This window comes from Pelophylax lessonae (assembly GCF_965119305.1).
Source record: "Pelophylax lessonae genome assembly, chromosome: 2".
Lineage (NCBI taxonomy): Eukaryota > Metazoa > Chordata > Amphibia > Anura > Ranidae > Pelophylax > Pelophylax lessonae.
The window spans coordinates 310,408,227-310,552,405 of record NC_138769.1 but is presented as its reverse complement, the minus strand read 5'-3'; the positions used below and the strand labels follow the sequence as shown (position 1 = coordinate 310,552,405).

Below are 144,179 nucleotides of genomic sequence, written 5' to 3'. Positions count from 1 at the left end.
TGAAGAAGTAGATTAGTGTTAGTCCGCTGCTAAAGTTTTGTCCAAAGTTTTTGGAAAAAATCCAAAGGCTCACCCTCATCCTATCCCAGTTCTTTCAACAAAGTAAACTGCAAAAGACATGTACAGCCTGTTTTCTGTCTCAAAATACATTTTACATAGTAGGTGAGGTTGAATAAAGACAATAGTCCATCCAGTTCAACCTGTGTAGGTGTGTGTGGCTGTAATCATCTCACATAGCCCTTAATGTCCTGATCCTTGAGATGTAGGTCTAAGAGTCTTTTGAAAGCCACCATACTTCCCGCAGAAACCACCTCTTGTGGTAGAGAATTCCACAATCTTGTAGCCCTAACAGTAAAGAATAAATCGAGTGATTGTAGCCGCTCTTCATAGTTAAGGTCCTCCAATCCCCTAATCAGTTTAGTTGCCCTTCTCTGGACTCTCTCCAGCTCCAACACATCCCTCCTGAGGACTGGCGACCAGAACTGGACAGAATACTCCAGATGCGGTCGGACCAGAGTTTTATAAAGTGGAAGGATTATAGTCTTATCTCTGGAATACATCCCTTTCTTTATGCATGCTAATATTCTGCTGGCTTTGGCAGCTGGCGACTGACATTGCTTGCTGTTGCCTAATCTATCATCAACCAAGACTCCCAGATCCTTCTCCATTTTTGATTCTCCCAAGGGTTCCCCTCCTAACGTGTATTGTGTTTTTATGTTTTTAGTCCCCAAGTGCAAAACCTTACACTTCTCCACATTAAACCTCATTTGCCATGTCGTTGCCCACTCCGTTATTTTGTCCAGGTCATTCTGTAGGATATCATGCTGTGCAGTTATTGCCCTGGCCAAGTTTGTGTCATCTGCAAAAACTGATAACGAACTACTGATCCCGTCCTCAATGCTGTTTATGAATAAATTGAACAAGGTTGGTCCCAGGACTGAGCCCTGGGGCACCCCGCTTACTACCTCAGACCAGTCTGAGTATGCGCTGTTTATTGCCACCCTTTGGACACGTCCTTTTAGCCAGTTCCGTATCCAAGAGCAAACCCTGCTGTCGATACCTGCAGACGTTATTTTATAAATTAAGCGCTTGTGGGGAACTGTATCAAACGCCTTTGCGAAATCCAAGTACACCACATCTACTAGTCTGCCCCTATCTAGCTCACAGCTCACCTCCTCGTAGAATGTTAAGAGATTGGTTTGACAAGAACGCCCATTTGTAAACCCGTGCTGATTGCTGCTGATGATGTTGTTGTCTTTAGCAAACTCTACGATACAGTCCCTTATCATCCCCTCCAGAAGTTTACATACTATTGATGTCAAACTGACAGGCCTATAATTTCCCGAGATATCCCTCTGGCCCTTTTTGAATATCGGAATCACGTTAGACTTCCTCCAATCCCCTGGTACATCTCCTGTTCAAATGACTGTGAACTACCATATGCCTGGCTGCTTTATGCCTATCAGTGAATATAACCTGAGACCAAATAGTCAGATCAGCCCCGGGTCTGCGCTACATTTACTTGGGCGGACAGGAAAATGGGTATATCAAGAGAAGGAGCATGTTTGTTCTAGGTCAACACGATGTTGTTTGGAAAGGTATCAAATTAAATTGGGCTAATGACAAAGCCTCATATGGGGCTACCATAAGACCTAGAACTCTCATGGAGAATCTCACTGTGGGATGTCTCTTTGACCTCAGTTCTCAAGGAGAGCTATGAGAGTGAGACAGATAGAGAGAGAATTTTCTTCTCTGGAAGAAAAACCTTTCCTTGGGATGTGTTCAGGACTAGACCCATGTATTCAAGGCAAAGAGAAGGCTGGAGAGCAGAATTTTGGAAATTGATTACCCAACTGAAAGCCTGGAGCATCTGAATTGTCCTGTGGACATTTGCTGACAGATGGACGAGAAATAAATCCTTCAGGAGAAGGTCCTCCAGGAAACCTCTGACATGGATGCCCTGAGTTCTGAGAAGGGCAAGAACAGGTGCAAGGACCTTTGTGAATACTTCGGGAGTGGAGAATAGGCCATAAAGGTAGTGTGACAAACTGAAAATGATTGCCTGCCACTGCAAAGCACAGAAAACACTGTGATGTGGATAAATGGGCAAGTGCAGATAGGCACCTTGGGTGTCTACTGTTACCAAGCATTCCCCTGATCTCAGAAAGATAATAACTTACCTTACGAATTCTATGTGAAATTTTGGAATTTGAAGATATTTGTTGAGGGGTTTTAGGTCCAGAATAGGACAAATACCCCCTTTGGGCTTGGGTTCTGTGAACAAGTTTGAATAGAAACCAGTGGCGGCTGGTGCTCAATATTTTTTTTGGGGGGGGGGGGGCCCAAACAGAAAAATGTAATAGCATTGCTTTGCAGCAAAAAACGCTGTAAAAAATTGTGTGACTTTGAGGTCACAAAAGTGTGAAAGGGGCCTTCAGTAATCAAGGTATAGTGTGCCCCCTTCAATGCAGAGTGACCAGCGTGCCCCCTTCAATGCAGAGTGACCAGCGTTCCCCCTTTCAATGCAGAGGGAACAGCGTGCCCCCTTTCAATGCAGAATGACCAGCGTTCCCCCTTTCAATGCAGAGTGACCAGCGTGCCCCCTTTCAATGCAGAGTGACCAGCGTGCCCCCTTTCAATGCAGAGTGACCAGCGTGCCCCCTTTCAATGCAGAATGACCAGCGTCCCCCCTCTTTCAATGCAGAATGACCAGCGTGCCCCCTTGCAATGCAGAATGACCAGCATGCCCCCTTTCAATGCAGAGTGACCAGCGTGCCCCCTTTCAATGCAGAGTGACCAGCGTGCCCCCTTTCAATGCAGAGTGACCAGCGTGCCCCCTTTCAATGCAGAAGGACCAGCGTGCCCCCTTTCAATGCAGAGTGTCCAGCGTGCCCCCTTTCAATGCAGAGTGACCAGCGTGCCCCCCTTTCAATGCAGAGTGACCAGCGTGCCCCCTTTTAATGCAGAGTGACCAGCGTGCCCCCTTTCAATGCAGAATGACCAGCGTGCCCCCTTTCAATGCAGAGTGACCAGCGTGCCCCCCTTTCAATGCAGAGTGACCAGCGTGCCCCGTTTCAATGCAGGGTGACCAGCATGCCGTGCCCCCCTTCAATGCAGAGAGATCATCGTGCCCCCTTTCAATGCAGAGACCAGCGTGCCCCCTTTCAATGCAGAATGACCAGTGTGCCCCCTTTCAATGCAGAGAGACCAGCGTGCCCCCTTTCAATGCAGAGAGACCAGTGTGCCCCCTTTCAATGCAGAATGACCAGCGTGCCCCCTTTCAATGCAGAGTGACCAGCATGCCCCCTTTCAATGCAGAGTGACCAGCGTGCCCCCTTTCAATGCAGAATGACCAGCGTGCCCCCTTTCAATGTAGAATGACCAGCGTGCCCCCTTTCAATGCAGAATGACCAGCGTGCCCGCTTTCAATGCAGAGTGACCAGCGTGCCCCATTTCAATGCAGAGTGACCAGCATGTCATGCTCCCCTTCAATGCAGAGAGATCATCGTGCCTACTTTCAATGCAGAGAGACCAGTGTGCCCCCTTTCAATGCAAAATGACCAGCGTGCCCCCTTTCAATGCAGAGTGACCAGCGTGCTGTGCCCCCCCCCCCCCCGAGAGCAGTGCACTTACCTGACCCACTTCCTGATTGGCCAGGAGGATCCGTGTGACAGTAGCAAATTTTCATTCCCTATTGTCACACAATGGGTGGGCTCCACCCTTTTCTGAAGCCTATTAGAGCCTCTGGCTCTAATCAGGTGACTCAGAAAAAACCCCCATTGAGCTCCATGCGTCCGGCGCCCCGCATCTAGATTAGGGGGCCGGACGCATGTATAGGGGGGGCGGCGCCCCTGCGCCCCCATTGCACCAACCGCCACTGATAGAATTAAGTCTGTCTGGCAGAACTACTCCCTGCGATAGGAGATGGTTTAGGACATTCTGCAAATTTGACTGTCCTTGGGCAGTTTCTGGTTATTTTTATTGATGAAGGCGATGGGGCTTGAGCTTTGAATTCTTATTTGTACACCTGTGAAACCATTGATTTAACCCACAGGTCTGGGATGTCTATGAACCAGAGAGTGGTAAACTGAAACAAATGTCCATTAAACTCCAATGAGTGGGGGCACCCCTTCATTAGGGAGAGGGCCTTGAGGAAGACTTGGTGGACTTTGTGTGTCAAGTCTTGCGCCAAAAGGAAGAGCTGAACTGAAAGGTTTTGAAGTTGAAGCTTGGTTATAGTAATTAGGTGTTCTGAGGCTCCTGAAGAGTGAGGATTTTGTGATCTTCTGTTGTGAATGTAGAACTTTCAAAACCTCTTTTAGTCTTCATGTACACATAGCCTATTATGACCGCCGGCCACAGAAAGAAGCAAAACATGGCAAATGGGAATGGGGACTAGAGCCACTCTAGAAATAGGTGTCAATACTTCTTCTAATGCATCCACACAAAAGAGTAGAGCAGAGCAGAAGTAGTCCAGGAATACAGGTTTGGTTTTTCATTGCCGAAGTCCAGTTAGCTGCAGCTTGGCAGAAAGAAACCATAGCCACAGCTGAGCCTGCAAGTGTAAGGAGAGCTTTTATGAGCATAGAGACAGAAGGGCTGGAGAAAGGACTTGGTATTTTGTAACCCTAAACAAAGATAGCTGTATTAAAGATAGTTGTCTGAGAAAATGTGATCTAGATGCAGAAAAATCTGCCTTTGACACATAGGCCATTTGTTGCATGCCTGAAATGGAACTAGAGCTGAATGCAGAGGCCAGTGTTAAAATCAAGTCATGCTCCGGTGTATCGTCACTCTCTTTGCCGTGGCTCCCTTTTGCCTAGTTTTCACTATTGCTACAGATGAAGGTAGTCTTTTGTGGGGTATTCATGGACTATGAGAAAGGATTACAGGGTAACCATGTCCAGAATGAGTATGCAAAAATCCAGATGTGAACGCTCCTGTGGCAAAAGGGGGTGAGGAAGCACTAGAATACCTTATTAGTGGTCTGGGTGGCGGTAAAGTGTGCTAGCAGCGTGATGTACCACCTGATCAATGACTTGAGAGTAATCTCAGAGTGGTTTAATTTCAGAACCAAATTTGGAAAGTTTACCCTGTAGAGTGAATACTTTCCAAACATAGCCCTGGTTTTTACAGTAACAGTCAGAAATACAGGGTGACCCTGACTTAGCTATCCATGAAGGTGGGCCCTATTTATAGTCCAGTGCTCACCTGTCATGGAGGGGCAGTTCACACCACATGCAGTCCAGTGCATTTTTTTCTGCATCAAAAACACATGGAAGTAGGATATATGGTTTCCAATGGCATATATCACACCAGTGCTTGCAGTTCCAGTGTGTTCCAGTTCCAGAAAAAAAAAGTAGAGTATGCTGCATTTTTCCTGCACTGGACTGTACTGGAACGCTGTAAAACAAATCAAAAATGCACCGGAATGCATCAAAAATTCACTGGAACACACATGTCCTTATTTAAGGTTAAGAAAAAGAGGTCGAAAAAATACACTGGACTGCATAAAAAATGCACTGGAACGCATCATAAACGCATCAAAAAAGCGCATGCAGAAAAGCATCTGAAACACATCTGGACTGCATTTTTATGGTGTCAACTGGCCCGGATAGCATACCCCCAAACAGGTCTTCAGGATTTGGGTTCCATAGGAAAGGATCAATGTCCTGGACCTGTAGAATACCCTGCAGCTGACTACATGCATCTCAAAGTGCCTAGGTGAGCATCCATTCCGGATCCAGTGCCTGAAGCAATATTACAGGCCCCCCCATAATGTGGGGTCCAGGAATCACCCCCCAAGATTATCCGCTTGTGGACTGTTCCACACGCCTATACTACTGCAGGGCAGCCGCTCTGTGCCAGATGACACTTCCGGGCCTGGGGCACGTGCCTCCAGTGACCCACTCTCACTGTGATTGGACACAGCAGGAGCCAATCAGCACCGACCCACTGATTGTTCAGGAGACAGGCAGTACGTCGGTCCACCTATGAAAAACAAGGCAGACCACCATTCTGTTAGAGGGGAATGTACTGATCCTGTGTTTCTGCTTAGCAGGAACACAGATCTATAGCTCCCCCCCAGTCAAAGAACATCCCCCACAGTTAAGAAGCACAACCTAGGAAAACATTCAACCCTTTGATCGCCCCTGATGTTAACCGCTTCCCTGCCAGTGTCATTAGTACAGTGGCATTGCATATTTTTTAGTACTGATCACTGTATTAATGTCACTGGTCTCCAAAAGTGTCAGTTAGGTGTCCAATTTGTCCCAATATCGCAGTCCCGCTAAGTCACTTAACGCCGCCAATACTAGTAAAAAAAAGTAATAAAAAATATCCCAGATTGTAGACGCTATAACTTATGCGCAAACCAATCAATATATGCTTATTGGGATTTTACCCATAAATATGCAACAGAATACATATTGGGCTAAATTGATGAAGAAATTTGATTTTTTTACATTTTTTTATTGGGTATGTTTAATGGCAGAAAATAAGATATGCTTTATTTTTTTTTTTAAATAGTCTTTTTTTATTTATAGCGCAAAAAAAAAAAATATGCAGAAGTGATCAAATACCACCAAAAGAAAGCTTTTTTTTTTGTGGGAAAAAAAGGAAAAACATTTATTTGGGTACAGCGTTGCATAAACACATAATTGTCAGTCAAAGTAACACAGTGCCGTATCACAAAAAATGGCCTGATCGTGAAAGGGGGTAAACCTTCTGGAGCTGAAGTGGTTAAGACAAAGTTGCACTGCTTCTACTATGGTATTAGAAGACAGTGAAGGGGTTGACTGAAAAGTTTATTATTTTATTTTTGGAATATTCAATCAACTAGTAAAGCTAAGCATGAGCTTAAAATAAGGGTGAGGAGTTCAATCATCATAGGACACTAGCAAAATCAGAGAACTCAAGTAGTGGGGTATGGTTATTGGGAAGGTGTTAAGGGGACATGTCCTCAAAAGCTTTGCCAGTGTCCAATCACTTGAAGATACAAGCCAATAACTCAGAGTCTATAGGCCTGACCTATACTGCACAATTAAAATATAGAGATTGCAAGTTTATTTTGAAGTATGTAGGAGAGAAGAACTGATTCTATGGAAATAAAGTGGTTTCCAGAGAATACTGGAACTCTGCTATAGCAGAAAGTCCATTTGTAGTTTACAGATGTAAATAGTTGCCTGAAGTTTCTCTAAATGCACAGGTTCTTCATCCAAGTTGAAAAGAATTCAGTATCCTGTATGTCCTGTATTTTATAACAATTTTTACAGTTTTTTTTAAATCTATTTTGGAAATATGGAGTTTAAGCAGACCTTCACTCAAAAGACCTTAAAACACCCACTCCACAATCTACAATGGCAAAAAATAGCAATTCCTTATCTTGGGGTACACTACTGAACACACAACTGGTATTCTAAGACCATAGTTTGGATGCTGCTACTGGTAACTAGACACCACCAAATACTACAAGAGCCACCCTTGGTGTTTACTCTTATAGCTCCACCCACTCCACGAGGCTCCAGTTTTTTTAACAAGAAATAAGGAGTGATTAAGGCTGGCCATACATGTTCAATTTTCTTGCACAATTTTCCTTTAGATTTACCTTATACTATGTAGTGCAAGAGCCTACCTAATTAGTTTAGTTTTGACCTCATATTATATGGATTTTGGTAAATCTAAAGGAAAATTGTACCAGGCAATTGAACATGTATGGTCAGCCTAAGACACAGAGAGAATAAACCAGTGTCCTAGTCTGTACTCAAAGATAAGGAATTTACAAATAGGTCAAAATTTTTATTAGCTCAATCGTACAGTACAGGACTGGTATTAATAAACAATAGGACATAACCAAGCAATAAAACCAAGGGGTGGGCAAAAATCTAGAAACTTAGAACTGCCAACAGGCCCACAAAAAAACCAAAGGCTGAAGGAACAAAATACTGAGATAAAAATTTACAGCCAAAGCCTACATCAGCTGTGGCCTGAATGTCCACCTGGCAGAACAGAAGGGAAGTGGTTAAAAGATAAAGGTACTAAATCAGAAACACACTTTAAATAGACATGATAGCAACCTTAAAAAGATAGGTCTTCCAGTGAAATTTCCCTAATTGGTTTAAAGTGGGGTCTCTGTAGAGCACAGAGCACCAGGTTGAGATCCCAAGGTGGCACACAAGGTTGAAATTAGGAAACTATATGAGCATCTCCCTCTAGAAAAGTTCTAATAAGAGAATTCATGGCAAGAGGTTTCTGGAAAGGGATGGAAGGATGGAACAGAAATTTGTTCCTTGAGGATACTTGGGGCCAGACACTAGTCAAGACCTGACTTAAAGAATAGATCCGCCTTTACCAACATGCTACACCTGTATTTAGTGTGTAATAATGTGGGTAATCACCAGCCTCCTCACCCCCAAACACCCTTTCTCTGTGACAGAGGGTGGGGGTTCTTCTTCCCACAGCCGCTGTCACATTTCAAATTAGTACTGCTTTGCGGGGCTCCTGAGCTGTGAATGAATGAACTACAAGTTCTATTCACTGCCGCAGACAGACTTGGACTATGAGTGTGCTGATTAGTGCCCTTATAGTCTAATGACACTTCCTGCAGCTCAGTAACTGTCTGCCCATACAGAGGGGTATAGGAAGAGAACTGAAGGCAGGGTCTGCAGGAGCTTAACATTGCACCCATGATCCACTGATTGCGGGTGCAATTCTATACAGGCTCCTCTGTAAAAAAAAAAAAAATAAATAAATAAAATGGATATTTTTTTTACTCGCAAAATCACGTGCATTTTTTTATTGTTCTTAACAAAGGTGAATTTGGCCTTTAAGAAAGGCCATAATATGATTGATAGAGTATTGCTTAAGGTTAAGCCTTCTGGTCTCACACCAAGCAAAGAAAGCATTCCATATGGATCGTAAATCTTGTGGGAGTCATGGCCATTGCACAGCTCTTTCAATGGGCGGCATGTTGTCCACTGAGAGCGCAGTGCGCATGCGCTGGTGAAGTTACCAGCTGCTACACATATAAATTTCTCCTAAACGGTGCACATTTAGGAAGTATTTACGGTACCTACAGGTAAGCCTTATTATAGACTTACCTGTAGGTACAAAATAAAAAGCAGAGTTTACTCCTGCTTTAAAAAAAAATGGATTTTTGTAAGAACTTACTGTAAAATCCTTTTCTCTGAAGTTCATCGACAGACGCAGCTCAGCTTAGTTATAGACTATAGGGTTATGCTCCTCACACTAGGGATAGGCACTAGGCGGAAAAAAGGCTTGCCCACGCCTATAAAGGCTGTCCCAGCAAGCATAACCCCTCAGGCTTTGCTATAAAAGTTGTGTTGCAAGCAGTGACAGAAAAAGACCCCATAACTCAAAAGTAGAGGGGCAGGTGCTGCGTCTGTTGATGAACTTCAGAGAAAAGGATTTTACGTTAAGTTCTTACAAAAATCTAATTTTCTCTATCGTTCATCGACAGACGCAGCTCTGCTTAATCATAGACTATAGGGATGTCCCAAAGCAATAAAAACATAAGGGGTGGGAACAAGATGGGAACAAAAAACCTGAATGCCGCAATGGCCAAACATAGCCAACCAGGTAAAACAGAGCTCAACCAGAAACAACAGGAGCTCCCCCAGAACAACGAACCCTAAAAGAGAAACCAAAAAAAGGGGGTTCTCAAACTGCAACCTGCAAAACTTTGCAGCCAAAAGAAGCATCCGCTGATGCCAGCACATATACCTTGTAGAATTTTGTAAAGGTATGAACAGACGACCAAGTTGCCAACTTGCAAACCTGTATCACCGACGCCTGATGGCGAAAAGCTCAGGAGGCACTCAGCGCTCTAGTAGAATGCGCCTTCACTGGAAAAGGAGGAATCTGACCCTTCAGTGAATAGGCCTGTTCTACCGTCTGTCTGATCCATCTGGAAATGGTTGCACCAGACGCAGCCAGTCCCTCACAAGGTCCATTCGTAAGCACAGAGTGTCCGATTTTCTGAAGGACGCAGTGGTCTCTAAGTAAACCCTGATAGCCCGGACCACATCCAAAGAATGTAAAGCCTACTCCTTAGGATGCTGAAGTTTAGGGCAAAATGAAGGCAGTACAATGTCTTCATTTAAATGAAAATCAGAAACCACCTTAAGAAGGAATGACTGATTAGGTCAAAGTACCACCTTATCTCTGTGAACCACCAGATAAGGTGAGCGGCAAGACAACGCCGCCAATTCAGAGACTCTGCGGGCAGAAGTGAGCTCCACCAAGAAGACAACCTTCTGAGACAAAGCAAGCAGCGGAATCTCCCGAATTTTCTCAAAAGGGGGCTTTTGAAGAACAGACAGCACCAAATTGAGATCCCATGGCTGTAACGAGGATCGTCGCGGAGGTGTCAAATGGCGCACACCTTGAATAAACGTCCGGATAAGGGCGTGCGTGGCTAATGGGCATTGAAAATAGCCAAAGCCGAAACTTGGCCTTTGATAGTACCAAGGCCAACCGCTGTTTAACCCCTTTCTGTAGAAAAGCCAAACCCCTTGCGATAGAAAACAAGCGAGGGTGCATTTTCAGCGATCCGCACCATGAAATGTACGATTTCCACGTGCGATGATAGATCTTTCGAGAAGTCGACTTCCTAGCCTTCAAGAGAGTGGGGATTACACACTCAGAGTGATCCCTATTTCTTGACACCTGACTTTCAATGGCCATGCCATTAAAGCCAGCGACTGTAAAGCAGGATGGAAGATTGGACCTTGAAACAACAGCAAATCGTGTCCATAGAGGCTCCAAATAGCTTCTCCCCTGTAAAAGGGAGATCAGCAACAGCTTTTTTATAAGCGTGACCAGCCGACCAGCATTTCAGCCATATCAGGTGTCTAATAGCAACCTCCACTGATGTTGTCCTGGCCACCAATAAGCCCAAGTCCTGGGACGTATCACACATGAACACCAGGGCTTGAACTAACTGGTCTAACAGTTCCAGAACCGCAGGGGGAAGCTTTGTCGTTTTCAAGTTACTCTTCAGCAACTTCACCCATTCAGTAGCAGTCTGTGCTATGAGAACGTTCACAAAGCCATCACCACATGTAAATGGCGGGATAAAGATTCCATCCGTCTATCCACGGGATCCGAAAAGGTCAGCAACTCTTCCACCGGCCCCAGAGTCACTTTATTCAACCTAGCCACCTGGAAATCCCCCTTTCGTGGTACAGCTCACCTGGTATCCACCACCTCTGCAAAGGGATAACCACATGCAAAACGCTTAGGCACCACCAGAATGTGCTTAATGCATTGCCATTGTTCATCCACAATAGAATGAAACAAGTCAGCACAAGGGAATACTTTACCTGATTTGCGATACTTGCAGGAGCCAAAAGACACCTGCGTACCTGACACTGTGGGTTCATCAGCCATTTTAAGAGTTTCCCGCACAGAAACTATCAAATTTTCCACCAAGGCGCGTTCTTGCGCGACAGCGGAGGAGGACAGATCCTCTTCACCGTCAATGTGAAGACACTGACCCCTTAGGGTGGTCTGCGTCAACTATATCTGTGTCAGAATCTGAAGATCCTGCAGATGGAGGGGACGATGGAGGACGTTTGCGGCTAGCAGCACCAGAACAAACCGACTACACTTTTGACATCTGGCTTTGCAGAACAACCGCAATCTCTGGCTGCAACTGCGAGCCGGAGGGTCCTGCAGTCATTTCCAGGGGGTCTGCATGGGATATTTTATCCTGGGACTCCATTCGCAAACAAAAAAATTAAAACATTTTGTGCACTGTCCCTTTAAGACCGCAAAATATGTGGTCTCCCCGTTATTACTGCGGACCCCAAAAACCTGAGCAATATCTAAATATAGCAGAGCAGGAGAGGGAAACCTATGGGGGACCCCCAGAAACTTTCCTGGTCAGTGTCAAAAAGACACTAACACAGAAGAAACAGGAAGAGGAAGCAACTCTGCCTCAAGCATAGAAAAAGAACGTGCTGCATGCCAGTCCTGCTTCAGAACCACAATAAACAGGCTGCTATACATTCTGAAAGGGGAATTCCAAAAAATGGCTGCCCATACAAACTAATGGGAACACAGAGGTCATGAACCACGGCAAAATGGGGGCTCCCATGCGCGCCATGCAGTCTCCGGGATCCCCAAAAGGGGTCCCAGAACAAAAGGCAACTAAGGGTCCCCATTCAAGGAGCCCCCCGGACGATCTATCCCCCGCAAATGTGTGCCGAAAACTTGCCGCATTATTACTGAACCCCCCCGGCGGTGAAAACCCACAAGGGGGGGAACAAGGGGTACGCCAGTTAGGCTTCTGGGGTGCCAGGGAACCGAGAGAGCCCCTAAGGTCTCACCATTCAGGGAGGGGCCCATGCCCTCCAGGGGTAGTGGGGGGACTTGTTACTCACCAGACGGGCACCACTCCGAAACAGATCACCTCCCACCCGTTATGGGGTTGCTGTTAGCCAAGGGGAGGCTGCGACTCAGGGTGTTCCAGGTTGTCTGCTTCCTGGCGAGATGATCCACTCGCAGGCCTATCCCCATCCATGGGGGCACTGTCGTGGCGTGGCCTAGTACTGGACTATAACCTGCTCACGCTCAATGGCCAGGCATGGAGACCTTAAGGATCTAGATTATCCAGTGCGAAAACCACAGCCAGCTGTTCCTTTTAGTTCCTCTGGATCTTGGTCCTCAGGAACTAACTAGAAAAATAAAAAAAAACACAAACTTTCCCTGTTATAGCTAAGACCGAAATCCCAGCAGGGAACTATGTCCTATCCCTGTAACTAGGCAGAACAAACTGTTTGAGTATAGCAGAGATTGAGGGGTTATGCTTGCTGGGACAGCCCCTATAGGCGTGGACAAGCCTTTTTTTCCGCCTAGTGCCTATCCCTAGTGGGGGGGAGCATACCCTATAGTCTATAATTAAGCAGAGCTGCGTCTGGCGATGAACAATAGAGAAATCCAGCTGTCAGCAATCTAGTGCTGAAATATGGACACCCAATAGAGCTGAAATGTAAGTTTCTGCTCAGGAGAGTATTCAACTCTTTTCTTTCAGGGCTGCTAGGCTTCTGGTGCCCATTTGATGATTTACATTGGCCAGTTCCAGAATATTGATGGGTAGTTTTGACTTCCTAAAAAGTCAGAGATTTGTAAACTCTGTAAGACTTGCATCTGTTCTTACTACATTCTAAATCTTGTGAAGGAAAGATTTTGCCATTTCCAGGGCAGGATTGGAGGTCCACTATGCCCTGGAGATCTTCTCTTGACTGGGCAGAAGCAGTGCGCAATACAATGATTGGATTTGCATGATCCTCGTCGAGAATATTGGATTATAACAGGGTCTGGAGCGAAAATTGGCAAAGTTAACTGCCTCGAGGAGCACCATTAGGCCCAGAACCCTCATGTAAAGTTGTATTGTGGGGTGTTCTTGGGACCTCAGGGTCCAATAATTGGGCATTGCTCCAGCTATCACCCTGAGCAGCGTTCTGTGTTTCCTGTAGAACCATCTTTAGAACACATGCCATCAGACCATTTTGTACCAGCAACCTTGTGCCTGTGGTACACAATTGCCAGTGAGGGGATCCCCTGTGTAGTACTTACAGTTCAGGAGTGTAGATAGGATGGGGTTTTTGCATGTCTGGAGAAGGAGCTGTTATAAACCAGACACTGACTAAGTTCCTGTGGCTATGTCTCCATAGACGTATGCCAAGGGAATGCAGCAACATACTGCATACTTTCTTGATGAAGGAGGAAGATAGAAACATTGATTTTAAAATTGTAACTTCCCCCTAAAAAAAATCCTCTGCACACTAAACCAGATAGTGCTCTATGCCAGATAGACAGTATTGTTTAAAGGAAGGATCCAGATTCCATATACAGGCAATCCTATCTTTCCTTATCCACAACACGGTGGCCTATTGAGGTCAGGTGTTGCCTGTCACACTGAGCATACCCTTGAAGGGGTCTTTAGGGTCTGGGAACCAAAGGATTAGACCACCTCTCTGGATCTGTAAAGCAACCTGCAGCTATAATCACACATTACACTTCATGACCGCCTAATGCAGGATCCAGAGCCTGAAGCAAACATTACAGGCTGGCCCCATGGTGTGGGGTTCAGATACAGTCCCCGAGTACACACAGAGGAAACTCCTAGTTAGCATAAGGCGATAAGCAGTTAGATATTCATAGGAGTTTTAGATGAAAAAGCTTCAATAGTTTAAAAAGAGAAAAAAAAAAAAACTGTTGGATTTGTGACCTGCTATGCCAGGGCAAACCTAATTTTGTAAATCAGGCGCATACAATAGCCCAGAGAGCTAGCTCTCTTATCGCACGCAGCCACCATGTTAAGTTGAAACAGAATGGAGTAGAATTGGGCATACAGAACTGACATAAAAAAGTCACACCGTATCACCTGGCTGATTCTGACAGTTTCTGCCCTCCCCCTGTAAACGGACCACGGTATATCATGGCTGCAGAGCCCTGACACTGTGGTCATCTGCAGCTCTTCTGTCTGCTCTCCTGTGTCCTCCTCCCCTCTCCCCGCCTGTCAGCTAGTGACAGTGCCCGCGCTACCTCCTGCTGCTGTATCAACTTTGCAAATCTTATATAATCCTCTATGTTTCATTATGCTAGGTTCTCCTGTCTGTGTTTTATAAAAAAAATGCAGTTTATACCGGTTTTCAAAACATCGAACGGTGCTCATGGGACCGTTTGTCTCTCTCTCCTCTCCTCCCGACTGACGTCAGTGGGCTAATCTCGGCCCCGCCCTCTGCAGCTGTCAGACGGGCCGAACAATGTTTCCATGGCCGCAATGGACTCAGGCCATAGACTAATTCATTGGCCTATAAAAGGACTCTGCTCAGCCCATCAGATTGCTGGATTGTCTTCAGCTCTTCCTGTTTCCTGAGCATTGCTACTTCCTGGATTCCAGTTTGACCCGGCTTGTTCCTGACCTGTCTGCTCTCTCTCCTGGCTTTGACCCCCGGCTTCGTCTGACCATCCCTGCTCCAGTTTGGCTCTCCCGTTATCTGATCTCAGCTTGGCTCACGGACTTGCTTCCTGTCTACCTGCCCTCCAGTACCTGATCTTGGCTTTCCCACGGACTTGTCTGCTTATGGCCTTTCTGCTATACCTTTGGCTTGCACCTGTTGCAGCTTCCTGCCAAGCCCTGTGTTTGACCCCCGGCCGGTGTTACACCTACTGCCTGGTTGTTCCTGGCTCCTCCTTGGACTGTCCAGTGTATTCCTGCCCAGCACTCTGCTAGAGACCGCCTGTTTACCATCAGGACCCTGCCGGCAACCAGTGCTTCTGTGGGCTCTACACCCTCTGTCTCAACCCCAGGGGTGTGCCGCACTCAGCCGCAAGGGGAGCCCTCTTTGCATCGGATCAGGTACGTGACCGTCCTGAGGCAGGGAAACCTTTAACATGGCCATAGCCATGATCAGGCCCCAAAAGCCCCAAGTTATGAGGAAGTTTCAGTACTAACTACTGGAGATTTCAAGAAATTTTGTCATTCCACAAAAAGTAGGCAAAAAAATTTGATCCAGGATTCAGGATCCATCAAAATCTATAAAGTGTTAGGGAAGTTTGTGGGTTGTTAACTGAAAAGCCTGAACCAAACTGTTTTCTCAGAAGATCGTCCAGATATTTAACGAAAGGGATGCCCTGAGAGAGAAGCAAAGCAAGGACCAGGTCTAGTACCTTGATGAAAACCCAAGGTGCAGTGGACAGACTGAAAGGAACAGGAACAAATTGGTAAAGTTGCGAGCCCACAGCAAAACGCAGGAAGCTTTGGTGCACCAGGAATATGGAGATACACAAGTAGGTATCCTTTATTTCCACAGACGTCCCACAAATGGAGGGAAGCAATCACTGACCTGGCTGATTTCTTGCAGGAATTTTATACTTGGGAGGTAGGTGTGGACAAACTTCAGATCCAGTATAGGGTGGATACCCCCATTTTCCTTTAGGAGGGTGAACGCATTTGAACAAAAATATTGTAACTGTGCTTTCTTAAGAATGCTGGCAATGACCCCCTGTGAAAGAAGTTGCTCCAGAGCACTACCACCAATCTACAGGGACAATGGCAAGTTCTGCAACATGAAGCGGAGTGGAGGTCAAGACACATTTCAGCTTGTCTCTCGATACTGCACTCTGGATCCAAACATCTGAAACATCTCGGGACCAGATATCTGCAAAGGCCAGCAGACGTTCCTCCACTTTTAAAAGTGGGGATTTACATTCACTAGGAGGACTTGTTCATGGAAGTGGAAGATTTGAGGATCCAAGACCATACTGATTTCTATGCTTTTTCTTGAACAAACAAAAGAAGCTTCCCAGGAGGAATTCTTTCTGGGAAATAAGGGTTCCCTCCCTCTAGCAACCTTCTTCATAAAAATTCCCAGGGATTCTGAAGTGCAACATTTGAGCCAAAGGATCCTCCGCACGGGTCACAAAAGGCGGCCCATTTTGGATATGATGAAAAAAAAGACCCTAGTCTATCAAGACAACAGAGCAGGACCACAGACAAGAGCTTTGTTCTTTAGTTGTTGCAAGGACAGATTCATAAGGACAGAACCAGAATCCTAAGACTAAGAGCTAAGGCCTGGCCAGGGCTGGATTTACATCTCAGGAGCCTATAGGCTGAGAATTCTAAAGTGCCCCCCCCCCCAAAAAAAAAAAATGGAGTTAGACTTACTGGTAACTCTGTTTCCAGGAGTCTTCCAGGAGAGCCCTTGAGAGATGGAGCTCCTCCCACCAAAACAGCAAACATCTAGCAAACTCTTTAATCATTTCAGGACCGGAAGGTTTTACCCCCTTAATGACCAGGCCATTTATTGTGATACGGGACTACGTTACTTTAACTGATAATTGCGTGGTCGTGCGACGCTGTACCCAAATAAAATTGTTATCCTTTTTTCCCTACAAATGAGCTTTCTTTGATGGGATTTGATCACCTCTGTGATTTTTATTTTTTGAACTATTAAAAAAACAAATGAGTGACAATTCTGAAAAAAAAACAATATTTTTTACTTTCTGCTATATAACATTCCCAATAAAAAAAAGTTTAAAAATCAATTTTTTTCATCATTTTAGGCCAATATGTATTCTGCTACATATTTCTGGTTAAAAAAATGCCAACAAGTGTATATTGATTGGTTTGCGCAACGTTATGTCTACAAACTAGGGGAAAGATTTACAGTCACGTCCATAAATATTGGGACATCAACACATTTCTAATCTTTTTCGCTCTATACACCACCACAATGGATTTGAAATTAAAAAACAAGATGTGCTTTAACTGCATGCTTTCAGCTTTAATTTGAGGGTATTTACATCTAAATCAGGTGAAAGGTGTAGGAATTACAACATTTTGTATATGTGCCTCCCACTTTTTTAGGGACCAAAAGTAATAGGACAATTGGCTGCTCAGCTGTTCCATGGCCAGGTGTGTGTTATTCCCTCATTATCCAATTTACAAGAGCAGATAAAAGGTCCAGAGTTAATTTCAAGTGTGCTATTTTCATTTGGAATCTGTTGCTGTCAACTCTCAATATGAAATCCAAAGAGCTGTCACTATCAGTGAAGCAAGCCATCATTAGGCTAAAAAAAAAAAACAAAACAAACCCATCAGAGAGATAGCAAAAAGCATTAGGTGTGGCCAAATCAACTGTTTGGAATATCCTTAAAAAGAAAGAACGCACCGGTGAGCTCAGCAACACCAAAAGACCATGGAAAACAACTGTGGTGGATGACCGAATAATTCTTTCCCTGGTGAAGAAAACACCCTTCACAACAGTTGGCCAGATCAAGAACACTCTCCAGGAGGTAGGTTTATGTGTGTCAAAGTAAACAATCAAGAGAAGACGTCACCAGAGTGAATACAGAGGGTTCACCACAAGATGTAAACCATTGGGGAGCCTCAAAAACAGGAAGGCCAGATTAGAGTTTGCCAAACAACGTCTAAAAAAGCCTTCACAGTTCTGGAACAACATCCTATGGACCGATGAGACCAAGATCAACTTTTACCAGAGTGATGGGAAGAGAAGAGTATGGAGAAGGAAAGGAACTGCTCATGATCCAAAGCATACCAACTTATCAGTGAAGCATGGTGGTGGTAGTGTCATGGCGTGGGCATGTATGGCTGCCAATGGAACTGGTTCTCTTGTATTTATTGATGATGTGACTGCTGACAAAAGCAGCAGGATGAATTCTGAAGTGTTTTGGGCAATATTATCTGCTCATATTCAGCCAAATGCTTCAGAACTCATTGGACGGCGCTTCACAGTGCAGATGGATAATGACCCAAAGCATACTGCGAAAGCAACCAAAGAGTTTAAGGGAAAGAAGTGGAATGTTATGCAATGGCCAAGTCAATCACCTGACCTGAATCCTATTGAGCATGCATTTCACTTGCTGAAGACAAAACTGAAGGGAAAATGCCCCAAGAACAAGCAGGAAATGAAGACAGTTGCAATAGAGGCCTGGCAGAGCATCACCAGGGATGAAACCCAGCGTCTGGTGATGTCTAGGAGTTGCAGACTTCAGGCTGTAATTGACTGCAAAGAATTTGCAACCAAGTATTAAAAAGTGAAAGTTTGATTTATGATTGTTAATCTGTCTCATTACTTTTGGTCCCTTAAAAAATGGGAGGCACATATACAAACTGTTTTAATTCCTACACCGTTCACCTGATTTGGATGTAAATACTCAAATTAAAGCTGAAAGTGTGCAGTTAAAGCACAGCTTGTTTGTTTCATTTCAGATCCATTGTGTTGGTGTACAGAGCCAAAAAGATTAGAATTGTGTCGATGTCCCAATATTTATGGACCCGACTGTACGATCCTACATGACCAAGCCACAAACCTCTGCACAAAGATGCCTACAGATCAACCTTGGGGACGTCCCACTGGAGCCACAACTGATGAAATACCACCGGATAAGGGACCTGTCCCCTTGGTCCAACACCTGCCGATTAAGATAATCCACCTGTCAGTTTTCCACCCCGGGAATGTGTACGGCGGAGAGGGCTGGAACAAACCGTTCTGCCCACCTTAGAAGGCCAGCTACTTCCAGAGCCGCCAGAACACTTCTTGTGCCCCCTTACAAAATTACATAAGCCACGGCAATAACAATGTCCGATTGAATGTGCACTGGACATCCCTGAAAACGATCTGTCCAGTGGTCCATGCACAGTCTTATTGCTCGGAGCTCCAAGACAGTGATCAGTAGTCTGGACTCTTCCAGTGTCCAGAGCCCCTGAGCAGAATAGCCGGCGTCCGTGGTGACCACTGTCCCAACACAAGGGGAGGAAGGACTTGCCCAGCCAGAAAACGAAGCCACCATATTAGGAACTCTTGCTTAGCCGGATCGGATTGTACAGAGATTACAGTCTTGTCCCATTTGGCCAGACTCCCTTTGCAGGAAAAGCGTATGGAACTGTGCAAACGGAGTTGCCTCAAAAAGGTAGAACACCATCAGGCCCAGCACCCGCATGCAAGTCCAGAGGGATGAGCATCTGCTGGACAGCAAGAGACAAATAGCAGTCTGCAATTTCTGGAGCTTGGCCAGCAGAACGAGCACTCTGGCTAAGACAGAGTACAGTCAGACAGACCCAGATAGTCCAGCTTTGTGGATGGAACCAGCAGACTTTTGAAAATTCAGAATCCGGCCGAACTCCCTCAGAGTTCGTATGGTAATCTCCAGGTTTTCCACCAGAGCAGTAGGAGACTCCACTCGCAGAAGGGTAGTCATCCAAGTAGCCCAGTACTGCGATCCCCCATTGGCGTAACAATGGTAGCACCAGGGCTAACATTTTTGTGAAGACCCGAGGAGCAGAGGCGAGACCAAAGGGTAATGCCACAAACTGATAATGCTCCTCTCCCATGGCAAAGCAGAGGAAGCGCTGGTGAACGGCACATATTGGAATGTGAAGGTAAACCTCCTTGATGGCGATCGAGGCAAGAAAATCTCCCTGATGAAGGGATGCCACCACTATGTGAATGGATTTGATCATGAATTTCTGCACCTGTACAAAGCAGTTCAGCACCTTGAGGTCCAGGATTGGACGCACCTTGCCTTCCTTTCTGGGGACTGTAAATCGGTTTGAGAAAAAAACATTAAACTGTTTCGAAGTCAGAATCAGGAAAATCACCCATTGAAGTAACAGGTCTTGTGCCACCCCAAATAGACCCTATAAGCGGTCCGAGGATAGGCGCAAGTTAGAAGGAAAGAACCTTGCCGGGGGACAAGAGCGAAATTGATCTTGTAACCAGACCGAATAACAGTGGACCCACTTGTTCTTGTACCATGGAAGTCCATGGGTCCGGAAACCAGTGAAGCCGCCCCCCCCCCAACCCCGATACAGGTGAGGGCGCACCTTCATGCTGAAGGAGCCTTGTCCGCGGGTCTGGAGAAGCCAGCTCTTAGCTTGCAAGACCAGGTTCGTTTGGATCCTCCAGGAGGCCCTGAAAGGCTTTGAGCCCTTGTCAGTGGACCCTGAGCTGAGGAGGGCCCACGTCTATGACGAGGGTCCTTGCCCTTAGTAGCCTGTGGAAGAAAGGTATTCTTTCCCTGCGAGACCTTTTATATTGTCATCCAGGGTAGCTCCATACAGGCGATCTCCTTGAAAGGGTAGATCAGTCAAGCCCTTTTTCGAAGTCTGGTCCACAGACCAGCATTTAAACCAAAAGACACGCCAAAAGGAGCCGCATCCAAAGAGGCATCACAGATAAACTGCAGCCCGTGGACAGCTGGTCTGCCAGCTCACCAAAGGCAGGGGGGAGCCGTTCTCCCTCCAGGTCACAGCGTAAAAGCTTAGCTCTCTCAGTTTGGGACACCAGGGCAATGGTGAATACCAACCTCAGTGCCGTACCAGCCAGAGTGTACATATTGCGAGCCACAGTCTCCGCCTTCCTGTCAGCCGGATTTTTACCGACCCAGGGACTCTTCAATCGGAATCATGACTGCTTTGTTCAATCTGGAAACTGGAGGGTCTACCACTGGTGGAACAGTCTACTTTTTAAAAAGGGACTCCCCTCATTGGGGTATCACCTAAAAATTTGCTTAGGGATCCGAAGGGGACACTTTGGTTGTCCCCACTCTTTAGCGACAATTCTGTCAAAATAGGCAGGGAAAATGAACACCTTCAACGCCGTGGATAGCTTGTGAGTGCCAGAAGGAAACTGCACCTCCGCCACCTCTGCATCCTCCATTTTTAAAGGTCACAGATGCACTCAGTGCTTCCACCAGCGCCTTTTCGTGCGCGTTTACAGATGTAGAGGAATTATCCTCACTATGAGAGGATTCCGGGCGCGTGGTCGCAGACCCAGCAGGGAGACCCATGTCCACGGCGGCCAAATCAGATTCAGGATCTGATAAAACAGATGAGGCAGGGGAAGGGGCGCTTTTTGTTAGACTCTCGCCCGAAAAACCACCTTTACTTGGGACACAAGAGTCTGACCATCGGCAGTGCATCGATGGATGGTTGGGACCTGGAGGGCCCCGCAGCCTCAGAGAGGAGATCAGGTGTAGAAATGTGCTCCAAAGACTCCATGGGTCCCCAGGGGGACCACACACAGTGTAAAACACTGCAAAGGGACAGCCCCACCACACTGGCAGCACCACCCAGTCGTCGGGCACAAAGAGATCCTCAGCAGAGGGAGAGGACCCCACCAGACTCCCCCACCCAACAGGATAATCTGCACTCCATGTGCAGAGATCAAGTGAAGAGATCCAGGAGTCAGCACCAGGGGATGAGGAGGGGTTCCTACCTCCAAAATGGTTGCCCACAGGGCTCCACAGTCATGGCCACCACTATTTTCAACTGCAAACCACCGCAAAATGGCCCCTGGATTACACAAACCTGGCCGCCGTGCATTTGAGTGCACAGGCTACAAAAAAAAAAAAAAATGATGGCACCAGGAGGGATCCTCAAGGCCAGGGCCCAGGCAGGACGGGGGCCCTGGCAAGAGCTCCCACCAGGTACAACCTCTCCGCACAGCCGATCGTCTGGTCGCTGGTGGCGCACAACCCGCCCCCATCACCAGCATAGCGCCCTTCCCCCACCTCAAGTGGTGGACCAAAACACCCACACAGCCCCAGTATAAGTGGAGGGGGGTAGGATAGGGGGGGATAAATGAAAGGAGGGTGCCTGAGAGGAAGTAGGGGAAACCTGGGGTCCGTCCATCCTAAGGAGGGGCCCACAGGAGAAACGCTGTGACTCGGGCCGAGACCCAGTCATATGCGACCTTGCGAGGCGTTTAAATCGCAGGCCAGCCCCCGTCCGGTGGGGCTATGTCGCAGCCGACCTAACTTGCAGCGGAGGTTTACATTCCCAGTTATTAGAGGGCGTGTACATTACATAATTTTAGTTTTTTATTTTTACTCCCCCCCCCCCCCCCCAAAAAAATAGTTTTTCAATTGATTTGTACAGTTTATAGGTCACAAAAGTGGAAAAGTTCTGAAATTATTTTAAAAAGTAGACTTTATATCCAGTGTATATATGAACTTAACTGTATACCTCCTTTAATTTGTGAGGTCCATTTAAGCAGATGAGAAGACACCTATAGGTGGAGTGAAGGGCACTGTGGTGATCAGAGCCCATCAGTGCTGCATATCACTGCCTCATCAGTGCAGCCTCCTCATTGCCCGTTAGTGAAGGAGAAAACGTAATGATTTACATTTTATAACGAATTAAGAAAATCTTTTTTTCAAAATTTGTCTTTTATTGGTTTAGCATAAAAATAAAAACCCCAGTGATGATCAAATACCACCAAAAAAAAAAGCTCTATTTTGAGGGGAAAAAAAAAGAATAAAGTTTCATATGGGTACATTGTTGCATGACCGCGCAATGGTCATTCAAAATGTAACTGCGCTGAAAGCTGAAAATTGGCCTGGGCAGGAAGGGGTGAATGTGCCCTGTATTAAAGTGGAGTACTTTGATGCATGCGCTGGAGCATTGTGCTGCATAAATATCATGGTCTTGTAAGAACAGTGGGTCCAGATATGCAAGGGAAGTAAAAGGAAAAGGGACTGGACATGAGGGGAACAAAACCAAGCATATCTGGGAAAAGGGGGAATTAATTGTGCTGGAAAATACGTAGAAAATCTCAGAACAATTTAAAAAGAAGACCACAGTCCCATTTGGATGCATGCGCAGTATCTGAGGCATTACCCACTCTGTTGTTCTTTGATCTGCCATGACATAGCGAATTTGTTCCCTCTCCTGCCTTGGCGGAGTGTGAGACTCTGGTCCGGTCTGGACATCCAGCCTCTCCTCTGCTGTTAGCATTTTGGTTTTCAACATATAACCCCATTCTTATATGGGCCTCTTTGACCCTTCGGATTTGAGACTCCCCTGTTTCAATATACAGGCTTCTCCCTTTAAAGGTTCTAATTGTCCCTGTAATCTAAGTATACTGGGGATTTGTGGTGATTTGAATTGCTTTTATCCATGGACTTAAAAGTTCAGTTCACTGCACATGGTTTTCTCTGATTCAGATACAAAGGGATTTGATATTATTGTATAAATTTATCTTGAAACAATACACACTGGACCCTGATGAAGCATCCTCAGCAAAACGCGTTGATCCAGCAGTCAATGCAACCATGTATCTGCCCTTTGGGAAAACCATTTTTATGTATACTATGAATATTCATATCTATGTAAACTAATGTTATTTTTTTCTATGCAATTCATTTTTGATGTGTAGAAGTATACTCAAATATATATAGTCCCTTGGAACATATACAATGGTATAAGTAGCGCAGGTATAATTGAGGAGAAATGACGTAGTTAAAACCAGTCACATCTTATTATAGTCCTTAAACGTCCATCAGTGGCAGAATTTCAAAACAAAGGGTTAATTCTCACACACAGATGCAATCAGTGCTTCCACCAGCGCCTTTTCGTGCGCGTTTACAGATGTAGAGGAATTATCCTCACTATGAGAGGATTCCGGGCGCGTGGTCGCAGACCCAGCAGGGAGACCCATGTCCACGGCGGCCAAATCAGATTCAGGATCTGATAAAACAGATGAGGCAGGGGAAGGGGCGCTTTTTGTTAGACTCTCGCCCGAAAAACCACCTTTACTTGGGACACAAGAGTCTGACCATCGGCAGTGCATCGATGGATGGTTGGGACCTGGAGGGCCCCGCAGCCTCAGAGAGGAGATCAGGTGTAGAAATGTGCTCCAAAGACTCCATGGGTCCCCAGGGGGACCACACACAGTGTAAAACACTGCAAAGGGACAGCCCCACCACACTGGCAGCACCACCCAGTCGTCGGGCACAAAGAGATCCTCAGCAGAGGGAGAGGACCCCACCAGACTCCCCCACCCAACAGGATAATCTGCACTCCATGTGCAGAGATCAAGTGAAGAGATCCAGGAGTCAGCACCAGGGGATGAGGAGGGGTTCCTACCTCCAAAATGGTTGCCCACAGGGCTCCACAGTCATGGCCACCACTATTTTCAACTGCAAACCACCGCAAAATGGCCCCTGGATTACACAAACCTGGCCGCCGTGCATTTGAGTGCACAGGCTACAAAAAAAAAAAAAAATGATGGCACCAGGAGGGATCCTCAAGGCCAGGGCCCAGGCAGGACGGGGGCCCTGGCAAGAGCTCCCACCAGGTACAACCTCTCCGCACAGCCGATCGTCTGGTCGCTGGTGGCGCACAACCCGCCCCCATCACCAGCATAGCGCCCTTCCCCCACCTCAAGTGGTGGACCAAAACACCCACACAGCCCCAGTATAAGTGGAGGGGGGTAGGATAGGGGGGGATAAATGAAAGGAGGGTGCCTGAGAGGAAGTAGGGGAAACCTGGGGTCCGTCCATCCTAAGGAGGGGCCCACAGGAGAAACGCTGTGACTCGGGCCGAGACCCAGTCATATGCGACCTTGCGAGGCGTTTAAATCGCAGGCCAGCCCCCGTCCGGTGGGGCTATGTCGCAGCCGACCTAACTTGCAGCGGAGGTTTACATTCCCCGTTATTAGAGGGCGTGTACATTACATAATTTTAGTTTTTTATTTTTACTCTCCCCCCCCCCCCCCCCAAAAAAAAATAGTTTTTCAATTGATTTGTACAGTTTATAGGTCACAAAAGTGGAAAAGTTCTGAAATTATTTTAAAAAGTAGACTTTATATCCAGTGTATATATGAACTTAACTGTATACCTCCTTTAATTTGTGAGGTCCATTTAAGCAGATGAGAAGACACCTATAGGTGGAGTGAAGGGCACTGTGGTGATCAGAGCCCATCAGTGCTGCATATCACTGCCTCATCAGTGCAGCCTCCTCATTGCCCGTTAGTGAAGGAGAAAACGTAATGATTTACATTTTATAACGAATTAAGAAAATCTTTTTTTCAAAATTTGTCTTTTATTGGTTTAGCATAAAAATAAAAACCCCAGTGATGATCAAATACCACCAAAAAAAAAAGCTCTATTTTGAGGGGAAAAAAAAGAATAAAGTTTCATATGGGTACATTGTTGCATGACCGCGCAATGGTCATTCAAAATGTAACTGCGCTGAAAGCTGAAAATTGGCCTGGGCAGGAAGGGGTGAATGTGCCCTGTATTAAAGTGGAGTACTTTGATGCATGCGCTGGAGCATTGTGCTGCATAAATATCATGGTCTTGTAAGAACAGTGGGTCCAGATATGCAAGGGAAGTAAAAGGAAAAGGGACTGGACATGAGGGGAACAAAACCAAGCATATCTGGGAAAAGGGGGAATTAATTGTGCTGGAAAATACGTAGAAAATCTCAGAACAATTTAAAAAGAAGACCACAGTCCCATTTGGATGCATGCGCAGTATCTGAGGCATTACCCACTCTGTTGTTCTTTGATCTGCCATGACATAGCGAATTTGTTCCCTCTACTGCCTTGGCGGAGTGTGAGACTCTGGTCCGGTCTGGACATCCAGCCTCTCCTCTGCTGTTAGCATTTTGGTTTTCAACATATAACCCCATTCTTATATGGGCCTCTTTGACCCTTCGGATTTGAGACTCCCCTGTTTCAATATACAGGCTTCTCCCTTTAAAGGTTCTAATTGTCCCTGTAATCTAAGTATACTGGGGATTTGTGGTGATTTGAATTGCTTTTATCCATGGACTTAAAAGTTCAGTTCACTGCACATGGTGTTCTCTGATTCAGATACAAAGGGATTTGATATTATTGTATAAATTTATCTTGAAACAATACACACTGGACCCTGATGAAGCATCCTCAGCAAAACGCGTTGATCCAGCAGTCAATGCAACCATGTATCTGCCCTTTGGGAAAACCATTTTTATGTATACTATGAATATTCATATCTATGTAAACTAATGTTATTTTTTTCTATGCAATTCATTTTTGATGTGTAGAAGTATACTCAAATATATATAGTCCCTTGGAACATATACAATGGTATAAGTAGCGCAGGTATAATTGAGGAGAAATGACGTAGTTAAAACCAGTCACATCTTATTATAGTCCTTAAACGTCCATCAGTGGCAGAATTTCAAAACAAAGGGTTAATTCCTCCAGCAATAGTCCAATCCACCAAGTGAGAAACACCACCAAGTGTTGGGGTCACCACTGCTCTACACCTCCACCGATGTGATAATGGGGGGAATGGCAACTCACCAGAAGCTGTGGCCCACCTATTTGCATAGGACAGGCAAACAAGCTGTTGTAACACAAATCCCACTCAGGAGCGATTACTGCTGCTATTACTGGATTTCAATCTCGGGTAGTCACGTGTCTCCCTTCTCCTCCCGATAATTGCTCAAATGGTGAACATAGGGGGAAAGAAGGAACCGCACTGCCGATGGATTTGTAACTCTGTTCAGCCAGTCTTCTGATCCAGGTTGGCGACTCCACTTTTCTGTGTGGCCCCTGTGTACGCAGTGCGGTTCCTTCTTTCCCCCTATGTTCACCATTTGAGCAATTATCGGGAGGAGAAGGGAGACACGTGACTACCCGAGATTGAAATCCAGTAATAGCAGCAGTAATCGCTCCTGAGTGGGATTTGTGTTACAACAGCTTGTTTGCCTGTCCTATGCAAATAGGTGGGCCACAGCTTCTGGTGAGTTGCCATTCCCCCCATTATCACATCGGTGGAGGTGTAGAGCAGTGGTGACCCCAACACTTGGTGGTGTTTCTCACTTGGTGGATTGGACTATTGCTGGAGGAATTAACCCCTTGTTTTGAAATTCTGCCACTGATGGACGTTTAAGGACTATAATAAGATGTGACTGGTTTTAACTACGTCATTTCTCCTCAATTATACCTGCGCTACTTATACCATTGTATATGTTCCAAGGGACGATATATATTTGAGTATACTTCTACACATTTTCTTCTTAAAGTAGCTGCGGTATTGTCTGTTTAAGACTTGTTTTGAGGTCACTTGTGCGCAGGGGATATATTTGTATCACCAGTAGAGGGCAGATTTGTGCTACATATATATATTTTTTCAATTCATTTTTGATACCTTCTTTTTAAATTGTTCTCTGTGAGATTTTCTAGTTGTTTCAGGCACAATTAAATCCTCCTTTTCCCAGATATGCTTGGTTTTGTTCCCCTCATGTCCAGTCCTTTTTCCCTTTTCACTGCTCTTACCAGATTTACCTAGGGGACAGTGCCATTTTCTAGTAGCCAATTTCTCCCCACACAATCTCCAAATATCATGGTCTTCTTGAAAGATGGACTTTTTCCCGTACCGCTGCTTGAAGAAAGTGTCTTCTAAAAACTGGCGGTAGGTTTTGAGTTCATCCTCCACTTGAAAATGTCCAACTATCACATATGTAATACTAGCCCATACCAGTACCTCACCTCCACCTTGCTGAAGTCGAATTGGAGCTCTGTGCCCGTTACTGATCCAGGCACAGGCCCATCAATCTGGTCTGTCAAGAATCACTCATCTTATCAGTCCATAAAACCTTTGAAAAATCTGTCTTCAGATATTTCTTGGCCCAGTCTTGACGTTTCAACTTATGTGCAAGTAGTGGTTGGGTTTTAGTCTTCCCTACCTTGGCCAGGTCTCTAAGCACTGAACACCTTGTACTTCTGGGCACCCCAGGTAGGTTGCAGTTCTGGAATATGACAGCACTGTAGAATAATGGGTTCCTGGTATCCTCACGTTTAATTTTTCTCAAATCTTTGGCAGTAAATTTGCAATTTTTTTTCCTCAACACGTTTATTGTGACCCTGTTGACTAGTTGCAACAAAACCTGATCACGTCCCAATATCTTAGCAATGTCAAGAGAGCGGAATCCCTCTGAAAAACATTTTACAAATTTTTGACTTGGCACGTTTTTTGGCACATTTTGCCTGGGGAAACGAAGCTTCCCAATAATTATGCACACCTTGATATAGGGTGCTCATCTTTTTAGGCCACATCCTCCCTCACTACACATATACACATCAGCTGATATGCTTAAATCTAATAGGTTTTAAGCTTGGAGTTGGACAATATGCAAAAAGAGATTTGGTCAAAATACTCACTTACCTAATAATTGTGCACACAGTGTATAGGCCTATGCTACTCATATCTTACACCCCATTTTAGCTAAATACGAATGATAAGCTAAGCTGTGCTTTAACCACTTAAGCCCCAGGCCTATTTCAGACACTTTTTGTATACAAGTTAAAATCAGTATTTTTTCCTAGAAAACTACTTAAAACCCCCAAATCATATATTATATATATATATATATATATATATATATATATATATATATATATATTTATTTAGCAAAGACTCTGGAGAATAAAATGGCGGTCATTGCAATATTTTTTGTCACGCGGTATTTGCATGGCGGTCTTTAAAACGCCATTTTTTTAAAAAAAATTACGAAAAATCACATTTCACTGCATTTAGAAAAAACTAAACAGTAAAGTTAGCCCGTTTTTTTTGTATATTGTGAAAGATGATGTCACGCCGAGTAAATAGATACCCAACAGGTTACGGTTTAAAATTGCGCACACCCGTGGGATGGCGACGAACTACGGTCAATAGAAATCTCAATAGGCGACGCTTTAAAAAATTTTTTTACTGGTTACCAGTTTAGAGTTAAGAGTGTAGCTCTTTTTTTTAAATTATTGCTCACTCTGGCAATCGCGGTGATACCCCTCACATGTGTGGTTTGAACAGCGATTTAATTCGCGGTTCGACTTCCATGTGTTTTCTTTCGTGCGCGAGGTAACGGCGACGGGGGTGGCTAAAATTAGTTTTTTTTCCTATTTATTTTATTTAATTTTTTTTTACTTTATCACAGGTTTAAAAAAAAAAAAAAAAAAAACTGATCACTTTTATTGCTGTCACAAGCAATGTATACATCCCTTGTGACAGGTACTCTTTATGGAGGGATCGAGAATCTAAAAGACCCTAGACCAATCCACTACACTTCCATGTACTCAAAATACCGCAAACGGCATTTTTGAATACACTTGTTTTTTAAATTTGCCGCCTTTAGCAGCAGAGTAACCCGGACGTGTCGTCATGGACGCCGCCTCCGGGTTACGTCATCGGAGACCCGATCAAAGCCGCTTCCGGCTTTGATCGGGACTCCATCCAGCCGGCGGACGTTGCCGGGAGACCCCGGCAAAGCCGCGGAAAGCGTCAGGGGCGCATCGGTCGTTACTGCCGGAAAGTCGACCGCCAGCTCTAAACAACGGTACTGGGGTGATGCCTCTAGCTAGAGGCATCACCCCTGTATAACACTGCAAATTCAGCCGACGTAGCCCTACGTCACTTTGCGGTAAGTGGTTAAAGAAATCCATGTCACACTCTTATTGTGCACAAAACACGTATGCATTAGTTTGCAGGGTGAACGCATTGCAATGCGTGCTTTTTGCCTACCCTTTTTAGGGTCTATGCACTGATTCGTGTAAAGTGTTTTATGTGCTGTAAAAAAATTCAGCATGTCTACATTTTCCCCAGCGTACACCAACGCAATTCTTTGGTGTGATTTAGGCACAACAAAGGCAACAGCATTATCGGTTTCCTTACCTTGATCAGCTTGGATCAACAAGCTCATGCTCTAAAAGTTTATGGAACCACTGGCAGACTTGTATGCCAAAGGGACTGTGTCAATAGCCTTTTATGTCAGAACTACTTTTCTCCAAAGCAAGTTGATGCACATTAGGAAGTCACATATGAATCAAATGTCAACCAATTGATGAATGATCTTGGAAGCAACTCAAAGTATTGTTAAATGCAAGCAGAATGCACCTGAAAACCAGCCACATTCGCTCATCAACACTTGCACTAAGGGTCTAGGCCTATATTTATGATCAAAATTAAAAAAAAAAAAAAAATCTATTGACAGTAATAACTCAGTCTTGAAAATGAAAACTGTTTTTTTTTTGAACAAATATCAATCTGCAATAACAAAATGTGCATGAACACATTTCATAGTATGTTACTTTGATCTATATTAATGAATAGGAAAACACACTGACCATACAGATGAGTTGGGGAAGAATACGTCTCTCTACATTTTTGTTTATTGAGACAAACTAATTAAAAAGGCACAAACATGGGGCATATGTTTACATGGACATTATAACAAACATACATTGAAAGTGTAGGAATGTAGCTGCTTTCTGCTAAACAGAAAGGAACTAAGCTTTGTATATACAAAAGATGTACACGTTTAAGTTCTACAATATAAAAGATCAGTTATAAAATAATTGTTTACACTGAATTCTATTTTCTTGTATATATCAAGCCCCTACAACTTGTCTGTTGCCTTCTGCCCAGACATTTCTGATCTGAGAACACTGTCCTATTATGTTAAAGCATTCATTTTTTTCTACTGCCATGGCTGAACGGGCCCTTTTTGCTTTTTTATTTCCTTAGACATCCCTTGCAAATCGCATTATTTGCTAGCATAATTTAACCAACAGAGAACAGGCTGAAATGTATAAATAAAACTTTTTCTCTGACTCGATTAGCAAAAATGTAGTTTATTTTTTTTTTTTATTATCTCTAAATTCAAATGGATGTAAAAGTCTTAAACACCTTTCTTATAAAATGTGTTTGCTAGTTATCTACAGCACTTAAAGATTTTAACAACTAAAAAAAAAAAAAGGTTAATGTAATGTTACTCTAAAATGCAGGAATTTGGTAATTTTTTGGTTTTCTAAACATAATTACCATAAAAAAAATAATAATAAAAAAAATAATAATGTCAAAATAAGAAATCTATGCATTTAGCTGGATGTGGTGTCTAGTTAAGAGTGAGAATTGACCATAAGCAAGTGCTATTGGGAATAGGCCAAAATGGAACTATCCCACTGTCACTTAAAAGAAAATATCATAAACACAGATCTAAATATGAAAATGCTAAAATATTTACATGATAAAAAAAGATTTCTACAACACACATTTAAGAAGTCCCCATAAAAATTAAAATAAATGCAAACCAAAAACCAAATCCTGGCTTGCATTGTTGGGCTAACTACTTAGTGGTTAAAAAGAAAAAAAAAAAAGAAAAAAAAAAAAAAAAAAAACACACACATACTGTATTCAATTCCATTAACATAACAGTTCTTTTCCATGATTTTTTTTTTTTCCAATGCATCAGCAAGTCCAAATTGGGATACTAAGCGCAGTTTCCCTTTGTGCTTCTACATCAAGAAAGTCGATAGTACATGTCCTCCTGTGGAAAGGTGTTATTTTATGCTACAACAGGATGACCAAAGTCCATGAATAGCTCTAATTCAATTTTGTGAGGGAAAACTTGCAGTGAGGCCTCCGCACAGTTGTAGAATCTCAGATAGCATCAACTCTAGCTACCATATTCCACATTTAAAAAAAAAAACAAAAAAAACACACTTTTGTGCAAGCTGGAGAGAATTTCTAATAAAATTTAAAAATATGCGTGTGTGTGTATATATATATATATATATATATATATATATATATATATATATATATATATATATATACACACACACACACACACACACACACACACACACTCATATACACACACACACATTTTATTTGGATTTCTGCTGGCTGCAACAAATAGTTGCACTAAGGTCCTGAATCCAAATCCCTCTTGGAACACTATCTGCATCGATTTTGTGTCCAGATTTGCATGCGTTTCTCTCCAGGCCAATTTCGACCCTAATAAGGGCAGTAAAGAATGGAGGGTTGGAAGAGCTGGCAACCCAACCTAGTAGGCAACAACTTAAAGGACTGCATGCAAGTGCGGCCAGATATGCCCGGTATTTTTAAAAAAGAGCTTAGAAGCAGATTCCAGTTTCCAATGGAAAATTCTTTGCCTCTGGAGAGTGGAGACAGGACAGTTGTTCACCTCTGCAAACCTTTGCCAATGAGCCTGATACTTAATCAGTGTGTGAATTCAACATTACAAATAATGTTCTGTGCAGGATAGAGTTGGGACTCTTTATTTTTATGATATAGTGCTGGAAAACCAAAATCCATCACCATGAAATGCATACCGCTAATACAGGTTTGTTTTTTTCTTAGTTATTACACGTCATAAACTTAAACAGTCAAGAAGCACAGAGTAGCACCTATACTAGTATCTCAATTATAGTAGTGACAAAAAATATCCACATTTTTGGCATAAAAATGAAGGAATTCATTGCTAGTGTTATTTAAAACAATAGTTACCTGGGTAAAATACTAAAACAATTTATTTTAAAAAAATGCTGCCATTAAACAGTCATCTAGCCTATATTCAGTCTTTTTTTTTTTTTTGTGTATCCTCCTCCTTAGCTAGGTATGGTCCAGAATAATTCTGAAGGCAGAAGAATGGATGAAATTAGTAAAACTCAGGGTTCAAACATCAATACGTAGCTGTAAGCTTTTCATAAAATCGTGACTGTCAGTTGCTGGTAAACAACTACTGAACAACCCAATAATACTGCTTTAAAAATATATCTATGTTTTTTTGCTTTCCCTTTACCAAGGTGGTGTAGATGGCAGAGCTTGTGATAAGAACGGCATGCTCTCCACTGGTCTCATAGCTATATTTAACGGAGCAGCTAAAGTCATTGGTGTAGGCAGATTCATAGGGCTTGTTATAGTGACCGGATGTGCAATGTTCATTCCAGCAGTGACTGGGGTAGGCAAATTGACCGGAGATGTTAAGGACAAAGGTGAAGTCATAGAAATCGGCGTTGTTATGGTCACCGGATGTCCTAGGTTCATAGAAGAAGTGATATTGACAGGGCTGGAGACATTCACTGGACTTCTCATGCTCATGGCTGCTGCCACTGTTACAGGGTTTGTAAGGGTCCCTGATGCTGCTACTGAGGACGTAATATTGAAAGGAGAAGTAAGAGTCACCGATGTCTGTGCTGCAGTAGAAGTTTGGCACATGTTGCTTGTGTCTAAAAATAAATTGCAAGTTATTTACAACATAAACATAATTTTCTTTTCATACATTTTACAGTTGCGTGAATACTTTTAATCTATTTTAAATAATAAAAAATGTCCTATGACAGCAAGAGGTATTACAGTGTCATGTAAAATTCTTCTGCATCAACTGGAATGAAGACATAAAATCACCTATTGAAAAGGTCCTATGATTCTGATCCACAGCACAAAAGAGTGAGTCTGGAGCTGAAATAGAGGCAAAGTGATATATCAAAGTCCCAACATTAGATGTATTTTATGAACTGGTAAAAACTAGGAAATACTTCTATACTATGAAAACTTAGAAACAACCTAGAAGTTAAAGTAATTAAGCAATAATTAAGTAATAGCAAATACACTGCTGAACATATATGCAAGGTGTTTTACCATCCAAATATGTAATTCTGTTGTCAGTCTTATGATCTACACACTTGTCACGCCACAGAGACAGCCAAATGAAACTTATGCCTTTTGTTGTAGCTTTGCAGTTTCCAGTGTCACCCTCTCCACCTCCAGATTGCTCACAAATATGAAAATCACCATCTGCTCTGTGGGGTGGGCGGAGCGCTGACCCAGGAATCTGTTAAGTTGAAACAGCAGTGTGGCATAGGTGTACGAGTCAGGAAACTTGCTAACAGAATTACATATCTGTCAGGTAAAAAAGCTAACCTATATCAGTTGTGTATTTAGTCATTTGTCCACTGTTTAACAGCCATTATATGCTGCAGCAATTTACACATTCGCAAATTTGCTGTTATATGCAGGCATAAACAAAATCAAATAAACAGGCATTTTCATTTAGGTGCACACATTGCATACAATTGAGTTGAGACCGCTTAGCATGGATCAGCATTTTCAAAGTTGCAACACTTCACTTTGTCTAAAGTAAAAAGTGATCTATAAAAAGGATTTCATGGAATAAATTGTATAACTTTTTGCACTACTAAAGATTGGAAAAAATATAAGCTTTATTATTCTACATTAAAATATAAACCACATTACTGTAGTGCTGTACAGAGTTTATGTACTGGTGGTCCTCTTACGCAATTGCATGTCAATCAGAAAGGGTTATTTAAAAGATTAGCAAAAATACATATTGGAAATGTATACACCGATTGCAATAAACTTCTCACAGCATACATTTCTTCATACCCAATTCAGGAATATCTAGGGCATGTATGAAAATGTAAAGAGCTACCCGTCAAACTCTAATCACTGTTCAGGTCACTGTATTGGCCTTCAGAAATACACTGGATACACGTGAACAGATTTAGAACACATTTTCAGGCTTGTAAAACCATAAAGTTGATTTGAGTATCACTTTTGTTTAAAAATGAATAGCACATTTGAAAACAAAAAGGATCTTATTAGAATGCAGGGTTTGTAAATAAGGAAGTATTTGCCTTGAAACATTAAGAGCCGGTCCACACTAGCGCGACTTGTCAGACGACTTGTCAGCCTGACAAGTCACGCTCCCTCGCGGTCCATTGACCGCTACAGGACCCGTTCTAATAGGAGCGACACAAGTCCCTCCTACTTAGAAAAAGGGTCCTTGTACTACTTCGGGGCGACCTTGGAGCAACTTACATAGACTTCCATTATGTGAAGTCCCTGCAAGTCGCTCCGAAGTCGTGGTGCATGGTAATGCACAAGTCGCCCCCGAAATAGTAAGGAGTCGTGTCGCCTTAGTGTGAACCGACTCTAACACTCATAGAAAAAGTCACTTGATGAACTGCTCCCAAATCACTCCTTCTGAACAAAAGCTGTAACAGGGAGCATATATATGGTGTAATACCTTTAGGAACATACATACTTTTTAAAAGCTACGAGGAGGGCAGGAAAAGAACTAGGACACAAGGTGAAGAATATGCCACCCAAGAACCACAAAAGACGGTTTAGAATACAAAACGGATAATATATTGTATGGAAAAGATCAAATACCTTCATATTTAATTCTGCAATGAACTGGAGTTTGAAGTTCATGAAGTTGACCTACAATTAAAGCGTGGATTGGTTATATGGTACTACAGATCAGACATTTTAGCATTTTCACACCTATCAAAAAGAGGGTGCACAACAAAAACAAACACTAAGAGAAATAAAGCATATTAAATAATAATTTTAAAGAAAAAAATGTTAACCTGTCATCAATGACCTACTGCCACTATGTATTTGTTACAGTGGGTATAAACTCTAAGGCTCTTTCACACAGGGGAGTCTGGCGGTGGACTCAGTTTTTCTTAGCAGGGGATCAATGTGCTGATCCCCCGCTGAGCAGGCGGATGGCAGCTCTGTCTCCACGCTGTCAGGTCCCCACTCTTCTCTATAGGGGAATCAGATGGGAACGAACCGTCGGTCCGTTCTCATCCGATCCGATGGACGGATGGAAAAACGGAATTTTTGTAAAATCTTACCGTAAAATTCCTCTCTCCGAGTCCTCCGACAGTCGACGCCACTTCATAATCTTCACTAATGGGGTATTGACCTTTTCTCCGTAGGAGTAGCTAGGCAACAAGATTTGTTAATATAAAAGCTTTTAGCATATCACACCCCTAGGGGGCGGTCCCCTCAGTCAATACCTCCCTGCTTCCTGCATTCTCAACTCAGTTTCAGTAGCATAGCAGTAGAGTACATAAACCAACCCCAAAAGAGGGGCGGGGGCGGCGACTGTCGGAGGACTCAGAGAAAGGAATTTTACGGTAAGATTTTACAAAAATTCCGTTTTCTCTTACGTCCTCCGACAGTCGCCGCCTCTTCATAATCTTCACTAATGGGGACGTCCCAGAGCAGTGTAGACATGAGGGGTGGGAAAAACGCAGCCGCGCCTAAAGCAACGCAGTACCCACATCAGAGAAAGGAACCTTACCAAAGTAAGAGAACCAACTAGGCAACAGGAAAACGTGCTCAACAGAAGCAACAACCCAGGAAAGAACAAGTAACCTAGGGGTAAAAATACCCCAACAGCCAAGGACCCAAACAAGGGACCCTAAGGCACTGCCGCACTAAGAACTTTACGGCCAAAAGGAAGCATCTGCCGATGCCTGAACATCCACCTTGGAAAATTTGGAGAAGGTGTGAACGGACGACCAAGTCGCCGCCTTCCACACCTGGGCCACAGAAGCCTGATGACGATAGGCCCAAGACGTACTCAGAGACCTGTTAGAGTGCGCCTTCACAGGGAAAGGAGGAACCTTCCCCTTCAAAGCATAGGCTTGAACAATGGTCTGTCTGATCCACTTGGCGATGGTCGCAGCCGACGCTGCCATGCCCTTCCGAGGACCCTCTGGAAGGACAAATAGAGAATCCGACTTGCGAAAGGATTTCGTCGATGACAGGTAAACCCTGATCGCCCGAACAACATCCAAGGAATGCAAAGCCACCTCCTTTGGATGCTTAGGTTTCACGCAAAGCGAAGGCAAGACAATGTCCTCATTGAGGTGAAATTCCGAAATCCTCTTCGGAAGAAAAGAAGGGTTAGGTCGTAAGACCACCTTATCCAAGTGAAGCACCAAGTAGGGAGAGCTGCAGGACAAGGCCGCCAGCTCCGACACCCTGCGAGCCGAAGTGATCGCTACCAAAAAGGCAACCTTCTTGGACAACAGAGACAACGAGATCTCCCTAATCTTCTCAAAGGGAGCATGCTGTAACACGGTCAGAACAAGGTTCAAGTCCCATGGAGGTAAAGGATCCCTCCGAGGAGGGACCAAGTGTCGCACCCCTTGAACAAAGGTGCTAACCAAAGAATTAGACGCCACAGGGCGTTGAAAAATAACGGCCAGCGCAGAAATCTGACCCTTAATCGTGGCCAACGCCAAACGCTGGTCCACGCCCGTTTGAAGGAAAGCCAACACTCTCAATACCGAGTATGAGCGAAGAGGCCTTCCTAGCCTTGATCAAAGTGGGAATGACCTCAGGGGAGAGACCCCTATCCTTCAGGACCTGGCTTTCAACAGCCAGGCCGTTAAAGCCATCGACTGTAAAGCAGGATGGAATATCGGTCCTTGAGACAGGAGATCTTCTCGAAGAGGTAGACGCCACGGAGCGTCGACCGCCAGATTTTCAAGAGGTCTGCGTACCAAGACCGGCGAGGCCAGTCTGGCGCCACCAGAATCACTGTGTGCGGTTCCGAGGCCAACCTGCGAAGGAGCCTGGACAGCAGCTGAATCGGTGGAAAGGCATACAGACGATACTGATGCCAGGGCGCCACTAACGCGTCTGCCCGAGGATCGCGCGTCCTTGCTACAAACCTTTCCACCTTGTTGTTTAGACGAGACGCGAACAGGTCCACATCTGGGGAACCCCACTTCGCGCACAGCATCTGAAAGACATCCGGGTGAAGGGACCATTCTCCCTGGTCCAGGGTCTGGCGACTCAGATAGTCTGCCTGCCAGTTCTCCACCCCCGGAATGTGAACTGCAGATATCGCCGGGACGTGCGTCTCGGCCCAAAACAGAATGTCGGCTACAGCCGCTCGGGCACTCCTGGTGCCCCCTTGGTGGTTGATGTAGGCCACCGCTGTGGCATTGTCCGTCTGCACCTGAACCGGACGGCCCTGAAGCCTGTCCGTCCGAAGCAGAAGGCAGAGATTTATTGCTCGCAATTCCAGAATGTTGATCGAAGGGAGGATTCCCCCTCCGACCAAGTTCCCTGGGCGGACAGAACGCCCAGAACACCACCCCAGCCCGACAGGCTGGCATCCGTGGTGATCACCGTCCACAACAAAGGACGAAAAGACTTGCCCCCTGACACCGCCGGGGACTGGAGCCACCACAAAAGACCCCTTCGGGTGAGGCGGCTCAATGAAATCCGCAGATCCAGAGATTGCGGACGCCCGTCCCACTTGGCCAGGATCTCCGCCTGAAGATCCCGTGTGTGAAACTGGACGAAGGGAATCGCCTCGAAAGCCGAGACCATCAATCCCAGACACCTCATACATGTCCGGAGGGACGAGCACTGAGTGTCCCTGAGGGACCTGACTTTGTCCTGAAGTGTCCGGAGCTTGTCTTCCGGCAGGAAGACCTTCGCTTGAACAGAGTCCAGGTTCATCCCCAGGTAGGGAAGACGAACCGACGGACACAGCGTCGACTTTGGAAAATTTACCGTCCAACCCGAATTCCTGTAGAGTCTGCATCGTGACGGACAGGTCGTTCACCAGGCCCTGACTGGTCGCAGACCGAATCAAGATATCGTCTAGATACCCCAAGACAGATGCCCTGGGCTCTCAACAAAGCCAGGACCGGCGCAAGCACCTTGGTGAAAACCCGCGGAGCCGAAGCAAGACTGAAGGGTAACGCCACGAATTGGTAATGATCCTCCGCAATGGAGAATCGAAGGTACCTCTGGTGACCCTCGAAAATGGGAATGTGAAGGTACACATCCTTCAAGTCGATGGAGGCCATGAATTCCCCTGGAACCAGGGCAGCCACCACCGAGCGCAGGGATTCCATGCGGAACTTGCGAACCCGCACAAAGCGGTTCAGAGCTTTCAAGTCCTGAATCGGACGTACCTTGCCCTCCTTTCTGGGCACAGTGAACAGATTGGAGTAGAACCCCCGAAATCTGTCCCGAAGAGGCACCGGAACCTCCACTCCCTGGGCCCGCAGGTCCCGCACCGCCAGGTGCAGATCCAGCAAACGCTCCGGAGACAGCTGAAGATTTGAGGGAAAAAATCTGCTCGCCGGCCGAGAGAGAAACTCGATCTTGTATCCAGATCGAACGATTTCCTGAACCCACCTGTCCCGAATGTGGGCCAGCCAGGGTTGAAGAAAACCGAGCAAACGTCCCCCCACCCCAGAGCCGGGTGAGGGCGCCTCTTCAGGCCGAATTGGCATGGGCAGCGGACCCGAACTGGCCGGACTTCTGCTTACCTGCCCACGGCTTCTTCTGGGAGCCTTGGCCCTTGAAGGGCTTGCCCTTGTATTGCGACCGAAAGGCACGAAAGGACCCCTGAGAGGGCCTAAACGAGGTATTCTTCTTACCGCGAACAAACTTATTCTTGTGAGATTGGGGTAAGAGAACTCTTACCCCCGGAGATTCCCTTTATCAGCGTATCCAAAGACTCGCCAAAAAGGCGAGATCCCGCATAGGGCAAATTAGCTAAAGTCTTGCGAGATGATTGGTCAACCGACCAACATTTCAGCCAGATCAGGCGACGGTGCTATACCGCCACACTAGAGAGGCGTGCAGCCAAAGGGACTAAATCCAAGTCCGCATCACACAAATATATGACACCCTGATGAATTTGATCCACCATAGCCAATGTCGTCGGCAGAGTCCGTAGGGTCCCGGAACACCGGGGTATCCTCAGCAGGAATCGCAGTAGATTTATTCAAAATCGCCACCGCATGAACCACCTGAGGCGGCACACACCAACGCTCATCAGTGGTGGGCGTAAATGGATAACGCAGCTTCAACTTACTTGGCACAGTAAATGGCTTCTTTAAATTGCGCCATTGCTCATCAACAGCGCGCTGAAATTCCGCAGGGCAGGGAAAAACCTGCGCTGTTATGCGCTTCCTTTGTGTCCCATAAGAGGACAGCAAAGCAGGAGGACATGGTTCATCCTGCAAATGCAGCGTTTCTTTGATAGAAGCAACCAACTCATCCATGAGTGCAAGCTCTTCAGGCGAGCCAGGGGAGAATTATCAACCCCTTCTACCTCAGCCTCCCCCTCAGACCCCCCAAGGTCCAGAGATGAACGAGACCCTGAGAAGGGCACTCCAGCCATAGCAGCCCCATCACCCTCTGAATCAGAGGAAATAGACAATCTGGGCCGTTTTGCGGATCGATCAGCCATTAGCATTTGCACCTGAGAAGCCAAGTTCGCCACAATAGCAGCCAGATCAGCCCCCTCGGGGGATGCAGCAGCCCCTTGGCCCCCCACCAAGGTGGGAGGAAACTTGCAATCCTGAGAATCCATGCCCCAGCAATAATTGGAAAAAGGAGTACTGTCCCTTTAAGACCGTGGCGAGCATAGCCCACCGCACACTACTGCATGGATCAACCCCCACAGGGATAAGAACACTGAGCAGGGAAATACAGGATAAGGAGAAGTAAAAACCTGGAGAGACCACACAGGCTGCTGCCACCGATCGCTGTCCCAGAGCAAAAGGAAGTGATGTAATGACTGACCGCCCTATAAAGCCTATGTAGGCTACACAAACATGGCCGCTCGGCTGAGGCATTTTTTGGGCAATGACAAAATGGCGCCGACATGTGGTTGTACATCGATCGCCATCAAAATGCCGCACTAAGAACCTTGCGGCCAAAGGAAGCATCCGCCGATGCCTGAACATCTACTTTGTAGAATTTTGTGAAAGTGTGTACGGTCGACCAAGTCGCCGCCTTACACACCTGGGCTACAGAAGCCCCATGACGACAGGCCCAAGACGTACTCGGAGATCTAGTAGAGTGCGCCTTCACAGGCACAGGGGGAACCTTCCCCTGCAAGGCATAGGCCTGTTCAATGGTCTGCCTGATCCATTTGGCGATGGTAGAGGCCGACGCCGCCATGCCCTTCCGAGGGCCCTCTGGAAAAACAAACAAGGAATCCGTCTTTCGAAAAGACTCAGTCGATTTAAGGTAAACCCTTATCGCCCGAACAACATCCAGAGAGTGTAATCTCACCTCCTTTGGATGTTTAGGCTTCGCGCACAGCGAAGGCAAGACAATATCCTCATTAAGATGTAATTCCGAAACTCTTTTCGGAAGAAAAGAAGGATTAGGTCGCAAGACCACCTTATCCAAATGAACAACCAGATACGGAGACTTGCAGGATAAAGCTGCCAGCTCCGACACTCTGCGAGCCGAAGTGATCGCCACCAAAAAGGCGACCTTTTGGACAACAGACAACGAGATCTCCCTGATCTGTTCAAAAGGAGCACGTTGCAACACAGACAGAACGAGATTCAAGTCCCAAGGGGGCAAAGGATCCCTCCTAGGAGGAACCAGATGCAGCACACCCTGAACAAAAGTGCCAACCGAGGAGTTGGAAGCCACAGGACGTTGAAACAGAACGGCCAGCGCAGACACCTGACCCTTAATCGTAGCCAGCGCCAAACGCTGATCGACACCCGTTTGAAGGAAGGACAGCACTCGGGAAACAGAGTACGTGCGGGGTGAAAACCCCCTGGACTCACACCAGGCAAAATAGGCCTTCCAAGTACGGTAATAAACCTTCCCCGAGGAAGACTTCCTCGCGTTGATCAAAGTATGAACGACCTCCGGGGAGAGACCCTTCTCCTTCAGGACCTCGGTCTCAACAGCCAGGCCGTCAAAGCCAGAGACTGTAAAGCAGGATGGTATATCGGTCCTTGAGACAGGAGATCGTCTCGAAGAGGCAGACGCCACGGGGCGTCGACCGCCAGATTCACGAGGTCTGCGTACCAGGACCGGCGAGGCCAGTCCGGTGCCACAAGAATCACCGTGCTGCGTTCCGAGTGTAACCTGCGAAGGAACCTGGACAGCAACTGAATCGGTGGAAACGCGTACATCAGCCTGTACTGATGCCACGGGGCCACTAACGCGTCCGACGCGTCTGCCCGAGGGTCGCGCGTCCTTGCCACGAACCTTCTCACCTTGTAGTTGAGACGAGACGCGAACAGGTCCACATCTGGAAGACCCCACTTCGCGCACAACATCTGGAAGACAGTCGGGTGGAGAGACCATTCCCCCTGATCCAGGGTCTGGCGACTCAGATAGTCCACCTGCCAGTTCTCCACCCCCGGAATGTGAACCGCCGTTATTGCCGGGACATGAGTCTCGGCCCAAGACAGAATGTCGGCCACTTCTCGAGCCGCTCGGGCACTCCTGGTGCCCCCTTGGTGGTTGATGTAGGCCACCGCCGTGGCATTGTCCGTCTGCACCCGAATCGGGCAGCCCTGCAGCCGGTCCGTCCAGCGATGAAGACAGAGATTTATCGCACGCAATTCCAGAATGTTGATCGGAAGGGAAGACTCCCTCTCCGACCAAGTTCCCTGGGCGGACAGAACGCCCAGAACACCACCCCAGCCCGACAGGCTGGCATCCGTGGTGATCACCGTCCACGAGATAGGACGAAACGACTTGCCCCCGGACACCATCGGGGACTGGAGCCACCACAGAAGGTGGGATGACTCAACGAGATTTGAAGATCCAGAGATTGAGGTCGCCCGTCCCACATGGACAGGATCTCCGCTTGGAGACCCAGCGTGTGAAACTGGGCGAAGGGAATCGCCTCGAAGGCCGAGACCATCAATCCCAGACATCTCATGCACGTCCGCAGAGGCGAGTGCGGAACGTCCCTGAGGGACCTGACTTCCTCCTGAAGAGTTCTGAGTTTGTCTTCCGGCAGGAAGTCCTTCCCTGCACCGAGTCCAGAATCATTCCCAGGTAGGGAAGACGAACCGACGGACTCAGTGTCGACTTTGGAAAATTTATCGTCCAACCAAACTCCTGCAGAGTTTGCATCGTGACAGACAGGTCCTTCTCCAGACCCTGGCTGGTCGCAGACCGAACCAGAATGTCGTCCAGATACCCCAGGACAGAAATGCCCTGGGCCCTCAATAATGCCAGAACCGGTGCAAGCACCTTGGTGAAGACCCGCGGAGCCGAGGCGAGACCAAAAGGCAACGCCACGAACTGGTAGTGATCCTCCGCAATGGCAAATCGAAGGTACCTCTGGTGACCCTCGAAAATGGGGATGTGAAGATACGCATCCTTCAAAATCGATGGAGGCCATGAATTCCCCCGGAACCAGGGCAGCCACCACCGACCGCAGGGATTCCATGCGGAACTTGCGAACCCGCACAGAGCGGTTCAGAGCCTTCAAGTCCAGAATTGGACGAACCTTGCCCTCCTTTCTGTGCACGGTGAACAGATTGGAATAAAACCCCCGAAATCTGTCCCGATGAGGCACCGGAACTACCACTCCCTGAGCCCTCAGGTCCCGCACCGCCAGGTGCAGGTCCCGTAAACGCTCTGGAGACAGTAGAAGATTTGAGGGAAAAAATCTGCTCTCCGGCCGAGAGAGAAACTCGATCTTGTAACCAGATCGAACGATCTCCTGAACCCATCTGTCCCGCACGCGGGCCAACCAGGGCTGAAGAAAACCGAGCAAGCGTCCCCCCACCCCAAAATTGGGTGAGGGCGCCCCTTCAGGCCGCACTGTTATGGGCTGCGGATTCGGATTGACCGGACTTCTGTTTTCCAGACCAGGGCTTCTTCTGAGAGCCTTGACCTTTGAACGGTTTGCCCTTGTAGTGCGACCGAAAGGACCCCTGAGGGGGCCGAAAATTAGCATGCTTCTTCCCAGAAGCCCCCTTAGCCTTGGGGAAATGGGGCAAGAGAGTGCTCTTACCTCCGGTGATCCCCTTAATCAACACATCCAAGGACTCCCCAAAAAGGCGAGACCCATCATAAGGCAGGTCTTACGTGAAGACTGGTTCACCGACCAACATTTCAACCAAACCAGGTGGCGAGACAACACCGCCACGCTGTGTACACGTGCAGCCAACGGGACTAAGTCCAAGTCCGCATCACACAGATACATGACACCCTGGTGGATTTGATCCACCATATCCAGGGTCGCCGGCGAGGCCGAATCGGCCACTAGGACGCGCCGAAGCATCTGCGTCCAACTTGCGACCGCCTGGGCCGCCATGAGAGAGGCAAACAGAGCCTTAAGCATAGAACCCGTAAAAGAATAAGTATGACGGGCAAGAGACTCCAATCTCCTATCCGTGGCATCACGGAACACCGGGGAATCCTCTGCAGGAATCGCAGTGGATTTGTTTAAAACCGCAATTGCGTGATCCACTGGGGGTGGCACACACCACCTGTCATCAGTGGAAGGCGAGAAAGGATAACACAGCTTGAACCTACTTGGTACAGCAAAAGGTTTGCGCAGATTGCGCCATTGTTCCTTAACAGCGCGTTGAAAATCATCATTGCAGGGAAAAACCTGCGGCGTCCTGCGTTTTCTCTGCGTCCCATAAGCCGCCAAGGCAGCGGGGGGACACACCTCATCCTGCAAACGCAGCGTTTGTTTTATGGAAGCAATCAATTCATCCATGATTGCAAGCTCTTCAGGCGAGCCAGGGGGAGAATTATCAACCCCTTCAACTTCAGCCTCCACCTCGGACCCCACTAGATCCAGGGAGGAGCGGGACCCCGATAAGGAGGCCCCCGCCATAACAACCCCATCACCTTCACCCTCAGAATCAGAGGAAAGAGCAACTCTGGGTCTTTTAGTAGATTGAGCAGCCACCAGCATCTGCACCTGAGCAACAAGGCCAGCCACAATAGTGGCTAAATCCCCCCCTGGGGGGGAAACAGCGGTCCCCTGGCTTTCCACCAAGGCGGTAGGAAATTTGCCCTCCTGAGAATCCATTGCCCCAACAACAAATGCCGGATAATAAAGGGTTAACTGCCCCTTTAACACGCGCGGCGAGCGCAGCCCACCGCACCACAACACAAGCACAATGAGACCCCCACAGGGACAATAAAACTGACACAGGCAATGGATAGGAAGGATAAAACCTGAGGAGACCCTCGCCGCTGCTGCTGCCTCGATCGGTGGTCCTGGAGAAGAGGAAGTGATGCTGCCAGGGCGCTCTATGAAAGCCTATGGGAGGCTACAAGAAAATGGCCGCCATGCATGTAGAACATGCGGCCGGAGCGAGTGTAGGCAAAATGGCGCCGTTTGGCGCCGAAACCGCCGCTCCACAGTACAGTAATGCACACATGTCTCCATATAAAAAAACATGTCAGATCGCCGCAGCGATCGCTGTATAATGCCCAAACATGCCACAAAACATGCCCCACAGCACACAGCTTCTCACACTGACAAGGCTGACACACACAGTGTCACACAGCTCCCCCCCCCCCTTGCAGCCCACAGCATGCAGCCGAGAGATAGGGAGACAAACAGTGTGAATAGAGGCAGGTTACACAGTCCCAGACTGACACCCCCCCCAGACAGACAGGTCCCCACATAAATACACTTACCTCACAGTGGCGTGGGGGACCCGCACAGGCGAACAAGCCGCTGCACATGAGGCAGGGAGAGTCGCATACAAGACGCACAGAATGGGGGTTAAGAAACCGCACAGCGTCCAGTGAGGTAGCCACCTCACCAATCATCCCTGCACCGAACAGGGATGGGTCGTTCACTGTGCCAGGAGCGTTACCTGGCTGAACGCTCGATGGCAGGCTGGGAAGCCACTGACCCACGACCTGCGACCAGGGGGATCAGCCCGAGACCCAGCCCGCATGATCCTCTTCATCCGAAGAACTAATGCTGACAAAAAGAACAGCTAAGTAAAGGTAGAGAGAAAACTCAAACAAAAAATCTAAAAAGAAGAAAGAGTCTGGGGCACAAAGCCCCAGCACAGAGAGAGCCAGCCACTCCTGACAAGCTAGACATTAAAACTGAGATATGGTTGCAGGAAGTAGGAGGGTATTGACTGAGGGGACCACCCCTTGAGGGTGGGATATGTTAAAAGCTTTAATGTTAACATATTCTGTTGCCTAGCTACTCCTTCGGAGCAAAGTCTAATACCCCATATGTGACGAATATGAAGAGGCGGCGACTGTCGGAGGACGTAAGAGAAATAGGGTTTCCATCCATCCAGATTTGACGGATTGGATGTCAGTGGACATGTCTCCGATGACATCCGATGCCCCATAGAGATGCATGTGGCATCCGTTCAGATCCGCCTAAAAAGGGAAAGGCGGATCGGAACGGTCCGCCTGTGTGAAAGGGGCCTAAGGCTCGGTTCCCTCTGCTGCAACATGGGATCTGACTTGTGAGACCCCAAGTTCTATGACATGTCTAATTCAATGTTTCCCTACGAGAGCCATCTTAACTGATGCTACACAAGTCGCTCTGACTCAGAAAAGGTTCCTGCACTACTTTGGTCCGACTTGGGTGCAGTTTCAGCCCCTTGTACAGGCTCCTAAAGAGCATCCAAGTCAGAAGGAAGTTACACAACTTTGTCGTCACAGCAGTGTGAACCGAGCTTGAAGATTTTTTGTTTCGTCTTTTTTTTTCTCTGCATTAAGGTAATTAATATTCCTCTGCCATTGGCTTTTGCTGCTGTCAGTCAAAGCCTGTGAAGATTCAATCATATTTTCCTACACACATTTCCAGCTCTCTTCCCCTACTACTGCCTTACAGCACCATCCTTTGTAATGTTGGAGCCAGGTCCATGTAGTGATGGGCAGACTAAGCAGCATAATTGAATTGATCACCTTTTTTTCTCCCAGGTATACATCGATTTACAGTTATTTCCTGGGATTCCTTATAGAGACATTTAAAGTGTAAATCCAGTAAAAACCTAATTAAGCTAAAATCTACTCCCACCCCCATTCTGAGCCTGATTCTGGGGTGGTACTAGGAAAACAGTCAGATTTCCTTAGCTCTTTGATGCTGCCAACCTTCCTGTGATAACATTAGCCTGAAAGGTTTCAACAAAATCCATCTGCAGTAATCAGTTCAGCTGTGCGATTTACACACATCTAGGTTTAAGAACTGTAAAACTGTGGGAATAAATTTCAGATGCAGTAAACTGATGATTAAAGCGGAACTTTACCCATAACAACTTACTTCTTGCTGGAGGCTGCCATTTTGCTGAAGCCCATAGCCCCCAAACAGCAGTAAATCAAAGTGGAAATAAACCCATTGATTTAACAGTTTCAAACGACAGTTACATTCCTGGAATGCAGGGAATGTAACTGTCACATTTTCTTGTGTCCTCAACCAAACTGTCAAACCAAATGGCTGGTGTCATAGCTGATCACAAGTGCAGGATCATTGCAGTTTAAACAGAAGCAGCGTCCTTGGCTGTAAAGGATAGGAGGGTTTAATTCTGCTTTAACCACTTGTCGACCAGCCACCAAAGTTTTACTGCTGTACGTCGCTTTGCGGGACCGTGTGTGCCCATTGGCCACAGGGGGGCCAACCAGCGGGTCTGGCGGTGGAGACACGGCAGACTGCGGTTGTCAGTTATGATCACATGGATTCTTGTGTTCCTCTTATTTAGGAACACAGGTCCCTGTGTTCATGCAGCAAGCCAAACCCCCCTCACAGTTAGAAAGGACCCCTAGGGACACATTTAACCCCCTGGTATTAACTCCTTTCCTTCCAGTGTCATTAGTACAGTAGCAGTGCATATTTGTAGCCCTGAATACTGTAGTAATGTCACTGGTCCCCCCAAAAGTGTCAAAAATGTCAGTTAGGTGTCTGATCTGTTCGCCGCAGTCCCGCTAAACATTGCAAATCGCTGCCAATACTAGTAAAAAAAATAAAAATGACAAATCTTTCCCCTAGTTTGTAGACGCGATAACTTTTGTGCAAACCAATCAAAATACACTTATTGGGATTTTTTTTTCACCAAAAATATGTAGCAGAATACAAATTGGCCTAGAACGATGAAAAAAAAAATCTGGATTTTTAAATTTTGGGAATGTTATATAGCAGAAAGTAAAAAAAGGTTTTATTTTTTTTCCAGAATTATTGCTTTTTTTCTTAACGCAAAAAAAAAAAAAAAAAAAAAAAAAACACACAGGTGATCAAATACCACCAAAAGAAAGCTTTATTTTTGGGGGAAAAAAACAGGACATAAATTTTATTAGGGTACAGCATCGCACAAGAGCGCAATTGTCAGTTAAAATAACGCAGTTGCGTAGTGCAAAAAATGGCCTGGTCATTAAGGGGATAAATCCTTCCGGTCCAGAAGTGGTTAACCACTTAAGGACCAGGCCTATTTCTGAGATTTGTTATTTACAGGTTAAAAGCATTGTTTTTTGCTAGAAAATTACTTAGAACCCCCAAACATACATTATATATATATATATATATATATATATATATATATATATATATATATATATATATATATATATATATATTTTAGCAGAGACCCTAGAGAATATTATGGAGTTTGTTGCATTATGTCACACTGTATTTGCGCAGCTGTCTTACAAGCACAATTTTTAGTAAAAATAAACACTTTTTTTAAATTAAAAAATAGAAAAACCGTAAAGTTTTTCAATTTTTTTTTTCTATACTGTGAAAGATAATGTTACAGAGTAAATTGATACCCAACATGCCCTGCTTCAAAATTGAGCACGCTTGTGGAATGGCGACAATCTTTGGTACTTAATCTCCATAAACGACACTTTACAAATTTCTACAGGTTACCAGTTTAGAGTTAAGGAGCACTAGTGCTAGAATTATTCTCACTCTTAACCACTTAAGAACTGGAAGGTTTTACCCCTTCTCTGACCAGGCCATTTTATGTGATAAGGAACTGTGTTACTTTAACTGACAGTTGCGCGGTCGTACGACGATGTACCCAAATAAAATGGATACCATTGTTCCCCCACAAATGGAACTTTCTTTAGGTGGTATTTGATCACCTCCGAGATTTCTATTTTTTGCACTATAAACAAAAATATGCGAAATTCTGAGAAAAAAAAAAAAAACACTACAATATATATTTTACTTTCGGCTATATAACATTCCCAAAAAAAAAACAAAAAATTTAAAATGTTTTCATCATTTTAGGCCAATATGTATTCTGCTACATATTTTTGGTAAAAAAAAAATCTCAATTAGTGTATATTGATTGTAGACTTTTGCGCAAACCAAACTAGGGGAAAGATTTATATTTTTATTTATTTAATTTTTACTAGTAATGGCGGCGATCAGTGATTTTTAGCGGGACTGCAACATTGCGGCGGACAGATCGGTCCCCTGACACTTGATGGGGCCAGTGACATTACTACAGTAATCAGTGCTAAAAATGTGCACTGTTACTGTACGAATGACACTGGCGGGAAAGGGGTTCACACCAGGGGTGATCAAAGGGTTAAATGGGAGCCTAGGGCAGTGATGGCAAACCTTGGCACTCCAGATGTTTTGGAACTACATTTTCCATGATGCTCAACTACAATGCAGAGTGCATGAGCATCATAGGAAATGTAGTTTCAAAACATCTGGGGTGTCAATGTTCACCCTCACTGGCCTAGGGGTGCTTTCTGTGTGGGGGATTTACTCACTGGATGAACACAGAGACCTGTGTTCCTAAATAGGAGGAACCACTATGCGATCTGATTCTGCTGCGGATAAAGAAAAGGGGTCATGTGCGTGTTTAGTGCGAATTCAGCCATACAAATGTATGGCTGAAATTTGCACCGCACATGAGATCGCATGTAATTTAGGAGCAGTACGCTCTGAATTACATGCGATCTCTGTGATCGCACTAATGTGAACCGGGGCTTAACTTTGAACAGCAAGAATTTTACACAAATTTGCAGGATAAACCATGAAAAACACTACAAATCTAGAAGGGCACACTGAGGCCTAGTCATAGAAGCAGTGCTGCCCTGTATGGGGCACAGAGGTAATTGGTGCCATCTAGTAATGATGCCCAAAAAGGCTGAATTCACATCTATCACTTTTGCAAACCTTAAATCCATGCCAATTCCCATTACCTAAGGTAATTTCAAATACTTTTGAGCATGCTTGTTTATATCAGCTTTACCTCTTAAAAAGGACTGTAATAAAAAATTTGCCATTCTAAACGACTTTTTGGACTGGTGTTGATAAGCTTTTGTTCACGTCGGGTTTTGCAAACCCAAACTGCACAAGTGTATTGAAATGCAAAATGAGCTTGAAGTAGGTCAAATGAAGACCAGGAGGAGGTTAGCTTCAGGTTAAATGCTCCCGTCAAGTTCTAAATCATCTCAGAAACGTCTCAAACTGAAAGGGAACTCTAGTCCAAAATTTAATTTTTCCTATTAATAGTTATGTTAGAAATCTTTATCTGAATTTGTTAATCTGCATTTCACTTCCTGAAAAGGTTGTCGGTCTTTCTTAGACAGGCATGCCTAGATGAGCGAGAGCGATGCATCTTTGATTCAGGGAGTGTAAAGTTGGATCAAAGGTGCCCTCAAAATCGCACAACTTAAAAGTCAAACTAGTGGAAACGTAGCCACTGGGCTAGAGTGAAACTTAGGAGTGTAACATTTGAGTGCAGCTTTGATCCAACTTTACACTCTCTGGATCAAAGCCGCATCAAAAGTTGCATCAAAGTAGTGCAGGTACCTTTTCAAAGTCGCTGATTTTCAAAGACGTATAGATGGGAACAGGTGCCATTGAAATCAATGGGCTGTGACGTCATGCGACTGTGTCCAAAGTTGTATTACAAATCACTAGTGGAAACTGAGCTTTAGTCTATGTTTACACTATTGCGATTCAGTGTGACTTTGATGCAACTTTACTCTGGATCAAAGTCGCATCAAAACTAGTGCAGGTACCTTTTCAAAGTTGCATAGATGAGAACAGGTGACATTGAAATCAATGGTCTGTGACTTGTCATGCGACTGTGTGGCCAAAGTCGAATGACAAGTCACACTAGTGGAAAACAGAGCTTTAGTCTACGTTTCCACTATTGCGATTTAGAGTGCGACTTTGATCCAACTTTACAAACTCTGGATCAAGGTCGCATCAAAAGTTGCATCAAAGTAGTGCAGGTACCTTTTCAAACTCACTGATTTTCAAAGTCGCATATATGGGAACGGGTGCTATCGAAAACAGACTGTGACTTGTCATGCCACTGTGTCCAAAGTCGCATGACAAGTCGCACTAGTGGAAAACGTAGACTTAGTGTGGTTGCCTGTACCATGAGAGAAAAAATTATGAGGAGCTATGGCTTGGAAAAGACCAATCACATAGTTCCACACAGAAAAAAAGCTGGACTTTCTAAGGCACACCATGGAATGAATAATTATGACTCACAGTTGATAATATATGTAGTTTTATTCAAAAACAATTAAAAAAAGGAGGACAAAACAAATAATCCTCATTCATAAAACGTACATAACAAAGAAACAGAATAAAGAAACATTACTAAAATGAGTAACCTAGGACTATTTTAACCCAAGTGACCCCGGGGGATCGGTGGGAGAAATGTGTAGGTTATTACTATAAGTGTTACAATATCATATTAGTTTAATCATTGCAGAATCATATCTGATCTGTAGGTCTGAGCATATCGCAGCGTGCTTCAGGACCAAATTTGTATCAGAGATTTCTGCCTAAGGGGTGTAGCCAATGCCTCCCGGGCAGACAGAGGGCGTGAAGATAAGGGGGAGAGAGTTTTTGCAATAAACCAGTGAATTGAACTTTAAAGCGGAGTTCCACCCAAAAGTGGAACTTCCGCTTTAGGGAGTCCTGACCCCCCGACATGCCACATTTGGCATGTCATTTTTTGGGGGGGGGAGCGGGTACCTAGTTTTGACAGGTACCCGCTCCCACTTCCGCTCGGAGCGCCGCGGCGCCCTGAGCGGAAGTTCTCCTCTCCCCCTCCCTCCCTGCAATCTTCTGTGACACGTCAGAGGTCCCAGAAGATTGCCGGCCAATCACGGCGCGCAGCGCGACTCGCGCATGCGCAGTGGGTACCCGGCTGTGAAGCCGCAAACTGTAACAGCCGGGTGCCCACAGCAGTGATGCCGGCGCCGAGGGAGAGGATCGAGGCTTCCGGCGGCCGCATCGCTGGACCGTTGGACAGGTGAGTAAATGGCTGGAACTCCGCTTTAAATGCCTTCTTATCAAGATTGGCAATCAACTAAATAAATTTGGTTTGTAATTTCAGGTCGGTAGTTGGACAAAGGGTCAGAGAAGTCCCATAATGGAAAGTCACTAAATATGTTTAGTTACTAGGTGAACTCCGTATCAATATATGACAGGAAGGAAGACAAGTAAAGTTCATTCCAGAAGTGGGCTTACTTGCACCTCTTAAATTCAACTCTCATGTAGCAAGGACATAGAAGGAAAGAAATGTGGCCGACAACCAGTTCCTATATTAGAAAGAGGAGATATTGTTGTCCCTGTAGATTTTTGTCAGGTGTCCGGTAGGACCCTGAGCCTTAAGATAATTAGGTGCACCTGGTCTTACAGGTGAAATCGATGAGTTTCTACCCTTCAAGCCCAATTATAGGGCTTATATGCCTCCTTGTATGGAGAGTGCCCCCGAAAATTCCGCCGCCGTCAAATCCCGACGGCGGCGAGATTTTCGGGGGGCACTCTCCATACAAGGAGGCATATAAGCCCTATAATTGGGCTTGAAGGGTAGAAACTCATCGATTTCACCTGTAAGACCAGGTGCACCTAATTATCTTAAGGCTCAGGGTCCTACCGGACACCTGACAAAAATCTACAGGGACAACAATATCTCCTCTTTATAATATAGGAACTGGTTGTCGGCCACATTTCTTTCCTTCTATGTCCTTGCTACATGAGAGTTGAATTTAAGAGGTGCAAGTAAGCCCTCTTCTGGAATGAACTTTACTTATCTTCCTTCCTGTCATATATTGATACGGAGTTCACCTAGTAACTAAACATATTTAGTGACTTTCCATTATGGGACTGCTCTGACCCTTTGTCCAACTACCGACCTGAAATTACAAACAAAATTTATTTAGTTGATTGCCAATCTTGATAAGAAGATATTTTAAGTTCAATTTACTGGTTTATTGCAAAAACTCTTTCCCCCAATACATCTCCCCCTTATCTTCGCGCCCTCTATGTCCGCCCGGGAGGCAAAAATCTGATACAAATTTGGTCCTGAAGAAGCACGCTGCGAAACGCATACACCTACAGATCAGATATGATTCTGCAATGATTAAACTAATATGATATTGTAACACATAGTAATAACCTACACATTTCTCCAATCGATCCCCCGGGGTCACTTGGGTTAGATATAGTCCTAGGTTACTCATTTTAGTAATGTTTCTTTTTTCTGTTTCTTTGTTATGTACGTTATGAATGAGGATTATTTGTTTTGTCCTCATTTTTTAATAATTGTTTTTGAATAAAACTACATATTTTATAAACTGAGTCATAATGATTCATTCCATGGGGTGCCTTAGAAAGTCCAGCTTTTTTCTGTGTGGAACTATGTGATTGGTCTTTTCCAAGCCATAGCTCCTCATAATTTTTTATCTCATTTTTTGGACGACGGCATTTTTGGGTAGTTCATTTTCTTCTGTCTTGCCTGTACTATGATCATTGTAGATTGAGCTAAGACCCCAGAGCACTTCCAGCTACACTGACAATTCCCTCCCCCGTGTGAATTATTTCTTCATTTTCTCATGAATATGTACAATGCATCCTTACTTATGAGAGAACACTGGGCGGGAACTTATGATCAGCCCCTCCCATCCTCTATACGCCCACTGGCTACAGAGGAACAATGTCCCTCCCTGGAAGTGATGTCACATTCTTTCAGTAACCACACCCACTTGCTGCTCTTGGAGTCAGTAGGAAGAGGAATTGAAGTCATGTGACAGCACTGAATGCATCAAAACACACGTAGAAAAACTGGGCTTTTTTATTTTAACACATAAGGCTGAACTCCGCTTACATTGATTGCAGGGGAGAATTTAAGGTATTTGGCTGTACTTCCGCTTGAAGTCTTAGAAAGACAGATACTAAAAAGATCACTGGAATTAATGATTTAGATAATGCAGACCATAAGTATACAGAGCAATAAAGATAATAAAAAAAAAGATATTTACCTTGAAACTTTTTACCTTGCTTACAGGTATTACAATTAATACTTTGACTTTGGCCGTGTGTCTTTAGGTGACTTGTGATGTAGGCTGCACTAAGAAGTTTGCCACATATATTGCAAGACACCTTTCCTTCATGGCGCACCATATGTGTCCGCAACCTGTCTTTTGTGGCAAAGGCAGCAGTACAGGTCTGAAAGAGAAGAATTTTACAACATCTATTGACTCGAGTTCTTCGCACAGTTGACAAAATTAAAATGTTAACAGCAACTTGTGGAACTGGCCATGAATGAACCTTATTTTACAAAGCTGCTTTCAGTGTATTTCTTCAATGTTTATTTATGGTAATGGAACCAGAATTACAAAATCTGCGTGTCTGCCATCAAGCTATCAGCACGAGGCACCTTTTGTTCACTAGAATATAAAAAATGCAGTCTGACACAAAGGCGTAAGTTTGAATATGTTCAAATTGAATTCTAAGTAAAACCTTTTTCTATAGGTTAGCATATACAAAATGTCAGTTGCAGTCCCTTTAAAAAGTTAAAACACAGTAGTGGATTGTACTACTTAAAAAATGTTTTTGCTAACTTGCTAGAGACTTAAAGGAATGCCAACAAGGCCGTGTTCTTGTCACTTCCTGGGAGCTGCACCACAGAAGATCTTCCTTCCTAGCTATCATCTGTGAACTACAAATTGCCCCCCCCCCCCCCTGTAATATAGATAGAGATAGGGACACATCTGTAGTCCATATCAGGAGGACCTAGGGTAAGGGTGACAACCATAATTCCCTCCACAGATACCCTGAAGTGATACAGAAAGTGTTATTTGCAGGACTACAAGGTTAAAAATAAAGCAAAACGGGCTTAAAAACAACGCAGCTACCATACCACACAACCCCCCCCCCCCCCCCCCCCCCGTAAGCTGCAATATTTTACATTTTCCGTTCTGGGTTTAAATGCACTTTAATCGCACACCTACAATGTTATGATACACTGTACCCATTTACTACATTGACCACATTTTTGCATTGCAAGGAATATTGAATAGTTTTAACATACATTTTAAATTTCACTTGTATGTTATCTAAATAACATCCACTGTAGATAAAAAAGCTAATAATGCAAACACAGCTACTGATGTACTACAGGTGTACAGTAAGTAATCAGGCATGGCCTTACCATTTTTATGAGTGGTGTAAAAATGTCATAACCATCTACTGACAAGTTCAGAATGGCCAAGCTAATCCTTTTAACACAAATACTTTCTGCACCCATTGTTACCATTTATCAGCAGAAGAGAAATTGCAAATATAATACTATACATAATATTGCAAACTAAAGGCATTGATAATGCTGAGGTTTTTCATCACAACTTTCGCCTAGCGGCATTGGGGTCATTGGTTTGAATCCCAACAACGTGACTACCTGCCTAAAGTTTGCATGTTCTCTCTGTGCCTGCATGGATTTCCTCTGGGTACTCCTGGCACACTCCAAAAGACATTCTGGCAGGTTAACTGGCTCCTGTCGAAAACAGGCCCTAGTGTGTGTATCTACAGTTGTGTTTATAAGTTTACATACCCTGGCAGAATTTATGATTTCTTGCCCATTTTTCAGAGAACATGAACAACAACACAAAAACTTTTCTTTCACTCATGGGTAGTGTTTGGTTAAAGCCATTTATTATCAATCAACTGTGTTTACTCTTTTTTTAATCATACCTAGCTTTATGGACAGTAGATTGTAAGCTCCTTGAGGGCAGGGACTGATGTGAGTACACCCCTCACATTTTTGGAAATATTTTTTTATATCTTTTCATGTGTGACAACACTAAAGAAATTACACTTTGCTACAATGTAAAGTAGTGAGTGTACAGCTTGTATAACAGTGTAAATTTGCTGTCCCCTCAAAATAACTCAACACACTCATTAATGTCAAAACTGCTGGCAACAAAAGTGAGTACACCCCAAGTGAAAATGTCCAAATTTGGCCCAATTAGCCATTTTCCCTGCCTGGTGTCATGTGACTTGTTACAAGGTCTCAGGTGTGAATGGGGAGCAGGTGTGTTAAATTTGGTGTTATCGCTCTCACTCTCATACTGGTCACTGAAAGTTCAATATGGCACCGCATGGCAAAGAACTCTGAGGATCTGAAAAAAAGAATTGTTGCTCTACATAAAGATGGCCTAGGCTATAAGAAGATTGCCAAGACCATGAAACTGAGCTGCAGCACAGTGGCCAAGACCATACAGCAGTTTAACAGGACAGGTTCCACTCAGAACAGGCCTCGCCATGGTTGACAAAAGAAGTTGAGTGCACGTGCTCAGCCTCATATCCAGAGGTTATCTTTTGGAAATAGACGTATAAGTGCTGCCAGCATTGCTACAGAGAAGGGGCGGGAGGGGTCAGCCTGTCAGAGCTCAGACCATACACTGCACACTGCATCAAATTGGTCTGCATGGCTGTCGTCCCAGAAGGAAGCCTCTTCTAAAGAAAGAAAGACCACAAACAGTTTGCTGGAAACAAGCAGACCAAGGACATGGATTACAGAAACCATGTCCTGTGGTCTGATGAGACCAGGATAAGTTTATTTGGTTCAGATGGTCTCAAGCGTGTGTGGCAGCAACCAGGTGAGGAGTACAGACAAGTGTGTCTTCCTTAAAGTCAAGCATGGTGGTGGGGGTGTCAGGGTCTGGGGCTGCATGAGTGCTGCCGACACTGGGGAGCTACAGTTCATTAAGGGAATCATGAATGCCAACATATACTGTGACATACTGAAGCAGAGCATTATCCCCTCTCTTCAGAGACCTTGCCGCAGGGCAGTATTCCAACATAACGACCTCAAACACACCTCCACAATGACCACTGCCTGGCTAAAGAAGCTGAGGGTAAAGGTGATGGACTGGCCAAGCATGTCTCCAGACCTAAACACTATTGAGCATCTGTGGAGCATCCTCAAATGGAAGGTGGAGGAGTGTAAGGTCTCCAACATCCACCAGCTACATGATGTCTTCATGCAGGAGTGGAAGAGGGCTCCAGTGGTAACCTGTGAAGCGCTGTTGAACTCCATGCCCAAGAGGGTTAAGACAGTGCTGGAACATAAGAGCGACCACACAAAATATTGACACTTTGGGCCTAATTTGGACATTTTCACTTAGGGGTGTACTCACTTTTGTTGCCAGGGGTTTAGACATTAATGGCTGTATGTGGAGTTATTTTGAGGGGACAGCAAATTTATACTGTTATACAAGCCGTACACTCATGACTTTACATTGTAGCAAAGTGTCATTTCTTCAGTGTTGTCACATGAAAAGATCTAATAAAAATGTGAGGGGTGTACTCACTTTTGTGAGATACTGTATATGTAAAGCACTGCATAAATGGACAGTGCTAATTAAATACATGTGATCAACTGTACAACACTGGAGTTAACAAAATGTTGTTCTCTTACTTGGCATTTGAAGGGTCTTTCGGTAGAATGCACATGCTTCACATGACAACTTAAATGATCAGGTCTGTCAGGGAAAAAAAATAGAAAAGTTACATCAATAGCGAAACAAAACAAAATGTGGTGAATTACACCTTTGTGACCATACACTATATCAAGAATTGTTTAAGAAAACCAAAAACACAAAAGGGTATTCAGATTACTAGTATGCAGGTGCATTCACTGTATACAGAAGGAAAAACACTGATAAAAGTTCCACTTTAAAATTGTTCATTGGTTAACCACTTCTGGACCGAAAGATGTTCCCCCCTTAATGACCAGGCCATTTTTTGCGATTTGCCACTATTACTTTAACGGACAATTGTGTAGCACTGCACCTAAATAAAATTGATGTCCTTTTTTTTCCCCCACAAACAGAGCTTTCTTTTGGTGGTATTTGATCACCTGTGCAATTTTCATTTTTTATGCTATAAACAAAAAAAGAGCGACAATTCTGAACAAAAAAAAAATATATATACATTTTTCACATTCGGATATATAACATAACATCCCAAAAAACAAAAAAAAAATTTAAAAAATCATTTTTTTTTTTTTTTTAACATTTTAGGCCAATTTGTTTTCTGCTATATCCCCCCCCCCCCCCCCAAAAAAAAAAGATTGCAATAAGCGTATTTTGATTGGTTTGCGCAAGTTATCACGTCTACTAACTACGGGAAATATTTAGGTCATTTTTATTTTTTTCTACTAGTAATGGCGGCAATCTGCCATTTTTAGTGGAACTGCGACATTGCGGCAGACAGATCGGACACCTGACATTTTTTACACTTTTGGGAGGACCAGTGACATTACTACAGTAATCAGTGCTAAAAATATGCATTTTTACTGTAATAACGACACTAACTGTATGGGGGGGTCGGGCTTGTGAAATGATCACAGGGACCTGTGATCCTATATAGCAGGATCATAGGCACTCTGATCATTCCAGAGAGAAGAACGGTCAGCTGTGTTTACAACAGCTGACCGTTTCTCTCTCTGTGGGGAGCGATCGCGGATGGCTGGCGGCAATCGGAGCCGCCAGCCCTGTGCATCGGAGTCCCCGCTGCCGAGTGGGGGCAGGAGCATGCCGGCAGCGGCACGCGCTCGCCCGCTAGCTGCAGGCGCGTGACCTACGTAGGGCTATGCCAGTTCGCGCAGGAGGGCCAGCCTGCAGCAGTACATCTGCGGCTGGCGGTCCGAAAGAGGTTAAGAGCTGATCTAATGAATACAAAAATGGAGGGGGGAGAGGGGAATCCACAGGTATTTGAAGCATACCTAAAGGCAAAACTTTGTTTAATGTTGGACCGCGTGCAGAGGGATTAGAACACTTGTCAGTTTTTATTGCTGTATGTGCCCCTGTTAAGGAGATTCACTCTCTCCATTTGTCCTGTGTACAATTAGTACAAGAAATTCCCAAATTTTGGCTCATCTCCAGAAATGTAAGAGGGGAAATCTTCCAAAGGGAAACACTAGTTCTGGTGCCCTGGAGGTCCTCAAGAAATTCTCTTAATTTACAGGGATTTCATCTCGCTTTCTTTTTTTGCTATGGGATAGAAAGTGAACTCTCCACAATGGGACACAGATAGTGAAAAAAACAAAACAAAAAAATACTAACGGGTTTTAGCCCTCTTTTGCGCTATCCAAAATAGAAAACAAATAAAATAAGTTTTGCCTATAGTTCGACTTTAAGGAGTTGCTGTAAATACCAAGCTTTTTTTTCTTCACTATGCTATTGCTTTGATAACGTTTAACCCAAAAACTACTGCTTCCAACATACTAAGAACGCTTCCAAGGAAAAGGAAACCCCCCCCCAAAAAAAAAAGGACATTAACATGACGACCGTCCGTCGCAGTTTTACTGCGGCAGGCTGGCTCGGCTGCGCAAATCAACGTAGGGGAACGGCGGTTCGCGGGAGTGCTCCTGGGGGCTAGGCAGCGGGGATGCCGATCCATGGAACCGGTGGCCGTGTTTGCCGCCGGGCACCCGCATACGCTCCCTGCTGAGAGGACAGTCAGTAGTTGTAAATAGGATCACAGGTCTCTATGATCACTTCACAGGCTCCCCCCCCCCCGTTAGAAAACACTCCCCTAGGCTCACAATTAACCCTTTGATCACCCCTATGTTAACACCTTCCCTGCCAGTGTCATTACAGTAACAGTGCATATTTTTAGCACTGATTACTGTAATAATGTCACTGGTCCCCCCAAAAGTGTCAAAAATGTCAGTAAGGGGTCCGATCTGTCCGCCGCAAAAAAAAAAAGTAGACGTGATCACTTTTGCGCAAACCATTTAAAATACGCTTATTTTTTCTTACCAAAAACATGTAGCAGAATACAAATTGACCTAAAAGAATGAAAAAATTTTGATTTTAAAGTTGTTGTTTTTTTTGAGAATGTTTTATAGCAGAATGTGAAAAAAATTTTTTTCCAGAATTGTCGCCTTTTTATATATAGCGCAAAAAATAAAAAAAATTGCAGATGATCAAATACCACCAAAAGAAAGCTATTTGTGGGGGGAAAAAAAGGACATCGATTTTATTTTGGTACAGTGTCGCACGACCGCTCAGTTTTCAGTTGAAATTGTGCAGTGCTGAATTGCAAAAAAATGGCCTAGTCACTAGGGGGCAAATCCTTCTGGTCCAGAACTGTGCTGATGTTAATCTAAATCCGACATGTATACATTTTAAAATGGGAGTGTTCCAAGGTGAAAAATTAGATATAAATCTAGCAGTTGCCTTCATAGATGAAAGATATTGTGGAAGAATAAAAAATGGGATTTTTGACTTATGGTAAAATCCATTTCTCTGATGTTCATTGACTGACAGCTCCTGACCTTCATTACTATTGGGTTATACTGCCCCCTACAGGAGTAGGACACTAGGCATGAAAATAATCTGGCTATGCCTATGGGCAGTCCCAGGGGGTATACTCCTCCTCTCTGCTACAGATACTCAGTTTTGTTACAGTGTCAGAAGAATTACAACTCCACAGAGGGGTGGGGTGGGTGCTGTGTCCGTCAACAAACATCAGAGAAATGGATTTTATGCAAGTCAAAAATTCAATTTTCTCTATTGTTCATTGACAGACACAGCTCGTGATCTTCATGACCATTGGGACATCCCAACGCAGTGTTAAACATGAGGGGTGGGAACAGCAAAAAATATTCCCAAGATTAAACAGTAGCAAACCAGGCAACAGGAGCTCAACCAAAAACAGCTGGAGCCCACATGAAAAAAACAAAACACCCTCAAAGAGGACCAGGTCCTCTAAACCAGTGGTCCTCAACCCTGGCCTACAGGGCCCACTAACAGGCCAGGTTTGCAAGATAACTGAAATACATCCCAGGTGATATAATTTGCTGCTCAGTGATTGCAGTACTCTAGTCTGCATCTCCCCAAGGTAATACATAAAATCTGGCCTGTTAGTGGGCCCTGAGGACCAGAGTTGAGGACCACTGCTCTAAACAGCAGTCTGCAAAACCTTGCGGCCAAAAGAAGCATCCGCAGATGCCAACACATCCACTAGAACTTTGTGAAAGTGTGCATCGATGACTAGGTGGCCGCCTTGCAAACCTGCGTCACTGACGCCCGATGACGGAAGGCCCAGGAGGCCCTAAGTGGAGTGCGCCTTGACAGGAAAAGGAGGAACCTGATGGAATAGGCCTGAATTACCATCTGTCTGATCCATCTGGAAAGGGTAGCAGAGGAAGAATGCAAACCCTTTCCGAGGCCCATCCGTGAGCAAAAATAGTGAGTCTGACGTCCTAAAAGCCTCAGTAGCTGCCAGGTACACCCTAATTGCCCGGACCACATCCAAGGCATGCAAGGCAATTTCCTTCTGATTTTTTGGGCTGGGACACAGGGAAGGAAACACAATATCTTCATTCAAATGAAAAAATCAGAGACAACCTTTTGGAGGAACCACGGACAGGGGCAAAGAACCACCTTATTGCTGTGAATCACCAAGTAAGGTGGACAGGCTAACGCAGCCAGTTCCAACACCATCCACGCAGAGCCACCAAAAAAGCCGCCTTCTGAGACAGTGAAAGGGAATCTCCTGAAGATTCTCAAAGTGGGGCCTTCTGAAGGACTGAAAGCACCAAATTGAGGTCCCAAGGCGGCAACGGAGAACACACTGCAGGAATCAAATGTCAGACACCCTGAAGAAAGGCCCGCACCTGGGAGCGTGTGGCCAAAGCCGACATCTGGCCCTAGATGGTACTCAAGACCAATTTCTTTTCAACCCCCCCCATTGAAGAAAGGTCAATATACGAGCCACCGAGAAGGAGCGAGAAAGAACCCCAAGAGGCTCACACCACGCAATGTACGTCTTCCATGTGCGATGGTAGATCTTCCTAGCTTTCAACAGTTTAGAAATCACAGACTCAGATAAACCCCTATCCTTCAGCACCTGGCGTTCAACAGTCAAGCCGTCAAAGCCAGTGACTAAAGCAGGATTGAAGATCGGTCCTCGAGGCAGAAAATCCTCGTTGAGGAAGCTTCCAAGGAACATCAGGGACCAGCCAGTCCGGAGCCACTAAGATGACTGAAATCCCTTCTGCCTCGATCCTGCGTAGAAGTCTTGGCAGAAGCTTGAGAGGGAAGGCTTAAAGAAGATGATACTGACCCCCACTGGGCCACCAGCGTGTCTGTGGCGTCTGCTAGAGGATCCTTTGACTAAGCAACAAACCTCAGCACCTTTCTGTTTAGCTGAGACGCCAACAGATCCACTTTGGGGATGCCCTACCGGAGACAACTGTTGAAACCCCTCCGGATGAAGGGACCACTCCCTTGGACCAACGCCTGCCAACAGATAATCCGCCTGCCAGTTTTCCACCCTGGGAATGTGTACAGTGGAGGGGGTTGGAACAAACCGTTCTGCCCACCTTCGAATACCAGGTACCTCGGGACACTTTATGCCCCCTTGGGGATTGACATAAGCCACAGCCGTGGCACTGTCCGATTGAATGCGCACTGGACATCCCTGAAGACGATCCGTCCAAAGATCCAGGCACAGTCTGATCGCTCAGAGTTCCAAAACATTGATCGGTAGTCTGGATGCTTCCATTGTGCAGATCCCCTGAGCAGATAATTTACCGAGGGCGGCTCCCCAGCTGGCATCCGTGGTCACCACTGTCCAATACAAGGGGAGGAAGGATTTGCCCAGCTGAAGTGCCGGAGAGCGAAGCCACCATATTAGGGACTCCTCCATTCCCCGTCTCAGCTGGAGGATTGTTCAGAGACTGCGGAGTCTTGTCCCATTTGGACAGAATCTCCCTTTGCAGGGACCTTGTATGAAACTGTGCAAACTGAACCGCCTCTACGGTAGACACCATCAGGCCCAGCACCCGCATGCATGTCCAGAGGGATGACCATCTGCTGCTGGACAGCATGAGACGATTTGCAGCCTACACTTTCTGGAGTTTGTCAAGAGGAACGAGCACTCTGGCTAAGGCCGAGTCCAGAGTCAGACCCAGATAGTCCAGCTTTGTGGACAGAACCAGAACCAGAGCAGACCTCTGAAAATTCAGAATCCAGCTGAACTCCCTCTGAGATTGTATGGAGATATCCATATACCCGCAGGGACTCACCACCATACACTGGACAGAACTGGATGCAGAGAGCCAAACTGCCTGCCACGCTGCGATCAGAAAGGAGGAGGAAGCGCTGGCACTGTCACTAGAGGCTTCCGCCGCACATCCCCGCTCCAGACTTCAAGAAATTGGCAGCCACATTGACTATAATGGGAAACTCCAAAAACAGACACTGAACTACACAAACATGGCCGCCAAGGCTGAATACAGCCATCCACAACAAAGTGGCGGCACCACACAGCAACCAGGACACCGAGGTAATTTTAGTCCAGCAGGGGGGAGCCCTCACAGGGACCCCCTGAACAGCCATTGCCGCAGGCACACCAGAAAGGAGCCGCCGGCGGCACACTCCCACCGCCCTAAGGCCCATCACCAAAAAGGGACACCCCTCACCCAGAAACGCTTGTGCACCCCAAAGGGTGGGGGGAGGGGGGAGAGGGGGTAGGTGAGGGAGACCATTATATGGGGAACCCCGCCAGTGAAGGGGGGGGGGGATCATGAGGGAAGGGCAAAGAAGGGACCTACCAAGCCAAAGAAAGGGACCGCGTCCACCCTAGCATTCCCCAGAGAATTGGGGGGGGGGGGGGGGCGACACTACACATGACACCTGGGAACCAAGCGGGGACCACTCATGGCAGTCCAACGCACCATCTTGGAATGGTGGTGCTGCGGCCAGAGGTACATTGCGACTCTGGTTGTGACCAGGGCTTTGCGTCCTCGCAAGGTATTTCACTCCCCGGCCAGCCCCCGTCCAACCTGGCGTGGAGCCAATACTTGGAGCACGCTCGCAGGCCAGATTGGGAAGACCATAAGGATTCTATGATATCCAGTGCGTTGCCCAGTCCAGCTGTTGACTGTAGTACACACAGGAATGGAATGGATTGTAGTTCACACAGGAACAGAAAATAAAAAGGAAGAAAACCAAATTCCATTTAAAAAAAGGAAAAAATGCCAGGACCGCAGATCCCAGCAGGGAGCCAGGTTCTTACTCCTGACTAGGCAGAAAAAAAACTGAAGTCCTATAGCAGGAAGTGAGGGTATACCCCCCTCTGGGACTGCCTCAAGGACGTAGCCAAAATCTGTTTCCGCCTAGACATACTCCTGAAGAGAGAGCAGCATAAGCCCAAGGGTCTAAAGATAGATATGGAGCTGTGTCTGTCAGTGAATGAAAGAGAAATGTATTTTATTGGGATTTTATGTGATAGACCAACACAAAGTGGCATAATTGTGAAGTGGAATATGCAAAGTTTTGTGAATGTTTCTAACAAAATATTCTGCCTAGCTTACTCCTGTGGATAAGACCAATACCCATAAGTAAAAACTGTATGAGTGGGCGGCAACTATCAGAGGACGTAAGAGAAATTATATTTTCAAATTTTTTTTACAAATAAATATATCTCAAAAGTGTGGAGTGCATTTGTATTCAGCGCCACCCAAGTCAATACTTTGTAGAACCATCTTTTTCGTTTTCTTCTAAGATTGCCCTGTATTTGGCTCCATCCATCTTCCCATCAACTCTGACCATCTTCCCCTTGCTGAAGAAAAGCATCCCCACAACATGATACTGCAACCACAATGTGGGGATGATGTGCAGTGTTATGTTTTCCACCACACACAGCATTTTGCCTTTAGGCCAAAAAGTTCCAAGTTGGTCTCATCTGACCAGAGCACCTTCTTCCACACCTATGCTGTGTCCCCTACATGGCTTTTCAAACTGCAAATGGGACTTCTTATGGCTTTTTTCTTGCCACTCTATCATAAAAGCCAGATTTGTGGCATTCACGACTAATGGTTGTCCTGTCGATAGATGCTCACACCTGAGCTGTGGATCTCTGCAGCTCCTCCAGAGTAACCATGGGCTGCTTCTCCCATTAATGCTCTCCTTGCCTGGCCTGTCAGTTTAGGTGGATGGCCATGTCTTGCTAGGTTTGCAGTTTTGCCATACTCTTTCCATTTTAGGATGACAGATTGAACAGTGTTCAAAGCTTGGGATATTTGTTTTTTTATGACAAACCTAGCTTTAAACTTCTCCACAACATTATCCCTGACTTGTCTGGTGTGTTTCTTGGCCTTTGTGATGCTGTTTGTTCACTAAGGTTTTCTAACAAACCTTTGAGGGCTGCACAGAACAGCTGTATTTATACCGAGATTAATTTACACACAGGTGGACACCATTTACTAATTAGGGCACTTCAGAGCAATTTATTCCACTAGATTTCAGTTAGATATTTGTAAAAAACGTTGAAAAACATTTATCATTTTCCTTCCACGTCACAATTACGTGCCACTTTGTGTTGATCTATCACAAAAAATACATTTATTTTTGGTTGGAACATGACAAAATGTGGAAAATTGCAAGGGGTATGAATATTTTCAAGGCATTGTACGTGACTGTGGCTTCAGATAAGTAAAATGGACATCTGAATAACTTTTTCTTCATACCAGTAGTTCTGCTTAGTTTAAGAGGGGTAGATGGGAGGGATTACTAATATCCTGGAGTTGGGCTTTAGGACAAATCTTATATTAGAGATGTAATTATTACATAACCCCCCCCCAAAAGTGATTTTTGACTTACTTGTAAAATCCATTTCTCTGATGTTCATTGACGGACACAGCTCCTGATTCTTAACCATTGGGTTATACTGCCCCATACAGGAGTAGGACACTAGGCAGGAAAAAGCTGGACTATGCCTATGGGCAGTCCCAGGGGGTATACACCCACTCTGAGCTATATTCAGGTTTGTTACAAGCAGTGTCAGAAGAAAGCCAACTCTACAGAGGAGTGGGTGCTGTGTCTGTCAATGTATATCAGAGAAATGTATTTTACGGTAAGTCGAAAAATTCAATTTTCTCTTTCATTGACACACCGCTCCCGATTCTTCTTCACCAATGGGACGTCCCAAAGCAGTGTTAAACATGAGGGGTGGGGAAAAAAAGCAGAAAAAAAATTCCCAAGGCTGACCATAGCCATATAAATATACACCCTCAAAAGGAGGACCAGATCCTCTAAGCAGCAGCCAGCAAAACTTTGCGGCCAAAAGAAGCATCTGCAGATGCCAACACATCCACTTTTTAAAATGTTTTTAAAGTGTGCACCAACAACCAGGCCTTGCAAGCCTGTGTCACCGACGCTTTCATGACAGAAAGCCCAGGAGACACTAAGCATCCTAGTAGAGTGCTCCTTGACAGAGAAAGGAGAAACCTGATGCAATAGGTTGGAACCACCGCCTGTCTGATTCATCTGGAGTTGGTCGCAGAAGAAGCAGACAACCCTTTGCGAGGTCCATCCGTGAGCACAAATAGAGAGTCAGACTTCCTAAAAGACTCTGTAGCTGCGAGGTACACCCTAACTGCCCGGACCACATCCAAGGTATGCAAGGTAATTTCCTTTGGATGTTTAGCCTAGGACACATGGAAGTAAACAATGTCTTCATTCAAATGGCAGTCAGAGACCACCTTAGGAAGGAATGACGGACAAGGCGAAGCACCACCTTATCCTTGTGAATCACCATATAAGGTGAACGAGAGGAAACCGCTGCCAGTTCCAAAACCCTGCGCGCATATGTGATAGCCACTAAAAAAAGGACACCCTCAGGGTTATCGCAAGCAGGGAAACCTCCCCAATATTTTCAAAGGGAGGCTTCTGTAGAGCTGAAAGCACCACATTAAGATCCCATGGCGGTAATGGAGCTTGCACTGAAGGAGGCAAATGTTCGGACATCCTAAAGAAAATTACACACCAGGGAGTGTGAGGCCAAAAGTCATGGGAAAAGGACCGCCAAAGCCGATACCTGGCCCTTGATGGTACTCCAGGCCAATTTCCGTTCAACCCCCCAATGAAGGAAGGTTAAGATCCGATCCACTGAGAAGGAGCGAGGATGAACCCCAAGAGACTCACACTAAGCAATGTACGTCTTCCACGTACGGTGGTAGATCTTCTTAGAAGTAGATTTCCTAGCTTTCAACAGCATAGGAATCACCGACTTAGACAAACCTCCATCCTTCAGCACCTGGCGTTCCCACAGCCAAGGCATCGACTAATTACAATTAAAAATAAAAAATTGAAAGGACCAAAGATCCCAGCAAGGGAACTAGGTCCTTACTCCTGACTAGGCAGAAAAAAATAAATAAATTTGTGCCTATAGCTGTGAGTGGGTGTATACCCCCTGGGACTGCCAATAGGTGTAGTCAAGCTTTTTCCTGCCTAGTGTCCTACTTCTGTAGGGGGCAGTATAACCCAATGGTTAATAAGAATCAGAAGCTATGTCCATCAATGAACGAAAGAAATTAATAAAAATTATAGGATTAGATGTGTTGGATGCAATAGTTTTTTTTTTTTTTTATATAGGCTTTTTCCCTGATTTTCCTGGTGATATGACCAGTAAGGCATTTCATGTATTAAAAGTGCCTCCACTCTGGAAGAGCAACAGAGAGACCTTTGGACAGCAGCACTGTCCGTTGAGGAGGGGATAGTGTTAAAATTTACTAGCAAATTTAGATACAACTGACAAATTTAAACACTTTTTCAGCAGTTACAGCAATAGTTTGTGTTTGGGATTAAGGTTTTACAGCTGATTGTAAGCACTCGCCAGTGTTTGTTTGTCCCAACCCTCTGAGACTGCATTCACACCTTAACGTCGTGTTTTTGCATGCGTTATGTTACAGCGTTTGAGCTTCAGGCCTTTTTGTTATTAGCCTATAGTAACCCGTATTGCGCATATTAATGCAATTCTATTGAATATGGAGCATAAATGGGTATAAAACCAAGTGTTTTAAATGGTTTTAAAGAATAAAAAAACACGAATATTTTCCACTTGCAGTGTCCCTTTGATGAATGGCCTATGCTTCTATTTTAACCCCTTGAAGCTGGCGACTCCTGGCCCTTTAAGGGGTTTAGGATTATAGGAGGCATGGTTTAGGATCATGTGACAGCCGCATTTGACTGTCATGATTGGGAGCTTTCCGTTAGCAACTACGCACGGGAGCGAGCAGGGCATGTGCTCTCGGCACAGCTGTATTCACACCAATATGCGGCCGCTCGGTGCCAAAGCCCACCTGCCGAGAGGCCACATATTTGCATGTGGCCAGCACCAACAGGTTAAACACCATGTCCATTACAGTGGACTTGATATCCTATAAACAAATGTGGAATTTTTCAATAACCTTAACCGCTTGCCGACCGTATACAGTACTTACAGTGCATCAGAAAAGTATTCACAGCGGTTCACTTTTTCCACATTTTGTTATGTTCAAGCCTTATTCTAAAACTGCTAAAATTTCATATTTCCTCAAAATTCGAAAAACAATACCCCATAATGACAACATGAAAGAAATTTGTACATAAGTATTCACAGCCTTTGCCCAATACTTTGTTGAAGCACCTTTGACACAAAGCCTCAAGTCTGAATAGGATGCCACAAGCATGGCAAGCTCCATCAGGTTGGATAGAGAGTGTCGGTGCACAGCCATTTTGTCAGGGAAATGGCCATAGGAGAACTGGCAATGTTGCCAGTAGTACAAATGGGCGCATCTCTGTACGCCTTAGCATGGGAGCAGCGAGCAGGCGTACGCACTGGCGTGAATTGGGGCACGCAATGCATGACAGATGCAGCCACTTGCTGGCCCATAAAAGACTGCTGTGGGATCCTTCAGATTGCTATATTATCGTCAGCCTTCCTGTGTTCCTGTATACTTCTCTTGGATTTCCCTGTTCTGACCCGCCTTGCTCCCGACTCTGCTTGATCTTTTCCTCCCGGCATTGACCCTCTGGCTGGCTTCACCAATCTTGCTCCTGTTGATCTACTTTGTATGACCCCCGGCTTGCCTCAAGGACTTCTCTTCGCTAACTGTCAGTCCTCCTGTGTATGACCCTGGCTCACGTTACGGACCTTGCTATTTTCTCCTGCCTGCTTCCTGGCTTAAAAACCTCAGCTAGTTCCCGTTTTGCTACCTGCCTTATTATCGGACCGACTTCCCGTGTTTGACCCTCAGCCTGGACTTTACTACCGTACTGCTTCCATTGAGCACAAGGTTGCCTAGCTCCTCTGGAGCTCTTAAGAGACTTCCACCTTGCCGTGTATCCAGCCCTTCCCGGCACTCTCAAGGTGTCCACCGATTCCGCTCTTCTGCACCCTGTGCTACTTTGGGCGCTACACCACCTGTACCACCCCTTTAGGGGTGTGCCGCACTTAGCCGCAAGGGGAGCCCTCTCAGCACCTTGGCCTCGGATCAGGTACGTGAAACATTTTTAGATCTCTCTAAAGATGTTTAAATCTGGTTAAAGTCTAAGCTCTGGCTGGGCCACTCAAGGACATTTACAGAGTTGTCCCGTAGCCTCTCCTTGGTTATCTTGGCTGTGTGCTTAGGGTGGTTGTCCTGCTGGAAGATGAACTTTCACCCCAGCCTGAGGCCCAGAGCACGTTTTCATCAAGGATGTCTCTGTACATTGCTGTATTCATCTTTCCCTCTATCCTAACTAGTCTCCCAGTTCCTGCCGCTAAAAAACATCCCCACAGCATGATGCTGCAACCACCATGCTTAACTGTAGGGATGGTATTGGCCAGGTGATGAGGGGTGCCTGGTTTTCTCCAGACATGACACTTGCAATTCAGGCCAAAGTGTTCAATCTTTGTTTCATCATTGGTTTCTCATGGTCTAAATCCTTCAGGTGCCTTTTGGCAAACTCCAGACGGGCTGTCATGTCCCTTTTACTGAGGGGTGGCTACCCTCTGGCCAATCTACTATACAAGCCTGATTTAGTGGGAGAGCTGGATGCTCTTCTGGAAGGTGGTTCTCTCTCCACAGAGAAATGCTGGGGCTCTATTGGTTTCTTGGTCACCTCCCTGACTAAGGCCCTTCTCCCCCGATCACTCAGTTTGGCCGAGCGGCCGCTCTAAGAAGGGTCCTGGTGGTTCCAAACTTCTTCCCATTTATGGAGGATAGAGGCCACTGTGCTCATTGGGACCTTCGGTCCTGCAGACATTTTTCTGTACCCTTCCCCAGATCTGTGCCTCGAGACAAACCTGTCTCAGTGGTCTACAAACAACTCTTTGGACTTCATGGCTTGGTTTGTGCTCTGACATGCACCGTTACCTGTGGGACCACAGGTGGACTCCAATCAAGTTGTAGAAACATCTCAAGGAAGATGAGTGGAAACAGGATGCACCCGAGATTAATTTTGAGTGCGATGGAAATACTGTGTGAATATTTATACACATGGTATTTTTTTAGTTTTAATAAATTTGCAAAGGTTTTAAACAAACTTCTTTCATGCGCTAATTATGGGGCATGGTTTTGTAGAATTTTGAGGAAAATGAATTTAATTCATTTCGGATAAAGACTAACATAAAATCTGGAAAAACACACTATATAACCACAGGAGTACCTCCCATGGTTGAGAGGTGGGATTTATCCTTCATTTTATGAATAGTGTAGGACCCACTGATAATGGGGTACTTTGACACAGTGGTGGGCCTAAGCACGATAAGGCAATATGGTGTGACCAAATCACCATTTTTACTCATTTAGATCAGGTCTCAGTAGCCTTGTAATATTTGAAAGTTACTCCTTTTGTATGTGTGTGCTATCCTCTGTGGTTTTATATATATATATATATATATATATATATATATATATATTTTATACATACATACCACACACACATACATACATACACAGTCACCAGTGCAGTACCTTTTATTTACATACGGTGACCAGAGCAATACAATGTTACCATAGTAACATCGTAGGAGTTCGGGATTTTTAAAACATTTTTATGTTTGCTAATAACTGAATTGTTCAGTTATAAACCATTTTTCCTGAATGAAAACTATTAAATGTTTACTATTGTGGTTAGCCACAGCTAATCACATTGTATAGATGGGCTATGTCTTGCCCCGTCAGTACCATGTGATCACTGCGACCAATCACAGAGATCAACACAATAGTACAAAATGAATGGAAGTCATCAATTGTGTTCAATTGTCATGTGATCTGCTGTGGTTGGTCACAGTGAACGCATAGTACCCACAATGGGCCGGTACACTGATCTGTCATCTGGTGGACACAGTGGGTGACAGATCGCGCTTTGGGGAGGACGTCATAACAGAAGGCAGGAAGGTGTTAACAAAAAGTTAAAAAGTGACCAATTTCTGCATAATTTGGACAGACGGACATTGATATTTTAGGTGTGTCCAAAGTTTGCTATTGCAGCATAATTCAGTCATGAGCCGAAATCACATACCTTGAAAATCCTTTCCCACAAACACTACATGTATAGGGCTTGGTAATTCCTCCTTCGTGTGATCTTACATGATAGGTCATGCGGTCTTTCCTTTTGAAACGTTGATTGCAGACTGGACATTCAAATGGCTTTTCATCTGAATGGGAAAGCTTGTGCCTATTTAAATGATAAACATCCCTGAAGGCTTTTCCACACATTTCACAGGCATGGTTTTTCTTAACAGGTTTGCTAGGCTTCTTCACTGGCTGAGGGACTGGCATCGTTGGGATGCTAGTGCTTGCACTAGGAATTGTAGATGAAGACGATGTTGTAACAGTAGACAGTATCCCTGCAATTGTTGAAACCAAGGATGTTCTATTATTGTCTCCAGCAATAGTCGATATGAGTGGCACAACCGGCGCAGTTTGTATTTTCTTTGGCCGTGACACCAACTTAATTCCTGTGTGGCAAGATTCATGGCGCCTCAAATGGTAACTGTCCCTAAAGGCTTTGCTGCAATATGTGCACACAAAGGAGGTTTTAGATTTTTCTTTTTTTATTACAACAGGCTCTTTAATAGGTTCTGGAGGAGGTTGAGGTTTTTGATTTATTGGTAAAGGTAACATAGGTTTTTGATCAGGAGGCTCAACCGGTGCTCCTAATAATGGCAGCAAGCTGTTTTGAGCAGCCTGTTGTTGGTGATGATGATGATGGTGGTGGTGGTGGTGGTGTGAAGCTTCGTGAGCCTGAAAAAAATAAAATTGAATTTAGAAACATTTCTGAAAACATTTTAAAATTCCAAAATACTGTATATAGATGCAAAGACTACAGAAAAAGGAGTTAGGACAGTCTAGGCTGTTGTGGAAGATTTCTTAAAAAACAAGTCCCACTTAATCTGAAAACATGTCAGAGCAACGAAAAAAAAAAAAAAAAACTTCCATTCAAACCATCCCCATGAGACCTGTGTTCAACATCTGTGTACAAAAAAAAAAACAAAAAAACAAAAAAATGGGATTTTAGATTTACCGTAAAACCCATTTCTGTAATGTTCATTGACGGACATAGCGCCTGATATTCTTAACGGTTGAGTTATACTGCACCCTACAGGATGACACTAGGCAGAAAATAATTCTGGCTACATCCATGGGCAGTTCCAGGGGGTATACTGCCTCTCTTTGCTATAGCCACTCAGTTTTGTTACAAGCAGTGTCTGGAGGTCAAAATCCTATTTTCTCTTTCGTTCATTGACGGACACAGCTCCAGAGCTTCCTAATTATTGGGAAGTCCCAAAGTAGTGTTAAACATGAGGGGTGGGAACAAAAAAATTGCCAAGTCTAAACATTAGCCAACCAGGCAACAGGGGCTCAACCAAACAACCGGAGCCCACCTGAAAAAAAAAAAAAAAAGGTCTGTGAGGATCCGGGACCGGATAGTTTTCCCTGCTGCCGGTGGGTCCGGGACGCGGCGGGAGGGGGGCACCTTCTGCCGCCCCGGAAGGGTGATCCCGCGGCAAATCCGCAGCTGGGACCACCCTTATCGGAAAGCCGACCGCTCCCGCCGTTTTTAAAAAAATACCAGGGTTATGGCAGCTATCTGCTGCCATAACACCGATATTTAGGTTTAAACTGCCGACGTAAATAGTAGTTGGGCGGTCGTTAACTGGGTAATTGCCAGCACTGCCTTAACCCTCTTGTGCATGGAATTCACCAGAGCTTCACAGTTGTTGCCACTTCAGTCCTCTTCCATTTCTCCATGACATCACGGAGCTGGCGGATGTTAAGAGACCCTGCACTCCTCCACCTTCCATTTGAGGATGCACCAGATACTCAATTGGGTATAGGTCTGGAGACATGCTTGGCCAGTCCATCACCTTTACTCTCAGCTTCTTTAGCAAGGCAGGGGTAGTCTTGGAGGTGTGTTTGGGGTTGTTATGTTGGAATACTGCCCTGCGACCAAGTCTCTGAAAGGAGGGGGATCATTCTCTGCTTCAGTATGTCACAGTACATGTTGGCATTCATGATTCCCTCAATGAACTGTAGCTCCTCATGCGGCCCCAGAACAAGACAATCCCACCACCATGCTTGACTGTAGGCAAGATACACTTGCCTTAGTACTCCTCACCTGGTTGCTGCCACACACACTTGGTACCATCAACCAAATAAGTTTATCTTGGTCTCATCAGACCAGAGGACATGGTTCCAGTAATTATGTCCTTAGTCTGCTTATCTTCAGCAAACTGTTTGCGGGCTCTCTTGTGCATCATCTTTAGAAGAGGCTTCCTTCTAGGATGACAGCCATGCAGACCAATTTGATGCAGTGCGCAGCGTATGGTCTGAGCACTGACAGGCTGACCCCCTCCCCCCTTTAACCTCTGCAGCAATGCTGGCAGCACTCATACGTCTATTTCCCAAAGACAACCTCTGGATGCGATGCTAAGCACGTGCACTCAACTTCCGTTGACCATGGCGAGGCCTGTTCCGAGTGGAACCTGACCTGTTAAACCACTGTATGGTCTTTGCCACCGTGCTGCAGCTCAGTTTCAGGGTCTTGGCAATCTTATTGTCTAGGCCATCTTTATGTAGAGCATCAATTAATTTTTTCAGATATTCAGAGAGTTCTTTGCCATGAGGTGCCATATTGAACTTCCAGTGACCAGTAAGAGAGTGCGATAACACCAAATTTAAACACACCTGTTCCCCATTCACACCTGATACCTTGTAACTAACGAGTCGCATGACACCAGGGAGGGAAAATAGTTAATTGGGTCCAGTTTCGACATTGTCACTTGGGGGTGTACTCACTTTTGTTGCCAGCAGTTTAGACATTAATGGCTGGCTGTGTGTTGTGTTATTTTGAAGGGACAGCAAATTTACACTGTTATACAAGCTGTACACTCACTACTTTATATTGTAGCAAAGTGTAATTTCTTCAGTGTTGTCACATGAAAAGATCTAATAAAATATTTACAAAAAATTGAGGGGTGTACGCACTTTTTTTGAGATACTGTAGATAGCCATCTATATATACCTATATATCCATCATAAATACACACTGATCTTATGATCTTACTAGTCAATGTCTGCGCAGCAAGGGCATGTCAGGACAAGTCCGGTAATTGTAGCGCAGGCTGCGTTCCCAGTATAGCTAAACAAACTGAACATGGTGTGTTCTCCTGCTTAGTGTGGTCAGTTACTAATAAGAAAGCAGAGGTAATGGCGAGAACACCTAGGCTTTCACATAAAAGGAAGCAATACAAAGAGAACAGGATAGTTTCTCATACAAGTACGTGGTACAGCAGGCGCATATCAGAAATATGAAGTATTGGGGTAACAAATGCTTTATGTAATAAAAATGTAAAGTTCACAACGATAAATTGGATTAGCATGTTGATAAAAGAGTGGAGGGAGGAAGCAGGGAGAGCACGATCAGCTTTAATAGAACAGCCTTTGTCATTGTATTATACAACATGTAGATTATGAGGTGGTTAGCAGTTATTACAGTAGATCGAAATGAAAGGCATAGGTTGACTGAAGCAATGGCTGCTATTGTAGTTTAAGGTTATGTAATGACAGATGGTGTGTACATCCAAAGTTAAATCAGGGATGCTGCATTGCAATATTGCAAAAGAGAGAAGCAAAGACTATGACAAGCAACAAGCTTGAATGGAGAGGAACGGCTTCATACTTCGTGTTAATGTTCCAGCCCTTTCTCATTACACTCTGGCTAATAAAGAAAACACATGTTTGGCATGCCAGTTGCGACAGCCATCTTTTCAAACTTGGCTTCCAATAGTGACATGTGAGTTGCAAAGTTTTACGGCATGTGTTGCTAGTGTAAGAAAAACTCAAACATTCTAAGGCTAGGTTCAAAACTATTGTGATGGGGGTAGGGGGCTTTTTATGTCCATTTAGCAGCATTTGCATGTGTAGGCTAACCTGAATAAAACTTTAAAAGTTTTTTTCACCCCCAATGACATACAGGAGAGAGAGAGAGAGAGATTTTATCTATCTATCTACACACACACACACACACACACACACACACACACACATATCTACCTATTTGTGTACATTGTGTTAATACCCTACTAATTTTTTATTAGCAACTGACAAATGTTTGTTTTTTTCCCCTTTCATGTATATGAACAGTATTAGTTAATGTTTCACTGCAAACACTAACTATTTTCTGAAAAAAAAAAATTAAAGAAAGAATGTTTAAAGTGAGATACTAAAGTCTTTTTTCTGTTTAAAATAACAAACCTTTTATAAAACTTACCTGCTCTGAGCAGTGGTTTTTCACAGAGCAGCCTGGATCCTCCTCTTCTCTGGTCCCTTGCCAGCACTCCTGGCCTCTCCCTCCGGACGGGTACCCTCACAACACAGCAAGCAGCTTGCTATGGGGACACCCAAACTGAGCCGCTGCTCTGTGTATCCATTCAGACACGGACCCACAGCTCAGCCCCGCCCTCTCTCTCCTCATTGGCCGACTGACAGCAGCAGGAGCCAATGGCACCACTGCTGTGTCTCAGCCAATCAGGAGAGAGAGTCCTGGGTGTCAGAAGCACTTGTGCATTTCGCTGGACCAAGATGGGTCTTGGGTAAGTATTAGGGGAACTTCTGCACACAGAAGGCTTTTTTTTCTTAATGCATAAAAACCTTCTGCCTTTAAAACCACTTAAAAAAACAAAAACAAATTGAAAGACAAAAATTAGAATGTATAAGTTTACTTTTATGAAAGGCGATTTAACACTGCATTGGCAGCCCCAGAGCCTGCAACCATTAAGCTTGCAATGGCAAGTCGAGCAATATGATGGTCATAGGCTCTGGGGCTGCTGGTGTATCGGCTGTGTTTTCTAAAAGTAAATGTTAAATGCATTTTTAGTAAATAAAAACGACTAAATACGTTTTCTCACGACTTCTATCAGTGTCTGGTTAAAGCTCGCAGGAGGAGTTTCATTCTACTCTGACTGTCCTATGAGTCTGCAGGACCCTTGACCCTCTGTCTGGACAGTACTGTTTGGCCCTGTGCGCACATGCACTCTCCCAATAAGAAAAAAAAAAAAAACTCTAGCTATACACACTAAACTGAGCATGTGCAGTCTGTCCCCAAGGCTCTGTAAATATTAGTAAATATGTTGGAGTCAGTGGAAGGGGAGAATCAGAGGAGACAGGATCCAACAACCTTTTTACACAATGCAGAGGGGTTAAACCTCTTAGGTTCCACAGTGAGTATTACAAGCATGCTTTACTGCATATACACACTGATTTTACGGTTGTTGGTTTAGTAACACTTTAACCACTTTAGGACTGGAGGATTTTCCTGCTTTACGTCCAGGCCACTTTTTGCGATTCGGCACTGTGCGACTTTAACTGACAATTGCGCGGTCATGCAACGCCGTACCCAAACCAAATTTACGTCCTTTTTTCCCCACAGAGCTTTCTTTTGGTGGCATTTGATCACCTCTGCGCTTTTCATTTCTTGCGATATTAATAAAAAAAGCGACAATTTAGAAAAAATAATATTTTTCTACTTTGACAGTTCTAAAATATCCAATATATTCAATTTTTGTCATATATTTAGGCCAAAATGTATTTAGCTACATGCCTGACAAAAAATTCTCAATGAGCGTATTTTTAACCACTTTAAGACCGGAAGATTTTACCCCATAACTGACCAGGCCATATTTTGAGATTCGGCACGGTGTTAGTTTAACGGACAATTGCACGGTCATGCGATGCTGTACCCAAATTAAATTTGTGTCCTTTTTTCCACACAAATAGAGCTTTCTTTTGGTGGCATTTGATCACCAGTACGATTTTTACTTTTTGCGCTATAAATAAAAAAAAGAGCAACAATTTAAAAAAAATAAATAAATAAATATTTTTCACATTTTTTTTTTTTTTATATGAAATTCCCCCCCAAAAAAATGTAAAAATGTAAATTTAACATTTTAGGCCAATTTTTTTTCTGCTACATATCTTTGGTTAAAAATCGCAATAAGCATATTTTGATTGGTTTGCGCAAAAGTTATCGCAGCTACTAACTACGGGAAATTAATGTCATTTTTATTGTTTTTTTTTTTTTTTTTAACTAGTAATGGCGGCGATCTGCGATTTTTTTTGCGGGACTGCGACATGGCGGCGGACAGATCGGACCCTTGACCGACATTTTTGGGGGTACCAGTGACATTACTACAGTAATTAGTGCTATAAATATGCACTGTTACTGTTAAAATGACACTGGCAGGGAAGGGGTTAATTTTTATTGCTGATCAAGGGGTTAATGTATGCCTGGTGCTTACTGATGTGTGTGGGGGGAGGGGAATGTGTGACACAGGCACAGATCTCAGGTTCAGCTATGCTGAATCCTGTAATCTGTCCCTGCCTGTCACATAGGAGATCCACCCGCTTTGTTTACACAAGCGGGCGGATCTCCTCACTCGATCCCCAACGATCGGGGAAGAGCGGCGGTGATCACCACCGCTCCTCCCCTGGCCCGACTCCCGCTGTGACTGAATACAGAGGGAGCGAGCCTCCGGCGGTGCGCGTGCGCCGCCCACAAGGGGAGGAGTCCAGCGACGTAGACCTACGTCGCTGGACGATAACGAACCACTTTGCCGCAGTACGCTCCATGTGAGCGGTCGGCAAGTGGTTAAAGTGTATCCATTCCAAACCCAAAAATGAAATATAATGAAGCTTACCAGTCCTTAGAGGTGGTGGCTGCATTAGTTTTCATTTTTCAGGTTAACATTTTTAGCAAGTACAGAAAAAAAAATCTGTTGATCTTGCCAGATATACAATTTTCTTTGTTACCTACTGTCAGCCAGACAGACAGAAAGACAGAAAACAGAATCTTCTTCTTTCGTACACTACCAATCTAACTGATCCACCATGTAATGGAGATAAACAAAAGCAGACATGTTTGAAGTCTACCCTGTGTGAGAACCATGGCTGTTAAAGAATAAGAAAAAGCATAACCAAGAAGGGATCAAGACCAGGGGTTTAGATATACTTTAAACCACTTCCATACCGCTAAATGTCATAAGACGTCCTGGGCTTGCAGTGGAGATATCTTAATGATGCCTGCAGCTACATGCATCAGATATCTTTTTTTTTTTTTCTGCAGACAATTCTCTGCACAGTAAAAACAGTCATGGCAGCAGTTCAGCCGCTTGATTGTTTTTACAGGCGGCGGGAGGAGGAGATGTCCCCCTCTCGCCCGTGCAATTGGCGAGCCAGAGAAGGAAGAACATTTTTTATATATAACTGGTAACCTGTAAAAATGATCAAAGCGCAGCCTATGGAGATTTTTTTTAAGTACCGAAGTTTGGCTCCATTTCACAAGTGTACACAATTTTATAGCGTGATGTTAGGTACCCATTTACTCAGTGTAACATCTTTTACATTATACAACAAAGTGGGTTAACTTTGCGTTTTTTTTTTAAAAGTTTTTTTTGATTGCGTTTGAAAAATTGCCGCGCACACACAAGGTGACATAAAAACTGCAACGACTGTAATTGTATTCACTAGGGTCTCGGCAAAAAAAAAAAAAATGTGTATATATATATATATATATATATATATATATATATATATATATATATATATATATATATATATATATATATATATATATATATATATATATATATATATATATATATATGTGTATGTATGTATTTGCCCAGGATGGAGGCAGTCAAAATGTAACTTTGGAATACAGTGGCATTTCAAGACATGGGTCACTGGAAAGGTAGGTATATTTCATCTTAGCATGTGGGCTTGGTGTACAAGTGACCTTGTGATGAAAGTCTAATTTTAAAGCTAGCCTAAAAGCTGCAATGTAACTTGTTTTAAGGGCTCATGAACACTGGGCTTAACAAAAAAAGTTTTTTTTCTGCCTGTAAAACGCACCTCTATGTTGGCCTACCTGTCGATGCACATTAAAAGAGGCTCCTCCTAGGAATAGGCACTAGGCAGGAAAAAAAAACAAAAACAAAAAAAAAAACGTAACCACGCCTATGGCGGATGTCCCTGCAGGCATAACCCCTCTTACTCTGCTATTATAAAACAGTTTAATTGCAAGCAATGTTTAGAAGACATAAAACCCCATACTTTAGAAATAGAGGGGAGGGGTGCTATGTCTGTCGATGAACTTCATAGAAAAGTATTTTATGGTAAGTTCACTTACGGTTACAAAAATATCCAGTTTTCTCTATCGTTCATCGACAGACGCAGCTCCTCATCTTCATGACTCATAGGGATGTCCCAAAGCAGTATAATCATGAGGGATGGGGGAAAAAACCCCCAGAAACAAAACAAGTCCCCAATGGCCAAACTTAGCCAACCAGGAAAAACAACTGGAGCTCACCTGGAAAAAATGTAACCCTCAAAGAAAAACTTAACAGTTCTCTTTTAAACTGCAGCCTGTAAAATCTTGCGGCCAAAAGAAGCATCCGCGGATGCCAACACATCTACCTTGCCGAATTTTGTGAACGTATGCACAGGCGACCAAGTTACCGCCTTGCAAACTTGTAGCACCGACGCTTGATGGCAATCAGCGCTCTCGTAGAATGAGCCTTCACTGAGAAGGGAGGAACCTGACCCCTCAGTGAATAGGCCTGTACCACAGTCTGCCTAATCCATTCGGAAATGGTCGCAGCAGATGCAGCCAATCCCTTATGAGGTCCATCAGTAAGGACAAAAAGAGCATCTGATTTTCTGAAGGACGCAGTGGTCTCTAAATAAATAAACCCCGATAGCCCGAACCACATCCAAAGAATGCAAGGCATACTCCTTCGGATGCTGAGGTTTAGGGCAAAGTGAAGGCAACCCAATGTCTTCATCTTCAATCAGAAACCACCTTAGACAGGAACGACTGATTAGGTCGAAGTACCACCTTATCCCTGTGCATCACCAGATAAGGTGAGCAGCAAGACAACAGCGCCAATTCAGATACCCTGCGGGCAGAAGTGATTGCCACCAAGAAGGCAACCTCCTGAGACAAAAAGCAGCTAAATCTCCCGATTTTTTTTCAAAAGGAGGCTTTTAACACCAGATTTAGATCCCACTGAGGTAACGGGGATCCCCTCGGAGGAGCCATATGGCACACTCCTTGGATAAAAGTCTGGATTAGGACATGCGTGGTTAAAGGGCGTGGAAAATATATAGCCAACGTTAAAACTTGGCCTTTTATACTACCCAAAGCCAACCGCTGTTCAGCCCCTTCCTGCAAAAAGGCCAAAACCCTAGCAATCGAAAACAAGCGAGGGCGCACCTTCAGCAATTCACAACATTAAAGAGTAGGAATCACAGAGTCAAAGACACCCCAATCTCCCAACACCGGATTTTCAGCAGCCATGCCATTAATGCCAGTGACTAGGGCTGCACGATATTGGAAAAAAAAAAAAAAAACACATTGCGATATTTTTTTCCCCCAACGATATATATTGCGATATTTTTTTGCTGCGGATCCTCTTCGTCGTGCATTTTTAGTAGTGCAGAGTTACTACAGCGTGCCCCCCCCCCCCCATCAATGCAGTGACCAGCATGCCCCCCCCCCCAATCAACGCAGTGACCAGCGTGCCCCCCCATCAATGCAGTGACCAGAGTGCCGTGTCCCCTTCAATGCAGAGAGACTTACCCAAGGTAGAAGAACACAGTCTGACATCCATCCCACATGTTCAGTCTGCCCCGCAGCCAGTTCTCTTGCCTGAGCGGTGAGCGCGGCACAGCGAACCAATCAGGTGTGCAGGCACGCGTGATTGGTTAGCTGTGCAGCTGCTCACAGCGCGCTGCTCACCGCTCAGTCAGGAGAACTAGGCTAGCTGCAGGCAGACTGAACGTGTGGGACGGATGCCGGGCTGTGTTCAGCTACAACCACTGAGTCCTCCCAAGTCCCGGGTTCTCCCTGCCTAATGCCTATGCCTTACTATCGTATCTTCAGCGATGTGACTATCGCCCACGCCCGCAGCACGATAGTCGATATCACAACGACTATCGTTCAGCCCTACCAGTGACTGTAAAGCAGGATGGGAGATCTGACCTTTAGACAGCAGATCTTCCCTGAGAGAAAAGTCTCAAAGGGGTATCGGCGACCAGCCTCAGCAGGTCTGCATACCAAGATCAGGGAGGCCAGTCTGGAGCCACCAGAATGACCGGAATGTTTTCCACCTCTATCCTGCGCAGAACCCTAGGCAGGAGTTTCAATGGAGGAAATTTATAAATCAGCCGATACCAACCCCAAGGAGCCACCAGTGCATCGGTGGCGTCGGCCAGAGGATCTCAAGACCTGGCTATGAATCTCTGCACCTTCTTGTTGAGGTGAGAGGCAAACAAATCGACCTCGGGAGTACCCCACTGGACACACAGGAGTCGGAACACCTCCGGGTGTAGGGACCACTCCCCTTGATCCAACACCTGACTCAGGTAATCCGCCGGCCAGTTTTCCACACCTGGAATGTTTACAGCAGAGAGGGCTGGAACAAAGCTTTCCACCCACGCCACAATCTCAGCCACCTCCTTAGCTGCCAAGACACTCTTGGTGCCCCCCCCAGTGATTGACGTAAGCCACAGACGTGGCGTTTTCAGATGCAGACGAGTCGTCCAATCTTTAATCGCTCTGAGCTCCAAAAAGTTTAATCAGAAGTTTTGACTCTTCTATTGTCCAGGTAGCCTGGATACAGAGCTTCCCTAGCACCCCGCCCCAGCCCGACAGGCTGGCGTCTGTGGTTACCACCATCCAAAACAGAAAGAAGGACTTGCCCTGGCACAGTGCTGGAGACAATCCACAACAGAGAGGAGATTTTGTGTCGTGCCTCAACCGAATCACAGAATCCAAGGACTTTGGGATCTTTGTTCAATTTCACAAGAATATCCCTTTGCAAAGGCCTTGTATGGAACTGAGCAAAAGGAACCGCCTCGAAGGTAGATACCATCAGACCCAAGGCTCGCATGCAAACTCTTAGAGAGGACAGATTGTTGGCCAACAACAACTAAATTGCCCCCTGCAACTTTTGCAGCTTATCCGGGGAATAAAAACCCTCGCCAAAGCTTAATCCAGAGTCAAGCACAGATAATCCAGTCTCAGAACCGGAGTCAGCACAGATTTATTGAAATTGATGTTCCAACCGAACTCCTGCAGAGTTCTGACCGTGATCGTCAGATCCCCAACAAGGCTCAATGAGAGTCCGCTCTCAACAGATCGTCCAGGTACCCCAGTACCGCAATCCCCCGCTGGTGCAGCAGTGCTAATATCGGTGCTAGTATCTTGGTAAAACACACTGGGAGCAGAAGTGAGACCAAAAGGGTAATGCCACAAAATGATAATGCTCCTCTGCTACCGCAAAACAAAGAAGCCACTGGTGTACAGCGTAGATAGGGATGTGTCCTTGAAATCTATGGGAGGCTAAGAAATCTCCCTGATGCAGAGATGCTACTACCGTGCAGATGGACTCCATCCGAAACCTATGTACCTGCACAAAGAGGTTCAGGGACTTGAAATCCAGGATGGGATGCACCTTGCCTTCTTTCCTGGGCACGGTGAATAGGTTTGAATAAAACCCCTGAAAACGTTCCTGGCGGGAACAGACGAGACCGGAATTCTATCTTGTATCCTAATCGAATCAGTTTGTGAACCCATTTGTCCTGAATCAAGGAGGTCAAGGGTTCCCGAGAAAAAAAAAAAAAAAAAAAAAAACACAAAAAAAACAAAGACGCCCCCCCATGCAGCCGAAGACTTGTCTGCAGGTCCAGATTGGCCGGATTTAGATTTCCCCGGCCATGGCTTCTTGGAACCCCCAGAAAACCTAAACGGTTTACCTTTTTTTGTGACCCGGATGCACGAAAAAGATGTTTGTGAGCAGTAAAGGAAGGCCCCCCGCCTAGTACGCGGCTTCTTGCCCTGAGAGGATTGGGGCAGAATAGTGCTCTTACTCTCCGTGATCCCTTTGATTAACTCGTCCAGGGAGGATCCAAACAGCCTCTCCCCTGTAAAAGGAAGATCAGTCAGCCTTCTTAGAAGTCTGGTCAGCCGACTAGCATTTTAGCCATACCATGCGCCTAATAGCAATCCCCCCTGCCGACGTCCTGGCCACCAACAAAACTGAGTCCAGGGATGTATCACAAATGAACACCAGGGCTTGGGTCAACTGGTCTATTCGTTTCAGTACAGCAGGGGGAAGCCATGCACTTTCCAAGTTATTTTTCAGTACCTTGGCCCATTCAGTAGCAGTCTGCACTACTAAAACATTCACAAAAGGTAGCCTTTAACATGCAACCTGCTATCACATCTAAATGGCGGGACAAGATTCCACCCATCTATCCATGGGATTCAGAAAGGTTGGAGACTCTTCCACCGTTATCAGTCACTTTATTTAACCTGGCCACTGGAGAATCCACTTTTGGTGGTACAGTCCCACCTATTGGACACCGCCTCCGCAAAAGGATAACGGCGTGCAAAACGCTTTGGCGCCACCAACATGTGCTTAATGCGTCGCCATTGTTCATCCACAATAGTATGAAACATTTCTGGACAAGGGAATACCTTGCCCGATTTACAGGAGCCAAGACACCTGCGTATCTGACACCGTAGTTTCTTTAAGGGGTGCTGTCAGCCAAGTGGAAACTGCGATTCAGGGCGATCCAGGTCGCCCTGAATCACCCTGTAATCCTTTGTGTGAATCCTTGTTAAAGCTAAGACCGAAGTCCCAGCAGGGAGGTAGGTCCTATGCCTAACACTAGGCAGAACAAACTGTTTGATAAGAGTCTGAGGGGTTATGCCTGCAGGGACAGCCCCATAGGTGTAGTTAAGATTTTTTCCTGCCTAGTGCCTATTCCTAGGAGGAGCATAACCCTATGAGTCATGAAGATAAGGAGTTGCATCTGTTGATGAACGATAGAGAAAAGTGAAAGCATAAATAGGAGGAAACACTCTGAATGGCACCAAAACACACCTTGCCTACTGACATGCTTTATGCTCACTGATGTGCTACTAGAAAGGTTACATTGCTTTACTCCTTACAAAAGCCGACACAGCTATAATGCAGAGTCTATTATACTCTTCAAAAATTGTTCTCTTGGAGTTAACCTTCACCTAAAATGGTCCTCATAATATGCATAAGGGCACGTTAAATTATATGTTAATGGACGGTCCTAAACTATTTCAGTATTGGAGAGATATTTTGAATTGTATCCAAACTTTGTTCAATTCAATTGACTCCTGATCCTAAACTTGCCCCGTTGGCTAAATTTCTGGAGGATTGTCAATTATTCTCTCAGAAAATTTTGTTTACCCGTTTGTTATTTCTTGCCCGCAAGTTGATTTTTCAACATTGGCTATCTTCTAACCCAGTGGTCCTCAACTCCGGTCCTCAGGGCCCACTAACAGGCCAGATTTTAAGTATTACCTTGGGGAGATGCAGACTAGAGTACTGCAATCATTGAGCAGCAAATGATATAATCTGGGATGGATTTCAGTTATCTTGCAAACCTGGCCTGTTAGTGGGCCCTGAGGACCAGGGTTGAGGACCACAGTTCTAACCCACCAACTTGTTTTCAGTGGTGCACAGCGGTAAATTTAGTGCTAGATATAGAGCGACTTATTTATAAGCACAGGGGTTGTATGCATACATTTAATAAGATCTGGTATTTTTGGTTATCCTACCCATATATAGTATCCACTAGTTTAGATGATCTCTTTGCTTCTAGGGATAGTGTTGCTGCACTATGATGGATCTATGGTGTGGCATCTACTTAAATCACTGATTGTTCTGTAATGCTAAACATTAACCAGCAATAACGGCTATATACTCTGCTTAAATTTAAAATTGTTTTTATTTCTTGTACTGATGACTTCTCTCATTTCTTGAGGCCTTTAAAATTCCAGGACAGTACAAATTTCCCCCAAGTTACCCCTTTTTGGAAAGTAAACAGTCAGGCATTTAGCAGGGACATGAGTTTTTTTAAAATGACAATTTTTGGGAAAATTAAGAAATTAAATGATCTTTTTCCACTTTTTTTGACATACTGTTGTCACCAGGGCAGTACAGTGTCATGGCAGGTGTGGTGGCGATAAGGGAATTTACTTCAAACATGTTATTTATTCTCTGTTACATAATTTCATCAAAGTAAAGTATCTTCCAAAGAATTTTCACACGATTTTCATATAGTGTGTACACAACTTTCAACAGCTGATTCCGACTTTTCGTACTAAAATTAATCGAAGGGACAAACTCCAAACACTTTCTCGTACGGGAGCAGAATGAACAATTTTCAGTTAATGTGTACCGTTTTTGTACGATTTTCATACAAGAAAAATCAGAAAAGAAAGCCTGCGCAAGATCAAAAAAAAAAAACAAACAAAAAAAAACTCTTTGTCTTATGAGAATTTCCGTTCAAAGGGTTCCAATTTGCTGTGAAACAATGAGGAAAATCGGACAATTATTCGCCCGATTTTCTCATAGTGTTCGGGGAGGGGTGATCAGGGATTATTTATACTTTTGTAGCACCCTACAGGTAGGTGCTAGGTAAATGAAATAATGCATAGTGGGCCTTGTCTGCCTAACAGCAGGGCCATGATTGCTTTTGGTTAGGGTGTCATGGCTTCCAGGTGTGTCTGCTGAGACGGGAGTCTCCCCACTGGCTCTGTGAGAGGCTTCTCATAGGGCAGTGGAGGAAACCCAATCAGGGACACATTCAGGCTTGTAACTACCCCAGAAGGCAGATTCTGCTGCAAAGGATTCTGGGAGTGGGTATAAGTCTAGAGTGCGTGACTCGGCGTCTTTGGCGGGAGCAGAGTCCCAGGAGGGAGAGAACGGCTGTCTCTCCTCCTGTTTGAGGAAGTGGATGTCTTGGGGTACTGTCTGAGAATCCAGAGGGTGCTGAGTTAAGCTGCAGGGATCCGGTGTGCCGAGAACCAGCAGAGGGAAAGATGGGTCCAGTCCCAGGAAAGCCTACACAGGTCGTGAGTACTGACGATTGTCACTGGGGGTCTGCCTAGTGTCAGTGAGGACCACTCCGGAGAAGGTTCTAGGATCCAAGTGTCAGCTAGCTGTAAAGGGGGTACCTAGTCAGGGGACCCTGAAGAGTTAAAGGGGGCACCTGCAGTTTGGGCATTGAAGAGTCAGTGCACAGCGTGTAGTGCATCAGTTAAGAGTTGCAGCCATACAGGAATTCACAACAAGCTACCTCAAGCCAGTGACTTGTGGGTGCCAGTAGCGTCAGAAGTTCAATATTCTACAGTCCTGGATCTTCTGGACTTAAGTCGGAGTTCCAGCACAGCTTTCAGTGATACAGTGTGCTCAAAGCATCAGTAAGCGTTGGCTAACGTCGGCTGGTGTCAAGACAGCGCTAACGGGCATTTTTGCTATAAAAGTCCCAGAATTGTACATAGTCGAGCCAAAGGAGTATCCCACTCATTCCCTTCTCCCATCCCCTAAAATACAATTAAATAACCAAACCAAGATGCCGGAGTTGTCAACGTCTGTTCTCACACCCAGGGTCACAGCTCACATGGGCTGGAGAGGTAACCGATAACAATGGCAGACCCACATCAGACTCAATGCCTGGAAAACCTGCTACACTTTAACCACTTCCCGCCCGCCCTATTACAAAATGACGGCGGGAATGTGGTTGTGTTATCCTGACCGGACGTCATATGACGGCGGCAGGATAACACAGCTCTGGGCGCCCCCCGGGTCTGACACCCTGCATCTCCGATCTCGGTAAAGAGCCTCTGACGGAGGCTCTTTACCATGTGATCAGCCGTGTCCAATCACGGCTGGTCACATAGTAAATAGGAACAGCCTGACAGGCACGAGTAAAGAAGCGCCGATCGGTGGCTCCCCTGACAGGGAGGGGGGGGGGGGGGGTCGGCACTGGTAATCAGATCATTGATTACCAGTGCAGACCCTGGGGGGGGGGGGGGGGGGGTGCCACTAGATCCACCAGGGATGCCCACTATGACCCCAGGGATGCCCACTATGGCCACCAGGGATGGCAATCAGGGCTCAGGGAGCCCCCCATTGCCCTCCCCATCAGTGCTGCCCACCAGTGCCCTCCCTGTCAGTGCTGCCCACAAGTGCCCATCATTGATATCCTTTAGTGTCGCCCACCAGTGCCCATTATTGCCCACCAGTACCGCCCATCAGTGCCGCCTATCAGTGCCACCCCATCAGTGCCACCCCATCAGTGCCACCCCATCAGTGCCACCCCATCAGTGCCACCCCATCAGTGCCACCCCATCAGTGCCACCCCATCAGTGCAGGAAAAAACGTATTTACAAAATTGTATAACAAACAAAAAAACTTTTTTTTTTTTCCAAACTTTTCGGTCTTTTTTTATTTGTTTAGCAAAAGGGAAAAAACCCAGAGGTGATCAAATACCACCAAAAGAAAGCTATTTGTGGGGGGAAAATGACAAATTTGGTGTAGGTACAGTGTTGCATGACTGCGCAATTGTCATTCAAAAGGCAACATCGCTAAAAGGGGAAAATTGGCCTGGGCAGGAAGGGAGGGAAGTGCCCTGTATTAAAGTGGTTAATTGCTGTTACAATAAGGGCTGAAACGAATCGATGAAAATAGTTGTCAACTATTTTCATAATCGATTAGTTGGGTCATTCGATTAGTTGGCCTGCATACAGAATGCATTATTTGTTTACATATGAGAAGAAACAGTGCAGCACATACAGCTCAGTATACCATCCATAGATATCAGTAAGTGCCTTAAAACTTGTGAATGCGTGGGGAGCAATGCCTCATGGACATGTGGCCCTGGGCAGGAAGTGAGTGGTTCTAAGGGAAGAAGTTTTTTTTACCTTGCTATTGGGGCACTCTATACTATAATTTGCAGGTTGCTATTGGAACACTCTAAAGGCAGGAGGAGCCAGAGGCATCAGGGGGACCCCAGAAGAGGATCAGGACTGCTCTGTGCAAAACCATTACACAGAGCAGGTAAGTAGAACATGTTTGTTGTGTTTTTTAATCTGCCCAACAACAAATTGGCCAAAAAAAGCATAAAAAATGCAAATCGCAGCAAAATCGCGTGAGCAAAACTGACAGCAAAAAGCATGAAAAGCAAACTGCATAGGTGTGAACCCGAGTCTTATGCTGACCATACACCAATTTTTGGACGAGAATATTCATACGAAAAATCTTCGTACATTCACTGAAAGAATGTTGTTTGAAAATTCTACTTGCTTTTACATTCAGTTTTAAAATTAATACATTTCTGAACGAAAACCACACACACAGTCTGAAAACTCCTTTGAACAAGTAGTTTTCTATTCTTCTCTTTCAAATCACCCCATCACTGTGCTAGAAAACGAACGTCGATTTGACCTAATATTGAAAATCAAACAAATGTTCTTAAAATTAAAATGTTTTTTTGAAGGAAGACATTGTTTTTGTATGGCCAGCATAAGGGACAGCAGGCACAGAAAGCTTTTATCATGCCACTGGCCTATGACCAGGGAGTCTGTCATACAGAATATATTACAGCTCTGTCTGAAATCAGAAAGACAATCATTTTTTTTTTGGCTTTAAATAAAAAATGTGATCTTTGATCTGATATTTACCAGATTCAACCATTAATAGTATAACTCTTCTGTCAGTTATTCTCAGAATGGATTAGAGATTTTGCTCCCTAACCATATAGTTGGTTATTAAGATTTACCACTGCATTTAGATATTTAGGAATATATTGCCTTTTTTTTTTTTTTTTTTTTACTTCACATATTAACCAAATTATACACCAAATTTCTTTGGGTTATTATCCGATTAATCAAAATAATAAAAATCGGCCAACTAATCGATTATAAAAGCAATTGTTAGTTGCAGCCCTAGTTACAATGACAATTGTAACAGCAATGTTTTTAACAGTTATTAATAGATTACATTCATGACCACTGACTGGCTACAGCTAATCACATTCACACGGTACAGGGTGCAGTGTTTGGCCCAGGTACCATGGGATAGCTGTGGGCACATCACTCTGCTGGAAACACAGCTGTTATGAATATTTATAAAATATTAGTAGTTACATAGTTAGTGAGGTTGAAAAAAGACATCAGTCCATCCAGTTCAACCTATGATGTGTGCGTGTGTGTCTACTGTTAACCACACATTGTATACCCCTGTATGTTGTGTTCTTTAAGGTGCCCATCTAATAGTTTTTTGAAACTATCAATGCTCCCTGCTAATACAACTGTTTGCGGAAGAGAATTCCACATCCTTACTGCTCTTACAGTGAAGAACCCCCTGCGTATTTTAAGGTTAAACCGCCTTTCCTCTAGTTTTAGTGAGTGGCCACGCGTCTTATTGTATTTCCTTTCTCTGAATTGGTTTTTCCATATGCTAGGGTTTCCAGTACAGTATTTGTACATTGATATCATATCCCCCCTCAATCGTCTCTTCTCCAGAGAATAAATTCAGTGCTTGTCTTTCCTCATAGCTGATGTCCTCTATTCCCCTAATTATTTTTGTTGCCCTTCTCTGGACTTTCTCCAGTTCCAGCACATCCTTCCTGAGGACCGGTGCCCAGAACTGGACAGCATACTCCAGCTGTGGCCGGACCAGAGTCTTGTATAGTGGGAGAATAATCTCTATTTCTGGAGTGAATCCCCTTTTTTATCCATCCCAGTATTCTGTTGGCTTTGCTTCCAGCGGCTTGGCATTGCATGCCACTGCCAAGCCTGTTGTCTACCAGTACCTCCAGGTCCTTTTCCATCCTAGACTCACCCAGAGGTTCCTCCCCCAGTGAGTAGCTTGCTTTCTGGTTTCTGGCACCCAGGTGCATTACTTTACACTTTTCAACATTGAACCTCATCTGCCATGTAGTTGCCCGCCCCATAATTTTGTTCAGGTCCGCTTGTAAGGTGTCCACATCCTGCCCAGAAGATATTGGCATGCTTAGTTTAGTATCATCCGCAAATACTGAGATTTTGCTCGATATCCCCTCCTCTAGATCATTTATGAATAGATTAAACAGGATTGGCCCCAGGACAGAACCCTGGGGGACCCCGCTTTCCACACCCGCCCAATCTGAGTACTCCCCATTAATCACCACCCTTTGCAACCTCCCCTGGAGCCAGTTCTCTATCCAGGTACTCACCTTATGGTCCATACCTACCTTCCTTAGTTTGAACAGTAAGCGTTTGTGGGGAACAGTGTCAAAGGCCTTTGCGAAGTCCAGGTACACCACATCCACAGGCTTACCTTTATCTAGGTGGCAGCTCACTTCATCATAGAAGGTTAATAGATTGGTTTGGCAAGAACGATTTTTCATGAATCCATGCTGATTACTACTAATAATACCGTTTTCATTACTAAAGTCTTGTATGTGGTCCCTTAACACCCCCTCCAAAATCTTGCAGACTACTGATGTTAGGCTGACCGGCCTATAGTTGCCCGGGATACATCTCTGCCCCATTTTAAATATTGGTACCACGTTGGCTTTTTTCCAATCAGCTGGCACCATACCCGTCTGTAAACTATCCTTAAAGATCAAGAATAATGGTCTGGCAATCACCTGGCTGAGCTCTTTAAGAACCCTCGGGTGCAAGCCATCCGGTCCCGGTGATTTATTTATGTTAAGTTTCTCTAGTTTAGTTCTAAGTCTATCTTCTGTTAGCCATGGCGGTATTTCCTGAGGTGTGTTGTTTAGTTTGGCCTTACAAGCTGGGTTAGTGTAGCCCCCCCCCCCCCCGATTCTTTTGTGAAGACTGAAGAGAAGAATTTTATTTAACACTACCGCCTTTTCCCTGTCCTCTAGTAGACCTTTTGGGAGAAGCTCCGCTTGTAATCAGTGGAGTTTTACATGCATAGAAGATAATATGGAGAAATTGGGAGTAATAGAAATGTATCAATTATCAGTCCCAGAGGAATTTAAAGCAGACCATAAGGGTCCTTTCACACAAACGATCTGATCAGGTCCATCCTGTCAGTTTTTTAGGCGGATCTGATCCTCCATGCATCCCTATGAGTCAGCGGATGTCAGCGGAGACATGTCCGCTGACACCCGCATCTAAACCTGTCCATGAAATCCGGACAGATGGAAACCCTATTTTCCATCCATCCAGAGGATCGGATCAGATGAGAGCGGACAGATCCGTACTCATCCAATTCCCCATAGAGAGCAGCGGGGCTCTGACACTTCCCTCTACGCACACAGTGCGGAGACGGAGCTGTCAACAGCCTGCTCAGCGGGATCGGCGGATCAATCCCCGCTTAGCAGAGAACAGTCCGCAAAAGAATGCGGACCGTGTGAAAGGAGCCCAACTCCTTTCCCATCGTTCCCCTCTACTACCCATTTCTCTTTTACACAGTTGCTAAAGGAAAAACGTCAAATACTTTTTGTCTAAAGCCCGTGCACTTCAGCCCTAGAAGGTTTTACCAGCTTCCTGACCAGACCATTTTTTGCGATACTGCACTGCGTTGCTTTAACTGACACTTGTCGTGCGACACTGTACCCAAATAAAATTTATGTCCTTCCCCCCCCCCCCCCACAGAGTTTTCTTTTGATGGTATTTGATCACCTCTGCGTTTTTTATTTTTTGCACTAAACAAAAAAAAACAAAAAAAACAAAGAAATTTTAAAAAATATATTTTTACTTTCTGCTATAAAACAAATCCAAAAAAAAAATAAAATAAAATGTAAAAAAATCTTTTTCCTCATTAGTTTAGGCCAGTGATGGCAAACCTTTTTGAGCCTGAGTGCCCATACTGCAACCCAAAACCAACCTTTTTATTTCAAAGTGCCAACACTAAATTAAACCTGCCAGGGGCGCTGTACAGTGGATGGGACCGAACACCCCTCTGAAAGAGCCCAAAAGGGATCAAAAACGTACGATTCTGCCCAAAAAAAGAAAAAAAAAAAAAAAAAACCTTATGTACTATTTCAAAGGTGTGCGTTATGCTCAGAATGCAGGGATCAGGAGTGCGTTACACTAGGCAGAAATCAGGAGTGTGTCAAACTCAGAATGCAGGAACCAGGAATGCATTACCCTCAGAATGCAGGGATCAGGAATGCATTTTGCTCAGAATGTAGGGATGAGGAGTGCTTTATGCCTATAATGCAAGGACCAGGTGTGCATTACACTTAGAATGCAGGGATCAGGAATGCGTTACACTCAGAATGCAGGGTTGGGGGGGATGGGGGGTGATGTGAAGGCGGTAGGTGACACATTCCACAGTTCTCCACATGGTCATGCTTCAGCTCCTGAGCCCCTGCACAGGCAGCAACCGCTCTCAAAGTCCAGGAAGGGAGAGGGAAGTCCCCTCTTCCTCGGTTTAGAGGCATCATGGCGCTGCTTACAGCGGCAGACACTGAGTGTAAGTCCTTCCCACTTGGCTACGTGCAGATCGCACTGATGCGAGTTGGCTCCTCCATGCCAGCACCGCCAGTGCAAGGGACTGCCTGGCTGGGGGATTTCCGCCCCCTTACTCTGGCGGCGTGGTGCTGGAAAGGATGTAGCAGTGTGCAGAGGGTCAATCCAGAATTTGTAATGTTAATATGTCGTCACACCCCTTTAGCACCTGATAGTTCAAATGCACGAACAAACTGTTGGGATCTGAGCACTAGGGCTGCGCATCTTAACTTACCTCACGATTCCATTCGATTACGATTATTAGGGCAGCGATTCGATACGATTCCGCGATGCATCACGATTACTGCCCAATGCCCATAGTGCACTGCAAACATATAGGGGGTCTCTCCTTAGGGATGTGATAAATACATGGCGTTGTATGGAGGTCTCCTCAGGGATATCCGGGATGTGATATATACATGGTGTATGGGGGTCTCCTCAGGGATATCCAGGATGTGATATATACATGGTGTATGGGGGTCTCCTCAGGGATGTGATATATACAGTACATGGTGGTGTTACACCACCATGTATATATCACATCCCTGAGGAGACCTCCATACACCGCCATGTATATATCACATCCTGGATATCCCTGAGGAGACCCCCATACACCGCCATGTATATATCCCATCCCTGAGGAGACCCCCATACACAGCCATGTATATATCCCATCCCTGAGGAGACCCCCATACACAGCCATGTATATATCCCATCCCTGAGGAGACACCCATACACAGCCATGTATATATCCCATCACTGAGGAGACCCCCATACACAGCTATGTATATATCCCATCACTGAGGAGACCCCCATACACAGCCATGTATATATCCCATCACTGAGACCCCCATACACCGCCATGTATATATCCCATCCCTGAGGAGACCCCCATACACTGGTGTATGGAGGTCTCCTCAGGGATTTCAGGGATGTGATATATATTATATACATGGCATTGGATGGGGGTCTCCTCAGGGATATCCGGGTTGGAGAATCTCCGGTGCTGTGACCATAACGGATAGTCCAGCCCCCCCTCTCCGTCAGTGTGCTCCCCCTGTCTGCCCCCGCACCTGGCTCTGCTGCTCCCCCTGGCAATGTCATGTCAACAACATTTGTAAATTTGTAATAGCATTTGAAGACTTAGATTTGTACCTGATTAGTGATGACAGTCACTGCAGATTGCAGACGCCTGAGCCAAGGAGGAGTTGGGGTCCGGGACGCTCACTCGGGGGTCTCCCTCTGCCCACAGAGGCCTTTGTGAGGAGGATGGTGGACACTTGCTGGAGGATGGTCAGGAGTCTCAGGACAGACACTCGCTTGAGGAGGAGGACTAGCGCGCATGTGGGAGCGGGGAATGTTCGCTCTGACACTCAAGTCTCCCGCAGCAGACTGAGTGTCCGAGAGTAGAGATGAGTCCTCACGTGCCCGATCCCGCCAGGAAGCCGACACTGCACTCCGGTAATCACAGGCAGTGAGACATTTCCCAATCTGTGCAGTTGCTGATCGGGAAGTGTCTCACTGCATGTGAATAAGGAGTGCAGTGTTGGCTTACTGGAGGGATCGGGCATGTGTAAAGGGTAAACAAGAACAGTGCACACTGCACACACACCGTAGTCCATCTCCTTAACAGTCAGGGAGTGACACTCGCTCCTCGTGTCTCCTCTTGCCTGGCGGCTGGGGATGACGTCAGTGGGAGGCGGGAAAAGAGGGCGCGGCTATGAAATTTAAAGAGCCATCTCATTAAAGCCGGTCGCAGCATCGATGCAGAATCGCGGGTGGTCGAATCGCGATGCATCGATGCTACGATTAAATTCAACAGCCCTACTGAGCACGGGTATATCTATTCCTTGCTGGTGCTGTAAGCTCGCATGTCCATAGGTTCGCCATCGCTGGTTTAGGCCAATATGTATTCTGCTACGTTTTTGTTAAAAAAAAAAAAAAAAAAAAAGCATATTTATTGGTTTGCGCAAAAGTTATAGCGCCTACAAACAGATAGATTTCTGGATTTTTTTTTTATTTTTTTTTACTAGTAATGGCGGCGATCAGCGATTTTTAGTGGGACTGCGACATTGCAGCGGACAAATCTGACATTAAGTGACACTTTTTGGGAACCATTGACACCAATACAGTGATCAGTGCTAAAACAAATGCACGACCACTGTATAAATGACACTGGCAGGGGAAGGGGATAACATCAGGGGCAGTCAAAGGGTTAAGTGTGCTCCTAGGGAGTGCTTTCTAACTGTGGGGGGGGGGGGGTGCTGTGACTGGAGAAAAACAGATACGCGTTTCTGCTTAGCAGAAACGCAAGATCTCCATTTTCTTCCCCTCACAGAACGGCAATCTGCCCAGTTTACATAGGCAGGCCGCTGTTCTGCCTTACCTCTGAACGATCGGCAGGTCCATGCGGCAATCGTGGCCACCGGAACCGCTAAATGTCTCCTGCTGTGTACAATCACAGTGGGAGCAGGTCGCCAGCGGCGCGCGGGCCCCAGACCTCGTGCATGAAATCATACAACTGTTCGTTATTTTGCGCAGCTGGGCTGCCCTGCCGCAATACACATGCAGTAGGCAGTCCAGAAGAGATTAAAGTGGATCTAAAGTCTTAATGTTTTTTTTACCTTCGGCCCCTTTCACACTTGTGCGACTTATGTAGATTTGCAAATACAATTCGCAGGACAGGTCATACCAAATGATTTCCAATGAGTACCGTTCATATCTGAGTGACTTAAGTTGTCCCTGCACGACTTTGGTCCGTCTTGAGATCCATAGACCTCAAGATTACGCAGAAATTGTTTCAAGTCCAGGCAGAGTCATGGGACTTTCAGGTCGCACAAGTGTGAAAGGTGCCTTCATGCATGCTTTGCAGATTCTCCTCTGCAGTTTACTTTTCAATTCTAAGGACTACAGATTCCATGCTTTTCTGCCTACAAGCTGCAATTACCGACCCCACCTCTTCAAACTTCTCCTCTCAGCACCTCTGTAGTTCAGCTGGCAGGCTCTGAATTCTGTGACAGCAGTGCATATCAACGAGGCATAGTGAATATTCATTACAGTATAGCATTATTTGGAAACATTAAAGTAGTTATAAAGGCTGAAGGTATTTCATCTTCATGTATTTTATGAATGAAAGTAAAAAACCTTCTCGGTGCAGCAGCCCCCCTAATACTTACCTGAGCCCCATCGTGATCCACACGAGAGCCTCGGCTCTCCAGGGACTCCCCCCGCTTCACTGGCTGAGACAGCAGCGGGAGCCATCAAATCACAGCCAGTGAACCAATGAGGAGAGAGGAAGCAGGGCCGAGCCGTGGCTGTGTGAATACTGCAAACTCTGAATGAACCCTCTGCTATGCACCCTTTCCAGCAAACTACGCAATGAAAAACAGGGATTTTTAGTTCACATATATTGCAATACATGTTTAAGCTGGCCAACTGCGTCAAAGTAATCCCTCTTATGGCCAGTCCTACTCTGCTTCGCCACTGCAAACGCTATGGTGGACACAATGCCAACATGGGGCACACAAACAAGATGTGAGGTGGTGGATAGTATCACACTGAGCCAAACAGAAAATGGCCTGCCATACTTTCCTTCACCGCACTCCAAGGCAGTGCTGAAAACTGGGCACACAGGCTTTTGTTGAACAAACAGCGAAACAGCGTTAGACATGTACCGAAAGTTGGCCGCTTCCTGATGAATGATCAACTTTTGGTACGTGTGTATTAGGCTTAACCACTTCAATACCGGAAACTTTTACGCCATTCCAGCCCAGGCCAATTTTCTGTTTTCAGTGCTGTCAGACTTTGAATGACAATTGTGCAGTCATGCAATACTGTACCCAAACAAATTTTTTACATTTTCCCCACAAAAAGCTTTTTTTTTTTTTTGGCAGTATTTAACCACTGGGTTTTTAACTTATTGCTACATGAAAAAAAGCTGACATTTTTGAAAAATAAAAATGTGTTTTTCTTAGTTAAAATCTTTCACAAATTTAGGCCAAAACGTATTCAGTTACATTTCTTTACTGAAAATAACTCAAATCAAACTATGGTATATATATCTGAAAATCAAGTAATCCTAATGTACCGACGGCCTCTCATTTCTTGAGGACCGAAAGCACCAGGTTAATACAAATACCCCAAAACGTACAGGAATGTGCTGCGATTCCTGTGCAAATTACATGTGGCGTCCCGCACCGCATCAGTGTGAACCCGGGCTCAGTGTGTATTGTGATTGGCCACAGCTAATCACATGGTACAGATGGGCTATGATTGAGCCAATGAAAAGAGATACCTAGGAGAGTTGCTGCTCTCATGTACATTACTGGATCAAGATGGGGCTCAGGAAAGTATAACGGAGAGCTGGGGAGGCAGCACCCAGAAGGGTTTTACCTTAATGGATTAAGCCAGGCCTCGACAAAACCCAGGTGCCAGGTCGCAATGACTGGAAATTGCATCATGGCACCTGGGTTACACTGCAGCAGTGGTCAGGATCCTCCCATAAGGCCCACCCACGGTTGCGCAGACTAGCATCGAGCTGGACGATAATTAAGCCGCAGCGGGATACAAGCTCCTATGTGCAATCCCGCACCCTCTGGTGGACAGTGCTGTGAGGAGCGTGGCTTGGTCTCATTGCCTGTCCATCTCCGACATCTCCCCAGGTTGACATCTGGGCTTGATTGGGAGTGTGTTTATCAGTGCCACATCATTAGTGCTTATCAGTGCTACCTATCAGTGCTGCCTCACCCATTGCCACTTTTGTTTAAGTTAATTTTTTATCACTTGGCACTGAGCGAGAGCAATTCTTGTTGCCTGACGCCCCAGACATGCAGTTCTTGGCACTGGGCAGCGGATTTAGAAACTGGCTCCTAACTTTTTTAGCTGGCTCTGATTCAAAGCAAATTTGTCAAGCCTTGCATTAAGGTAAACAACCTTCTGCCTTTAGAACCATGGAGCATGGTAAATGGTACTGGAAGTAAAACAATAGCTGTACTCCCGTTGCTCAGGAAAAATGAAAACGCATGCAATCTTGAAAATGTAAATTCGTTATCGCTTTATGTGGCATTTACTACATAAAGCAAAAACGCTCAATAAATACCACATAAAACAGTAGTAAAAGTCAATTCACAAAAATAAATACAATTAAAAGCATGCAGTAAATAAGTAGTGATCCCGGCATGCTTTATTTAAAAGGTACCGGCAGCCGCCAGCAACCTTAAAGCGCAACTCCACTTTTGTGGCGGAAAAAAAGAAAAAAAATGGATTTTTGTAAAATCTTACCGTAAAATCCTTTTCTCTTAGCTCATTGACAGACGTAGTCCTCGGTGATTCATACCCTCGGGTTATGCTGCCCTCCACAGGAGTAGGACTAGACAGGAAAGAAAATGCTCTGGCCACACCCTAGGGGCAGTCCCCGAGGGTATATCCTCTCTCTCTCTGCTACAGCAAATCAGTTATGTCACAAAGTGTCTAGAGAATTTAACCCAACCCAACTCCAAAACAGAGGGGCGGGTACTATGTCTGTCAATGAGCTAAGAGAAAAGGATTTTACGGTAAGATTTTACAAAAATCAATTTTTCTCTATCGCTCATTGACAGACGTAGTCCTCGGTGATTCAACACCCTCGGGACGTCCCAAAGCAGTACCACAAATGAGGGGTGGGAAAATGGAAATCAAATCCAATCTAGAAGGCCCAACCGGTGCCAACTAGAAGTTTACAATGCTCATCCTCAGTGATGAGACTCAACAGAAATTTTTCAACAGAAAAAAACCCTCGAGGTAGACCACCGGTCTCCTCAAATTGCGGCCTGCAAAACCTTGCGGCCAAATGAGGCATCCGCCGATGCCATCACATCAATCTTATAACATTTTGTAAAGGTATGTACCGACGACCAGGTGGCCGCCTTACATACCTGGACCACTGACGCCTGATGGCGGAAGGCCCAGAAGTACTGAGCGCTCGAGTGGAGTGCGCCCTAACAGGGAACGGAGGATTCCGACCCTTAATAGAATAAGCCTGTACCACCGTCTGTCTGATCCATTTGGAGATAGTCGCGGCAGATGCAGGCAACCACTTTCTGAGGCCATCCGGGATCACAAAAAGTGAATCCGTCTTACGGAACGATTCCGTCGCCTTCAGGTATACCCTGATTGCCCGAACCACATCCAAGGAATGCAACGCATGTTCCCGATGATGAATGGGCTGAGGACACAAGGAAGGTAGTACAATATCTTCATTCAGATGAAAATCTGAAACCACCTTTGGAAGAAAGGATGGCTTAGGATGAAGCACTACCTTATCCCTATGAATCACTAAGTATGGGGACTGGCATGATAATGCAGCCAGTTCTGACACCCTGCGTGCAGAAGTGATAGCCACCAAGAAGGCTACCTTCTGGGATAAAGTAAGCAAGGGAATCTCCCTGATGTTTTCAAAGGGAGGTTTCTGTAGAACCGACAAAACCAAATTAAGATCCCAGGGCGGTAAGGGCACGCGGACTGGTGGAGCCAGGTGCCGCACCCCCTGGATGAAATTCCGCACCAAGGACTTGGTAGCTAAAGGTTTCTGAAAGAAGATACCTAATGCTGAAACTTGACCTTTGATGGTGCTCAAGGCTAGTTTCTGCTCAACTCCTTTTTGCAGAAAGGCCAATATTCGAGTCACTGAATTAGGTACGTGGAGGAATCCCTAAAGATTCGCACCATGCGATATAAGTCTTCCATGTGCGATAATAGACCTTGCTGGAAGTCGCTTTCCTTGCTTTAATAAGGGTAGGAATAACTGAAGCTGACAACCCTCTGTCCTTCAGTACCTGGGTCTCAATGGCCAGGCCATTTAAACCAGCGACTGTAAAGCACGATGGAAGATTGGTCCTTGAGACCGCAGACACTCCCTGAGACGAAGTTCCCAAGGAACGTCCGCGACTAGCATGTCCAAGTCGGCCAGACCGGCTTGACGAGGCCAGCCTAGAATTTCTAGGACCACTGGCGCTGACTGGATCTGAACCAGGCGGCCCTAGAGCTATCTGGCCCCGACCATCCGACAAAGTCTGCTCGTTCTCTGTTCCCACACATTTATCAGACACCTGATTCCTGTCAGGAACGGTGATCTCTCCTGGTTGAACCTCAGGGACCGAAGTCACCTGGCTAGAGGCTTCTGGGTCTGTCTGTTCAACCGGATCCGATTCTTGTGGGGAACTGAGACTAATCTTTGGAAAAGGTAAAGAAAAAAGATCTGTTCAGGGAACGGTAACTGCCGCTCCCTGTAGTACTTAAATGTTGGAAGGGAAGAATCGCACCGGTAGCAGTGATCGATGCTCGATCCAATGCCCTGAATACCGGTGAAGACGTCCCCCCACCCTCAAACCGGGTGGGGGCGCACCTTCAGGCTGTGTAATCCTTTGCTTCAGGTTTGGCTGTGTCGGTCTTTTGTTTGTCCGACCAGCCCTTCTTGAACCCTCCTGGAGGAGCCTTGCCTTTCCCGCTTGTTCCAGCTGGGCGTACGAACCCTTTATGGGCGGTAAAGAAAGGTCCTCGCTTGTTACGAGGTCCCTTAGCTTTAGCAGCCTGTGGCAAGAAAGTGCTCTTGCCCCCAGTGGCATCCTTAATGATCTCATCTAGGGTGGCCCCAAATAGGCGATTCCCCTGAAAGGGGAGATTCGTCAAGGTCTTTTTTGGAACCTAGGTCCGCTGACCAGCATTTTAACCACAGCACACGTCTGAGGATAACCGTTGACATAGATGCATGCCCTAATAGGGGGGTAGCATCCAAGGCTGCGTCACAGACAAACTGTAGCCCTTGTATAATCTGTTCCATCAATTCAGATGTTCCCTGGGGGATATCCTTCCCCTTCAGGTCCTGGCGTATCAATCTAGCCCATTCCGTAAGTGTCTGGGAAACCAGACCAATGACAATTACTGGTCTAAATGCTGACCCTATCAGGGAAAAGATGCGGGACTCCGCTTCCACCTTCCGATCCACCGGATCCTTAAAGGACGAAGTGTCCTCTACTGGAATAACCGTGGCTTTATTCAGTCTGGAAATAGGTGGGTCTACCACTGGTGGTACCGTCCATTTCTTAATGAGGGATTCCTCAAACGGATAGCATCTAGCAATACGTTTGGAAATAGTAAAGGTACGCTTAGAATGCTCCCATTCTTCTTCAATTTCATTACCAAAACACTTGGGTACAGGAAAAACCTTCACCGTTTTGGTGGGTTTGTTAGTACCAAAGGGAAATCTCTGTTTCAGTTGCCTCTGCCGGTAAAACCTCAAGTCTTAAGGTTTCCCGAACCGCCACAACTAGTGCGTCCACCAATGCTTCTTCCCGAATTATGGCGGAAGTATGAACGTCCTCCTCACTGTCTGAAGGAACTTTACCTGAGACAACAGCCCTTGCAGAGGGACCTGCAGCTGCAATGACCATCTCAGACTCTGAGTCTGAAGTGTCAGATGATATAGGGGTAGGCGGAGGTCGCTTTCTTGACCCCCGTTCCTGACAGGCCGCCTCCACCCGAGCCACCATAGACTCCAAAACTGCTGTAAATGCATCCATACTCTGTGCACCGGCGGGTCCCGTGGCCCCCTCGAGGGAAACAGGTGGGGGTACTTGTGTGGCAGGGTCCATGATAATTCGTTACTACCCGGAAAATTCAATCCAAAATAAAACTTTTTTTTTTTTTTTTTCCAGACCCCCAGCGCCACAAAGCCCCTCAGTGTTACCTGCTAGGGATCCCTATCGAGCGAGAGAGAGAGAGATAGACCCCCAGGCTCACCACTTGATGCTCAGACTTCACTGCAACTAGTCTCAGCACTGTCTCAAATAGACAGGAAGTCTCTTGGCTGGCTGCCCGGGAAGAAAGGAGGCGGCTCCGCCCCTCTGTACGCCTTCCGGCGCCTCCCCTAGCTCCACGAGGTGTTTGGGTCACCTCAAACATGGCCGCCCCCATGCTGAAGACACGAGGCTACGCCAAAATGGCAGCCTCGTGCGATCTACGGCGGTCTGTTACAGAATAGCGGCGTGACTGCAGAGTATCTCGGCATCACAAAACCTCTCTCTTCATGGAGATCAACTTGGCCGGCGGTACCGGACCCTGGCGGACCGCGTGGCCGTCGGGAGGCATGCTTTAGCTGGAGGAATGACCTGGAAAGCCGCATACATGTCCTGTGGCTTCTGACAGGTAGGATACTTTCTCTTATCACAGTAAGATTCCAGTACTGCCACTGATTACAATCATTTAAACATACTTGCAATTAGATTGTCAGCTCCCAAACCAAGCCTCCTGGCTTTTTGTACACAAAAATCACACTCAAAATAGGGGGATCTGTGCCATGTTATAGGATAGAGGGGAACCCATCCTTACCATACAGAGAGGGGCCCGCGTTCACCACAGGACCCATCAGGGGAAATGGGGGAACATACTACTCACCGTACCGGAACCAGGCGGGCCCCAACTCCTGACAGTACCCCTCTCCACTGAAGTTGGAGGGCTGTCGACCAATACGGGCGCCGTGACTCATGGTCTTTGGCGTTTCAGCGAGACGTTTAACTCGCAGGGTCAGTCCCCGTCCAGTGGGACTATGTCGCGGCCGACCCAGCGCGGAGCTATGGCCTGCACGCGCTCGTAGGCTGAACTGGGGTGACCACTGGATCTCAACATCCCGCCCGTCGCCCAGTTCAGCTTTCTTGCTTGAAGATCTCACAGGAACACTGGAGAAAAAAAGCTGTCTAAAAATCTTTTTAAGAAAAAAAAAAATCCTGCCAGGACCGAAGATCCCAGCAAGGTATCTAGGTCCTTACTCCTGACTAGACAGAAAAAACAGATTTGCTGTAACAGAGAGAGAGAGGATATACCCTCGGGGACTGCCCCTAGGGTGTGGCCAGAGCATTTTCTTTCCGGTCTAGTCCTACTCCTGTGGAAGGCAGCATAACCCAAGGGTGTTGAATCACCGAGGACTACGTCTGTCAATGAGCGATAGAGAAAAACCCATTCCCCTCTGGGTGATCTATGTACATTACAATGATTGCGACAACCTTTGTTGCAGATTCCTACATTTTGCTACTCTGAAGAAATCCCTGTTTAATTCTCTGTGCTGAGTGGGTCTAATGGGAGTGGTTTTAAAATGATCAGCTGTAGAGCACTATTATGTAAATCTGCTGAACCTGTACCCAATTAGACGTGTTCCTACTGGGAGTATCTAACCAAAAATGAAATTTTTGTTGCAGGGGATGCCAGAAATCTGACTTGTATCTTAGACAGGCATCTAAAAAAAAAAAAAAGCGGTGAGCCAATCACACAAGCAGGAAATGATGTTTCTGGGGAGTGTTGTACACATTCTGTGTACAGAACACCTCAAGGTTGCCATACTGCCATTTCAGAAAATTACAACGGCTGCAGATTGAAAAGGAAAGGTCATTTTTAATAACATTCAATTACAATATGACTTTGGTCGCAATTGTATACGCTAGATTATTTTTTTATTTGCCATTTTTTTTCCCCACGAAAGTGGAGATACCCTTTAATAACATGACTGTTGAGGAGGAGGTAGCCTACGAGTCCTTAACAAACGATGAGGCATCAGCTGCCCGCGAGGTTTCCCGCTGACATCTGTATGTAAAAAAAAAAAAAAAAGGGGGTACTCCTTCCCATGGGGGTGGGGGGGTGGGCGGGATCCAGAATCTAAATAATTCACACACACACACACACACACACACACACACACACACACACACACTGCTTACGAGGACCTGTAATCTAATTTTTTTATGAAATTGTTTTACTGCCTCCTGGTAACATCCTTTGTTAGGCTAACAAAGCTGCTTCTACAGTCCCAAAGGAGAAAAAAAAAAAAAAAAGCCTGTATAAGCAGCGTATTTTTTGTATTCTCGGTGTGCATGAACCCAGGCTCCATGCACACAGGATGTTTAAAAAAAGTCATCCTGGACGTCAGACTGCTGGCAGGAAACTGCTGCTTTAAAAAAAAAAAAACGCACTTTTAACAGCGTTTATGAGCATTTTTCAGCTTCTCCGTTTTTGGGCGATTTGGTAAAACTACACGAGCTTACATTCAGCTCTGCAATCTAAAAAATACTGATAAGCATAGAGATTTTCATCTACTCTCAACTTTAAGATTTTTGATAAGTTGGAAATTTTGCCTCTCAACATATACACAGGGAATGGGCACCTCGTTACGATCCTCTCTTCTGTTCACATGGTGCCATTCCACATTAAAATACTTAGGGGTTTTCTTACCCGATTGTGCCACGGATGTGTTTACTCTTAATTATGGCCCCCTACTAACGACGATACGCAAGGACCTCATCGATTGGAACAAGTTGACGTTTACATGGATTGGCCGGGTGAATTTATTGAAAATGAATATCCTGCCCCGAGTATTATTCTATTTGCAGATGTTGCCTGTCCATTTGCCTAGATCTTTCATCTTGAGCCTCAACAGTTTGTTTATTTGCATTGAATGGAGTGGTAAACATCCTTGCCTGGCCTTCTGGCTTATGCAACGTTCTAAACGTACTGGTGGCTTGCGGATTCCGGTTGTACGGAAATACTATGAGGCGGTAGCCTTAGGCCCCGTTCACATACAGCGCGCCGCGACCTCGGAGCGGCCGCCACGGACTTCATAACATTGAAGTCTATGGCGGTCGCCTCCTGGTCGCCCCAAAGAAGCTCTGGACCCTTTTTCTAAGTCGGAGCGACTTGTGTCGCTCCTATTAGAACGGGTCCGCAGCTGGGAGGCGACCAGGTCGCCCTAGTGTGAACCGGGACTTACAGAGGATACTCGATTGGCACCACCATGTGTGGGGCAAGCCCTGGGTCCCCATGGAGAAATTTATGGCGGGCAGAAATTTGTCTCATGCCCCATGGCTGCCCAGGGCACACAGTGGTCTTTCCCCACTGGTCTCCCCCGCCACCGTACATACCTTACATGTTTGGGACAAGGTCAATGAGCGACTCCAATTGTCCACTCCGGTCTCCCCGCTGGCGCCACTGGGGGGGGGGTCCCCTCCTGGGGAGGACATGTCCTTTTTCAGGATGTGGGCATCGGGCGGGGAGATCCGTTGTGGCTGGTTTGTCCAGGAAGGGATAATTGTACCACTGGCAGAACTCCGAGCGTTATGGGAGGTTCCCCATGGACTTTTGGAGGTATCATCAGCTTACCCACTTTGCGTCCTTTCTGGGAGAGGTGCGCTCACCACCCTTGATGACCCCCTATGAGAAACTTTGCATATCTAAGGACCCGATTCCTCACTCTATTGCGCTACTAGATCAGCTTCTCCTTTCTAGGGATCCAACGCCAAAGCCGCTGTTCATACGGGAGTGGGAGAGAGACCTGCAGTGCACCTTTACGGAGCAAAAGTTAGATCACCTGTTTCAACTGACCCATTCCAGCACGGTGGATACTAGGGTGCAAGAGAACGGGTACAAGGTGTTAACTCTGTGGTAGAGTTCCCATGCGACTTGCACAGATCTACCTGGGCCAATCGGACCGCTGTTGGAGGGGTTGTGGGGGTCAGGGCACCTACCTACATACAGTGCCTTGCGAAAGTATTCTGCCCCCTTGAACTTTGCAATCTTTTGCCACATTTCAGGCTTCAGACAAAGATATAAAACTAATTTTTTGTGAAGAATCAACAAGTGGGACACAATCATGAAGTGGAACGAAATTTATTGGATATTTCAAACTTTGTTAACAAATAAAAAAACAGAAAAATTGGGCGTGCAAAATTATTCAGCCCCTTTACTTTCAGTGCAGCAAACTCTCTCCAGAAGTTCAGTGAGGATCTCTGAATGATCCAATGTTGACCTAAATGACTAATGATGATAAATAGAATCCACCTGTGTGTAATAAAGTCTCCGTATAAATGCACCTGTGCTGCGATAGTCTCAGAGGTCCGTTTAAAGCGCAGAGAGCATCATGAAGAACAAGGAACACACCAGACAGGACCGAGATACTGTTGTGGAGAAGTTTTAAAGCCAGATTTGGATACAAAAAGATTTCCCAAGCTTTAAACATCCCAAGGAGCACTATGCAAGCGATATTGAAATGGGAGTATCAGACCACTGCAAATCTACGAAGACATGGCCGTCCCTCTAAACTTTCAGCTCATACAAGGAGAAGACTGATCAGAGATGCAGCCAAGAGGCCCATGATCACTCTGAACTGCAGAGATCTACAGCTGAGGTGGGTCGTATACTGCACAAATCTGGCCTTTATGGAAGAGTGGCAAGAAGAAAGCCATTCCTTAAAGACATCCATAAAAAGTGTCGTTTTAAGTTTGCCACAAGCCACCTGGGAGACACACCAAACATGTGGAAGAAGGTGCTCTGGTCAGATGAAACCAAAATCCAACTTTTTGGCAACAATGCAAAACGTTATGTTTGGCATAAAAGCAACACAGCTCATCACCCTGAACACACCATCCCCACTGTCAAACATGGTGGTGGCAGCATCATGGTTTGGGCCTGCTTTTCTTCAGCAGGGACAGGGAAGATGGTTAAAATTGATGGGAAGATGGATGGAGCCAAATACAGGACCATTCTGGAAGAAAACCTGATGGAGTCTGCAAAAGACCTGAGACTGGGACGGAGATTTGTCTTCCAACAAGACAATGATCCAAAACATAAAGCAAAATCTACAATGGAATGGTTCACAAATAAACATATCCAGGTGTTAGAATGGCCAAGTCAAAGTCCAGACCTGAATCCAATTGAGAATCTGTGGAAAGAACTGAAAACTGCTGTTCACAAACGCTCTCCATCCAACCTCCAGCTGTTTTGCAAGGAGGAATGGGCAAAAATTTCAGTCTCTTGATGTGCAAAACTGATAGACATGTACCCCAAGCGACTTCCAGCTGTAATCGCAGCAAAAGGTGGCGCTACAAAGTATTAACTTAAGGGGGCTGAATAATTTTGCGCACCCACTTTTTCAGTTTATTTGTTAAAAAAGTTTGAAATATTCAATAAATTTCGTTCACTTCATGATTGTGTCCCACTTGTTGATTCTTCGCAAAAAAAAATGGATTTTTGTAAGATCTTACCGTAAAATCCTTTTCTCTTAGCTCATTGACAGACGTAGTCCTCTGATTCATATCAATTGGGTTATACTGCCCTCTACAGGAGTAGGACACTAGACAGAAAAAAACGTTCTGGCTCCACCCTAGGGGCAGTCCCAGAGGGTATATCCTCTCTCTCTCTCTGCTACAGGATGTTAGTTATGTCACAAAGCAGTGTCAGAATTTAACCCAACCCAACTCAAAAGTAGAGGGGCGGGTACTACGTCTGTCAATGAGCTAAGAGAAAAGGATTTTACGGTAAGATCTTACAAAAATCCATTTTTCTCTGTCGCTCATTGACAGACGTAGTCCTCTCTGATTCATATCAATTGGGATGTCCCAAAGCAGTGCCACAAATGAGGGGTGGGATTAACGGAAATCAAAATCCAATCTAGAAGGCCCAACCGGTGCCAACTAGAAGTTTTAAAGGCTCATCAGACAAAAGGGATGAGACTCAACTAAAAATCCAACAGAAAAAAAACCCTCGAGGTAGACCACCGGTCTTCCTCAAATTGCGGCCTGCAAAACCTTGCGGCCAAAAGAGGCATCTGACGATGCCATCACATCAACTTTATAGGAATTTTGCAAAGGTATGCCCTGACGACCAAGTAGCCGCCTTGCAAACCTGAAGCACTGACGCCTGATGGTGAAAGGCCCATGACGCACTAAGCGCCCAAGTGGAGTGCGCCTTAACAGGGAACGGGGGCTCCCGACCCTTAATAGAATAAGCCTGTACCACCGTCTGTCTAATCCATTTGGAGATAGTCGCGGCAGATGCAGGCAACCCCTTTTTGGGGCCATCCGTGATCACAAAAAGTGAATCCGTCTTGCGAAACGAGTCTGTCGTTTTCAAGTATACCCTGATCGCTCGAACCACATCCAAGGAGTGTAAGGCAAACTCCCGATGATGGCTGGGCTTAGGACACAGGGAAGGTAACACAATATCTTCATTCAGATGAAACTCTGAAACCACTTTAGGAAGGAAGGATGGATTCGGACAAAGAACCACCTTATCCCTATGAACCACCAGATATGGGGAACGACAGGATAATGCGGCCAGTTCTGACACCCTGCGTGCAGAAGTGATAGCCACCAAGAAGGCCACCTTCTGGGATAATGTAAGCAAGGGAATCTCCCTGATATTTTCAAAGGGAGGTTTCTGAAGAACCGACAATACCAAATTAAGATCCCAGGGTGGTAAAGGCGCGCGCACTGGCGGAGCCAGGTGTCGCACCCCCTGGATGAAATTCCGCACCAAGGAATGAGTAGCTAAAGGCTTCTGAAAGAAGATTGCCAATGCTGAAACCTGACCCTTGATAGTGCTCAAGGCCAGCTTCTGCTCAACCCCCTGTTGCAGAAAAGCCAAAATCCGGTTCACCGAAAAAGAACGTGGAGGAAACCCAAGAGATTCACACCACGCAATATAAGACTTCCATGTGCGATGATAAATCTTTCTGGAAGTCGCTTTCCTAGCTTTAATTAGAGTAGGAATAACTGAAGTTGACAACCCCTTGTCCTTCAGCACCTGGGTCTCAATAGCCAGGCCGTTAAAGCCAGCGATTGTAAAGCAGGATGGAAGATCGGTCCCTGAGACAGCAGGTCTTCCTTGAGAGGAAGTCGCCACGGGACGTCCGCTACCAGCCTGACCAAGTCGGCGTACCAGGCTCAACGAGGCCAGTCCGGAGCTACCAGGATAACTGGAATTCCCTCCACCTCTATCCTGCGAAGAAGCTTCGGCAGCAACCTGAGAGGAGGGAAGGCATACAGTAGCTGATACTGCCCCCACGGGGCGACCAGCGTGTCTGCGGCATCTGCTAGTGGATCGCGGGAGCGAGCTACAAACCTCCGCACCTTCCTGTTGAGTCGAGATGCCAACAGGTCCACATCCGGGGTGCCCCAACAAAGGCACAATTGGTGGAAAACTTCTGGATGAAGAGACCATTCCCCTTGATCCAGAATCTGACGGCTGAGATAATCTGCCTGCCAATTTTCCACCCCCGGAATGAACACCGCGGAGAGAGCTGGAACAAACCGTTCCGCCCAACGAAAAATGCTGGCCACTTCTATGGCCGCCAGGACACTCTTGGTTGCCCCCTTGATGATTGACATAAGCCACTGCTGTGGCATTGTCCGACTGGATCCGAACCGGGCTGCCCTGGAGCTGCTCGGTCCAGTGAATCAGACAAAGTCTGATCGCTCTCAGTTCCAATACATTTATCGGTAACCTGGACTCTTCCAGGGACCAAAGCCCCTGGGCAGATAATTGGCCCAGAATTCCTCCCCACCCGGATAGACTGGCATCCGTGGTGACAATCGTCCAGTAAATTGGCAGAAATGACTTCCCCTGGCTGAGCATCGGGGACCGAAGCCACCAGACCAGAGACTCCCTGGTCCGCTCTCTCATTTGGATCCGATTGTCCAGGGAATCTGGACTCCGGTTCCATTTGAGAAGAATCTCTCCTTGAAGGATTCGGGTATGGGACTGGGCAAATGGTACTGCTTCGAAGGAAGCCACCATCAAACCCAGGACCCTCATGCAAGTCCGAAGAGAAGGCCAGTTGTCGGAAAGTAACAACTGAATTGTCGATTGAATCTTCCGGAGTTTCCCCACCGGAAGAAATACTCTTGCCCTGGATGTGTCTAAAATTAGACCCAGATATTCCAGCCTCCTGGTGGGAACCAGAGAAGACTTCTGCAGGTTCACCAGCCACCCGAACTCTTGCAAAGAGATCCTGGTGATCTCTAAGTTTAGTAACAGAGTCTGCGGAGACTCCGCACGGAGTAGAAGATCGTCTAGGTAACCTAGAATCGATATGCCTCGCTGTCGCAACAGTGCCAACACTGGGGCCAACACCTTTGTGAAGACCCGGGGAGCCGAGGCGAGACCAAAGGGTAACGCCACAAACTGATAATGGTTCTCCTCTACAGAGAAACGCAGGAAACGCTGATGTCCTGTGTAAATAGGAATGTGAAGATAGGCATCCTTGATGTCTATGGACGCTAGAAAATCCCCCTGATGCAGGGAGGCCGCTACTGTGCGAATAGACTCCATCTTGAATTTTTGTATCTTGACAAAAAGATTGAGTGCTCTTAAGTCCAGAATTGGACGCACCTTGCCCTCTTTCCTGGGTATTGTGAATAGGTTCGAATAAAACCCTTGAAAACGCTCTTTCCAAGGAACGTGGACCACCACTCCTTGTTGCATTAAATCCGTGACCGCCCCCCGCAGAGCTTCTAGGCGATCCGGGGATAGTCGGATATTGAAAGGGAAGAATCACACCGGTGGGAGTGATTGAAACTCAATCTTGTAACCAGACCGTATGACTTCGCAAACCCACTTGTCCGGGATTCTGGAAAGCCACGGATCTGGAAACTGGCGAAGACGTCCCCCCACCCCAGGTATGGGTGGGGGCGCACCTTCAGGCTTTAGTAGTCTTATCTTCAGGTCTGGAAGAGCCGGACTTTTGTTTGCCCGTGCAGCGCCCCTTGAAACCTCCTGAACGAGTTTTGGAGGGCTTTGCTTTGTCGCCCGTGGGGCGAAAAAACTTTGAGCGGAAAAGGAAGGCCCCCGTCTCTGACGAGGTCCTTTACCCTTAGTATTTTGTGGCAAAAAAGTGCTCTTGCCTCCAGTGAGATCCTTGATAATCTCATCTAAGTTGGCCCCAAATAGGCGCTCCCCCTGAAAGGGGAGATTAGCCAAAGCTCTCTTGGAACCTTGGTTCGCTGACCAACACTTTAGCCACAGTGTACGCCTGAGGACCACTGCTGAAATTGAAGCTCGCCCCAATAATGGAGTGGCGTCTAGAGCAGCGTCGCAGACAAACTGAAGCCCTTGTATCATCTGTTCCAGCAGATCTGATACCGCCTGGGGGATGTCTCTCCCCTCTAAGTCCCGGCGTAACCACTTGGTCCATTCTGTCACAGTTTGTGAAACCAGACCAATAGCAATTACTGGTCTGAAAGCTGACCCAATCAGGGAAAAGATGGCGCGAGACACAGCTTCCACCTTACGATCCACTGGATCCTTAAAGGACGGAGCATCCTCCAATGGGATAACCGTAGCTTTGTTCAATCTGGAAATTGGAGAATCCACCCCAGGTGGTACTGTCCATTTCTTGAGGAGGGATTCCTCGAACGGATAACGCCTAATAATGCGTTTGGAAATAGCAGGGGTTCGTTTAGGGTGACCCCATTCTTCCTTAATTACATTACCAAAACATTTGGGCAAGGGAAATACTTTCGCCATTTTGGTCCGTTTATTAGTACCAAAAGGGATCTCACAAGAAAACTGGAGAAAACACTACCTAAAAAAGAAAAAAAAAATTCTTAAAAAAAAAAAAAAAAAAAAACTTGCCAGGACCAAAGATCCCAGCAAGGAACTTAGGTCCTTACTCCTGACAAGACAGAAAAAAACTAACATCCTGTAGCAGAGAGAGAGAGGATATACCCTCTGGGACTGCCCCTAGGGTGGAGCCAGAATGTTTTTTTCTGCCTAGTGTCCTACTCCTGTAGAGGGCAGTATAACCCAATTGATATGAATCAAAGAGGACTACGTCTGTCAATGAGCGACAGAGAAATTACAGTTTTATATCTTTATGTTTGAAGCCTGAAATGTGGCAAAAGATCGAAAAGTTCAAGGGGGCCGAATACTTTCGCAAAGCATTGTATGTGGTGGGAGTGCCCGCTCCTGCGGCCCTTCTGGCTGGACATATGGGCGCAGGTCTTGGCGATCCTGGATGTGGATGTCCCAGATGACCCGAGGCACTTCCTTCTTCACTTGCCATACATTCCTCTTAGCCGATATAAGAAAAGCGTCCCATCGCATCTCCTGAATGCAGCTAGTCGCCTGGTCCCAGTTTATTGGAAACAGGTGGCGGTCTCAGACCGCGAGGCCTGGGTTAAGATGGTAAATGGCATTAAGGAGGAATGGATGACATTATGGAGGAATGGATGGCCAGATGATAAATTCTACGCGAAATGGGCGACTTGATGCATTATACAGCTTCCAGGCCTACATAGCTGTACCCTTTTATTCTATGTACACTTATCCGAGATAGTGGAGTGATGATTCACTTGTGACACCCCTGCAGACACCATACTGGTTTTGATATTGCCCCTCTAGTATTGTTCCCCTCACATCTTTGTCTTTCCTTCCCCTACCCCCCCCTCTCCCTCCCCATCCTTTCCCTTTGGCTGGAGTTCCAGTCCTATCCCCCCTACCTCCTTGATTTGTCCCTCGTTCCACCTTTTTGCCCCTATTGCCTAGCAGGTTTAGATATGTAGTCAAGTTGAGCCTTGCAACTTATGGATGGGATACGCACTCTGTCTATGGCAGATATTCTCGGCATAAGATAACAGAGGGGAGTTGAGAGCCGGGTCCACTATTACGGGTGCGTAACAGGTCTGAATCTTTGCCTGAATTTGCACATGAACTGCAGCCAAAGAGGCACAGGACCCTTTTCCAGTGTGTACTGTGGCTGCCCCGGATGTGTGTGAACCGCCTCAATTTAGAGCAGGTCATTCTCCCGTCATGTGAATTGGATGGGGGGAATCCCGCATCCAATTTGCATAAGTGTGAAAAAAAAAAAAAAAAAAACAAACTGACAAAAAACATGTTTATCAGCTGCAGTGTGCATGCCTAGTAAACACGATGACAAAAAAACCAAAAATGCTGCTTTCTAAGCGATTGTACAATAATCTGTACTAGGGATAGACCGATATGGTTTTTTTCAGGGCCGATACCGATATATTGGTCACAACATATCAGTATGGGCCGATATTTTGTGCATTTAAAGTTCTGAAAAATAGACAATTTTTGACACAAATCTGGTACTGAACATGTTCATTTTTGTTTAATGCTTAATGCCTGGCTGGTAGCCTGTGGTGGGTGGCTGGCTGGTACAGGGCCTGTGGCTGGCCGGCTGGTACAGAGCAGGGCCTGTGGATGGCTGGCTGTCTGGCACCCCTGTCTGTGGATGGCTGTCTGGCACCCTTGTCTGTGGATGGCTGTCTGGCACCCTTGTCTGTGGATGGCTGTCTGGCACCCTTGTCTGTGGATGGCTGGCACAGGGCCTGAGGGTGGCTGGCTCGCTGGTACAGTGCCTGGCTGGTACAGGACCTGTGGATGTGGATGGCTGGCACCGGGCTGCTGTGGGTGGGTGTATGGCTGTGATACACTCCCACGAGACTAGGCCCGACTCCAGACGAGGCTGTCCAAGGCGAGAGAGGCAGCCTAAGAAGGCAGAATGACGTCCCAAAAATATTGGCAATATCGGCCAGTTCCAGGGGCGATATCGATATATCGGGAAAAGTGCATATCGGCCACCGATGTATCGACCTCACCGATAAATCGGTCTATCCCTAATCTGTACACCACCAGCACACCGTGGATCTTCAAATGTAGTCCAAAACTTTTACTGCAGAAAGATCACATTACAGAAGAATCAGTGCATTGTTTCAGTGCCACACAGGGCCCCTTTCTCAGACATGCCTTAAGAAGTGGTCCTGCATGGCTCCGTAATCTTGCACTGATTCTTTTGTGAGGAGATCTTTCTGCAATAAAGGTTTTGGTCTACAAATGAAAATCCATGGTGTGCTGGCAAAAATGTGTATTGATCTGTGATATAGCCTGCGTCCAGCTGGTAATCGCTACAGCACCCGCTACAGGAGCCTGTAATCCAGGAATGTAGGAATATAGACAAGACTGTTCGATAATTTGGCTTTAAAAGAGCCCGTCACAACAGTTCATTCAAAATTATACGAAGAGACAAGCCCTAAAATGTTTCTCATACAATACCAGAACAAACTATTTTTGTTTAATCAGTACAGCATTTGTCTCACATAAAATTGAGTGACCAAGACGGCTCCTGCTCGGAAACGAAAGAATACATTACAAACCCTTTAAAAAAAATGCTCTTGAAAGTCAAACGAAAACATATTCCCATTGAAATAAATTAATGCTTTCCCACTGGGGCGGTACAAAAAATCCTGCAAGCAGCATCTTTTGAGCGCAAAAAAAAAAAAAAAAAAAAAAAAAAGGCCTCAAACACCCCTCTCTATTGAAATGAATGGGATGCGCCTCAAAAGGGGCCAAAAAGTGCCTACAAATGGTTCTTGAAGCAGTGCTATAAGAAAAAAAAAAAAAAAGTGCACCGATAACGCCTGCAAAGCTCTCAGTTTCATGGGCAGTTTGCAAGCACCTCAGTGTAAAAAGGATTCTATATTGTTTCTGAAGTTATATTCTGTAATACAAAAATTTACTTAAAGTGGAACTTCCGCTCATTTGTTTCCTCCCCCCTCCTGTGCCACATTTTACAAATTACCGTTTTTGACAGGTACCCTTCCCCACTTCCACGAGACAGTGCCGCCGTCCGAAAGTTTAATCCATCTCCCACAGCCGAGCCTATGAGAATACACAGTAGGGAACCGGCAGTGAAGCCGAAAGGCTTCATTGCTGGTTTCCCTTAAGCAGGGTACACACTAGTAGAAAATCTGCCGAAAATTCCCACCCGATGTGAAATAGTCCGATTTTTGCCTAGTGTGTACACAACTTTCAGCAGCCGATGCCGACATTTTCAACGAAAAAAAAACGGGGGACAAACACCAAAATTTCTTTAGTCTGTCGCCAGACGACCGATTTTCGTTTAATGTGTATCCAGTACGTCCGTGAAAAATCTGATACGAAAGACAGCGCATGATCTGAAGTTGCTGACAACCCGGAAGTCTAGGAAGAAATGTGCATAAAAGAAAAAAAAAAAAATCGGAGAAATTTCGTTAACATTTATGCACTGTCGACTAAAAACGGTAATGAACGCTGAGAAGACAGAGAAAAATTGGAGGATATTTCGTCCGATTTTCATCAAGCGTGTACGGCCCTTTAGAAAGAATGGTGGTTGCAGCACCCGGCAGCCGATATGAAAATTGGCTGGGGTGCTGACATCGCGAGCTCCCTGGACAGTTAAGTGTCTATATATTAAAAGTCAGCAGCTAGTGTTGCTGGCCATGCACAAGCCGAAAAAAACATTCGAAAATCTGTCATTTGGTCCCTTCGTTCGTTTTTCGTCCAGTTAATGGCCACAAATAGAAAATCGGTTTTAACTTTTCAGAGCTGGAAAAAAAAAATAGAACAGTTTGGAAAAATCCGCCGAACGATAAATTGATAGGTTAATGTGTTTCTCACCCGAACTGTTTGCACTAGGCATATGTGACAAAATGAACGAAAAATGGATGTCCATTGAACGATTTATCGATCAAAATTTGGTCAAAACATGATGGCACAATGATCCGCTCTCGCGGCTGAGTGTTCGTTTTTCAAAAAGGAGTTTGAACGATTTCTCGTATAGTGTACGGCCTGCTTATTTTTGACTGCTGACTTTTTTTTTCTCCCGGCATAACTTCTCTTTAACCTTTTCATTTTCGATAAGAGACTAGCATGCAAAAAAAGACGGACGACTGTTCGCCCGATATTCTCATTGTGTGTACCAGGTTTCCTCTCAGGAGAAAAGCCCCAATGTGAAGCGAGGGCTGAAGGTGCCTACAATGAGGAGCCTCCAGCCGGGTAGAGATAAGACTATAGGAAGGGAGGAGCGGCTGCTGAGATTTGTAGAGCACAATGCGGCCCACATTATTCCACACAACAAGGAGAGAGCAGCCGCCGGAGCCCGCCATAATCCTCAGCCGGCACAGTGCTAAGAGGAGGAAGGGGGGGCACACTCCGTAATACACGGATACACGGCTCCTTCCCCCGACTATCTATAGCACAGACCGCGGCGGGATAAAAGGCCGCCTCACACGAAGGGGGGGGGGGGGGTGCACAGAAAATGGCACCTATCGGATTACATGTCTGTGGAGGAGGACGCCGCTTCCCCTAAGAATAAATGGCGCTGGAGCCTTTGTTCTCCGGCGCCCCCACCTTCCCTCACGTCCCGTTATGCGGCCGTTTTCTCCCAGCTCAGCCAGTGCGTGTGAGGGGAACGTGTGGCGGCCGGAGAGTAGTGTGTGAGCGGGGAAGGAGGAGGATGTGGAGGGAGGAGGAGGTGGTGGTGGTGAAGGGGGGGCGATGCTTGCTCCCGGGTGTCCCCGCTTCCCGGGGAGGGGAGAGGAGGGAGGCGGCTGCTCTTCTCCGTAAGGGGGGGGAGGAAAGGGGGGACCCCGGAGCCCCGGCGTTGCTTCTCCCGAGCACATAAGACATATATTATCGGGATTTTCTCCCTTACCTGGAATAAGAAAGCCGTCCAGTTGGCCTCCATGGCGATCCCGGGGAGGAGGAAGGAGGAGGAGGAGTGCGCCTTCTGGAACTGAGGAAAAAGGAGGGGGGGAAGAGAAAAAAAAAAACACCAGCGCAGGATCCTACATTAAACCTACAACAAAGCAGCTGAAAACATGGCAGCGCCGCACTACTTCCGGTAACCTCTGGGAGAGACCATTCGGAAGGAGGAGGGGGAGGGGTGCCAGATAGCCCTCGGTCATAGGAGAAGGGGCGGGGTGAAAACAAAGTCTCCTTTTTTCCTTTCTCCCCCCCGTCTCCCGCCTTCGTGTAGTAGACTAGTGTCAGGGGCGATGTGTACATAAAGCTCTCCAGCGAGAGGTGTGTATATTGTGCCTGAGGCCTGCGGGCGGCTCGGAGGTCTCAGGCGGTGCAGGAGGATGTGCTAAAATGGCCACTGCGGCTCTGTGTTATGTGAGGTAGCGGAATTACCTCACGCACAGCTGAGAAGGCCTCCCAGACAAAAGCAAGCACGTCTGGCCCGCGTGTCTTTTCCATTATTATGATGCCATTGTCTTAATGGGATCCCCGCCTTCTCCTCCTCCTCCCCGCCATGTCGTGCCCTGCGGGGAGCTTCAGTCACCCGAGCCGGCTGCGGGTTATGTTAATAGGCGGAAGGGAAAGTGAAGGAGGGAGGCGAGAAGAAAGCTGAATGAATGTAGCGGCGGAAAGAGCCGTGTTTGTGACTCGCCCTTATACTGGAGAGCTCCTCTAGTGATAAACAACAGCGCACACTGCTCTTCTGTCAGAGGCAGGCTACTGCACATATACATGCTTCATTAATCTTTGGGAAATAAGAAAGAAATCCCACATGTGCCTACAGCTCCTATTATTTCTTGTATTGGAAGAACTTTGTGTTGCGGGACCAAAAATGGCGCAAACTTTGGGCGACCAAAAGTGATAGACGCTTCAACCCACAAAGGATAAGGGTCTTCTGTTTGCTACCCCAGACGGGAGGGTGAGAGTTAAAGTGGTTCTAAAGCTTTACGTTTTTTCACCTTAAAGCCGAGTTCTACCCAAAATTATGGAACTCCTCCGGCACCACATTTGACACCTTTCAGGGGGGAACTTCAGGGGGCCCCCATGTCCGTGAGACTCCGCCGTCACAAATCCCCTTGAAATTTCAACCTTCCTTCTGCCGCCCAGGGCCGATCCTGGGCGGGTGCACCGCGCCCAAGCGCCGCGAGCTGAGGCAGAGGAGGGGCGCCGAAGCTCAAGTGGCAGAGTCCTCCCCTCCCTCCTCCACCTCCTTGTAATTGACAAGCAATACAATACAAATGGTTATAGGGAGATCTCCCCGCTATACAGATCTGAGGACCGCAGCCAGTAACCTCCCATCTTCCCCCCCTCGTTACCTCCCATCCGCCCCACCCACCCCTCGTTACCTCCGCTGTACTCGGACGGCACCTTCAATGAGAAGGGACGGGGTGACAGCTGTGGGCGGAGCGGGACAAAGTTGGTTGCCAGGAGATAAAGTTTGGGACTGGAAGGGTTCGGGGAAGTTGCTAGGAGACAGCAAACTCTCCCCGGGAAGGCGAGGGGCTCCGGAACCGGCAGAGCAGACAGTCCATCTTCTCAGGTGACCAGCGGCACACACCGCCTTTATAGAACAGGAAGCACTGGTAGTCCATCTCCTATACAGCTTCACCAGCTACAAGAATTCCTATTACTACCTACTATTACCTTACCAGAGTGGTGGGGGGACTGGGGGAGGAGTGCGGGTACAGTAGTGTTGAGGGGGAGGGGCATGCATGGTGCAGGGATGAGGTAAGAGAGGGGTTAGGTGGAGGTAGTGAAGGCTTAGTATTGTGGGGCATGCATGGTGCAGGGATGAGTTAAGAGAGGGGTTAGGAGGTTAGGTGGGGGTAGTGAAGGTGCAGTATTGGGTGGCATGCATGGTGCAGGGATGAGGTAAGAGAGGGGTTAGGAGGTTAGGTGGGGGAAGTGAATGTGCAGTATTGGGGAGGGGGTCATGCATGGTGCAGGGATGAGGTAAGAGAGGGGTTAGGTGGAGGTAGTGAAGGTGCAGTATTGGGGGGAATGCATGGTTCAGGGATGAGGTAAGAGAGGGGTTAGGTGGGGGTAATGAATGTGCAGTATTAGGGAGGGGGTCATGCATGGTGCAGGGATGAGGTAAGAGAGGGGTTAGGTGGAGGTAGTAAAGGTGCAGTATTGGGGGCATGCATGGTGCAGGGATGAGGTAAGAGAGGGGTTAGGTGGGGGTAGTGAATGTGCAGTATTGGGGAGGGGTTCATGCATGGTGCAGGAATGAGGTAAGAGAGGGGTTAGGAGGTTAGGGGGAGGTAGTGAAGGTGCAGTATTGGGGGGCATGCATGGTGCAGGGATTAGGTAAGAGAAGGGTTAGGAGGTTAGATGGGGGTAGTGAATGTGCAGTATTGGGGAGGGGGTCATGCATGGTGCAGGGATGAGGTAAGAAATTGGTTAGGAGCTTAGGTGGAGGTAGTGAAGGTGCAGTATTGGGGGGCATGCATGGTGCAGGGATGAGGTAAGAGAGGGGCTAGGAGGTTAGGTGGGGGTAGTGAATGTGCAGTATTAGGGAGGGGGTCATGCATGGTGCAGGGATGAGGTAAGAGTGGGTTTAGGAGGTTAGGTGGAGGTAGTGAAGGTGCAGTATTGGGGGACATGCATGGTGCAGGGATGAGGTAAGAGTGGGGGTAGTGAATCTGCAGTATTGGGGAAGGGTCATGCATGGTGCAGGGATGAGGTAAGAGGGGTTAGGTGAAGGTGCAGTATTGGGGCATGCATGGTGCAGGGATGAGGTAAGAGAGGGGTTAGGTGGGGGTAGTGAAGGTACAGTACTGGGGGGCATGCATGGTGCATGGATGAGGTAGGAGAGGGGTTGGGAGGTTAGGTGGAGGTAGTAAAGGAGCAGTATGAAGGGGGGGGGCATGCATGGATCAGGCAGGAGAGGAGTTAGGTGGATGTAGTAAAGGAGCAGTATGGAGGGGGGGGGCATGCATGGTGCAGGGAGGAGGTAGGAGAGCGGTTAGGTGGAGGTAGTGAAGGTACAGTATGGAGGTGGGGCATGCATGGCACAGGGATGAGGTAGGAGTGGGATTAGGTGGAGGTAGTGAAGGTGCAGTATTGGGGGGCATGCATGCAGCAGGGAAGAGGTAGGGGAGGGGTTAGGAGGTTAGGTGGAGGTAGTGAAGGCTGCATTTGGTAGGCACTGGTAGGCTGCAGTTGGTGGGCACTAATGAGGCTGCATTTTGTGGGCACTGATGAGGCTGCATTTGGTTGGAACTGGTAGGCTGCATTTGGTGGGCACTGCTAGGCTGCATTTGGTGGGCATTGATAGGCTGCATTTGGTGAGCACTGATAAGGCTGCATTTGGTGGGCACTAATAAGGCTGCATTTGGTGGGCTCTGGTAAGCTGCATTTGGTGGGCACTGGTAAGGCTGCATTTGGTGGGCACTGATAAGACTGCATTTGGTGGGCACTGGTAGGCTGCATTTGGTGGGCACGGATAAGGCTGCATTTGGTGGGCACGGATAAGGCTGCATTTGATGGGCACTGATAAGGCTGCATTTGGTGGGCACTGGTAGGCTGCATTTGGTGGGCACTGGTAGGCTGCATTTGGTGGGCAATGATAAGACTGCATTTGATGGGCACTGATAAGGCTGTATTTGGTAAGCACTGGTAGGCTGCATTTGGTGGGCACTGGTAGGCTGCGTTTGGTGGGCAATGATAAGACTGCATTTGATGGGCACTGATAAGGCTGCATTTGGTGGGCACTGGTAGGCTGCATTTGGTGGGCACTGGTAGGCTGCATTTGGTGGGCACTGGTAGGCTGCATTTGATAAGCACTGGTAGGCTGCATTTGGTGGGCACTGGTAGGCTGCATTTGGTGGGCACTGGTAGGCTGCATTTGGTGGGCACTGGTAGTTTGCATTTGGTGGGCACTGGTAGTTTGCATTTGGTGGGCACTGGTAGTTTGCATTTGGTGGGCATTGGTGGGCACTGATAAGGCTGCATTTGGTGGGCACTAGTAGGCTCCATTTGGTGGGCACTGGTAGGCTGCATTTGGTGGGCTCTGTTGAGTCTGCATTTGGTAGGCACTGATGAGTCTGCATTTGGTGGGCACTGATAAAGCTGCATTTGGTGGGCACAACTGATAAGGCTGCATTTTATGGGCACTGATGAGCTTGCATTTGATGGGCACTGGTGAGGCTGCATCGATATACATTGATCTCTTGTATCATATCCGCAGTCTCTAACCATCTCTTGTATCAAGCCTGCAGTCTCTGACCATCTCCTATAGTATGTCTGGGGGCTCTGTCTAACAGACTCTCTAACAGAGGCCCTTTCTGTGTCCATTAGAGAGACCCCCCTCCAGGTCCTATTAGAGTACTCTGCTTCTCTTCCTGTAATTTGTTTATTGTTAAGAGATTGTGGCAGGGTCCCGGGGTAAGGAAGACTCCTTAGGGGAGCATCTCTGTGTTTAAGGCGTTGCCATAGAAACATGTGTAAAGAGAGGAGTTAGTAAGATGACACGCCCATGTGGGGGCGCCAGAAATATTTCTGCACCCAGGCGTCTGTGACCCTAGGATCGGCCCTGCCGCCGGCCCAGTTTTAAAGCGAAGCGCGCTTCACACATGCTCAGTAGGGAACGGCCGCAGCACCAGAGAGCCAATCTAAAAATTGGCTGGGGTGCTGACATCTGGACAGGTAAGTGTCCTAATATTAAAAGTCAACAGCTACAGTATTTGTAGGTGCTGACTTACTTTTTTCGTGGGGGGTGCGGAACTCTGTTTTAAAGTAATACTTTATTATTTTTAAATTAAATTATAAAAAAGAGACTTAACATGTTATACTCACCTCTTCTGTGCAGTTGGTTTTGCACAGAGCAGCCCCGATCCTCCTTTTCTCGGGCGCTTCTTGCTTTTCCCTCCTGCCAAGTGCTCCTGCAGCAAGCAGCTTGCTATGGGGGCACTTGAGCCGAGCTGCTGTTCCGTGTGTCCATTCAGACACAGGGCCACGGTTCGGCCTCGCCCCTCTATTTCCTCATTGGCTCACTGACTGGGATAATGGGAGGAAACAAGGAGCCGCACAACTGGGTGGAGATGCAAGTCATAAAAGTCCAAATTTTATTGAATTCCAAAGATAAAAACACATCCAATGTGTGACCACAGCAGTCGGAGACATGGAAAAAGCACGGCGGTTGACGCGTTTCACAGAATCTACCGCTTAGTCGAAACCATGCATAAACAATACAAAACAATGCTTTAAATAGGAAAATTTCATCTCATGTGCACCTCCCAGATCTCACTTGATTAGGCACACACAGCTGTAGATAGTAATCCCCAATTGAGGGCTCACAGACCAGCAGAAATTGTTTGTATGTTTTAAACAGAAAAGGAAAAAGAAAAAAGAAAAAGAAGAAAAACTGCACCAGATGCATAAACAGAAAATATATAAATACATTAAATAAAATAAAATAAATTAGAGTAAGGACATATGTAATGACTGAAATGAATATATAAAAAACATATATATATATCTGGTGTAGAGATGAGACCCAAGACAGGGGAAGTAGAATAGACCAAAAATGTGAGAATGAAATAAAGGTAATGAAAGAAATGGGCAGTGGGTAAAGCCTAAAAGAATGTGATGAATTATACCCACATATATACCAAAAATATATATATATATATGTGTAAAAACGTATATCAATGTCGTATAGCCCCATACATTGAGGGACATGGCCACAGCTGTATGTGCAGGCAAAAGTTGATCCGAAAAGAGCCCTACATCTTTAATCCGACACTAAAAGGGTGTATATACATAGAATTCTCAATAAAACAGATGCGGATCCTTTGCAAAAAGATAATGTAAAAGTGGATATTTCTGCGCTAGTATAATTAATTAAGTGAAAAATTTGTATTGTAGGGTGAGCTGCTGCACAAAGGAATCATAGAAAAAACCCCAAGTGAATATTAAACGATAATGTGCTGCGCTAAAATATAGTGAATACTGAAATCACCAAAAATATATATACAAGAAATATATAATACAAAAAATTATATATACCACTCAAAGTATGTGTGAGGAAAAAGGTAACAAGAAATTAATCAGTGTTCCTTAAAAATGTGAATATCACCAATGTAAATCAATAATTAAATAAACATAAATCATCAAGTGCAAATTATAATGAAGTGAAAAGATAAGGATATTAATTAAATTCAATCCCAATAAAGTCCATACAAAAATTAGAAGAAAATCCGAGAAGGTGTGCCACAGGGTCCCAAAAAAGTGCATCCACACAATTCCTTGTGAAAATATAGTAGACACCGATGTGCAAATCACCCAGGGAAAACAGATGGCTGCTTACCAGAACGGGTAGGTCTCTCAAATTAATGAGTAGACCACAGAAAGCATAAGTGTAATGCCAAGGATGGCCACAGGATGTCTCCTTTATATTCTCAATGGCGATGTCCACATAGTAGGAAATAAATTAGGACAGGGACATAGTGTAACTCCGTATATAAGGCATTTATTAATGATAAAAGGCAGATAAAAACACTCACATTTGCGATGTGAATTCAAGGCATCTATAAGTTACAAGTACGCTGGAAACGAACGAACATCTCCCTCGCTGTTAGTGTCTAAGGAGCCTGCTTGTTGGGGGCGTGGTCTCGTCACGTCTAGATCACCCGACCGGTTTCGCTATAGGTTAGCGTCATCAGGGGTGTGTCGTTAGTGTCTAAGGAGCCGGCTTGTTGGGGGCGTGGTCTCGTCACGTCTAGATCACCCGACCGGTTTCGCTATAGGTTAGCGTCATCATTAGTGTCTAAGGAGCCGGCTTGTTGGGGGCGTGGTCTCGTCACGTCTGCGGATCCTTGCCTGCACCTGTGCTGGATGTGCTTGGGATCATCCCCTCACCTAGAGCGGTTCGCTCTCTCCCTACACGTTCACTGACTGGGATCCACTGGCTGGGATCCGCCGATCATTCCTGACGGAGGCAGAACGACGGTCTGCCTATGTAAACAAGGCAGATTGCCGTTCTGTTAGTAGAGGGGTTGCAGAGCTGGAGAACGTGCCCTCCCCCAGCTGCCAGGGGAGGGACGGCTCCAGGAAGAAGGGGGGCTGTAACTCAGGAAAGGTTAGAAAGGTTGTGGTAGTTGGGGACTCAATTATCAAGAGGACAGAGAGGGCAATCTGTAAAAAAGATCTCGTGAACCGAACAGTTTGTTGTTTACCGGGCGCCCGACTTCGGCACATCGCAGATCTGGCAGACAGATTGATGTGGGGGGCTGGGGATGACCCAGCGGTCATGGTGCATGTGGGCACTAATGACAAAGTTAAAGGTAGGTGGAGGATCCTTAAGAACGATTTCAGGGACTTAGGTAATAGATTGAGGAAAAGGACCTCCAAGGTGGTTTTCTCTGAAATACTGCCTGTACCTCGAGCCACACAGGAGAGGCAGAAGGAGATTAGGGAACTTAACAAGTGGCTGAGGAACTGGTGTAGGAAGGAGGGGTTTGGGTTCCTGGAGAACTGGGCTGACTTCTCAGTCGGCTACCGGCTCTTTAGTAAGGATGGGCTGCACCTTAATGGGGACGGTACAGCTCTTTTGGGGAGAAAGATGGCCACCAAGTTGGAGGGGCTTTTAAACTAGGAGACGGGGGGGGGAGGGCTCAGAAGTAGAGTCAGTCAGGAGGGAGCAGAGGACTGAAGGCAGCTGTAGGGTCAGCAGCGACAGTAGGTCCACAATGTCAATGTCATGGTCTTACCTTCTTGCTGTTCTCCTTCGTTTGACATGTGCTGACGGCCATCTTGGTTTCTGGGTTTCTTGTAGCCTCCCACCCTGCGGCTCCTCCTTCCCACTGGGAGGAGCTGGATGCCTAGCTCATATATATAGGAGGTCTGTGGCTTCAGTTCCTTGCTTGGTCCTCCTGTGTTCACATGCTTCTAAGACTGCTGCTGCTTCTGGTTCCTGATCCTGGCTTCGTCTGACTACCCTGCTGGTTCCTGATCCTGGCTTCGTCTGACTACCCTGCTGGTTCCTGATCCTGGATTCGTCTGACTACCCTGCTGGTTCCTGATCCCGGCTTCGTCTGACCACCCTCCTGGCTCCTGACCTCTGGCTTCGCAAAGACTCTGCTTCGGTTTTGCCATCCGTTTGGACTTTTGCTTTACAGCTTGATTTTCAATAAAGCCTTCTTATTTTCACTTATCTGTTGTTGTACGTCTGGTTCATGGTTCCGTGACATTAGGACCAAGCCATGAATTCTGACGGTACAGGGCCTTCCTCTCTACCCACGCTGGTTGCCAGACTTGATCAGCAGGATCACCTGTTGGGTCAGTTCGCCGTGGCGTTGCAAATCCTGCTTGAACGCACGGCTCATTTCGCTCCCGTTGCCGATGGGTCGGTTGTCGCTCCTGGGCCCGCTCCTACTGCCGCTCCGGTTGTTGCGCCAGAGTCTACCCCGACACCTGTTGTTGCGCCTGCGGTGTTTCGGGGTATGACCGGTTCTGCCCCCCTTCCACAGCGCTTTGGGGGAGAGCCAACTCAGTGCCGAGGTTTCCTTAACCAGGTGGGCATTTATTTCGAGCTGCTGCCACATGCCTTTCCTACTGAGAGATCAAAGGTGGGCTTCTTAATTTCGCTGCTCTCGGACAAGGCCTTGGCCTGGGCCAGCCCTTTATGGGAGAACAACAATCCGGTGGTTGCCGAGTTTTCCGGTTTTGTTGCTTCTCTTCGGAGGGTATTCGATGTGCCGGCTCGTGCTGCCTCTGCTGCGAAGCTCCTTATGTCCATCAGACAGGGTTCACGATTCGTAGCTGAATACGCCATTGAGTTTCGTACCCTGACAGCAGAGGTGGGCTGGAATAATGAGGCTCTGGTCGCTGCTTTCTCTCATGGTCTCTCAGATGCCTTGAAGGATGAGGTTGCAGCTAAGGACCTACCAGTGGAGCTCGAGTCTCTTATTTCTTTCCTGATTTTGATTGACACCAGACTCAGGGAGAGACCTTCCTTTAAGGAGAGTCTGCGGAGGCCTCCTAACAGATTGGCGCCTACCTTTGCTGTCCCACCCGTGCCTCCCTCTCCTCCCACGCCTCCTGGGGTTGACTTGGCTGGGGATGAACCCATGCAGCTGGGCTTCGCTCGCCTGTCCGAGGGGGAGAGGGTACTCCGGAGACGCGAGGGCCGATGCATGTACTGTGGTCTCGGTGGGCATTTTCGGTTGGCATGTCCGAACCGTCCGGGAAACGCTCGCACCTGAGATCCTGTCGGGGGCAGATCTTGGGTGGAGTCTCCTCGTCCCCGGTTTCCCGTGTTGACAAAACACTGATCACTGTTGTCCTCTCCTGGGTCGGGGGTTCAGTGACGACCCAGGCGTTGGTGGACTCTGGTGCTGGTGGTTTGTTCATTGATAGTGTGTTCGCTGCCGCCAATTCCATTCCTCTGCAGGCCCGAGGTTCTCCACTGGCTCTTGAGGCGATAGACGGCAGACCCCTTCTGCCGCCACACGTGACTCATGAGACCCTTCCAGTGGGGATAGCCATTGGTGCCGTTCACAGAGAGTCGGTCTGATTCCAGGTTATTTCGTCTCCACACTACTCTGTGGTCTTGGGGTACCCCTGGCTCCAGAAGCATAATCCGACTTTCGATTGGAGATCGGCCGAGATCCTCTCGTGGTCACCACAGTGTGGGGCTAGTTGCATCCATGGGCCTGTCAAGTTGCTGTGTACTTCCTCGGACTCCCTGTTGCCTCCTGAATACGAGGAGTACCGGGATGTATTCGATAAGGTGCGCGCGGTTGCCCTACCTCCGCACCGCCCATACGATTGTGCCATCGAGTTACAACCTGGTGCCGTTCCTCCTCGTGGCAAGGTCTATCCACTGTCGGTAGCGGAGAATGAGGCCATGGAGGAGTACGTGAAGGAGGCGCTTTCACGCGGACACATTCGCAAATCCTCGTCCCCGGCAGGGGCTGGATTTTTCTTTGTGAAAAAGAGGGGCGGTGAGTTGAGGCCTTGCATCGATTATAGGGGTCTCAATCGCATTACGATCAAGAACGCTTACCCGATACCCTTGATTTCCGAGCTGTTCGATCGCCTTAAAGGGGCCACGGTCTTTACCAAACTCGACCTGAGGGCGGCATATAACCTCGTAAGGATCAAGGCGGGCGATGAGTGGAAGACCGCGTTTAACACCAGGACCGGTCATTATGAATCCTTGGTTATGCCCTTTGGGTTGTGCAATGCGCCCGCAGTCTTTCAGGAATTCATTAACAATGTTTTCCGTGACCTGTTGCAGCAGTGTGTGGTGGTCTATTTGGATGACATCTTGGTATATTCTGAATCCATGGAGACCCACATTCTGGATGTCAGACGAGTGTTGCAACGGTTACGAGAGAACAAGCTGTTCGGTAAGCTTGAGAAATGCGAATTTCACCGATCCCAGGTAACCTTCTTAGGTTACATCATTTCCGCTGAGGGGTTCTCCATGGATCCTGAGAAGGTTTCGGCTGTCTTACAGTGGCCCCAGCCCAGTGGTCTTCGCTCCCTGCAGCGCTTTTTGGGCTTCGCCAATTATTATCGGAAGTTCATCAGGGACTTTTCCATGCTAGCCAAGCCTCTCACGGATCTGACCAGGAAGGGCAGTAATTCCCAGGTCTGGCCGCTCGAGGCCATCCGAGCTTTTGAGGCTCTAAAGTCCGCCTTTGTGTCGGCTCCGATTCTGTCGCATCCCAACCCTGGGTTGCCCTTTGTCCTCGAGGTGGACGCGTCTGAGACGGGAGTAGGCGCCCTTCTGTCTCAGCGTAGAACACCAGAGGGTCCCCTGCTTCCTTGTGGGTTTTACTCCCGGAAACTGTCTCCCGCGGAGTGCAACTATCAGATTGGTGACAGGGAGTTATTGGCCATCGTGCAGGCCCTTAAAGAATGGAGGCACTTGCTCGAGGGCTCGGTGGTTCCGGTCCTCATCCTGACGGACCACAAGAATCTGACCTACCTTTCTGAGGCCAAGAGATTGACACCACGTCAGGCCAGTTGGGCTCTGTTCTTGTCACGTTTTAATTACGTGGTCTCCTACCTACCCGGTTCCAAGAACATCAGGGCGGATGCCTTATCACGGCAGTACTCCGACCTGTCCAGGGAGGAGTCGATTCCGACTTCGGTCATACCTCCGAATCAGATCCTGGCCGCCATTCGCACCAGCCTGACCTCTCCCCTGGGTGAGCAGATTTTGGCGGCTCAATCTGGTGCTCCCTCTGAGAGACCCAACGGCAGATGTTTTGTGCCTGAGGAGTTGCGCACTCGGTTGTTGCGAACCTACCATAACTCCAAGACCGCGGGGCATCCTGGAAAGAATCAGCTGTCCTGGGCTGTTTCACGTCTGTTCTGGTGGCCTTCCCTACGTTCCGACATCGCCGCATATGTAGCGGCATGCTCCGTTTGTGCCCAGAGTAAGTCCCCTCGGCACCTTCCGTTGGGCCTTCTGCAACCCATAGCCACCGGGGAGCGCCCATGGTCACACCTGGGGATGGATTTCATTGTGGACCTCCCTGCATCCCGAGGCCATACGGTCATTCTCATGATTGTGGATCGATTTTCCAAAATGTGCCACTGTGTTCCTCTCAAGAAGTTACCCTCTGCACAGGAGTTGGCCACGATTTTTGCCAGGGAGGTCTTCCGGTTGCACGGTTTGCCCAAGGAGATTGTGTCGGATCGGGGGAGTCAGTTTGTGTCCAGGTTCTGGCGCGCCTTTTGCTCCCAGTTGGGGATTCATCTCTCCTTCTCCTCGGCCTACCACCCTCAGTCCAATGGGGCCGCAGAATGATCCAATCAGGCCTTGGAGCAATTCCTTCGTTGCTATGTCTCCGATCACCAAGACAATTGGGTTGACCTCCTGCCTTGGGCTGAGTTTGCCAGGAACACGGCGGTGAACTCTTCCTCTGGGACGTCTCCCTTCATGGCCAATTATGGGTTCCAACCTGCCGTGTTACCGGAGGTATTCTCTCCCCAGGATATTCCGGCTGTGGAGGATCACCTTTCCGTCCTACGTGCTTCTTGGGTACAGATCCAGAAGTCCCTTGAGGTCTCTGCGCAGCGCCAGAGACTCCAGGCTGATCGCAGACGAGCGCCTGCTCCTTCCTACCAGGCTGGAGACCATGTATGGTTGTCCACCCGCAACCTCAACCTTCGAGTGCCCACTCCCAAGCTGGCGCCTCGCTTTGTTGGTCCCTTCCGAGTGCTTCGCAGGGTAAACCCGGTAGCCTATGCCCTTGCGCTTCCTCCTGGCATGCGGATCTCCAACGTGTTTCATGTCTCCCTGTTGAAGCCACTGGTGTGTAATCGTTTCACTTCCTCGGTTCCTCGGCCCCGTCCGGTCCAAGTGGGCAATCGTGAGGAGTATGAGGTGAGCAATATCCTGGACTCATGCCTGGTCCGCGGTCGGGTGCAGTTTTTGGTTCATTGGCGTGGTTATGGTCCAGAGGAGCGTTCCTGGGTTCCCTCCGCAGATGTCCATGCTCCTGCCTTGCTCCGAGCCTTCCACGCACGCTTCCCTCAGAAACCGTTCTTTACTCCGCGGAGGAGGGGCCCTTGAGGGGGAGGTACTGTCATGGTCTTACCTTCTTGCTGTTCTCCTTCGTTTGACATGTGCTGGCGGCCATCTTGGTTTCTGGGTTTCTTGTAGCCTCCCACCCTGTGGCTCCTCCTTCCCACTGGGAGGAGCTGGATGCCTAGCTCATATATATAGGAGGTCTGTGGCTTCAGTTCCTTGCTTGGTCCTCCTGTGTTCACATGCTTCTAAGACTGCTGCTGCTTCTGGTTCCTGATCCTGGCTTCGTCTGACTACCCTGCTGGTTCCTGATCCTGGCTTCGTCTGACTACCCTGCTGGTTCCTGATCCTGGCTTCGTCTGACTACCCTGCTGGTTCCTGATCCCGGCTTCGTCTGACCACCCTCCTGGCTCCTGACCTCTGGCTTCGCAAAGACTCTGCTTCGGTTTTGCCATCCGTTTGGACTTTTGCTTTACAGCTTGATTTTCAATAAAGCCTTCTTATTTTCACTTATCTGTTGTTGTACGTCTGGTTCATGGTTCCGTGACAGTCAATTGGCAGGTCTGTGCGGGAAAATCTCAGACCAAACAGGAATAAACATAACCGCCAATTGCGCTTAACTTCCGTAAAACTAAGAGGGGTATATGCTAATGCCAGGAGCCTAGCTAATAAAATGGATGAGTTGGAAATATTGGTACATGAGGAGGACATAGACCTTGTGGGAATAACAGAGACTTGGTTCGACCCTTCACATGACTGGCTGGCCAATATCCAAGGGTATTCGGTGTACCGGAAGGACAGGGTAGGAAAAAGAGGGGGAGGGGTATGTCTCTATGTCAAGAACAATATAAAGGTGATAGAAAGGAGTGACATTACGGATGGGATGAGCATGGATTTTGAATCTGTGTGGGTTGAACTCCATAGGGAAGGAGAAAAGGGGAAAGTAATTGTGGGGGTTTGCTATAGGCCACCTAACCAAGGGGAGGAGGTAGAGCTGGAATTCTTAGCACTAATGAGTAAAGTGGCAAAATTGGGATCAGTCGTCATATTGGGGGACTTCAATTATCCCGACATTGACTGGGACGAGGGGACTACACACTCACAGAAGGCCCGCCTATTCACGGAAACCTTACTGGATAATTACATGTCACAGTTGGTGGATTCTCCGACTAGAGAAAATGCAGTCCTGGATCTATTGATCACTAATGACCCAGACCTAATCTCGCAGGTAGGAGTCCAGGACAACCTGGGCTCTAGCGATCACAGGATGATCACATTTAGTATAAATAACAATATAACAAGGCAAGTGGGGAACATAAGAACCCTAAACTTCAGAAGGGCAAACTTTCCAAAATTGTACTCATTGATGGAAAGGGTAAACTGGGACCAAACCCTGGGATCCCTGACCACAGAGGAAAAATGGGAATGCTTTAGGAACATATTGGGCAAAGGCATCTTGCAGTGCATTCCTATGGGAAATAAATTTAGAAGAGACAAAGCCAAACCTGGCTGGTTAAACCGCAGCGTCAAAAAACTTAGGGGAAAAAAATTGGCCTTCAAGAAGTATAAATCAGAGGGCACAGTATCGACTTTCGAGCAATACAAGGAGGCAAATAAGAAAAGTAAACAAGAAATCAAGATGGCTAAAATCAACTTTGAGAGACAAATAGCGGAGGATAGTAAAAAAACCCCAAAGAAATTCTTTAAATATATCAACAGCAAAAAAACCAGGGCAGAGCATATTGCACACATAATTAACAATGATGGGAGGATGGTTACAGAGGACACTGAAAAAGCAACCGTGCCGAATGCTTTTTTCTCGTCAGTCTTTACACAGGAAACTGAGGGGTACACTGACCATGACTGTTTGGTTAGTAGTAATACACAGGACTTGCCACTATGGCTAACAGAGGGTGAAATCAGGGAAAGGCTGGATAAACTCAACACAAACAAATCACCAGGCCCGGATGGCGTACATCCGAGAGTACTCAAGGAACTCAGTAAGGTTATATCCAGACCACTGTTCCTGATCTTTGCTGACAGTATTAGGACAGGAGATGTACCAGGGGATTGGAAGAAAGCTAACGTGATTCCGATATTCAAAAAGGGCCAGAGGCATATCCCGGGAAATTATAGGCCTGTCAGTTTGACATCAATAGTATGTAAACTTCTGGAGGGGATGATAAGGGACTATATTGTAGAGTTTGCTAAAGACAACAACCTCATCAGCAGTAATCAGCACGGGTTTACAAATGGGTGTTCTTGTCAAACCAATCTATTAACATTCTACGAGGAGGTGAGCTGTGAGCTAGATAGGGGGAGACCAGTGGATGTGGTGTACTTGGATTTCGCTAAGGCGTTTGATACAGTTCCCCACAAGCGCTTAATTTATAAAATAAGGTCTGCAGGTATCGACAGCAGGGTTTGCTCTTGGATACGGAATTGGCTTAAAGGGCGTGTCCAAAGAGTGGTAATAAACAGCGCATACTCAGACTGGTCTGAGGTAGTAAGCGGGGTGCCCCAGGGCTCAGTCCTGGGACCAACCTTGTTCAATTTATTCATAAACAACATTGAGGTCGGGATCAGTAGTTCGATATCAGTTTTTGCAGATGACACAAAATTGGCCAGAGCAATAACTGCACAGCATGAAGCAGATATCCTACAGAATGACCTGGACAAAATTACAGAGTGGGCAACGACATGGCAAATGAGGTTTAACGTGGAGAAGTGTAAGGTTTTGCACTTGGGGACTAAAAACATAAAAGCACAATACACGTTAGGAGGGGAACTCTTGGGGGAATCAAAAATGGAGAAGGATCTGGGAGTCTTGGTTGATGATAGATTAGGCAACAGCATGCAATGTCAAGCGGCAGCTGCCAAAGCCAGCAGAATATTAGCATGCATAAAGAAAGGGATGTATTCCAGAGATAAGACTATAATCCTTCCACTTTATAAAACTCTGGTCCGACCGCATCTGGAGTATTCTGTCCAGTTCGCTCGATTTATTCTCCCTGGAGTAGAGACGTCTGAGGGGGGACATGATAGCAATTTATAAATATCTTAATGGGGATCCCAGCTTAGAAAAAAAGCTGTTCATTCGAAGGGATTGCATGAGGACTCGAGGGCATACAATGCGATTAGAGGAGAAGCGTTTTAACCTCAGGCAACGGGGGGGTTCTTTACTGTTAGGGCTACAAGATTGTGGAATTCTCTACCACAAGAGGTGGTTTCTGCGGGTAGTATGGTGGCTTTCAAAAGACTCTTAGACTTACATCTCAAGGATCAGAACATTCAGGGGTATGTGAGATGATTACAGCCACACACACCTACACAGGTTGAACTGGATGGACTATTGTCTTTATTCAACCTCACCTACCATGTAACTATGTAACTATGATGTAGAGATTCTGTATTTCTGCTAAGCAGGAACATGGATCTCTGTCTTCCCACAGTTAAAGCACATCCCCTACACAGTTAGAAAGCACTCCCCTTTGATCACCCCAGATGTTAATCCCTTCCCTGCCAGTGTTATTAGTACAGTGAGTGTTAGCACTGATCACTTTATTGGTGTCACTGGTCCCCAAAAAATGTCACTAAAGCCCCGTACAGACGCACCGATTGTCGGCCGTCTTTTGTCCGGTGCTGTCCTATCGGTTGAAAAGTGCTAAAGACTGCACACGAATTTTGTCGGCCAACAACAGCCGACTGCAGAAGTGATGTCATGTGATGGTTAACTTTGCGTGTGTTTTTTCTTCTCTGAGCATGCCTAGTCTTGCTCATCTGCTGTTTGTCGGCCGAATTCTGTACTGACTGAGGAACAATTGGCCGTTCTGGTGTTGGCCAACAAAAATTTTAAAGCCTGCACACCAGATTCTGTTCGGCCGAAAAGTCGCAGTCGGTTGTCGGAAGCATCATACTAACAAGCCGACAATCGGCCGATCAGACAGTGGCCGAATATTTACGGCCGACAATCGCTACATGTGTACGGGCCTTTAGTGTCTGATTTGTCCGCAGCAATGTTGCAGTCCTGCTGATCGTCGCCATTACTACTAAAAAAAAAAAAAAATAAGAAAAAAAATCTCCCATAGTTTGTAGACACTATAACTTTTGCACAAACCAATCAATATACGCTTATTGGGATTTTTGTTTACCAAAAATATATAGCAGAATACATATTGGCCTAAATTGATGAAGAAATTTGATTTTTGATTTTTTTATTATTGGATGTGTTTTATAGCAACAAGTAAAAAATATAGTTTTTTTTTTTCAAACTTGTCAGTCTTTTTTTGTTTGTAGCGCAAAAAAATAAAACTGCAGAGGTGATCAAATACTACCAAAAGAAAAATCTATTTGTAGGAAAAAAAGGACATCAGTTTTATTTGGGTACAGCTTTGCACGACTACGCAATTGACAGTTAAATTATCGCAGTGCCATATTGCAAAAAAATGGCCTGGTCATGAAGGGAGGTAAACCTTCCAGAGCTCAATTGGTTAATGCATTAAGATAAAAAAAAACCTTCTGACTTTAGAACCACTTTAATGCATTCTATGCAATAAGGTAAAAAGCCTTCTTTGTTGCCCCAGACCCTCCCTTTTTCTTACATAAGCCCAATCAGATCCAGCAACGTACACGAGCGCAGCGGCTGCAGCCGCTGTCTCTCTCCTCATTGGACAGATTGATAGCAGCTGTCTCCCACTGCTGTCAATCAAATCCTGTGATGTGTGGGGCAGGAGCAAGCAGGCACAGGTGCCCCCATGGAAAAAGAGGAGGGGCCAGGAGCGCTGGAGGGGGATCCTAGAAAATGTTGATCAGGGCTGCTATGTGCAAAAGCATTGCACAGAGCAGGTAAGTATAATATGTTTGTTATTTTAATACAAAAAAAAAATGGATTTTTGACTTACCGTAAAATCCTTTTCTCTTAAGTTCATTGACGGACGCAGTCTCTGATGCATATCAGTAGGGTTATGCTGCCCACTACAGGAGTAGGACACTAGACTACGCCTATGGGCAGTCCCAGGGGCTATACCCTCTCTCTTCCTGCATAGGATGTCATATTTGTATCTACGCAGTGTCAGAGAAATAATGCCAACCCAACTCAAAATAGAGGGGTGGGTACTGCATCCGTCAATTAACTTAAGAGAAAAGGATTTTACAGTAAGTAAAAAATCCAGTTTTCACTATCGTTCATTGACGGACTCAGTCTCTGATGCATATAAGTAGGGACGTCCCATGCAGTTCCTTAAAATGAGGGGTGGGAACAGCAGAAAATAAAGCCCCCAAGGCTAAACATAGCCAACCAGGCAACATAGGACTCATCAGAACAAAAGATAAGGTCCGTCTAAAAAAAACAGTAAACACCCTCAAGGAAGGCTAAGAAGCCTCCTTAAACAGCAGCCTGCAAAACTTTGCAGCCAAAAGAGGCATCTGCAGATGCCAGCACATCCACCTTATAAAATTTTGTAAAGGTATGAACAGACGACCAGATTCCCGCCTTGCAAACCTGAACCACAGATGCCTGATGGCAAAAAACCCAGACAGCACTAGGTGCCCGAGTAGAATGCACCTTAAGGGCTCTTTCACACAGGTGGACCGTTCAGATCCGCCTGTCCGTTTTTTGGCGGATCTGAAGGGTCAACCCCATACATCCCTATGGGGCATGGGATGTCAGCGGGGACATGTCCGCTGACATCCAATCCGTCAAATCTGGACGGATGGAAACCCTATTTCCCTAAAACGTCTTTCAGGACAGCACCTTGAGAGATGGCTCCTCCCTCTCACCGGATAATCAGGGAAGGAAAGCCGCTCAGGTGTATCAGCCCAACCTGGTGCTGGTTAGACCCGCCATCCGGAATGATGCAATAGAAGTTGTGGAAACGCACACAGGTGAATGAAAGCAATGAAGTCTCTTTATTCTTCAAAATCATAAACAGACAGACAGTGTGAGGAACAGACAATCCAAGGTTGACGCGTTTCACGGCACACACGGCCGCTTACTCATAACCACAGTGAAGGATAGCGGAAATCGGTTGGTATTAATAGACGAACGAACCATAATTGATTGATGCGATTGCTCGCAGGTTTGTGTCATTAGTTTCATTTTCCTCAATGAGGAGCCGATTGATCCGCGATCCAACACCTGGGACATTTGGATGTACACATGAAATTGCTTCATAAAAAAGCACAAATACAAAAACACAAATGTGAAACTTAAAAGACTAACACACTTATAAGATACAAAATTGCAAGTGAATAAAATCATGTTAGCGCTAAAAATGAAGTATTTTTTGTCGGCAGATTGCAAAAGAAGATAATGCACAGAATTAAGACAATATATGTTATATCATTCCTTTGCATTCTTTTGCAATATATGACACCTCAATGTATATTGCGTGTAAGATAAAGACCATCATCATTCAACAATCGAATACCAACAAGAAAAAAAAACAAAAAACAGGAAAGCACACATATACACATGTACAAACCATCCTGATATCACAGAAGATGTGCATGTGCCATATGATTAAAAGTATACACATTGCTAAAAAGCAATATAGTATGGTGATGTGTGTCCAAACCTAGATATAATATATATATATATATATATATATATATATATATATATATATATATATATATATAATGATCAAATTATATATATAATTAATTAATGTGTGAGTGAAAGAAGAGAAGAAGGTTATAAAAATATGATAGAAAGTGAACATAAAAACGTGAATCAAAGTAAAAATGTGAAAAAATGAATATTTAATGAATATAAAAAATATATGTGAAAATATATTAAAAAAATATATATAAAAAATATATATATGTGAGTGATGTGACTGACCAACAATGGTAATGTTGATAAATGTGATAGTAGTGACATATGTAAAAAGTGAACGTGAACAAGTAAAGTTTTGCATGAAGCGATAAAAAAATGAATGAAATTATATGTAAAGCATCATGTGTATATGTTAGTGTCAAAAATAGATGAATGTACATATGTATAAAAATACTGGTACAAGTCGAGAGGTAAATGTGGAGGTCAACTAGAATTTGGAAAAGCAAAATTCTGCCGACATGAATATACTCCATGGGCGCAATGTACATAAACCCGTGAGAAAAAAGTCCCAAACTCAAACAGTCACGATAAATAAATATTCTTTAAAGAGTGACTGATCTCTGTCAGAGGCCGAGGATCTTATTAAGTAGTCATAAAACACAGATTGGGCCCATATTCCCATTAGTAAAACTGTTTTAGACTGAAGAAAAGAACTTGCCTAGATGTATTCAAAAAAATGGGCGGTAGGCTGTGTAATAATCTACAAAAAAACGGTACTACAGACAGTAAGGGTGTGGGACCAAAGCTCAACGGGAAAAACAATGAAGAACCCTCTTCAATATGATCAAGACAAACTATGACCATGTGTAATCAGTATCACCTCAATTGTAAATCTAAACACATGGTCACTGAATGGCAATGTAAAAATTACAAAAAATACAATAAATAGTGGACGCAATAGATAAGCCGATAAATTGGTATAAGTGTACATATGAATATGAATCAACACCATTAATGGTGTTCTAATGGTGTTCTAATGGTGTTGATTCATATTCATATGTACACTTATACCAATTTATCGGCTTATCTATTGCGTCCACTATTTATTGTATTTTTTGTAATTTTTACATTGCCATTCAGTGACCATGTGTTTAGATTTACAATTGAGGTGATACTGATTACACATGGTCATAGTTTGTCTTGATCATATTGAAGAGGGTTCTTCATTGTTTTTCCCGTTGAGCTTTGGTCCCACACCCTTACTGTCTGTAGTACCGTTTTTTTGTAGATTATTACACAGCCTACCACCCATTTTTTTTTTTTTTTTTTTTTGTTTTTTTTTTACCTCCACATTCACCTCTCGCCTTGTACCAGTATTTTTATACATATGTACATTCATCTATTTTTGACACAAACATATATACATGATGTTTTACATATAATTTCATTAATTTTTTTTATCGCTTCATGCAAAACTTTACTTGTTCACGTTCACTTTTTACATATGTCACTACTATCACATTTATCAACATTACCATTGTTGGTCAGTCACATCACTCACATATATATATATTTTTTATATATATTTTTTTAATATATTTTCACATATATTTTTTATATTCATTAAATATTCATTTTTTCACATTTTTACTTTGATTCACGTTTTTATGTTCACTTTCTATCATATTTTTATATTCTTCTTCTCTTCTTTCACTTACACATTAATTAATTATATATATATAATTTGATCATTATATATATATATATATATATATATATATATATATTTTATATCTAGGTTTGGACACACATCACCATACTATATTGCTTTTTAGCAATGTGTATACTTTTAATCATATGACACATGCACATCTTCTGTGATATCAGGATGGTTTGTACATGTGTATATGTGTGCTTTCCTGTTTTTTGTTTTTTTTTTTATTGTTGGTATTCGATTGTTGAATGATGATGGTCTTTATCTTACACGCAATATACATTGAGGTGTCATATATTGCAAAAGAATGCAAAGGAATGATATAACATATATTGTCTTAATTCTGTGCATTATCTTCTTTTGCAATCTGCCGACAAAAAATACTTCATTTTTAGCGCTAACATGATTTTATTCACTTGCAATTTTGTATCTTATAAGTGTGTTAGTCTTTTAAGTTTCACATTTGTGTTTTTGTATTTGTGCTTTTTTATGAAGCAATTTCATGTGTACATCCAAATGTCCCAGGTGTTGGATCGCGGATCAATCGGCTCCTCATTGAGGAAAATGAAACTAATGACACAAACCTGCGAGCAATCGCATCAATCAATTATGGTTCGTTCGTCTATTAATACCAACCGATTTCCGCTATCCTTCACTGTGGTTATGAATAAGCGGCCGTGTGTGTCGTGAAACGCGTCAACCTTGGATTGTCTGTTCCTCACACTGTCTGTCTGTTTATGATTTTGAAGAATAAAGAGACTTCATTGCTTTCATTCACCTGTGTGCGGTTCCACAACTTCTATTGCATCCTCCCTCTCACCAACAGGAAACACCCCATCCACCAGGTTTTAAAAGGAGGCTTCTCCCACCATTCATCAGTTTTTGTGTTTCCTCCGACGAGGAACACCTGTATGGGGAGTCTGGGCTCTTAAGGTGCTATCCCGAGAGACCAGGCTTCCTACGTCCACCTTACCCTATATTGGAGACTTTGCTTCCTCCATTCACACGGCCGACTGCAGTGCATGGGCTCCTTCTTCCCCTTCAGTGCTCTAGGTGAGTCAGGACCCCGCAGAGCGCAACCCCTGGATGGCATTTCTGGCTGGCGGTGCAGTCCTTTTTTCTTACCCACCGCTACTTTTTCGATTTTGCCGCCGCTTGTCCCGGATCGAGTGACGCTCCTCCGGCTGGAAGTGAGGTTTCCGGGAGGGGCAGCGCTCGGCAGGGGGCGCACAGCATCATTTCCACCGGACGCAGGGGAGGAGCAAGCTGGTGCCTATTCCGGTTCCGGTCCAGTGCAGGTGCACTTTTGGTCTCCGCAACTGGTACCGAAAAGCCACGGTGATACCGCTGCCAAGCAAAATGGATACAGCTTCTACAGCGAGTGGGACATGCCCCAGTAAGGCCCAGGTAAGGGGTAACTGTGTTATTGCCTATCTTACTGTGGGGTCTCTCTCAGTCCTTTTTTCCTATCCCCCCGGTGGCTGGGGCCTGTCAGGGCACATGGGGCTTACCTTAATGTCTTCCTGTGCACCTAGGTGGCCCTGAGAATTAAGCTGACTCATTAGAAAGAATGTGTTTGTTTTCTTTCATGTCTTCCAGGCTAGAAGCTCTGAAACAATTGTTAAGAGGAAATGCCCCTCATGCAAAACAAAGCTGTCTGAACTCTGGAAAAAAAAAACTCTGCCAGGGATGTATTGATGCCTTAGTTGAAGAAGCATCTTCAATATGTGGTGATTTAATTGCATCTGTAAGAAAGGAACTGGATGCTACCATCCAATCCTTTCGGTCATCCCTGCAGGATCCTGCCTTGAGTCAGCCATTGGCCTTACACTCTTCTCAGGGCTCACAATTGGTTCCTTCGGTGGAAACAGAAGTGGTTCCTCCCACCCAAGGAAGTCATTCCCCCTCACATTCCAAAGAGGAGGAAGGGGCACAAATTAGGCCCTCTAAATATAAACTGTCCTTGGAACAGGTGGATGGTCTATTAAAGGCAGTTTATATCACCCTGGGTTTAGAGGAAGACAAGAAGGAACTATCCCTGCATGATAAAATTTATGCAGGCCTGGACGAACCAAAGGGTCGTACCTTTCCAGTACATCAGACCATCTCAGATGCTATCAGAAATGAGTGGGCTGATCCAGAGAGGAAAACCTTCTTCCCTAAAGCCTTTAAGAGGCAGTTTCCCTTTGATGAGGACCCAGGGGCCCCCTGGAACAAGGTGCCAAAAATTGATGCAGCCTTCTCCCAGGTTTCTAGGTCAACGGACCTAGCATTTGAAGACATGGGAGTCTTGTCTTGAGGGATCCCATGGATAAGAAGATGGACCAGCAACTTGAGAGATCCTGGAAATCCATCATGGGCAATCTTAAGCCTGCAATGGCAGTAACCTGTGTATCCAGGAATCTGGAGTACTGGCTTAGCCAGTTAAAGGCACACATTACGGCAGATTCCCCAAAGCAAGAAATTCTGGATTCTTTCTCCACTTTCTCCACGGCTATTGCATTTATTGCCGATGCTTCAGCAGAGTCAGTGAAGATGACGGCAAGGTCTGCAGCATTAACCAACTCGGCCAGAAGAGCTCTTTGGTTAAAGACTTGGCCTGGAGATGCAGCTTCCAAGAACAAGCTGTGTGGAATCCCATTGCAAGGGGATCTTCTATTCGGTCCTGAGTTGGACTCTGTTCTAGACAGAACAGCAGACAAAAAGAGGTCTTGTCCCATTAAGAAAAAACAGCCAACTAAAAGGCTTTTTCAACCACAAAAAGCTCAGCAAGATAGCAGGCCCCAGGAGAAGAGGAGAAATTGGTCAACGCAAAAACCCAAGGGAAAAGGAAGTGTTCTCTTCCATCCTCCTGCGTCCACCAGTAAAACGCAATGACAAGACATTGCTGGTGGGAGGAAGATTGAGGGAATTCCTCCCCTACTGGGCAGCCATAACAGAAAGCAATTATATTCTAGATATGCTGTCCCAAGGCTACAGGATCGAGTTTTCAGAGACACCGCCCGAAAGGTTCTTTGTCACAAACCTTCCAAGAGATGCAGCCAAAGCTCTGGCTATGATGGACCTACTAAAGGACCTGAGACAACAGGGAGTTGTCTGTGCAGTACCAGTGGAGGAACAAAACCAGGGGTTTTATTCCCACATCTTTTTGATAAAGAAACCATCGGGGGATTTCCATCTCATCCTAAATCTGAAGCCACTAAACAGGTGAGTTCTGTACAAGAAGTTTTGGATGGACTCAATTCTTACAGTCAGAACCCTGTTAACCAAAGGATGCTTTATGGCATCAATAGACTTAAGGGATGCCTACCTGCATATCCCTATAGCCCCTCATTCACAGAGATTCCTAAGATTGGCGGTAAATCTGGGGAAGGAAATGCTTTTATCTGCCCCACGTATTTTTACGAAAGTGATGGCAGAGTGTCTAGCGCCCCTCCGCCTTCAGGGAATCTCTGTGGTGCCATACTTGGACGACCTATTTTTCTTCGCCCCTTCCAAAGAAAAGCTTCAAGAGGATCTGCACAAAGCCAGAGGTCATCTAGCGCCTCTGGGCTGGATAATGAATGTCCAGAAGTCAAACCTCACACCGGCTCAGCGGGTTCAGTTCGTAGGGTTTCAGATATGCTCCGTGGAACAAAGAATCTTCTTACCAGAAGACAAACAGGTCAAGATCCAAAATATGGTAGCAAGTCTACAAACAAATCATTGGTGGTCAATCAGAGAGATCATGTCAGTTCTAGGAAACCTGACTGCATCAATACCAGCCATCCAATGGCCAATGGGAAAGGCTTCATTTTCGACCACTACAGTATTTTCTCCTCAGAATCTGGGATCACAATCCAGAGACTTTGGAGTTAAAGGTAAAAATCCCCACCAAGGTCAAGAGGACCCTCTGGTGGTGGAGAAACCGAATAATCTTGTCACAGGGATTGGCCTGGGCCTTCCCAGTAGACCAAAGATTAACAACGGATGCCAGCAGATGGGGGTGGGGAGCCCACTGGAACCAAAACCTGGCACAGGGGGCTTGGTCTCAGATGGAGACAACAAGATCCTCAAATTGGAAGGAGTTGAAAGCAGTCGGCCTGGCTCTAGCGGCCTTTTCCCAAAACCTCCAGGGGACTCATGTACAAGTCCTATCAGACAACGCCACTGTAGTGGCATATCTAAACAAGCAGGGGGGCACAAGAAACAAAACCCTACAGTTATTGGCAACAGAAATTCTGCAATGGGCGGAAAGTCGGTTGCTTTCCTTGTCAGCAATCCACCTAAAAGGTACACTAAACAATGTGGCGGATTACTTAAGCAGGCAGAAGATCCGAGAAGCGGAGTGGAGCTTAAATCCAGAAGTCTTTATGTTGATAGTCAAGACTTGGGGAAGACCAGAAGTGGATCTGTTTGCAACAAGAGAAAACGCAAAACTTCCACTTTACTTCTCACTCCACAGAAACGACAACTCTCTGGGAGTGTATTCTCTAGCACATCCCTGGAAGTTCAGTTTGGGGTAAGCCTTTCCTCCCTTCTAACTTATTCCGCTGGTGCTGAGAAAAATCCAGACGGAAACAGCCTCAGTAATCCTGAACACTCCATATTGGCCCAAAAGAGTGTGGTTTTCAACTGTCCTTCAACTGACAGCCAAACCTGCTTTTCAGCTCCCTCTTCGTCAGGACTTGCTTCTTCAAGATCCAGTCTGTCATCCAGAGGTGGAAAAGCTAAACCTCACCGACTGGTATCTGAGGAGCAACTGCTAAATAGGAAAGGACTTTCAGATGCAGTAAATACTACTCTACTTTCCAGTAGGAAGAAGGTTACAAGGGATATATATGCAAAAGTTTGGAAAACTTATAATACCTGGTGTGGTTCAAAAGATCTAAAATTGGACAGTATAGTTTCAATTTTGGAGTTTCTACAGGATGGTGCAGTGAAGGGTCTGGCAGTATGTACCCTCAAGGTGCAAGTAGCGGCCTTGGGAGTATTCCTAGAAAAGCCTATTTCCTCAGAATCTTTGGTCACCAGATTCTTCAGGGCCCTTACCCGCTCCAGACCAACGCCTATCAAGAATTTTCCCAAATGGGACTTGTCAATAGTTCTTCAGGCCTTTACTAAAGAACCTTTTGAGCCATTAGAAACAATTACACTAAGAAACCTTTCCCTCAAAACTGCTTTCTTGATTGCAATAACATCAGCAAGAAGAATTAGTGAACTGCATGCTTTATCGGTTATTGAACCCTTTTTGTCCATATATCCGGATAGGGTAATTCTCAAAATGGATCCGGGTTTTCTCCCAAAAGTAGCATCAACGAAAAACCGATCCCAAGAAATTGTATTACCAACCTTCTGTCCTAATCCATTAGGAGATAAGGAAAGAAGTTTTCACAATCTAGATGTAAGAAGAATTCGTATGCACTACTTAGAGGTTACTAAAGAATTTAGATCCTCAAATTCTCTTTTTGTTCTTTCTCCGGCAACATAAAAGGTTGCCAGGCATCAAAAGGATCAATTGCCAGATGGCTCAGATCCACTATTTTAGAGGCTTACTCCCAGATGAAATTATCTCCCCCGCAGGGGATTAGAGCTCACTCTACTAGAGCTCTAGCCACTACATGGGTAGAGAAAGCTGGTGCCACTCCAGATCAGATCTGCAAGGCGGCTACGTGGTCAAGCTACTTTACGTTTGCACGACATTATAGGTTGGACCTTTTTGGTAGCTGTGGATCAGGCTTTTGGCAGAAAGGTCCTTCAGGCTGTGGTCCCTCCCTAAACTAAGTAAGTCTCGATAATCCTCTCAAGGTGCTGTCCTGAAAGACGTTTTAGGGAAAATTCAAGTTAGACTTACTGGTAACTTGTTTTCCAATAGTCTTTCAGGACAGCAGGAGTCCCGCCCTATTGTATAACATTTTTTGCTGTGAATAACCATATCTGTTTATGTGTTCCAGCATGGGCCGGAGGTACTCTTCTACAAACTGATGAATGGTGGGAGAAGCCTCCTTTTAAAATCTGGTGGATGGGGTGTTTCCTGTTGGTGAGAGGGAGGAGCCATCTCTCAAGGTGCTGTCCTGAAAGACTATTAGAATACAAGTTACCGGTAAGTCTAACTTGAATTTTTCCATCCGTCCAGCGGATCGGATCGGATGAGTACAGACCGATGGTCCATTCCCATCTGATTCCCCCATAGAGATGTATGGGGAACTGACAGCTGTGTCTCCGCACACAGCGTGGAGAACAGCTGTCATCCTCCTGCTCCGCGGGGGATCGGCGAATCAATCCCCCGCTGAGATAAACGGAGTCCGTCCGATGGATGGACAGTGTGAAAGGGGCCTTAGAGGGAAATAAGGAACCTGACCCTTAATTGAATAAGGCTTCACCACTGTCTGATCCATCTGGAAATAGTCGCAGCAGATGCAGGAAGCCCCTTCTTTGGACCATCCGTGAGTACAAAGAGCGAATCAGATTTCCGAAAAGACTCAGTAGTCTCCACATACACCCTGATTGCCCGAACCAAATCCAAAGTATGCAGTGCAATTTCCTTAGGATGTTTAGGCTCAGGACACAAGGAGGGTAACACGATTTTCATTTAAGTGGAAACCACCTTCGGAAGGAAGAACGGATCTGGGCGAAGTACCACTTTATCCCAGTGAACTACCAGATAGGGAGAACGATAGCACAACGCCGCCAGTTCCCACACCCTGTGTGCAGAAGTAATAGCCACCAAGAAGGCCACCTTCTGGGATAAGGTAAGCAGGGGAATCTGCCGAATACTTTCAAAAGGAGGTTTCTGAAGAACTGAAACCACCAAATTAAGGTCCCAAGGTGGTAACGGAGGTCGCACTGGAGGTGCCAAATGTCGCAACCCCTAAATTAAGTTACGCACCAGGGAATGGGTGGCTAATGGCCTTTGAAAGAAAAATGCCAAGGCCGAAACCTGACCCATGATAGTACTCAAGGCCAACTTTTGATCAACTCCCCTTTGAAGGAAGGCCAAAATCCGAGCCACCGAGTAGGCACAAGGGGGAGCCCCAAGAGACTAACACCACGCAATATACGACTTCAATGTACGATGATAAATCTTCCTAGAAGTCTCTATCCTCACTTTAAGCAAAGTGGGAATCACTGAAACAGACAATTCCCTGTCCTTCAGCACCTGGCTCCAACATAAAAATGCATTTTAATACTAAAGAAAAGGCCTTCAAAAAATACAAGGCTGAGGGGTCATTGGCAGCATTTAAGCATTACAAAGAGTGCAATAAGAAATGTAAAGGCGAAATCAAGGCGGCTAAAATAGAACACGAGAGACATATAGCGGAAGAGAGTAAAAAAAACCTCAAGAAATTCTTTAAAGCGGAGTTCCGGGCACAAAATCGACCTAATCGATTTTGTGCCCATCCGCTTGCTTTGCTTCGCCTAAAAAAGGAATTGGATAGTTAGGATTATTTTTTTTTTTTTTT

General features: G+C 45.8%; 1 protein-coding gene and 1 pseudogene across 3 annotated transcripts in view; one reads left to right on the top strand and one right to left on the bottom strand.

Annotated features, from left to right (window-relative positions):
* LOC309548080 overlaps positions 1–1,720 on the top strand; it is a 22,313-nt pseudogene extending 20,593 nt beyond the window's left edge. The window contains exon 3 of the transcript in view: positions 1,599–1,720. The product of the transcript in view is annotated as an uncharacterized misc_RNA (transcript). The remainder of the gene's footprint in view (positions 1–1,598) is intronic.
* Positions 1,721–32,474: 30,754 nt separating this feature from the next.
* VEZF1 (vascular endothelial zinc finger 1) lies at positions 32,475–116,123 on the bottom strand. 2 transcript variants are annotated; one of them, XM_082246147.1, is made up of 7 exons: positions 115,883–116,123; positions 71,257–71,981; positions 57,390–57,453; positions 53,950–54,136; positions 35,326–35,376; positions 33,532–33,591; positions 32,475–33,359 (listed from the first exon to the last, which is right to left on the bottom strand). In XM_082246147.1, exons 1-7 carry the CDS (start codon positions 115,913–115,915, stop codon positions 32,929–32,931), a joined length of 1,551 nt encoding a protein of 516 aa, XP_082102273.1. In that variant the 5' UTR covers positions 115,916–116,123; the 3' UTR covers positions 32,475–32,928. The 2 variants fall into 2 exon arrangements, with proteins under 2 accessions (XP_082102273.1, XP_082102274.1); XM_082246148.1 differs by having other exon boundaries at positions 33,538–33,591; positions 115,883–116,121.
* Between the last annotated feature and the right edge of the window lie 28,056 nt (positions 116,124–144,179).

Bases quoted from the DNA above. Each gene is read 5' to 3' on its own strand.
- VEZF1 (XM_082246147.1), bottom strand. From the start codon at position 115,915: ATGGAGGCCAACTGGACGGCTTTCTTATTCCAG. The intron at 71,982-115,882 runs GTAAGGGAGAAA...TATTTTTTTCAG, and splicing joins GGACGGCTTTCTTATTCCAG to GCTCACGAAGCTTCACACCA. The intron at 33,360-33,531 runs TTATGTCTTCAT...ATTTATTTTTAG, and splicing joins GACCTTTTCAATAGGTGATT to ACACAAGCAACATGTGCCAA.